General features: G+C 42.2%; 3 protein-coding genes across 4 annotated transcripts; 1 reads left to right on the top strand and 2 right to left on the bottom strand.

The window, feature by feature from the left end:
• Positions 1 to 1,501: 1,501 nt before the first annotated feature.
• On the top strand, positions 1,502 to 17,152 carry CD164 (CD164 molecule). Of its 2 annotated transcripts, none has more exons than XM_084624329.1 (6): positions 1,502 to 1,691; positions 8,387 to 8,464; positions 10,066 to 10,128; positions 12,110 to 12,151; positions 12,850 to 12,963; positions 14,125 to 17,152. In XM_084624329.1, exons 1-6 carry the CDS (start codon positions 1,616 to 1,618, stop codon positions 14,289 to 14,291), a joined length of 540 nt encoding a protein of 179 aa, XP_084480455.1. In that variant the 5' UTR covers positions 1,502 to 1,615; the 3' UTR covers positions 14,292 to 17,152. The 2 variants fall into 2 exon arrangements, with proteins under 2 accessions (XP_084480455.1, XP_084480456.1); XM_084624330.1 differs by having other exon boundaries at positions 1,503 to 1,691; positions 12,883 to 12,963.
• A 4,912-nt stretch (positions 17,153 to 22,064) lies between these two features.
• On the bottom strand, positions 22,065 to 124,823 carry LOC311518856 (uncharacterized protein). Its single transcript, XM_084624924.1, has 30 exons — positions 124,711 to 124,823; positions 124,332 to 124,467; positions 124,022 to 124,226; positions 119,363 to 119,555; positions 116,911 to 117,038; positions 114,999 to 115,199; positions 113,940 to 114,061; positions 108,826 to 109,054; positions 106,243 to 106,445; positions 102,780 to 102,935; positions 101,241 to 101,334; positions 100,099 to 100,268; positions 91,917 to 92,028; positions 88,545 to 88,594; positions 87,196 to 87,372; positions 74,863 to 74,980; positions 55,162 to 55,317; positions 53,123 to 53,352; positions 49,462 to 49,600; positions 48,962 to 49,087; positions 47,597 to 47,755; positions 41,789 to 41,909; positions 41,470 to 41,546; positions 40,116 to 40,268; positions 38,416 to 38,550; positions 31,756 to 31,788; positions 27,145 to 27,265; positions 24,467 to 24,529; positions 23,103 to 23,233; positions 22,065 to 22,544 (listed from the first exon to the last, which is right to left on the bottom strand). The coding sequence occupies exons 3-30, from the start codon at positions 124,100 to 124,102 to the stop codon at positions 22,419 to 22,421; spliced, it is 3,804 nt and encodes a 1,267-aa protein (XP_084481050.1). The 5' UTR covers positions 124,103 to 124,226; positions 124,332 to 124,467; positions 124,711 to 124,823; the 3' UTR covers positions 22,065 to 22,418.
• On the bottom strand, positions 27,067 to 31,767 carry LOC311518478 (coiled-coil domain-containing protein 162-like). The gene is made up of 3 exons (XM_084624332.1): positions 31,636 to 31,767; positions 30,672 to 30,881; positions 27,067 to 27,471 (listed from the first exon to the last, which is right to left on the bottom strand). Exons 1-3 carry the CDS (start codon positions 31,747 to 31,749, stop codon positions 27,397 to 27,399), a joined length of 399 nt encoding a protein of 132 aa, XP_084480458.1. The 5' UTR covers positions 31,750 to 31,767; the 3' UTR covers positions 27,067 to 27,396.
• Positions 124,824 to 125,251: the final 428 nt, after the last annotated feature.

Below are 125,251 nucleotides of genomic sequence, written 5' to 3'. Positions count from 1 at the left end.
GGATGAACCAGGTCAGTTAAGGAAGGTTCAGCCAAGGAAAGGAGGGTTGATTTTGGAGAGAGGTTCCCATGAGAAGCTGCTCAGCAGGGATGTAATTTGCAGATGAAAGGGGGAAGCTGGGGAGTGGGACCCTGTGGGGATCTGTCTTGCAGGCTAGGAAAGAAGAGTTGCAAGGGGAATGGAGAATTGCCAGAAGTGTAGAAGCCCTGGCACAGGAATAAAAAAAATAAGGACTATTAACTGAAGTAGAGGGCTTGAAGAGTGGGGTTCTGGACCTGGTCCAAGCACAGGGTGGCTGTTACCTCTTGTGTGGGTGGCCTACAGATGGTGGCTGTGGAGGGGGGATAGAGAACTGCTGCATTTTAACCTGTCTCACTTTTGGGTTTTAGGAACCGTCTCCCTTTTAAGAATCTGCAGCTGGTTACACTAAATTACAACTGGACATAAGGCTTGAATGGGATTCTGTGCAGGAGAACATTCCTGGCTGTATTCACATTATCAGCTGAACACTTCTTCCCTTGCACTGCTCTCCTTCCTACAAACTTTGGAGAAAAACATGGAGTCAAACTGACAAGTAATGGAGTGGCAGCCTTATTTTAAGAGGTTTCCTGTCTGTTTTCCAAATCTCACATGGCGGGGGGGGGGGGGATGCATTGTGTACATTAGTTTTTTAAATACTTATTTTACTAAACTGCCTCTGAATAGTTCCTCTACCTGTTATAGATATGAGCCCTGACCCTCACTAGAGTGTTGCAAGGCATTCCCCGCTCCACCGTGGGAGGATGGGCCTAAGGGGAGCTGGTCCCTGGCATTCTTACAACGACGAATGATGGCGGTGAGAGAACAAACCTTGGAACGATGCAGCCTGGGGTGGGTTAGCGCCTGCACTCTGGACAGGTGTTCAGCTAGGTACGTGGAGAGGTGTGAGCGGCGCCAGCGGACAAAAGCCAAGGCCTACGCTCGTTCACACCCCTGCAGCTCCCGCGGACGTTAATGGGCTGAACACGGTGTAAGTCTGTGCACAACGTGGCGCTAAAAGGGGGGCGCAGGTGGATTCTGCGGAGCCTCAGCTGCCCCCCTCCCCGCCCTTCTCCTGCTCCACTGGCCCTACGGCCCCCGTGCTCGGAGCGTACTGGGGGCTCCTCACATTGACAGGCTGGACCCGGCAGCCAGCGCCTCCACCTCGCCGCCCACTCCCTCCCTGGCCCCGCCCGCTCCGCGCAGCGCGCGGGGGTGGGGCGGGTCAGGGCTTGTCCCACCCTCTCACCAGCCCCCGGCAGTGACGCGCGGAGGCTAGAGCGGCGTGGGAGCGCCTGAGCGAGGGCGGGACGGCCATCACGGGATGCGGTCACGTGCCGAGGGGGCGTGTTCTGCCCCCGCCCTGGTGCTCGGCTGGGGGACTGGTCCATGTACTCGAGGGGTGGAGGGTGAGGAGCCGCGAATGGACGCACCGAATCCTGAGCGAGGGCGGGGCCAGTCACTGCTACGTAAGAGGTCAGCGCCACGCCCCTCCCACTTGCTCACGTGACGTAGCTGGGCTCGGAGCTGCAGAGCGAGCGTCGTTGGGGCTGGTCGCGGAGGGTTCGGAGTCGCCCCGTCAGCCAGACACCGAGCTATGGGCCGGACGCCGAGGGTCCTGCTCGCCACGGCTTGCTTGGCCCTGCTGCTGTGGTGGGCGGCGGCGGCGGCAGGTGAGGCGGGAGCTGGGGGTGCCGTGGCGAGCCTGGGGCGGCTCCTCCTGGGGCCGGGGGTTGTAAGCGGCGGGGGTCACCCGCCCCCCACCCCGCGAGTCGAGCGCTGCGGCGGGCCAATGCCCCGGCGCCCAGCAGGAGTTCGCGCCTTCCCAGGCCGGGGTGAGGCGGGGTGGGAAGCGCGTCCCCGGGCCGGGCGCTGACAGGGCCCAGTGCAGCCGGAGCGCCCCAGTGCGGGGGGCCCTGGGTGACCGGCGCAGCTACACGGGCTGGGGGGCGTCTCCCTAAGCTCGCCTCTGTCGCCGTGATTCCCCAATGCCCTGCGCTGCCCTCCCACCCCCCACCGCGGCGCGCTGCCCAGGAGACTCGGCGGCAGCCGGCTCCGTTGCACGCGCACTCAGCTTTTTTTACTCTGGTGTTGGATCCAGTTCCCGAAAGCGCAGCTTGCTGGTGTTAATCGCCGCTTGCAGCATTTGCTCCCCCTGCTACGGCAGGAGGAGGACAAGCAGAGCCACTTAACAGATTTGATTAACCCAGGGCAGTAAATGCCCAGATCTGCCTCCCGAAGCCGTGATTTATAGTTGGTATAAAAAAGTGCAAAGACCACTGGGAGGAAATAGCGCAGCAAAACTGAGTAACCAGCTACAGATCCTGTTCTTGAGTAGTCAGGAGAATAAACTGTCACGCTGGAGTTTTTGATAGCCAGGTACTCAAATCTACAATAGTTTATTGCATGTTTCTAGATAACTTAATGTTGTTATATAGTATTTATTTATGTAAGTGTTAATTGGCACTCCCTACATCAAGGAAATGCATCACTATAATTAAGGCTAAGATTATGTCAGGGGTTTGGCTAGCGGCTGCTGGCAGCGGGGGACCCCACAGCCTCTGCCCAGAAGCTGTGGGTGGCGGGAGCCCCTGCAACTGATCGACCTGCCATCAGTGGTGACCCCTGAGCTGCCTAGTCACTGCTGCTGGCAGGGGTCCCCCCTGCAGTGGCTCAGCTGCTGTGCACAGCCAGGGCCACCTCGCGGCTGCCAGTGACAGAGGGACACCAGAGCTGCTCAATGGCCACGAACAGGAGGAGGGGGAGGCACAGCTTTGCAGCTGGCGACAGCAGAGGTACCCCAGAGCTGCTCAGGGGCAGGAGGGCCTCCCCCCGCAGCTCTTCTGCCACTGTGGGCAGCGGGAGACACCTGCCTCTCCCAGCCACTGGGCAATGGGGGTTCCTGCAGTTCCCAGCCTCTGAAGTGGGCGTGGGGGGCGGGGTGCTGGGCCCTCCTCCCTCCCCATTTTGTCAGGGATGTTTTTAGTAAAAATCAGGACAGGCTTCTGTGATTTTGTGTTTATTGCCCATGACCTGTCCCTGACTTTTACCTAAAATTATCCCTAACAAAATTGTAGCCTTAACTATAATTACTTGAAGATTGTCCTATCCAATATTTCGTTTAAACATTCATTCTCAGAATGACCTTGTACGAAAGGTAAATATTAGTACTTGCCTGTGGGGGAAGTGATTTGTCAAAGCCTCACATGAATTCAGTGGCATTAGAAACCAAGGCTCACTATTGCTAATCCTATGCTTAATCCACTAGATTACCATGTTTTTAATCACTTCAATACTGGTTTTGGTACATCAGATTTAGGGAAATATAAGGCAGAGATGTCTATGGGTGAGAATTTCAGTACTTAATGTATTTAAAAGATCATAATAAAAATATGACTTCTATTTATAAATAGTTAAATGTAGTAGATCCAAGTACAGCATGTGTAATCACATGGACAAAATTAGTGCTGTTTATACAGTCAAATGTTTAAAAGCCATTATAGCTTTGTTTGAAACAAAATGAGACTGGACATGAGTCATTAATATGGTAAAATCATATTGACTGTTCATATAATTGGTATTTTTGTATTACTTCTGCCAGTAATTCTGTGTCCTGATATGATGTGCATCATCCTCTTCAGCATAAGAGGACAGGGTAAATCCACGTGGGACTTTAAGTGAACAGTTTTGATATTGGAGCAGTTTCCAGTCACTCCTCAAACTGAAGAGTGGCTGAAACCACTGTAGCATTATCTACTCCAGTTGTGTCATGTAAGCAGGTCAGCAGCACCTTATGAACTTGCAGTTTTTGTCAGTTAAGTCTATAGTACTGAGCTTCGGTTCCTCTTGAGATGAGAAGCTTTCTCTGCAGAAGCATTGAAATCAAGAGGCTCTGTGGAGTTCATTGCTGCTTTTGACTTCATGGAGCCCCGAAGTGAAACCTTTTAGAGAACTCTTGTGAAACCTGGGATGGCATCTGAAGATCTGACTCGTTCTGACTGAATTATTCCAGTCATTCAGGTTCAGGGTCAAAGTTGACAGTTCCATTTTTGAGATGATGCAGTGGTATACTTGTACCACAGTGGTCAGGCAGACACAACTTTATTATTCCAATATTTGTACTACAGTGGTGTCTGAAACCCCTGGTCATGGACTGGGTCCCTATCTGATAAGCAATGTACAAACAGAACAAAAAGATGGTGTAGTCTAAAGAGAATGCTGTCTGCACCGAGAACCTCAACAAAGCTGTTCTCAGATGCCTTATTTTGGCAGCAACTTCTGTCCTGCCATCTCCATTGAAGTGCTGTGCCAAGCTGTTTGTGTGGCATTAAGGCGAAGTATCTGAAGATGAGTGCTATTCTGATTCTATTCAGGGTATAGTCATTAGCCATATACATCTTGTGACAGGGTCAGGCGAGATGGCTACAGGAGAGTGATAGAAGGCAGATATATTAGCCCCAGGTTAAGTAGGTCCCTTTTCCCTGGGTAAGGTGAAGGTTCCAGAACAATCAGGAACTTTCTGGAAACAATTAAGGCAGGCTGATTAGAACACCTGCAGCCAATCAAGAAGCTGCTAGAATCAATTAAGACAGGCAGGCTAATCAGGGCACCTGGGTTTAAAAAGGAGCTCACTTCAGTTTGTGGTGTGTGTGCAAGGAGCTGAGAGTGAGAAGGCGTACTACTGGAAGACTGAGAAGTTCAAGCATTATCAAACATCAGGAGGAAGGTCCTGTGGTGAGAATAAAGAAGGTGTTGGGAGGCGGCCATGGGGAACTAGCCCAGGGACTTGTAGCTGTTATAGGAGCCACTGTAGACAGCTGCAATCCACAGGGCCCTGGGCTGGAACCTGGAGTAGAGGGTGGGCCCAGGTTCCCTCCATCCCCCCCAACTCTCTACTTGATACCAGAGGAATTGACCTGGACTGTGGCTTCCATCAGAGGGGAAGGTCTCTGGCCTGTTCCCCGATTCTCTAGGTGGATCAGCAGAGACTGCGGGGATTGTTCTTCTTCCTTTTCCCTATGCTGGCCAGTGATGAGGCTAACTGAGTGAACAGCAGATTTGAGCCACGAAGTGGCCAAACTGAGGGCTGCTGTGAACCTCTGAGGTAAGCAAATCCACCAATAAGCGCAGGACCCACCAAGACAGAGGAGGAACTTTGTCACAATCTCTACAGAAGAGGAGAACCTGCAGACTGAACTGATTTTTTTGGATCCATGCCTCTCTAGGAATTGTGACAGTCATTGATGGGTAACTGGACCAGCTTTCCTATGTGAATAGGATTGGTGTGTCCTCACATTGTGTTGATGAGCTGGTAAAGATGAAAAGGTGTAAGGAACCCCTTTTTCCTGGAAAGTGGAGAAATAGGCAACAATGTCTTTGAGTAAGACACCCCTCTCATAATTCTGAGGCAGCCTTATCCAGAAGAAAGGGCTGAATTCAAGACCCTAGAATCCCGAGCTTCATTGCTGCAGCCTTCATGTGGCTGAAGGATTTACCAGTCTATACTTTCACCTCAAAATGTGGATTTCCAGGTCTACGTTGCCAAATGTCAGTGCAGATGGCTTAGTGTGACTAAGTCTCTTCACAAGGAAATGTGAAAGGTCACTCAGGCCAGGTGAATGCCTTGACTTCAAGTAATAAATTACCTTTAATTTATATGGTGGCAAGAGCTGCTGTTTCAAGATTGATGTCTGCAGGTATCTTGGGGCTGTAAGACAAAGCTCGGCTCTAAGCTTTCTTGTTCTAGGACAGGATCCAGTACATTTGAAGTCTGGCAGAGGATTTATCTGAGTCAGCAGATGTCTGCTCAGATTCAGCTTCAGAGGCTGGATGATTTGATCTCAGTAGTATCTGTGGCATACTTTAATGTGGAAACCATTGCTGACTGACATCTTGATAGACATGAGCAACATAGGACATGGGTGCATATCCAAGTGATGGGACATTTCTGGTCTGGTTCCAGTCTAAGGATAATCTCTAATTACAACTGGACTTCTGATTCAGCATTAAAAGATGTGTTCACTCTCAGGTGGAGAAGCCGTTAGTTTCTCCAAGAAAAACAGTACATCACTTTTAGTCAAGCATTGCATATGCTATGTACCTTAAGAGATCTTAGTATTCCAAAAAATAAGCAGGGTGAAGTTAGACAAGCTGACTCTCTAGTTACAAAAACAGAAGTATCAGGTCACACCTGTTGAGAAACCCAGTAAGAGTGGGTGGACTCTGTCCTATAAGCCATTCCTGGTTTTCAGTTACCTAGTATCTTTGCTCCCCACTATCTCCAACTACTAGTAACAGACCCCATATGAGTGAAGATGCATGCTAAGCAGAAAGGAAAGATCAGTCTTGGTATTCAGGATTTCCAGTTCTGCAATGTAGTAACCTTGGCATTTGAACCCTGAGGGACGTTTTCATCTCTTACCATCCACAGCTGTCAGGTCTAGTTGCAATTATTCCTATTAATGCTTAGACTGTTGTTCTCTATAGCATTGTATAGTACTTGTCCACTTCAGGAGCCAGGATAGAGTTCTAGAGTATGGAAAAGTCAAATTTTAATACTTGTTTTATCAGCTACTTGTATGTGCTTAAATGTCCACGCTCTTTTGGTACAATTGTAACAAATGAGGGCTTATACCAATTAGGCCAGCATTAACTAATTCCGTTTTGTTGCTTTATCCCATAAGTCTTTAACTGACTCTTATTTTCTGTTAAAAGAACAGGAGTACTTGTGGCACCTTAGAGACTAACAAATTTATTAGAGCATAAGCTTTCGTGGGCTACAGCCCACTTCATCGGATACATAGAATGGAACATAGAGTAAGAAGATACAGATAAGTTGGAAGTTGCCATACAAACTGTGAGAGGCTAATTAGTTGAGCTATTAGCAGGAGGGAAAAAAACTTTTGTAGTGATAATCAAGATGGCCCATTTAGACAGTTGACAAGAAGGTGAGAGGATACTTAATTTGGGGAAATAGATTCAATATATGTAATGACCCAGCCACTCCCAGTCTCTATTCAAACCCAAGTTAATGGTATCTAGTTTGCATATTAATTCAAGCTCAGCAGTTTCTCATTGGAGTCTGTTTTTGAAGCTTTTCTGTTGCAAAATTGCCACCCTTAAATCTTTTACTGAGTGGCCAGAGAGGTTGAAGTGTTCTCCTACCGGTTTTTGAATGTTATGATTCCTGATGTCAGATTTGTGTCCATTTATTTTTTTGCGTAGAGACTGTCCGGTTTGGCCAGTGTACATAGCAGAGGGGCATTGCTGGCACATGATGGCATATATCACATTGGTAGATGTGCAGGTGAATGAGCCCCTGATGGTGTGGCTAATGTGATTAGGTCCTATGATGGTGTCCCTTGAATAAATATGTGGACAGAGTTGGCATCGGGCTTTGTTGCAAGGATAGGTTCCTGGGTTAGTGTTTTTGTTGTATGGTTGCTAGAGAGTATTTGCTTCAGGTTGGGGGGCTGTCTGTAAGTGAGGACTGGTGTGTCTCCCAAGATCTGTGAGAGTGAGGGATCATTTTTCAGGAGAGTTCAAAATACTCCTCTGAAGTCTTGTTGGCAGACTTAGGGTACGTCTACACATCAAAGAAAAACCCCTGGCTGGGCCATACCAGCTGGCTCGGGCTCAGGCTTTAGGGCTGTTTCTCTGCTGTGTAGACTTCTGGGCTCAGCTGGAGCCTGAGCTCTGGGACCCTCCCACCTCACAGGATCCTAGAGTCCTGAGCCCACACATCTACATAGCAGTGAAGCAGCCCCAGCCCTGTGAATCCAAATCCACTGCAATGACCCTGCTGTGGATTTTTATTTGCTGTATAGGCATACCCTTAGTTCTTTTTGCTCTTGTACATTTTTGTTCTCTATTTAGATGCTTATGAGCTTTAATAAATATATTTGGAGACCACTACATAAGGTATAATTGGCATTTCTGGGGCATGGCATTGGAATAGCAATAGTATTGTTGACCAGGAGTAAAGTGCATTTGAATCTACTTGAGCCTAATACATGTGTAGTTGGAGTCACTAACAATACTTGAGGAAAAAAGATAATCCTATGGGTTGACCGCAAGACTAGGTGTTGACAGATCTGGGTTCTGTGCCAGGGATTTGTGATTTTAGGCATGTCACTTCTCTGTGCTACAGCTTCTTATCTGAAAATAAAGATGCTTTGGGGAGTTGATTCAGTTCATATGTAAACACTTTTGAGGGTGTTATGGAGGTCCTCAATTCATAGGTGCTAATAAGTAAAACTGAGATCTGTGATTTTTAAAAATGCTAGAAAACTAATCCCATTATCTTTGAGAGAGTTGCTCTTCTGATAATGATAAACTGGCCCATAATTAAATGTTTTCCTTTTTTCAGCCAGCTGTGCAGATCTTAAAACCTGCAGTGAGTGTGTTAATAACGATATTCCAAAATGCAAGTGGAGTCAGTGCCAAGGTAAACATCTGGAAAAACTAATATTCAATAACTAGATATGTCTTTGGGTCTGATTTCACAAACATTTACAAGGGGTGATGATGGATGGTAACTCTCTGTTTTGGTGGATAACATAGTGAAAAGCAACACTATCTTAAAATTGTTCTAAACTGTTAAGATCCCAAAACAGAAATGGACACAAACTACAAACACTTAAACATGAAAGTTAAACTAATCTTAAATTCTTACCCAGAGGCAGCTGAATATTATGCCCAAAATACAAATAAATACAGAATTTTTAAAGGCCTGCTAACCAAAGTACCTGAAGCACCATAGAAAATCTTAGCTACTAACTGTGCAGCAGACTTCTCAAAAGACAGTAAACTAGTTACTTTGTCTTGCTGGTAAGGAGGTTATGGATGGACCTTGACGTGTTAAAGTTGACAAGCATTCCAACATTGCAGTCCCTTTTGAGATTATCCCACAGAACTGTTAAATCTAGTCCTGATCTCAAGTGCCCCAAGAGAAGACTGGGCAGTAGACAATCCTTTTATGTAAGTTAGCCTATTTCTTTATATTGTGCCCAGAAGACATAATCAGAATTAGGATCCCATTGTTCTGGGCACTGATCAAACATTGTGTTAAGACAGTCCCTCCCCAATGAGTTTAGATTCTAAACATGCAACACAGAAGTGGATGAAACAATTAGAACAAGAGGAGGAAATGAGGGTAGTGGTGATGGGATAATACATGGTTATGTAGACTACCCATGTAAGGTCTTATGGAGGATCTCTCTCCATAGTTAATGGAAAGCAAGTTTCAAACATTACCAGCCCAGTTTTGGGTTGCTCTCAAAAGGTTCTTTCCACTACAAATTCAGTATATGTAGTCTCTTTCCAGAATTTTCTGACAAAATTTGAAGCATTGTGGACAGCCTGTTTGAGAGGACTATGGACAAATAAGTGTGCTAAATGTCTTGAAACTTCTCAACAGGTTACATTAACACTAAATTGCTATGTAAATATGGATTGTCTGTTTGATCAAAACAGATAAATATGAATTCCTCTTAAATTGGAGGTTAAATTCTGCTTTAGATATATCGCACAACTTCCATTTATTCTTGGTGGAAGTCATTGTGCAGTATCACAGAACTGGGCCTGGAGTATTTTTGCCCTAGTTTTTTTTCAAACATAGTAACAGTAAACTAAATAGTGCTTTTAATGTTTTATTTAAACTTGTCTGACTGTTTATATCCACATACCTTTTTCAAAATGGTACATAAGCAGGTATCTGTAAGTAGAATATATTTCAAGAGGTATTACAGGGATTGCTTACAGTGCTTATGTGAGTTAATGTTACTGTTCACTTTTGCTTTACAAAAACATACTTAATGTCATTAATGGTGGAACACATTCACATGTATTAAATCTTGTCCATTGAAATCGTCTTAATTCTAATAGCCAAGAGACTGACATCCCCAGGGAATCCCCCCATAGAACATTAAGACGTTTTATGAGATAACATAATTTGTAATTGATAAAGCATAATATTCATTTCTGAGAAATTGTCAATATAAAAATACCTTTTCCTACCGCTCGTTGATATCACTTTTTTTTGGACAGGATCAAACTTTTCTTGTGAAAATGCAACAAGACTTAACTGTACTACCATTTCAGAGTGTTTTTGTAAGTATCTGGATATTGTTTAAGTTAACTTGGAAAAGACTGCATTAAGAGTCCTCTATTTGAGACAGTCTTCCTATTCTTTACAACTTCCAGCGCTGTAGTTACCAGCCTCCACTAACCTACCTTGTATCAGTTGTATAAGCCCCAATTGTATAAATCTGTATAGTATGTAAGCTTTAAGAGAATTGTCCAGTTAAACCTAGATTTACATTTATAAGAGTAAAATATGCTTTCTTGTATGCTAACACCGTACACATTGTTGCCTTTTAAGGAGCTTACTTCACTTAAAAAAAAAAAAAAAAAAAATCCAAGTTGGGCCACCCCCCAACAGCAGAGTTTGGGTGTGGGAGGGGGTTGGGGCATGGGATGGGGTGAGGTGGGTTCTGGGCAGCACTTATGTGGGGGTCTCCCCAGAAGCAGCAACATCCCCCTTGCTCAGCTGCTAGGTGGAGGAATGGCCATGCAGCTCTGCGAGCTGCCTAGGCCCAGAATGCTGGCTTCGCAGCTCCCATTGGCCAGGAACCACAACCAATGGGAGCTGCAGGGAGGTGCCTTCAGGTGGAGGTAGTATGCAGAGCTGCCTGACCATGCCTCTGCCTAGCAGCTGAGTGAGGGGGATGTTGCAGCTTCCAGGGAGACCCCCAGGTAAACACTACCCAGAGCCTGCTTCACCCTGTCCTATGCCCCTCCCACACCCAAGCTGCTACTGTGGGTGGTGGGAGGATAAGCATGGAGCCAGGTAGGGAGCGTGCTGGCCCTGCCAAACCCCCCTCCAGCACCCACGGGGGCCCTGGGCAGCCGCACACACAGACACACCAGTTCTATTCACTGGTATTTTTAGTAAAAGTCATGGATGGTTCTTGGGCCATGAAGATTTGTTTACAGCCTGTGACCTGTCTGTGACTTTTACTAAAAATACCCAGGACTAAAACGTTGTACTTCACTTCTAATTTCAGATTGTTTTAGGGACTAGCAATTAGAAAAACCTCTTTGTAAACTGATGGCATTTGCCCTGGAGTCACTAAGGTGAATATGGAACCCCAGAATGCCACTTTTTAGTAAACCACTTTCTAGTAAAACAGCACTTAACTGGCAGTTTAACATGACCATGTCAAATGAGTAGTAGAACTCCAATCCGTTCCTATTAGGTTTGCAGTGATCCTGTTTCTCCCATTATACCAAGTATTACTTGACTCCTGCATATCCAAGAGCTGTTAGATTGTATCCTGGGAATTTGGCAGGAATTTCCCCTTTAGAAAGGAATCTTAATGAATCTGCTGCCCCAAATAACATGCATTGTCATCAGTACTTAGAACATATATAGCAAACTGCTTTTATTAACCAAATTCTTTTTTAAAAGTTCTAACAGCTTCTTAGACTGTATGCTCAGGTTTTACTTTCTGGTACTCACTGGAAGGAGAGCTTTATCTAAACTCAGCCTTTTGGACCACTGAAGATGTCCCAGCTTTCAATATATATTTTAATCACCCAGCAAGCCAGAGCAAATGCATACCTGCTTGTGGAATCTCACTCCAAATTGAACTTGAACTGTTATGGGAAGACTTTTGAAGACACAAAGGGGAACTGGATGCCTAAATCTTACATATCCTGCCCAGTTTCCAGATCCAAAGCCTGGGTGTGCACCCACCAGTTAGCCACAGCAACTCTTCAGAGTCTGCGGTAGCTGGTTGGAACGTTCCATAACACTTGTGCTGAGCTTTGTGGTGAGAGTCCAGGCTTGGCCTCTGTTAGTCTGTTTCTGGCTTGAATTACACTATATGCGTGTCTCAATTTTGTTTGCTTGAGGTATTCTGCTCCCACAGTTTAGTGTTACTATAGTGCAGTGAACTCTCTTCCAATCTTTTTGCTACTTCACAATAGCCTTCATAATCCATTAAGCATTTTACTATCCTTAAATGGGAGTCTGTTTTATGTTTGTTACAATCTTGTAAGTTTTTATTTTTTACACACAATTCCACAGATTCATCTACTGCTGCTACCACAGCTGCTAATGCTACCACAGGTAAAAAAGAAATATTTGCTGTAATGAACTGATACTGGGCTAAGTAAGATAACTTTAAGCAAACTTTGGTAGAACCCTTGTTTTACAAACTAATTGGGAATAAAATTGAACATCTCAGTTAAGTAGGTACAATGCACAACTGTCTTGTCCTACAAACCACTACAAAGGAATTGCCAGTGATTGAAGACATGGGAATATGAAGGGAAGTCAACTTGTTCTTAATCTACATCATTTTTGTTGTGACTTACTTTTTTTCCCAGTCAGGAAATTTGGTCCATATAACTGCTTATTCGTAAGATTAGTGCTCATAAAACTAAAGGTCTACTGTGTAAGTGAAACAGATTTCTAGCTGAGGGAGTTGTCTCAAATATTTTAGATGTTTCAAATATCACAGTTGTTAGTGCTCCACACACAAAGAACTATACTGTCTAATGAACTAAATCTATTTATAATAGCTTGAGAGCCTTAAGTATTCAGGTAACTATACTGCAGCAAGACTTAAATTTTAAATATACATGTAGTAACAGCTCACAAATTTGTCTATAAAAAATTTACTTAACTTCACAGCATAAGTACCTCTATTCTATGTGTACATAGTCTGCATTTTTAAGGGTGGTTGTTCTTGCTTGAGTGAGATGATAACCTATAAAAACTGAAGCAATTACAAAAATAGAACTTACAAAAGTGATACTTCCAAGGTCAAAATGTACAGACGTTTCTCTACAAAACAGCTAACATCACCAGTGCAACTTCACCTGCTGCTTCATCTGCTGCTTCAAGTACTCCAGTTCTCTCAACAGTCAGTACACCAGGTAACTTTTTTCTTTTATTGTCACAGTTTAAGTTTTTTAAAAAAAAATTAAGTCTTCCTATTTGAAAAAGCTTATTTGGAAATAAAAATGTTACTTAGGTGACAGGAAGTAGTGAAGAATAGTAACAGCAGGTATGCCAGAAAGTCATGATCTTGCATGCCACAATCACCTTTTATCAGGGTGGAATATCAGTTGTGAGATGTTGCCTTGACAGTAACAAACACTGCTCAGTGAAATTTCAAAATAAGTGAATTGGCTAAATTAATAGTTTGGCTTCATTTCAGCTATGTTAAGAATAGCTTCACGAGAGGAACTTGTGAAGTCCGGTGACTGAGTTAAAATATTGCACTCCTGACACCCTGGGTTAAGGTATAATACTCTAATGCAGTGTTTCTCAATCTTTTTAATACCAGGGACTGGCTTGCTCCTTCCTAAACTGTGTTGAGGAGATTTCAGGGACTGGTGCTGATCCATGGACCAGTTGTAGAGAAACAATGCACTAACATGTGTTGGGCAACAACAATAGGAGCCAACTTAAAAGGCTAGATCTTGAAATTATACCACCTAATGAAATATATTCAAAAGGGGGAGGTAGTTTTTAAAAGCCTATCCATTTGGTGATGGCTACAATGCCCTGTGCGTTGTGATGAGGTAGATCTAAATCTTTTAGTTACACATTACTAGAAGATTTTATTTAACAGATGGGAGACTATTCAAGCAGAGATTTTATTGACTTTAGTAAGGTCATTCACTAAATATGAGCAGAACCAATAGCTTAGGGCGGGGAGCAGAAGAAAGGGTTTCACCTCATTAGGAAAATTGTTTTTGGCCTTCTGTGGGAGTCCTGATAGAGGTGCATACCCCTTTGGAAATCTTAGATATAGGCTGCAGATCACAGGTTGAAAGCCATTGCTGTAAATGTTGCTTAGATCCTCAAACCTGGGAGTACTAAGGAAGGAAGTGAAGAACTGTGTTGGCAAATGTCATGCTTAGGGGTTGTCAGGCATACACACTGTGCTTTCTTAATCCGTGTTTAATCTCAAACCTCTTACTGAACAGATTCATAGTACAAGAAGGAAAACCCCAAATTCTGTACTAATATTTACTGTAAATGTGACATCCTCTTGTTAAACTATAATCTATTAATTTGTTATTTAACAGGTACAACCCATACTACTGAGAGTCCCCCTAAACCAGCTCCTCACAAGTCTACATTTGATGCTGCCAGTTTCATTGGTGGGATTGTCCTTGTTCTGGGTCTGCAGGCTGTAATCTTCTTCCTGTATAAATTCTGCAAGTCCAAAGATCGGAACTATCATACTCTCTAGAGCCTGTCATTTTACAATGGACTAGTAGCCCAACTCCTGTAGTTCACTGAAACAAAATATATTCTCTGTCCCACATGGAACACCACAGTTCAGAATATCCTTTAAATCTCCAAAAGAAGACTTTTTGAAAGGATGATATTTTTGTAACACTGTACTTGGCAAGAGGTGGTATGAATCATCTCTGGCTCAGCAGAGGTACTCCATATGCTGCATGAGTCCTTGTGATTCTTGTTTTTCCTTAGTGGCTGCAGCTGTGGGACTTTTCTTTTTTTTTAAACTTGACATGCCAAATGTAGACTCTCAATGATTCTTGTATTCAGTGGTAACAGTCTTGAGTAGACAATCTCATGATGATGATTGTGGAGGCTAATTTAATCAACCATAAGTGCGGTATCCCTATCATTTTATCAACATATGAATTATCAGTGACTGACTTCTGGGAGTGAAATACCATTTGTGCTAGCTTGTGGCTTTTGTAGTGTACTGCGAGGAAGGTTAACAAAGGTTTGTAGAAGTAGAAACTGTCTTCATAAAATATCCTATTGGAAGAAAATAATGCTATACCCATATTTTTCTATATGAGAATTAAAGATGCCAACCAGGAATTGTATTGCACATTAATTTCTTAAATTTGGCCATTAGTTGTTACAACTGAAAGGGTGGTAGAATATTTCCCCTCCATGTAAGAGGAAATAAAGTCCAGTGCCTTAAAGAGAGAAAGTTAGGGTTGCAAATTCAAATGCTTGTGCCATTTTTATTTGTATCAAAGTTAAAGGCTGATGCAGTACTAGCCTAATAGAGTAAAGCAGAGTACACCCTTCCAATCTCAACATTCACTACAACAAAAACATGGCTAACATTTTATTTTCTGACCTTTTGAGAGGTTGACTTCTTTTGTGAATGAGGGACTGGGATATTGGACTAATTTTGAAGGTGAACTAAATTTTCACTTGTCTCAAACTATTTCTGGCCTGTAACAAGGCAGGCATAGGAAGGCTATAGCATAATTTCACATTCCTGACTTCAAAAGAGCGCCAACTTAAATCATATTTGTCTGAAAAAATGTTATCTCTTATTATTAGAGGTGTTCAAGATTACTAGAACAGAGAAACAGTTTGCTTTGTGCATAGTAAGTTTCACTGTTCTCCACTGCCTACAAACACTTTCTCCTCCTCTTCGTGTGGGCCTTTGATGCAGCACTATGGGAGTGAAACAATATAAGATAATGTTGGAAATGGATTGGGCAGGCTCAGCACTTGAAAAACTACTTTTTAACTATTAAAATTGACTAAATTTCAAATGGATGGTGTTCCTTATCCCCATTTTGAAGAAATTCTATAGCCTTATGCAGCCACTGACTTGCATGATTGAAATGTTTACCTTAAACTGGGTGTTTAAACATTGACAGCATGATTACTAATTAAGTCATGGCAATGTATGGGTTTTATAACTTAAGTAAATGAAAAAGCATTTTAGTTGCAGTGAGTTTTATTTCCTCATGCTCTTCTGCCTTGGAAAGCATTCACTTTGTTATGCTGCATAAAAAACTAAACTTGCTATATAAAATTGTTACCAGACAGTGCTGTACCTTCAGAGAATTTCAGGTTAATGTACTCCTGACAAAAGCCAGGCAGTCAGCTCAGGTTTATTAAACAGACTGACCACCCAACTTCCAACAAGCACTGTTTGTCTGGATTGGATGGTGTATCCTTGGCCTTATATTGTAAAATCATTTAGTCTGTCATTCCCCTCTCCTTAAATTGTTTCATAACTTAATTTGGGCAGAGGAACATGCTCTATGCACTTATTTCTATAATGTGACAAATAAGACCTCCCACTTTTCATAAAACAGTTTTATTTAGTATTGTGCCTAATTCTCTAAAAGCTCTGTCTAACATTTTGGTCTTAGAAACTTGCAGCAAAAGGCTACAGGAGACTTAAGGAAAACAAAGCTAGAGTTAAACCTGGAGTTGATTAAAGCATTTTTAGCAAAATTTTACACAGTAACTGAATTAGTCTCACACTGATCTTGATTTATGTTAGAAAATGTGCTCATTAAGCAATCATTTTTCAAGTGCCTTAATTGTTTTAAAATCTCTGGCCTCAGATTTGTTGGAAAAAACAATGGGGGGAACTTGCCTTAGTTACTAAAACAATCCTTTGGTGTCAGCAATTGCTACTTACCAAGACTTAAGAAACCCAGGATCTTGGTGCCATTGATGTCAATCTTAAGGAAGCTCTAATTTTGTAATGCACAGTTATTGCAGAACTATAGGTTTAGTCTTGTTCTAGGAAGGTGTAAGTTTTGTGCAGCAGCCTATATGCTTGCCTTGCTAGACAGACTAACTTCCATATGCTGCTGATAAAATCATAGCTAGGACTTAGTTTCTGTCTGGCAACTCAGTCTAGGCTGCCAGACATGTGCTTAGGCTGCCTTGCTATGGTTTTTGTTTTGTGTTTTGTTAAAATTAAGACAGCTTCCTTGCAAAATTACAGTGCCAGGTAGTCTGTGCTGGCTACTAGCATGTGACTAACAGAACTTTCAGGTCCTCTTAGTTGTGTTTTGAAGCAGAAGGTAGCTTCCTTAAATTGTCTCCATGGGGTAGTTTTATTTGCCATTAGGCTGCCTCTTTAAATCAGAGCTTAAGCACTGAACAGTAGTGACTTTTTTCAAGCTGTTTATCATCTGACTTGTTCCTGAAACCACCTTGTGCAAATATATATTTATCAAACCTGATATCTTATGAATGTTCCTTGCAGACATTGCTGTATTGTTTGTATTTTGTCTTCAGTGGAAGAAATGCAAAACAAATCTAATCAGAAAACCAAATTGACAAATAAAATCACATTTATTGAATGAATTTTTTGGTTTTATTCTATTTGTAAATATTGTGTCTCATTCTGTGGCTTTTAAACAAGTGTTCTCAGCCTTCTGGGTGAATCTTAGTGAAACTGCTCCTGCAGAGTAGTAATCCTTGACACTCATCTTAGCCCCTCTGAGGAAGATTAGTACTAAATTTTCCAGCTGTAAAAGAACCTGTGATTAATGTGCCCAAGGTCACACAGGAAGAATGTGACAGACATGGATTGGGCTAGGGCTCTAGCCACTGGACACCGTTCATGGTATTGAGGGAAGGGCACCTGATGCTGGATTCTAATGTGCACTGGCAGAGTTTGCAACATCTCTGCAGTAATGTGAGATGTTAGTCACTCTTCTTTCACTGACTATTCCTATGCTAGGACAAAAATCTACTGAATCCTAGTGTAGTCAAGGCAAGTTGTTGTTTTAAACTATTAGAGGCAAATGCTGGGGCATAGCCTCAAGCAGCTAACATTTTAAAACAACAACTTGTCTCGTCTATACTGGGATTTTAACACTAACTTTTAACTTAAGTCTTCACTGTAGAGTTACAAGTCAAGTGTTATCCCTTAACTGAATCTCTCTCTCCTTTCCCTTTCAGCTGATGCTTTTAATTTGTCAGCTAGCCTGAGGGACTATGTGCTGCAGCTTGAGGTAGCACAACTCATCTGCTGCTAACACAATTATTGTGCTACTTGAGGGATGTTTTGCAGTGAAGACAGCCTGTGAACTTCTTTGGGAATAAGGGGAAGAGTTAGTAAGTGCTTTTAATTTGTAAATGTTATTCTTAAAGTGGTGTGAGTACACACCCTAAACTCTCCTCTGAGGAGAGTGGAGTCTGTTACTCGTATCCTGTGGAATTCAGGAGCCTGCTGCCATAGAAAACTACCCAATAATGCTAGCAGCATCATAGTAAACAGAGGTGATTGGGGGTGGGGAAGGGGGGGGTTAATTTTAAGCAACAATCTGAGTAAGCTTCAGGGCTGTTTTCTTAACATAGCAAGCTTCCAGTTTTAACTCATAGGGCCACAGTACAATAGCCTTACAAACTCCTTCTACACATAAGCATTTCCACCTTTAAGGGTTACTATTTAAGACCCACACACATTGCTTAAGGAATGATATGGAAAAATATACCAACCATAACTGATTCAGACTTGGAAACATCATAACCCTAACACTAGTAATAGTATCAATTTAACAGTGGATGAAAAGTAAAATTTACATATAAACAAATTAACGGTCATTGCCACTAGAATGTTACAGCTCTTATTTTCATATTACAATGTAAAGGTTATGGGAAGTAACCTGTAACACAAAATAAATAATTCCAGCAAGTTGTTACTGAAGTTTTTAAACAAAGTAATATCATTGCTTAATGGGTGAATATTCTATTTTTCACTAACTTCTGTCCTTAACTGTAAATACTGCTACTTGTAAATGGACCTTGGCCTTAATTGTCCTAATATCATTCGCTGTTGACAAATTATGGTACTGCTAAGCATATTCCATCCTAGCCTGTTTCCCTGGGACTCCCAGTATTAAAATTGGTGGTGTTTTAAATGACAACACTGGTATTAGATAAATTAACATATTTCAAACAATGGGAAAGAGCGTGCACTAGGCAGTATGGCTGCCTTGTTATAAAATTCCCTTACAAACATTTAACTCCACTTGGATTAGTTGTTACCACTCACAAGATCATGGAGGCATTGTAGATAGTTCTCTGAAAATGTGCTTAAATGGAGGAATCATTTGGAAAAGGACAGGTAAGACAGAAAATATGCCACACAAACTCTGCAGATCATGTCAACACCTCTCAAAAAAGATACATTAGAATTGGAAAAGGTTCAGAGAAGGGAAACAAATGATAGGTGTGGAATAGCGCTTATATGGGGAAAGATTAAAAAGACTGGGACTCTTCATCTGAGAAAAGAGATGACTAAGGGAGGATATGATAGAGGTCTATAAAATCATGACTGGTGTGGAGAAAGTGTTACTTGCCCTTTCACATAACAAGAATCCAGGTCACCCAATGTCCTTAATAGGCAAGAGGCTTAAAATAAATATAAGGAAGTACTTTTTTGCCCAACCTATGGAAATCATTGCCAGGGGATATTGTGAAGGCCAAAAATATAACTGGGTTCAAGAAAGAATTAGCTAAGTTCATGGAGGATAGGTCCACCAATGGCTATTAGCCAAGGCTGTCAGGGGCTGCAACCCTGTGCTTTAGGTGTCCTTAAACTTCTGCCAACCAGAAGGTGGGACTGGACAATGGGATAGATCACTTGATAAATTGCCCTGTTCATTCTTTCTGAAGCATCTGGCACAGGATACTGGGCTAGAGGGACAGTTTTGACCCAACTCAGACATTCTTAGGTTCAGGTTTCACTTTTGCTCTTTACAATAGCATGTGTCTCTACGGCACCTAAATACCTCTGAAGATGTAGGCCTTAGTTTCATAGATTTTTAAGGTCAGAAGAGACCATTATTTCATCTAGTCTGATCTGTGTTTTACAGAAAGGATAATGCTGTGAAAGAAAAGGCCATCCATTGTCTTTGAAAAAGTGTCTTTGCTGAGGCTCTGCCTTGGTACCTGAAAAAACACCAGCTGAGAACCTGTAGTAGTACTGAGTCTTGTCATAGTAGCCTTGCTTCAAGCTTGGATTGGCTTGACCTATGGCAGGGAAGCACCACTATTCAGCTGTCCTCAAATCACAGGTGAGAAGATGACAGAGGAAAGGGATGTAAGAGAATATAGATGACACAGCTGTAACACTAGGCAGATCCATTTTACTTACTTTATGCTAAAGGCACCCCGTGGAAACAAATGGACATTGATCTAAATTTATGCAGATTATTGTGGTCCATTGGCAGTATGGTCAGGCTTTAGTTCCAAAGACTGCATCCCTTAAGGCACAGAGAAATCAGTGGATGGGCAGAAACAGCCCATGTCCATTCTTGCATAGTAGAATATTATTTGGTTGAATTATACAGGTAGACAGATACTTGGCAGTACCTGACTGAACAAGCGGTGTACAGTCCTGGAGACTTAGAACTACACTATTTATATGGGATCAGTTCCACTAAATAACACAGCTCTTGTAAATGACACTTGTAGCCCATAGGCTTGCCTTTACTATATTCACTGCCTTGCCTTATATTTAGCTGCTTTTATTATCAACTGTAGTGCAAGAAACCTACCGTATCCACAGTTGCCAACTTTCATGTGATAAGCCAGAAATCAAGCTAATCCCATTTCAAAACAAGCCAATCCCTAAGAACCCCAACATTCTCTGTGACTAGATGCCCCCTTTGTGCCATCTGGGACTGTGGTGGACCTGCTGTGTACCCCTGACTCTTTTCCCCCCTACCCCCTCCTTGCCAGGAACTGATAAAAAAAAGCAACAAGCCAAAAACAAACCCAATTTCTGCATTTTTTTTTTCCACAGGTTTGGCATGTCTGTATCCTGTAAGACATGAGCTGAAGCATAAGTGTGGTTAAGTAGGCCATAACCCTTGGCGTAGATCAACAGTTACTTTTTAGATTTTATGAACTAAGGAGAGCTTGCTTAATGGTAGGAGTTAGAATGTTCCAGTAAGTGCTACTGCAAGGAACACAAGTAATAACTGTAAATCTGCTTAAGAACAGGTGATAGATATGATCATGAGCTGAAATGGTAATTACATCTATCAGTATACTAACCTGTTGAAGGAGGACACCTCAGCATTAGTAGGATGAGGGAAATATATGTAGGGGGAAAAAGTGGGAAAAACCCCTACTGAGTATGCTTTAGATTAGTAGCATCAGTGTAACATATTATAAAGGTTGCATCCCAGCCTGTGGGGTAAGAAAGAGGTGTAGTCCTTGGAAGAGGCCAAAACGATGGCCACTCGTGATGAGGAAGATGAGTCTTTCAGGTCGTCCTGCAAGGAATGGTGTGAGTATATGGATGTACGTTCTGTAGTGTCTCTATCTTACTGAGTGAGTGTGTGTGACTTCACTAAATGTATTAATAAACTATTTGGAAATATAGAAGAGTTCCTATAGTGAGTGTTGCAGCTGTGCACATTGGGATTCCCAACTATATAGTAATTTTAATAATACTGGGCCTGCTCTTGGGCCAAGGACCTGTCAACTGTCAAAATGATACCTGGGAATTTTTAGGTAATCAATGTAATTAATACTCACACTATAGATCAGGCTACACACTCCTGTCAGTAGGACAGGTGCCATTTTAAGGCTTCAGGACTACACTGAACAAAGCTTTTCTCATCACCATCTTTTAGATAATAGGAAAGTCCCAGAACATCAGTTTCTGTGATGAGTGAAAGAGGAGGTAATAACTAGAGCTTGTTGGAAAATGCTGATTCACTAGAATTGAAACTTTTCACAGGAATGTATCCAATCAATAGAAATTTTTGATGGAAACCAGGTCTTCCTGGTTTCCTGCCCAGAATCCTCTGCTCCCTGGAATTTTTCAAAACATTGTTTTGATTCTCTGGATTCTTTCTTAAAATTACTTTGCACCAAATATTTTGATTGTTTTTGTGTTTGTTCTAATTCAGAACAAAAATAAATTGTAAAATAATTTGTTTTTTGACCAGCTCTAGTGTTAACTGAACAGCAGGATAAGCCCCTTCATCCCACTCCCTCTCTAAGAGGTTTCTTTTGTTTTACAGTACTTTTCCTGTTCTCTAGAGGGGGATTATTTTTTATGTCCATATTTGGCATGCTGTACTCAGAAGCTTTGTTTTCTCCCATGGAAGGTTGGCCAGCAGAATGATTTACTTTTATATAAAACAAAATTTCATAGCAAATCCTGGAATGTGGTTAATATTGTGGGGGTTCTCTATATCTAACCATATTGCCAAATATGCACAATCTTTATAATACAAAAAAGCCTTTCACAGTTCACACCAATAAAGGATTGCTGGGCCTTGTCTACACTTACAGCAGGGCAGCTGCACCCCTGTAGCACTTCATGAAGATGGTGTCTGCGCTAACAGGAGAGCTTCTCCCATCAGCGTAGGTACTCCACCTTCCCAACATAGCACTGTCTACACTGGGAGTTAGGTTGGTATAACTGGAAAATCCACACCCCTGAGCAACATATTTATACTGCTATAAGTTCATAGTGTAGACCAGGGCCCAGTCAGAGCACTTGTTACTTTGTACATCAGTTTGGCTTTGCATAAATTTCATTATCCCACTCCATGTTAGCTGTATCAGTTACAATGCATAGGTCTGAAAACACCCTCTGATTTTAATCAAAAGTACATTTCAGCTCACTTTTGGGCCAGCCTGTTTGCATGAGGCTGGGAGGTTGAGTGTGTTCAGCCAGGTCTGGTAAGAAAGCATCTATCACTCTGTTCCTCCATCTGCTGGGCACCTGCAATTGTTAAGTGAGTGGGCTGTAATGTTAACCCTCGGAAGGAGTCTGTGCAGTAATTACACTGAGCATGAGTGGATTTATCCTGATCAGCAACCCATCCCAGCCTGTCCTGCAGGCACATATTTCTCTCCTGCTGCTTCCTAGTCTGAAACAAAGGGAAGTGGTTGCAGAAGGCAGGCTGACCAGGAATGGGGCAGGTTCCTGGCTGAAGAGGGGCAGGATTCATTGTAAGACACCACCTCCTCTGCTCTTCTCAGAAGTTACTGACTCTGGCACAGCACCCTCTAGCATAGGTGGTCCTCCCTGACACATTGTCCCTTAGAAGCCTAACAAGTCCCTGGAAATCAGCCAACAGTGTATAAGGACTGTGTGTGAATCAGGTGTGAGAGGAAGCCTTCAATTATATCACTCCCCCTATTCTACTACTTAATCCAGATCTTTCAGGGGGATTAGACTGTTAATGTCCAGACCTAGAGACTGACTCAACACAATTCATTTTTCACAAACTTCACTGACATTCTTTTACCACTCACTACCAAATCCACCATTACTCACAGTCTTTGGCCGTTCAGTCTTTCCAGATGTTACATTGCTACCTTTGGGATCTGGAGTCAAAGGATTCTGCTTGTAATCCCTAGGTAGAGTTGATGCTGAGAGCACTGTGCGCTGGGCCCAGGATGCAGAACCTATATTATAAATAATGTGGAGTTACAGCAGAACTTGACTTTAGCAAAAATACACAAAGCACCCGTTCTCAAAAATACAGATGTTAACAGTCATACAGAACTGTAAGCAACTTCTTTCTTAGTCCTGTCCTAACTGCATAGCGGTTCCTGTATAGTTTCTAAGAGAATGTGCAGAATTAAAAATAGCCACAATATTTCTGCATAAAAAGTTCATCAAAGCCCATACCCTGTCACAGCTTAGAGAAAGTCTCATTACTAAGGGAGTCATACATATATTCCACCATCAGTGGACAGATCAGTGAAGCAGATCTTTGCTGATCCAAACTCTATAATCCATTATATGCAAATAGTTTCTCCAAAGCACTATTGTCATTATCCCTTAGATTGCAACAGAATCAAAAATGAAAGATGATGTGTTTCTTCAATTTCAAGTGTTAGCTTAGTTTTTTCCCTTCACTAGGTCTTCACATGGACAGAGGAACTTCCCTAATTGACTGTTGGTCCAGTTAGCCACAGAAATCTCTAAAGCAGATGCTGAGTTTCTAACCAGCTACTCATATGATTAGCTCTAATCTTGGATTGTCTCCACATACAGCATAGTTAATATTCTGTTAGTAGCCACTGGCAGCTTGCCACATGTCACCCGTGCCAGCCTTGACTGATACCTAACTATGTTTCTGTAAACTAATTATAGCACTTATTTTGCCATACAGATACGACCCAACATCAGTATAATTGAGATGGGTGATCCTCCTCCTTCCCATATCTTTGTGCAGCAAGACGTCCCAGAATGTATTGTCCTGTGTCCCCTGCTGAGGCAAATGAATCTGAGGCAATATGGCAACAGGCCAGATTTTCTCAGAAAGCACTGATAGGCAGCATGGTGGACAGTTGGTTGTGCTGTGACTAAAGCATCTATGTGGACAACTCAACTGTGTTTATTGTAACCAGATCACATGAGAGTGTCAAGACCTGGCTGTGGTTGCAAATACAGCCTAAATAGATAGAGATACAGCAACTGTACGCTTGTCACCCCTAGATGAATATGAATACTAGAATGAAGGGTAATGCATGCAATTACTTTAGGGCTTGATATTACAACTAAAGACAATACAGCCTTATTCAAATTAATAAAAAATACAAACCTTTGCACTCTGTGAGCCTGCTTTTCCTGACAAAGTGCATTACTGCAAATGGGTGGGAAGTGATAGTTATTCTGTATTGGTTTATTACCTGATAAAGAACATCTTACGCTGCTAGCATTATAAGACATCAGATTAGTGGACTTCTTCATTCCTTTTTAAAGAAATAAATTACAACAGCCATAATACAGTACACAATTAACACCATAATCATCAAGAAGAAGCTAGAAAAAAGCATGTCCTTTTAGTATTTGGGGACAGACATCTGCGGAATGTCTGTATTTTGAGGCAGGCTCCATTTTAAACAAAGGCTTTGCCTTGCTCTCCAGACAAGTTCTCTAGCTATGCAGCAGGTTGAAGAATGGGAACTCCCTGCCAGCCAAATACTTTGAAATGTCCAAGCTGATTTTCACTTCTTTTCATCCTGTGTGTCTGATTTGCCCATAGAGAGCTAGCTCTGGTTGGTTCAGAATGTACTCATCCTTACTTGCCCGGTTGGTTTTTACGCTGGCCATATGTTTCATCTCTACTAACACTGGAAAGGCAGTTTAATATTCTTAACACTGCGTGTGAATTTCAGTGCTTATGAAAGGTGTCTGACTTACACTACTGGAAACGGAGGGCTTTTATTTACCCCTCAGAACAGATGCCGCATGGGCAGCAACAGCACAAGCTTCCCCGTACTGTCCTACCAACATGTTTCACTCCTGATGTAGAGGGACCACCAAAAGGAGCTACGGCTCCATGGCAGCCCATCCAGCTTTTGTCCTCTCTATTAAAGACTACACAGCCATGCCAACTCTAGTGACTTCGGTGAAGTGAACATCTGGTGAAGTGAACTGATGGATGACTCGAACACCTCTTTTCACATAGGACAACGAAAAAACCATCATATGGACGCTTCCATTGACTATTGACCTGGGCAATTTTTTTTGTCACTACCATCAACCTAGAGGTGAAAAGCTTTATATGCCTCAGCAGTTCTAATGGCATCCCTAGAATTCTGTGAAGATGTAAGGGTGAGCAACTAACGGAAGTATCAGGAATATTTTATATTGCAATGAATTTGCAGGGCTGAATTTGCTGCCAGATCAGAACCCTCTGCTGTCTCTGAAATGCTAGACATCGCTTCTTCTGAAAGTCAGTGGCTAGAGAAATCTTCACTTAGTTCCTCTTAACCTTTCAGTGGAAACACAAATAGATCTCCGATTAAATGCACTGAAATAATGCATTAGAAAGGGAAAACCCACAATGAGTTGCAAATCAACCCTGCAACTACCGAATGTACAGCGAAAAACCCCAGCAGGGAACATCTTTCCACACAGACACACTGTCTCAGCTGGCAATGTTTTCAAGAGACGGAATGAAACTATAAAAAAGAGAGAAACTCCCCAGCGCACCTCTCTCTCTCCCTGCTCATCACATTCACTGCATCTGAAGAGACAAAGGAAGCAGCCATTGGACTCTAGGGGAGGGGTCCTGACTGGAAATTTTGGTCAGTTATTTTCTGAAGCATGTGGTAAAAAAAGCTTTGCTTTGAATCTAATACTGTTTCTTAAGTTAGCCACCAGTACGCGTTTTATCTTTATTTTTCTGGTAACCATTTCTGACTTTTATGCCTCATTACTTGTACTCACTTAAAATCTTTCTTTGTAGTTAATAAACTTGTTTTATTGTTTTATCTAGTCCAGTGTGTTTAAGTCGAAGTGTTTGGGTAATTCCATTTGGGGTAATAAGTTGTGTGCATATTATTCCCTCAAGGGAATAACAGACTTAATATATTTGTATTGTTCAGGAGAGGGCTGGGCAGTACAGGACATAGGTTTCTGGGGGAAAATCTGGGACTGGGAGTGTGTTGGTGTCACCCTGTGGTAATCTTTAAGGCTGGTAAGAGCCCACAGGGGCTGGTTGGCTGCAGCACACACAGAGACATAGCTGGACATGCTGGAGGCTGTTTGTGAGCAGTCCAAGTTGGAGGCTACATAAGCAAAGCACTCTAAAGGGCACCCTAGGTTACAGGGCAGGAATGACAAAGCTACTCATTGGTCTGGATTGTACCCTGGTATGTCAGAACTGGATGTCATTTTTTTAGTCTTCATAATATTTAAAGAAGGCCTGGAAGGTTGGGATTTTTCCCTGTATTTAGTGTATTAAAAATTCAGGTCTTGGCCATCCCAATTTTCTACATGACTCTACAGCTGATTGAAGAATTAGCAGGATTTTGATATCACAAGAAGAAAGGAAGTGAAACTTGAGCAATTGCAGGGGTGGGGATTTTTCATCAACCTGTTTAAAGCACTTTGAATTAAACAGGTGTTATAAAAAAACAGCTGGGAAGAAAAAATAATCTTTTTGTTAAAGCTTCAAAATTCTTGCTCCTCCAACGAAGAACCGAGAAAGCTCTCAACTCCTATTCTCTTGTTCTCCAAAGAGACTTCCAGTAAAAACAGCAGTATTTATATTCCTGATGGTGCTAAGGTTAAAAAAACAAGCAAAAATAAAAACAAAACCCACCCACCCCCAAAACACCAAAACCATCTTTCAGGCCTTCTTCACACATGAGAAGAAAAAGAAGAAAAAAGAGGGGGAATGAAGGGGGGAGAGAAAACATCTATTTTTGTAGGTGGGGGTTGGTGAATATGAAGGCATGTGCCATTTTGGCAATCCGGGTGGTGGTACAGTACCCAAGCCACACAATTAGGCTGGAAACATCTACTGGCCTTGTTTGGATGTTCCATATCATTTTAAAAGAAATAGGTTTTCCCTCACCTGCGGGTGAGTTTCTCTGGGATGTTACAGCTTCCAAGTCGTAAACCTGATACTGCAGTTCGTCCACCCTCTGGAAGGCATCCAGTTTTAAACTACGTTCTTGGATCAATTGGCTTCTTATCTAAGGAGGATGGCAATACCACATGTAGAGGATTCAGGTTAAAAAAGAAAAAAAATCTTCTGACAGTCCTCATTCAAAGCAAAGTCACAGGCTAAAGGGCTCAAAGGGAGGAGAAGCAGATGCTGTCAACATCAAAGGTGGTCACAGTTCAGTGGTGGATGAAGTAATTCCTCGATATAATTGTATAAAATGTGTCTGGGATCCTTCTGGAGGAGAGAGTGATATAATTGGTATAAACGGTCATTATAACTAATAAAATCTGCAGTTTCCAGCACTTTAAGAAAGGACAGTAGACAGACAACCTGGGGCCTTTTCCCTTCTCATTCCCCTGAGCTCTCTATTTATAACCCCAGTAACCCACACCCCACATCATGACCAGCCACGTCCAGCCTCAATGCCATTCTAAATGAAAGATAGGAGTGAACAACAGCAAGTCATCTTCCCCTCAGCTTCTCCAACAGCTGTGTGGCCTGTCTTCTCAGTGCCGCCACTCCCTGCCAGAACAAGGAGCAAGAAATGAGAACCAGCAATTGAATCAGACACCACTGAGACGATGGCTTAGTTCTATACAGGGTAACTGTTATAAGCCACATGCTTTTATGCCCACATAGGTCTCCTCCAGCAGCAGGGACCACTATGTAGCACTAAAGTCCTGACACTAATTGTTTTGTTTATCCAATACCACATTATTTGTTTATTTTCTTAAAGGCCAATTCAGCTACTGATGTTTCTGGGCACTCAAAGGGTTACAAGTATTTTGTAAACACAACAAAAGGGTGCACAGCTGCACCATTTAGAGATGGGGAACTATGAACTCATTGGCCTATGTGCCAGGGCTGAATGCTCTGCTCTTCCAAAAGTCTCTTGGCATCATATGCTCTCAATAAAGGTGGTCACAGAAAGTGCCAGCAGCCTGCCAAACTATTCACAGCAAAATGCTATCTGTCATCCCAACTCTCCCAAATCGCGGTGGGTGCTTTCAATTGGACTGTTCAGGTGGTTGAAGAGAGAAAATATTTTGGCCAGGTTTACAGGAGAGGCAGTCAGATAAGAACAAGGAATTTTCATCCTATCTATGATAGGACTGCAAAAAAGGGATGGAAAGCCACACTTCATGCTCTTAAGAGATTGTGGAGTGCATGAAGTGCAGCCAAGGGGACTTACCTGACTAAATTTAATCACATGTTTTTCAAACATTTTCATTCTGCAGGTCACTTTGTAAGAGACACAAAGCACTTCTCATTGACCCACTTATCCACCCAACAATCCAATTCAAGAGCTGGACTACGGAAATTGTACTCATTTAGTTAAATCAGCTTCTAAATTTATTCACTTAAATTTGTACCAGTCCTTTCTACAGACAGTCTTAAATCAGTCTAATAATGGAGGACATTGTTAAGCAATTAAATTAAGCTAACTCAATATCCAACTTCAGACTGTCCACACAACGTGTTGGCACTGATTTAGTTAAATTGATGTAATTTATGTGTGTAGACTGGGCTCAAGCCTGTCTGTGTCCCAAAATGTTTCATTCAGTGGACCATCAAAAATGGTTCCTTGAACCCCAGTATGAGAACCACTGGTAATGGATGTGTGCCTCTTAATCGTGTCAGATAGAAAGTAGATAAAGCAAAGGAATAATACAATTTCTACATGCCAGCTATGTATGCTGTCTGCAATGGCTGTATACAACTTGTGTTATAGTATCAAAGACTTGATAATTACCATAAATGCTAATTATGTTTCTTTTTTTACAACAGTAAACATTTGGAGTGGAGATAAAAATGACCAATCTATGGCAGCGACCAAGGTGTTTAGTTTTTGGTTGTGTCTCCTTTGCCCTGAATCAGTGGTTTTGCCCTGTATTTGCTGGACTAGTTTCAACAAGCCATTTCTTTGTTATTATACCATAGTAATGGCATTAAGATATGCTGAAGATGAAAAACCATGTGTTTTTGTTTTATACACAAAACAGCAGCTGTTTTGTGTATGTTTTGGCTGTCAAGGTGCTCTTGGATCTACTTTATACATCAATAAATCTCCCAAAAGGATCTAGATCATCCAGAACTGTTTAAACACAAAATATATAATCAGATAAGATCAGTAAAATCTGCATAAAAAACAACTTAATCAAGTAGAATTTGCCAAACTTTTATTGTAAGCGAAAGGCTTGTGCTGTTGGGAATGATTAGCCATTCTATAATTTATACTAAATATAGTACTGCATGTTTGATTTCACCCAATAAGAACATTTAAATGTTAGTAACTTCTAAGTTTATGAGTTTATGGTGAAACTGCTGGAATGGATTTCCTCATTTGCAGTTCACGTGACAATGCAGGAGAAGACTTAATATACCAGTGGGTTAACTAACAGGCACTCCTGAGCTCCTCCATTCCATTCAGTCATACCTCTCAATCTTAAATCTGCCAGTGTGTAATCGAAGCAACCACAATGTGACGCAAATGGCTGAAACATTTTATATCTGTGTTTTGTTACACATTTTAATCGGTCAATTGTGGTATAATGTTTGGGGGCTTTTTAACTATAAAGCAGTTTTTAAGGATGTTTTCTCACTCATTAAACCAACTGTTTAAAAAGAAATCAGGAAGGACAGAAATTCCACAATGTACAAACAAAGTACCAGCAGGACTTGAACCCTCAGTCTTCAGATTCCTATTACAGAGCTAAAGAATTCCGTGTTATCCTCTCTGTAGACCAGCAGCTAGCGAGGGATGTGACACACATGTGCCAGTGGATTACACAACTATTTGCTAAATGATGGTAGAATGTTGGAGATCAGTGTTCCTGGGTTCTACTCCCAGTTCTAGGAAGGGAGCATGATCTAGTGGTTAGAGCAGTGCTTACAAATACTTAGGTTTGGCACATTGTGGATGTGTGGAGGAGATTTAGGCTTGCCATTTTAAACACAATTCTATCCCCAGTTCTGTCAGAAGTGACCTTGTGTGACCTCTCCATTAGCTTATTTGTAAAATGGGGAGAATACTTGCTTCTGAGGACAGGGATTCAAGGCCATGCTCAATAGTAGGAGTTGTGAAGTACACACAAATATAAAAAACTTTGGAAGAGATGAGCTTAGACCACATGGTCTCCTAGCCCCCAACCCAGTGCACTGTTCCTTAGACCCAAAGGCAGTCTATGGGGATGTCTCTCGTTTCAGAACATCTCCTAGTTTGGCAGGGCTGCAGAAGGAGGTGGCAATAACTCCCAAAATCCAGATTATACTGTGCAATCCAGGACACTGGAGGGGATGCATTCAGCATTGCTCAGAGAAAGACATGCAGCTGGTAACCAATACTGAGGCCCTAATACATTTCTCAAGGAATGCTAGCTTCCTTAGCAACATGGTACATGCTGAAGTGTTTAAAGGTGTAGTTAGGCGCTTACCTGCCGCATTTCTTTTTTGATCCGTTTTTGCTGAAGCTGCACTGTTCTAGAAGATTTCTCAGCATCTTCAGTCAGACATTGCAGCCTCTGTTCTTTCTGCCCCATGTCTTCCAGCATCTTCTCCATGTTTGCTGCTTTCATCACATCCAGCTGTTGCCTGCTCCGGGCTTCTTGAGTCATCCTATGTTCTACTTCTTGTAGCAAGTGTTTCTATAACATGAAAACAACAATATGTCAGGCAACAGAACTTGAAAGACTCATTCCTTTCTCATGTAAGAAAAACAAGCAGAATTAAAAACAAACCAATCCTCAAACTTCCTGGAAACAGAAACAAAATAGAGCAGACGCCCACTTTTTTCTCCTTTGCACATCACCTTTAAGCAATGCCTGGAAAGGAGCTCCCTGCTCTGGTAAGTTACATAACTTAAACTGCCTAACTTACATCAAATTAACCCTCTAGTGTAGACAAGGCCTAAGTTAAACTTTTTGTGTGTGGGAATAAACATTGAGTTTTCTTTTTCTCTCTTATGTAAAATAATTATCAGCAATAGATTACTGGAGTTATTTTTTAATACAGGTATTTAGCATCTAGAAGATATTCTTAGGCTCTTGGACAGTTCACATCTTCATCTTACAGCTTCATTTTCATAAAATAACCCTTTAAAATCTTTGATCGTCATTTTGCTGAGGTGATATAAATCTTAAATATGATCCCTAACAGCTTTTGTCTATATTTCTCTCTGACTACAACATGTGAAAAACGCTCAAACCAATATGTAAGGCTTGGTAGAGTCAAAATATATACATCTTCAGCTTCAGTTTTCAATTGTCCCTCAATTGTTTCAGGAAGTATTTCCCTCTTGAAAGGCAATGGGTAAAATTCTCTATTGAAGTAAGTGGTATTGAGAGGAGGTGATAATTTGACCCACTTCGTAGAATGAGTCAGGACCGTTATTTTAGGTACCTGTTTATCTAACTGTTTCTTTAGTCTTTCATTGTCTACTTGAGATTTTGCTAGAGCCTTCCTTACAGCCACCAGCTGCTGACGAAATAAAAACACCTCTTGCTCTGCCAGCATCTTGGCATTCAAACACTCTTCTTTGTTTTGAAGGGCCTCCTGTTAACAAAAAGAATGTAATAAAATTAAGGAATGAAAGCCATGGTCCTCTATTGTTAATAGCACCAGATTACTTGAAAGGTGACCTGCAAGGGATTTTTAATAAGTTGCGGGAGTCCCTTTTTGTTTCTTTCTGATTCAAAAAGAAGGCCTGAAAAATGTAGGGGTGCTTGTTTGATTTTGGGGGTTTTTGTATTTGGGGGCTTGTTTGGTATGTTTCTGTTCATTTTTGCTAAAGCTTGGTTTACAGACAGATTTTGTATGGATAGAACTATTTGGGTTAGGTATGTGATAGGTATATATACATTTTTACCAACATATTCAAGGTTAGTACAACTTATATGAGTCCATGTCTTCACTACAGAGGCACAGCTACCACACCATAGCTATGCCTCTAGTGAGGATGCTTCTGACAGTGATGGAAAGTTCTTTTCTATCACTTTAGGAACTCCACTTCCCTGAGCGACAATAGCTAGGATGACAGAAGCATTCTTCCTTCAACCTAGCTGCATCTACACTGGGGTTTAGGCTGTCAGTTTTTCACACCCCTGAGCGCCACAGCTATGCCAACCTACCTTTTAAGTGTAGACCAGACCTCAGCATAAGGACATCTTACATCCTACCCTTATGAGTATAAGCACCTTTATACTGGCGATGGTGTCCACACGAGGGGGTTGTACCAGTGTAGTTAAAATATTACACTTGTGTGTAGATAAGCCCTTAAGAGATCCTAGTTTTCTGTGATTAAAAAAAACCAAAAATTCTCCAAGAAAAAAACAAACCATAAAATTCACATTTTTACTCAATTAAAATGAAACACTGAACCTTAGTTTTCCTGGCCACAATATATATAGGTATCAGTTGAACACAATGTTTTATTGATACATTTACAGTTTTTTAAAGCAAGTACAAAGCCTACCAATGCCATCAATCATTATAATAAAATAAAATGAATAGAATGATCCAGTCACAGTGCATTGTTTCTTTGCTGTAGTTGATGACCCTGCTGTTTCAACCTCTTCATTTCTTTTCATTCCATTTATGTTTAGCACTTTCCTCGTGGTCTTCAACTGTCTGCCTTCAAATGTAATCTACAGCCTTGTCACATACAGTACAGAAATGCACATTACCATCAACTTGAAATTTGTCCTGGCCAAACTCAGCAACATGGTCTGTAAGGGTGATTTTTAAAGTTTGTGGCCTCTTTTCATAACTTTAATTACTTACATCTGGAGGCTGAAGTGAAATTTGAGATGCATTAAAACACAAACCCCTATATGCCACTGAGTAACCTCTGTACGTTGGAAGCAGCTTATTGGAGTATGTTTAGCTATGTAAATTTACAGCACATTAAAAAAAATCAACCACAGGAGGAGGAGGTTGTGCGCATTGAATAAGTGACACTGGTACTTTCAGTAAAGTAGAATTAAAAGTTAATATATGTTTTTATATTTTCATAAAATGTAAAAAATACAGATTTCTCTGTAAAAATGGAAATGCCACGTTTTCCATGGCAAATAGATTTCTAGGATCCCTGGTCCTAAGCAATATCAGGAATACAAAATCTGATCTTCCTTGGTTTTTTTGGAGGACCAGCAGGAGGTATAGGATACATTTATTTTGAATTCTTAACATGTTATTAAAGGCTGAGGGTGTTGAATTTTTAGCAAAGTCTTCCTGTATTCAAAACGTTAATCACTAGCGTTAAATAGGTGTTAATAAAACAAACAAAAGTTTTAAACAACCAGACTGACTAAGGGTCTCTCACTCTCTTAACAGTTCTTCATTCATGCTCTGGGTACATCTTCACTGTAGAGTTAACTCAGACTTTGACTCAGGTATTGCCCCTGAGTTTGTGGGTGTTTTAAAATCTAGGCTAGCTGGCACTACTCAGTATATGAGCTAGAGCTCTGGTGCTGTTTTCACTCAGGCTGGTAACCTTCCTACTTTGCAGTGAGGATGTAGGCTAAATCACTCAAGTATTGATAGTCTTCCAGTGCTTTCCCACAATTCCCCTGTGTGTCCAGAAGCAGAGTCTAGTCCTTCCATAATTCATTGGGAAAGAATCAGAGCAGATCAGCTTCCTGCTGTACAAAGAACCCTGGGATATGCCTCAAGATGGGTGAGCGCAGCACCAATGAGGACACAGTAACTCAAAGGTATGGCTTTGCAGCTCATACCTAGGCTAAGCCAATTCAGGTGTTGACCACTCAAGTTAACTCTGATCTTCTAACCTAGACATGATCTGAATTTCTAATGTAATTAAGAACCAACCCCCACCCCTGAAAACAACAAATCCACATAGCCTCCACATTCAGGACTCCTTCATACATACAAAAAGGCATGAGCCTAATTTTTCCCTTTGCAGATCTCCTTTAAACTGTTTCCTGCAGTCCTTACTCGGATAAAACACTCCCTTTAAAGTTGAAGTAGAATCAGATCTCAATGTTTTCAACTATCACCTAGAATGTTAATTCATATATGTTTCAATTAAAAGTGAAATCTTATCTGCAAGTTTACAGACAGGCAGACAATAATACTGATACCTGGGATATAATCACTTGCAAAGAAAACCTCAGTAATTACAGGAAATAATCTGTCACGGTTCAGTGATTAGCTTTATCATTTTGTCCTGCTTTGGTGAGCAAAACTCATAAGAACTCGCAGTACGGCTGAATATGAATAGATTTGTCCTCAAATTCAATGGAATCCTGTTGCAGTCAGATTCTGTGGGAAACTGGGTTTGCTGGATTTGATTCTGGAATTTACATTGACTGGTTCCCATCCCATTTTGTGTTCTCTGCCATAGAACACTCACTCACTCATACAGGACTGGCCTAGCAGATTTATGGAGCCAGCCCTGAATTGACAAAAAGAAAAATTGGATCATGAGTTGCATATTAGTTGCAGAGTACACAAGACACATGAGCCCACAGGCCAAAGAGTAGGGCACAAAGCAGCCACTTATTCTGCTTGTGTTTGAGGCCAGCCCTGCATTCACTTTTACCTTCAGTTGTCATCATGGCTGGGTAATACATACCCTGACACCCTCCTTCCCTGTCTTCTGCCTCAGTAACTCTCCTCACTCCAGTATATTCAAACCCACTGCAGCTATAGGTACCTTCCTTGCATACCAAAGATAATTACTCAGTCCTTTTGTTGCATCGATTTTATGTAGATTGTAAATTCTTCTTGAGGGAAGGGTCCTTCTTTTCTTGCATGTTTTTAAAGCCCCATGTTACACCACATAAATAATAAAACGTCAGAATGGTAGCCACTGACTTTCCATCCTGCATGGAGGGCCCCAATATGTTATAGGATACTATGATTAAATGGTCACATGTGCTTCTGATAAAAAGTCTATACGAGTCTCAGAGATCTTGCGGTATGTACCTGACACTTCATACATAATCCTGAACCACATCACAAGGTCAGCCCAATTTTTTTCCCCCTCTCTTCTCAGCAGAAACATATGTATTCTTTAATCCTTTTGGTTGTTAAACAGCTTTAGTGCCTCACTTGCCATTTTCTAAACGTTTTCCAACCCCCTTGCTCCTTGTCCCGACTGCCCCAACTGCCCCCCCAGGACCCCAACCCCTATCCAACCCCCTTGCTCCTTGTCCTCTGACTGCCCCAATCCCTATCCACACCCCCGCCCCCTGACAGGGCCCCCAGGGCTCCCATGCCAATCCAACCCCCTGTTTCCTGTCCCCTGACCCCTCCTGAACCTCCATCCTATCCAACTGCTCCCTGTCCCCTGACTGCCCCCTGGAACCTCCTGCCCCTTATCCAACCCCCCCTGCCCCCTTACCATGCCGCTCCGAGCACCAGGACTGGCAGCTGTAAATAGTACAATGTAAGTAGCACAATCCTACAGGGAGCAATTTAATACACTACACCTGGCCCTCCACACAGTTTGGAACCCCGATGTGGCCCTCATACCAAAAAGTTTCCCATACCAAAAAGTTTGCCCACCCCTGGCCTAGGCCCAGGGTCATCTTGAAAATAAGGACCAAGATCTTCAACTTGATTTGATATTCTATGGGTAGCCAGCGTCGTGAGCAGCGGATAGGCTTGCTGTGCTTGCAGTAGCCTAGGTTGCTGAATAGATGAGCTGCAGCTGTCTGTACTTGTCGGAATTTCCTAAATACTGAAGGTTTCATGCCCAGGAAAACCACTCTGCAGTAGTCCAGCCAAGACGTGATGCAGGCATGAATAACTGAGGTCAAATTATCGTTCACCTGGATGAGACGGAGACTCCTAGCCAAGTGAAGGTTGTAGAAAGTGTTACTCACAGATGCTGCTATGCAAGAGCTCAGCGTCAATGAGGAATCCAGGAACGCCCCTAAGCTATAGAGACTGCATTGACCCATGGTGGGGTGCACCTTCAACCAGAGCAACAGAATATTGCTCACTTGTGACGTAATCTGCAGTATTGCGCTTCTCTCGCTCTGTAAATAAATCTTGACCTGCCCCTAGGACTACAAGATGAAATAAAAACATGCAGGCTCCAGTTTCAGCCTTGCCAAGAATTCATAGAGTAGCACACAGCAAGTCAGGCCCATGCATTTGTTTTGGCTAGTTGAATCATGTAAAGTAACGCTTTATAAAATGACTTTTTATACAATAAGCATCAAGTCTTTATACAAAGCAATATTTTGTTCTTTCCTTCCTGTCACTAAGTTAACACTTATTGGATTCCTTTCTGGCTTTCTTTGGTATGAATTAACACAGCTGAGAATCTGTTCTACCCTCTTCAGTTTTTAAGATGGTCAACCATATATATTACCTAGTTTGCTGTCTCAATTTAAACTAACAAAACCAACATTCCCATTAATTTTTCCTGTTTTAATTTTTTTTAAGTCATAGAGAGCCATCGTTTTATTTCAAATCCACAAGCCAGAAGTCTAATTCAGTCTCTTTTTTGATTAATCAATCATCCATCCACCTATTTAGCATCTCCTTGACATAAATTAACAAAGTGTATGCACATACAGTTGTACATTGGTTTAAACACACACACACACCATTCTGCCTTTACTAATTTTAAATTAACAAGTATGATCATTCTGCCTTTCTTTGGTTTGGCTTATAGAGCCAAATAATCCATGTAACTGTCAGTAAACTATATGTTTCTTTCTGTCCAACCACATTCAGAGAGAGAAGGCATATTTTTTCCATTCATCTGCACTTTGGTTTAATTTAGTAATCTTTGAGCTTAATCCATCTTTTCCTTAATTTAAATGAGAACCTTGTATCCCATTCTGCTTTTCTTAAATACCCTGTAGTTCCCTTCTATAAAAAGCACCATGCACACCTGTCACAAATATAAAGGGAAGGGTAAACACCTTTAAAATCCCACCTGGCCAGAGGAAAAACCCTTTCACCTGTAAAGGGTTAAGAAGCTAGGATAACCTCACTGGCACCTGACCACAATGACCAATGAGGAGACAAGATACTTTCAAAAGCTGGAGGTGGGGAGAAACAAAGGCTCTCTGACTGTGTGATGCATTTGCCGGGAACAGAACAGGAATGGAGTCTTAGAACTTAGTAAGTAATCTAGCTAGATATGCATTAGATTCTGATTTCTTTAAATGGCTGAGAAAATAAGCTGTGCTGAATGGAATGTAGATTCCTGTTTTTGTGTCTTTTTGTAACTTAAGGTTTTGCCTAGAGGGATTCTCTATGTTTTGAATCTAATTACCCTGTAAGGTATTTACCATCTTGATTTTACAGAGGTGATTCTTTTACTTCTATTAAAATTCTTCTTTTAAGAATCTGATTGCTTTTTCATTGTTCTTTAGATCCAAGGGGTTGGGTCTGTGTTCACCTATATAAATTGGTGAGGATTTTTATCAAGCCTTCCCCAGGAAAGGGGGTGGAGGGTTTGGGGAGGATTTTGGAGGGAAAGACGTTTCCAGGTGGGCTCTTTCCTAGTTATATATCTGTTAGACACTTGGTGGTGGCAACAATAAAGTCCAAGGGAAAAAGGAAAATAGTTTGTACCTTGGGGAAGTTTTAACCTAAGCTGGTAAAAATAAGCTTAGGAGGTTTTCATGCAGGTCCCCACATCTGTACCCTAGAGTTCAGAGTGGGGAAGGAACCTTGACAACACCAAAGCAGAATTCAAATTATCCTAAGCCTTCCCCTCTACCCAAAAAAAGCAGTACTTTCCCAAACTACGTCCACAAACAAATACCCATCCTCTCCCACTAGACTATACATATCTTCATAATATTGTTGTCCCTCTTCTGTCTCATTTGCTTTGATCAGTAGTGAAATAGTTAATTTTGACATATAAATGGTCAAAATTAGTCTTCGGAGTCAATGCCTCGATGGGGTGAATGTGGGCTGTTCATAGTACTTCTCAGAGTTATTTCAGACTGTCTGCTGATTGAGGCAGACATCTCTGTTCAGGTTTACACTCTGTAAAAATAACCTTTGGACTGTGAACAACCATAATTTACTTCTTTTAAAATGAAGCTTAGAATTTGGAGCACAAGATAACAATCACCATGAGAGAGTACTGGCTTTTTAGCTACTGCGAGCTGGCCAAATTTGATCCCTAGTTTAAGCAGAAAACAAAAAAAAGACAATAGTAAAAATGAAGGAATCGGGACTTCTCACCTTCTCTGCATTTCTCAGCTTTACAGAGAGTTGTGCCTTTTGAATAGTCTGCTTCCAACAGCTTAGGACTTTCAGCTTACACACCAGCTCATGTAGTCTGGTGTTTTCATCCTGCAAGAACTGCAGCTGCTCTTGCTAAAGACAACATTATCACAGTCACTAAGAAAGACTTCTTACAATGGCACTTTCCCTTAGAGCAACCTGCAATGTTTTTACAATATGTTTTCTCTCCAACGGATCTGAACTTCCAAAGTTTCAAACTTTGCAGTTTAAACCAGTGCACTTTTCAAAATGAACTTCAGTTACTGTATGTCTGAGGGAACAGAAGTGAACACTGCCCACAGACAGAAAATGAACAAACAGGTAAACTGTGTAAAAATAAAACACTACTAACTGAGATAAAACACATGGATTTTTCTGTGGATATCCAAATTTACCCAAATGGTGGTTTTGGGTCATATTCATTGGTTCATATTCAGTACCCTGTTTCACCCCACTTACGATTTTCCTGATAAGGATGACCTACCAGCATTATGGCAAAATTAGAAGATATATGAGAAGCTGAACCCTATTTTCCCTGACATTGCCCCAGCTGGGAGGCTTGTTGATGAAACCTGTACTCTTGAGATGGATGGGTCTGGGTGGCCACATTACATTTACATTTCCCATCACATGTTTTTGCACTTGTTAGACCAGGTGGTGTATTTTTATAATTTATCATAGATTTAGATATTTAGACATTAGATTCTGGTCTGACAAAGGAAGACCAAGATGGTCTCATTTGACTTAATTGATGGACTCATCAGCAACTCTATTCTTCCAAGTTTCCCACATGAATTGAACTAGCCTTGGACATAAAAATGATCTAAGTTTGTTTCTTTCACTGGATTATCTTCTTCATTGGGGAGCTAATGATTTAGCTAAATGCACTATTACTTATTATTCGTATTACCACCGTGACCAAAAGCTGGTAGGCACTTCATGTGTAGTTAAATGGAATTTATGGTAGCTTTTCTCAGATGTATAAGATCCCCCCCCCCCCATGTTGACCTTTTGGATACCTAATTTTCAGATTATGGACTAGTTATGGAGAAATAGGATTACTTGATTTAGTGATTATGGCCCCAGTTCAGCAAAGCACATGAGTGGTCCCCATTGCTATTCAGCAAAGTGCTTACGTGTGATTAACTTTATGCACATGAGTAGTCTCTGACTTACAACCGGACTACTTGTGCTAAATTAAGCAAGTGCTGAAGTGTTTTGCTGAACTGGGGCCTGTGTGTGTCTGCCTGTGAACAAGGGTCTATTCTCATGTTGATTCTCCTCCTAAATTTCAGACTAAAAGCTCCTAGAATACTAATTTCTTTCTCTCTCTCTTTTTGTCCAGTGCTGAGAACATCATCTGCTCTAAATAATAACAATGTCCTTTTGCTTTTATGGTTAAATTCCATTTTCATTTCTACTTCAGATGGACCTGAACTGCAAAGTTTAGACCAAGAACTCAACCTCTCCAAAGTTCACCAGGAGTAGGATGCAAGTTTTTGGGTCAGCCCATTACAGACACACAAGACAGTTGCCAAGTTCAGAGTCAAAACCACCACAAAAGTTCAGTAGGTTTTAGATCCAGGCATTTGGTTTGGGCCCATAATTCCTACATTTAAAAAACAAAGAAACAAAACAAAACAAAACCCCGCCCTTACTTTAGATAAATGTACTTTCAATCCATCATCATCTTTAGTGGAACCAAATTTTTTCTTCAAATCAATCATATTGTCAACCCCTTCTTTTCTCACTTCACTGATGATCTCAAACACTTGTCGGCTCATATTAAGGCGATAGTCATCTAGCTTCCCCTGCAATTAGAAACATTATGGAGGAGGGAAGACACATGCATATGAACTTAATAAAACTATAGTCTAAATAATGCTTCCATATAAAAATATGCAGTTAACTCACTAAAATGCATCTAGCAGAGCATTTAAATGAATTAGTGGCTCTTTTTATAAGATATGCAAGACCTTCATTTCTCTGCAAATTTTTTTTACCACCTTTTAATGGGATTGTATTCTGCTCATCAGATGCTGGAAAAAGAGGAACATGGACTAACAGGCCCTATGGAGTCCCTTGCACACAGTATTTTAGAAGGTATGAGAAGTATCTTAGTTCCTACTTGAAAGCTTTATCTGATAATATTTCCCAGAGTCATAAAGTATCAGAATGAGGAAGCAGATTTCTTCCCCTAGCCAGACATTCTAGCCCATGTCATTTCAGTTGCATAGCTTTGTAGATACGCTACCAATATGCACAAGACACACGTCTTTAACAGAATGAGTAGCATGTTGTAAGAACAAGCTTTTTGGTACAAAATGGATTCATGCTAGAGACAACAAGTGAGAGAGTGGGGAGATGAGACTGCAAGTAATTCTGCTACCACCCTTGCCGTCCTCTGGGGCATTAATGGGCTTGTGGATACCTCACTGATAATCCTGAACTAGAGCCCCAAGATTATGTATTGGATTGCTTCTAGAACAGGTTATTGATCAAGTGAGTAATTTTCTTACATTTCAATTTAGAAGCTGGATTGTGATACCATCACCCTTGCTGCGTAGTACCTTACTCCTCAAATAGCCCAAGTGAAATCAACAAGAGGAATCATTTGGGAAGTAAGGCACTACTCAGCATGAGGAATGGCATAACAAGTTGGCCCTAGGTTACTAAGAAAAATAATATACATTAAAAGTTAAAGTTTAATTTAAAAACAAACAAACATTCTCACCACTGTGGGTAAAAAGAGCAAGTGTCCCCACCCTTTTTAATGGGATATTAGTCCCCTTTAAAATGTACCTTCTCTTCATCAGACTAGATCCGCATACTTCCCTAGCTGAAAATTTCCCCAAGATACTCCCAAAGTACATAAAGAGATGAACAGTAATTCATCCATCCACTTTAGCTTGTGGGCCCATTTCTCTAATTCATTCCTTTCTATGCCACATACTAGATAATACAATGGCAACTAAAAGGGACTTATCAGATACCCACTTGGTTTGTACTTACTTTTAGATGTAAACAAGTCACAAATAGATTCTGCACTAACGTTTCATATTCATCTTGTACTTCTTTCCTTATCTCCTCTTTGAGACAGAGATTTTTTTTTTTTCTAGATTAGTGAGTCTGGCTCTTAGAGCAGTTATTTCCATAATCATCTCATGACTCAGCTCTGCTATCTATCAAAGAAGAAAAAAGTAAATCAGTGAAACTAGAGATGGGCCTAAACCAAAACCCTTGGTCTGAAGATCCCAGAACTTTGAAAAAGTTTAGATACAGAAATGAACCTCATGGCTTGACTCCACTTCTAACTGAAAAGTTACATTACCGTAATTAAACAGTTCTGTAAAATATCCACATTTTGTATCTCTATTTGCTTTGAAGTTATTTCCTTTAAAGGGGCTGAATACAAAGGCTCCCCGAGGTTCAGACCCAATGTTTTGAGGGTGCTAAGATGTAGAACGACATATAAAAACCCACGAGTCTATTTGTGGTTATGAAGGGGGGGAGAGAAAGAGACAAAGAAGATGAGCAATGAATCCAGTGGGTAAGAGAGATTGAGAGAAAGTATATTGGGGAGGGCTGAGGGAGGAAAATTAAGAAATCTGATATTAGAAGAAAGAGTCTGTGTGGGGCCATGAAGTTCTGGTGAACCCTGATCCCACTTACCCTAACCGCCCCTATTCCTTGAAGATAGAAATCAGAGGAACTGCAACTAAGCTGTACAGTAAACTACTAGGTTGTAAGTTTCTTGGGGCAAGTCAAATGTCTCCTTATAGGTTTGTACAGCTCCAGGCACAGACTGCTTAATAAAGAATCAAATAAACAGCAATGTATTGTTAGTAGGTCTCTTGATACTTGAAAACACAGCACCAATCTGATTCCTAGAGATGGCATCCACATTAGCAGAAATGGGAGCACAACTAATGGACTTTATTTGTCTGCCTGGTTTGCAGGCTCAGGCAGGTAGTTATTACATGTATAAAGTTTCATTTTCATCCTTAATCTATTGCATTTGCAACCAGTTTGCATTCATACTCAATTGTGAGTACATTAGAAAGTCAGGGGTCATTTTGAAAAATCTGATTCCAGAAGCCTTTATGTGCAAAAATGCAGACTATACTCATGGCTGGTAGCACCAACTATTTTTATGATTGCCCGACACTTCCCATTACAGAACCCAGTGTTCAGTTGCTTATAACTTTGCCAAACAAACTTTAACCATTTAGACTGATTTTTCCCGTGCTGGGTGTCTGCCTCAGGTTAAATTCTTCTGTAAAATTTCAGCCAGAACAGTTCAGCCATTTCTAAGAATAAGGCTAGAATAAGAATTGCCCTGTTAAAAAATGCTTGTCTTTTATTTGAACAACTCCAGTGCCCCTAGCCTTTAGAGCATGGGCTTTAAATTTGGTACGTCTGTGTGTCAGGGGTGTGCCTTTTCCACCCTAGTGAAAACTGGCCAAAAATTGACCAATTTAGAAGCCTTTGACAAAAAATTTACAGTTTACACACACTCAGTAGACTACTTAGCGTTTAACAGATAAAATCTCTGAATAGTCCAAGCTCACTGAACATGCTCAAGGCTCTCACAGCTCCTAGTGCTGATCAGACTGTGCATATGCCATCCCAACAGAGTAACTGAGCATGCGCCAGCCTAGGGCTTCAGAGGAAGAGCCAAATGTTCTCTGTAATGGCTGGTCCAAATTGTTCTGAGCCAGGGTGGGGCGAGGCACTGAAACTGAGAGCAGGGCACCTGTCCTGTCCAGGACTCCCCCACCCTGTTGGAAGCCAGGCCCTGTGAAGGAAGAAGCCATCTGATTCAATTGCAGAGGGAACAAAGCTGAAGTGGGGGGAGGGAAAGGGATAGTTTGGGAGAAGGAATCTGGTAAGCCTGGGACTAGTTTGAGACTGGCAAGGAGACTGGGACTGGGAACTGAAGAGGGGGCAAGGCTAAGACTGGGAGCCAGAGGTGGTAGTGGGAGAGGAGGCTGGGACAGGTTGCGTGGGGACACTGGGAGCTGGGTATGGAAGGAGAGGCTGGGACCAGTTGGGCAAGGAGTCTAGGGCTGGGAACCACGGGGTGGTGAGGGAAACAGGAAAGGTGAAAGATGGGGAGCTAGTGGGATTGGCCGGTGGGGGAATGACACTGAGATCGGACAAAGACCTGGGGCAAGGAGAGAGAGAGAGAGACAGACGGATTGGCTAGACAAAAAGACTGGGTTAAGGAGTCAGAGATGGAGTGGGGGGTAAGACTGATATTGGATGAAGTGTCTGGGGAGGCAGACAAAGACTAGCAGCCAGTGTATGGGGCACAGAGACAGGGAGGAGCCTGAGGAGTAGAGACTGGGACTGACTGGGTGAGAAGAATGGGACTGCAATGAGGCGCTGGGGTGGGGTAGAGACAGCACAGAGACAGACTGTAGGAAATGGGTTAAGAGGGGGCCACAGTTTGGGGGAAGAGGCAGAAGAGTCTGTGCCCTGTAGAGCACACTGCTCTCCAGAGCCTGGAATGGAACCCCAGATTCCTGAGTTTTTCACCATTCCCCTGCTGTTAGCAAATAACTGTGAAACCCACTGGCAAAGTGTGTGTCTCATCCCCCACTAGTGCTGGTTCACACAGAGGATTGACAACCTACTACTGCCACCTCTTACTCCATTAGCTCAAGTGCAAGGGGCTGAACCTAAATGTTCCAATCCCGCTGATGAACCATATGGATTTCAATATGATGCTACATGGTGGAATTCCCGCCCACCCAAGTTTGTGTGATTTCTTAAGTGCGTGCTCTCATGCTCTGCCTCTCCCCCTCCCCCATCCTCCCACCATGTGTTAAAAGAACATTATTAAGGTTGCAATGTCAAGCACTCAGAAGTTAGGAAATGCCAGAATCAAGCTTGCCCATGCAACCTTAATTCAAACCCTTGAGCATATGAATTATGATACAGTCCTTAATTATATGATCACATACTATTTTTTTTCCACAGGACTGGGGCTTTATGAGTTCATCGACAAGATTGATCTGCTCTGGAGAAAAATCAGGGTGTTGTTGTAAAAGAGACTTATCAATCGGACCCTTGCCTCATTTATTGCAGAAGGTATGTAGTGAACGAGGCAGAGGATTGCAGGAAGAGTGTAACAGAGTCGCTTGCCCCTTTAAGGTCTAGAGGCCTGGGGCCAGCCAACCCTAGTTACTAAGGAGGCACACCTGAGCAGGGATCAGGTAATTCTCCTATAAGAGCAGCAGGAAGCTGCAGAGAGAGGGGGATGCTCAGGGAGAAACAAGCAGAGTCACTGGCTGCTGGGAGCAAGTAGACTTCAGCAGGATACCTTGAGTTTTCAAGGACAAGGCTCCAGGCAGGGAAGACCTGGGATCAGAGACTTGACGGGGATTTGCAAACTTCTATTCTGAATATTTTCATACATTAATAAATCCAACCTTACAGAGGGATATTGCTGAACTTAAGAGTTTGTATGCGGCACACTTAAAAGGCCCCGAAGAGGGGAAAAGAGGCCTGAGAGCAACCTCAGGCCATGAGGGGGTGCTTAAGAGGTGGCTACCAGCCAGATTATAAAAAGAGGAAGACTGGCCTCATGGTTAAGACAGTTGAATAGGAAACTGTAATTCTAGCATTTCTTATCTTTTGAATGGTTGACTTTGCAAACCTAATCAATGAAGGGTTTTTTGAATTGATAGATAGATTAGATAGAGCGCCAACTTCCACACAACAGTCTACTTAAAGTAAACATGTAAAATCTTTAGTTGTACTTAAAAAGACATATTTTACCTAATCTTAGCACAGTAAGCTAACACCTCATTAAGGGATATATTTTAAATATAGAAAATTCCTCAGAAAGGGAAGATACTGCCCCATGGTAACTGTTAACATGTTTAAGTTCACCCATGGCACCATATTTTTAGAGTGTTTCACCTAGAGGATCTCAAAGTGATACACTGTGCATAGGTATTTCTCATCCCCTACTGAAATGCAACCATGTCTGGAGTGAAATACAATTATAGAATCATAGAACTGGAAGGGACCTCGAGAGGTCATCTAGTCCAGTCCCCTGCACTCAAGTCAGGACTAAGTATTATCTAGACCATCCCTGACAGGTTTTAGTCCAACCTGCTCTTAAAAATCCCCAATGATGGAGATTCCACAACCTCCCTAGGCAACTTATTCCAGTGCTTAACCACTCTGACAGTTAGGAAGTTTTTCTAATGTCCCACCTAAACCACCCTTTCGGCAATATAAGCCCATTGCTTCTTGTCCTATCCTCAGAGGTTAAGAACAACAATTTTTCTCCCTCCTCCTTGTAACAACTTTTTATGTACCTGAAAACTGTTATCACGTCCTCCCTCAGTCTTCTCTTCTCCAGACTAAACAAACCCAATTTTTTTCAATCTTCCCTCAGAGGTCATGTTTTCTAGACCTTTAATCATTTTTGTTGCTCTTCTCTAGACTTTCTCCAATTTTTCCACATCTTTCCTGAAATGTGGTGCCCAGAACTGGACACAGTACTCCAGTTGAGGCCTAATCAGTCTGGAGTAGAGCAGAAGAATTACTTCTCGTGTCTTGCTTACAATACTGCTGCTAATACATCCCAGAATGATGTTTGCTTTTTTTAACATCATTACACTGTTGACTCATATTTAGCTTGTGATCCACTATGACCCCCAGATCCCTTTCCGCAGTACTCCTTCCTAAGCAGTCATTTCCCATTTTGTGTGTGTGCAACTGATTGTTCCTTCTTAAGTGGAGTACTTTGCATTTGTCCTTATTGAATTTCATCCTATTTACTTCAGACAATAGCTATTCTGTATCAGACTTGCTGCACAGAAGTTTTTGGAAGGGAGAATAAACTATTTCTACTAAAATTACAATTTTAAGTAAGACCATGTAATTATCTAAACTGGATATTGTCCAGGACTCTGAGCTTTTGAAAAAACATCTTGTGTTCCTCAGTAATCTTGTGTTCCTCAGAATATAGGGCTTGTCTACATGTAAAGTTGCTAAAGCTAAATTGAAATCAATGACTCAAACTGAAATAAGAGGGTCCAACATAGGGGTTTGGAGCAGATAAATTAAACCATTGCAAGTTTGTGTGCAGACAAGACCTTAGTTCCATAAGCTCACTTGTAGATCGGAGAGCTCTGAGGGAAATTTCTCCACTTCCCCCACAATTCACTCAGAATTTGGATGGGGAACAGGCTTATTGCTAGGAACCAAGCAATGCATCTCAATACTGAATCACATTTCAGTGAAAACAAGGTAGCAGGTCTGATAATGACCTAATATTTCATTATAATTGAACATATATTTATAAAAATACTTTTCATCCCTAAAGATCTCCAAATTATGAATTTAAGATAAATACAGGGATTATTTCATCCACCATGAAACTGTCCTCTACCCTCAGGGTGAAAAACAGCAACGTATGTGACAAATCCATGTGTTGTAGAGAACAGACAATTACTATATAAACCGCAAACATCTCTAAGAAGCTAAGACTAAAAGCCTTGTCCTTCAGCTCCAAAAACACAGGCGTCTACCAGTTGGCTGTCAGGGCGGCCCTTACATTCTCTGCGGGCCCTCTGTGAGAAAGCAGCGTCACATACAAATACGAAGCACATTACAACTATACAACATGAGAAATGAATACCTTTTCCAACTGAAACTGCAACAAGAACTTTTAGGTATGAAAAATGTAATTACCAACTTGGAAACTGGCCAGGACATTGGGGCCAACACCCCTACTCTTAGAGTGAATACATCAGTTCTTTAATGACTTAAAGTGGCAACGGAGTACTTCCTAATACCACATAGGGACACTGATTTAGTAGGAAGAGTTCTGCCTTTTGAGTCCCCAACACTACTTTCCTATAGTTGCTTAGAAGCCTCTAATCCCAGTACTAATTCCGCCTGACCTTACTACAGTTGTGAGATCTGAACAAAATTACATTACAAGGTGGTCAGTGTCATACATAACACATGCTCACATTGCTAACATAATCTGAACGTAAACTCATAAGTTTAAGAGAGGGTGTTTCTCTTGTGCATCACTGACTGACCCAGGTTTTAATAAGTAAAGATGTAAATAAAGATTAGTTGTGCCCGGACAGAAACACAATATATGTACCTCTACATCAGATTCTTGGTAATTTTCCATTAGTCTCTGAACAAATGTTTCGACTATTTGTGGTCTTACAGCTGAGAAGTTTTCTTGCATGATTCGATGCTTCCAGAGCTCTGGAGGAGCCAGGGGAAAAAACATAACAAACAATACATCAACAGATGTCTGTCACAAAATATTGATCCCTCTTTAATCCCTGTAAAATGATACCATGTGCAATTTGTAGTTTAGGATTTCTCAATCTTTCTAAAACTGTATGCAACAGAAGGTAACCATCACCACAAACAAATTATGTGATTCTATGCAGCAGGGGTGTTAGATACATGGTGTCAAAAGGGTAAAATACATTTTTGTTATGGGCCAGGTGCCCCAGTTAGGGCCCTATCCACAATTGATCACTGCCTGATAATAAGAGCTTTGTATGAAATTTGAGAGTAGAATATGGCTTTTTATGTAGTAACTAAATGTTTGGGTAGAAAAATTACTGTTGCATTCAACACCAGTCAGTGGGAAAAAATGGTACCAGCCACTTCTAGAACTACCATTATTTCCACCACTTGCTTGTTTGACCATTTGTGCATGCACTTATCGGATCTGCACAGTTATCCTAAATGTATAAATTAAAGTGCATAGTTATGCACTTAAATGACTTGGAAGTCTGGCTTTTAAAGTGTCATCATTTGGCTTAAGCATTGACACCCCAATGAGATAAGTGGGAGCAGTTTCAAGCTGTCTGCAGATGCAGGGAAAAAAGTTTGAGTTAGTTTGGCACACACAGCTCATATCTGGAAAGTTTTCTTTGCAATAATTATGGTTAAAACTTGCTTTATAAAAACAAAGTCAAAGTTTAGATTTTGCAGCATTTGAATCTGGGTGAGCAGGCTGGATAAGTATGTCAAATGGGTCAGGTGCTTGAAACCCCAGTGTACAAGTCTTCATCACATGGTAGCATAGTCAAGGAATGGGCATTTTCACATAAAGGGCTGGGCTTTATCAAAACCTGAAGGGAATTTTATGTGATGTTGGTAAATTTTCACCAATGATTTCACTGTATGTGGGACAAATTGTTCCTCGCTCTTGAATGGGTGCAAAGGGAAGCAGGAAGGATAGACAGGAAACTTACCACCCTGCACAAAGGCTGGGTAGAATCCTTGCACTCCACCCTCCATGTGCCGCTAGGGACGCATGTTCCCCAGTGGGAAAATGGATGGAAGCAGCTACAAAACTAGTAAGCCTACTGTAACCCAAGTCCTTCCAGAGCTCCCACACATATGTAAAGGCTGTAGGATTGGGCTTCCCATGTTTGGTATGCTTCCTACGCAGAAAAGAGGTGGAGGGCTAAATGTAAAAATGCATTTTGTATTTTAACACCTTACCTGTAGGGAGGCCATTTCCTGCTCTTGCTCTTTCAGATGTAACTAGTGTCATCTCCTGGTTAATTTTCTTTTTCACATCATGGATCATGTGTATTTCTAGACTTTCCAGCAGTTTTTGAAGCTATAGTAAGTGTACAGTAAATTGTTCACATTAAATCTCTATGCTTATTATACCTCATCTGCTGTGCTTTGCCAATTTTCAGTTTTTTAAAAAGTAAGTTTAAAAAACACACAGTATGTAGGAGTGAAAATAAGATAATTTAGGGAAGTTATATTGTGTCCAATTCAGTAGCACGAATACTTTGGGGGTCAGATTCACTAGTCCATTACAGCTGCTTTATGCTGCTCCAGGGCATTGAGTTGTGGGCCTTACAGCACAGGTCCCAGTTTGCTTGACCTACCCCTACAGGTGACCCTGTTTAGGCCCCCCACAGGTTTTAATGGTTCCATGTCGGTCAACAGCACTCCCCCTGCACAGTAATAGTCCTCCTTTACCTGCCGTGTTTTGACTTCAATTTCTGATGCTCCTTTTGGGGGAAGTATAGACTGAGAGCTTGTCACAAGTCCTTCAAACTCATCTTCTGTGCCCATGTGCCTGGCGATGGCTCTCATAGCAGGGTATAGGATGTCAGTGCTAAAGAAACCCAGACAAAGATGTTACACATATTCCTTTCTCAACAGTATTTTCAGTCTCTTCTGTATTTCTCTCTTTCCGGCCACACGTACCTTTACCCTCCCCTCCCCCGACACATAAGCACTGGGACTCATTTCACTATCCCCTGTTACCCTGTCGGGAAGCCCTGCTAGCAAAGCAAGATTTTCTGTGTGGACCGATCATGTGATATTGAATCTCACATTACATCACTTCTTTTTTCAATAGTTATAGAAAAATAAAAGTTCAGTGGATGAAGCAGGAAGAGCTAAAACAAAGCAGAGAATTCTGGTTGCCAGTACGAACTTCTCCCCTGAAAACCAAAGAGATGTAGACACTCCCCCATGCTGCCCTCTCGTATCTGATCGCGTTTGCTAGGTTGAAACAGTGCCAGCCTGACTACTGAAAGGGCCCTTTATGTCTCCAAACAACAAGAGGAGCAATTGACAAAAGGGCACAGGTACCAGGTTACATTTGACACCATTGATCGCATTAGACACAGACATCTGCAGAACTTGAAAACCTCATTTGCTCAAGATGAGTGGAAGCTTTCCCCAGTGAAGGGGGTGACTGCAGTGTTTTACCAGCACTTTCCACAGAGCTGTTGTTTCCATTCACAAAATATATACACCAAGATTCAACAAAGTGATCCCTAAACCCAGCACAGATGAATCATCCTGGCATAGAGAAATTCTCTGCTGGCACAGAGTTGGCATAGGAACTGCTACACTAATACCTCCTCCGGAGGTGCCAGCGTAGGGAATTTGGAAAAGGCGGCGGGGGGGGGGGGAGGGAAAAGGAGCTTGGCTGTACCCCAGTGCTCATGACTACCATATCAGTCCCTTGGCAGCTGGCACAAATTAGCATAGCCCTGAAACAGTGGGGATAAAGCAAGAGTGATTGCTGGAGCCACAGCTGCCCAGTGCCCAGATGTGTGGGAGAAGTGCCCTGCCACACATTTAGCGTGAAGAACCCATGCCCCCAGCTCCCCAGTACTCCTGAAGAGTTTCAGAATGCTGTAGGAGCAGATTGAGCTCAAGTGCACTACATGTTCCTGGAACTAGGGGCTCTCCCCCCCTTGCAGACTGTATAAGCTCTACAGAGGGCAGAGATCCCAGTCCCAGGATGCATACAGATTCTTACCAAATCCCCAGGCTATACCAGTAAGTGGGTCTGGGTATTGCAGGTGGGTCTTGCTCTTGCAGCTCCCCAGCCCTGGCAATTTCGTCTCTTCTTCCGAATGAGCAATGAAGAACAGCTCCCAACTCCCCCTGCTCTCTAGGTGACATTGTATCACCAGATTTTCGCCCCCTTCCCTGGCCTGCACTGTGCTAAGGAGCCAGATTAGGCCACCTGAAAACTCCCCTGACATGGGGGAGTCCTACACTGGCATTAATCTGGCATGTCTTGCTCATATGCCACCCTTCCGCTCTGGACTCACCACAGGGATGTGCCAGGGCAGGAGGGAGTGTGGCAGGAGCAGTACTGCATGTTAGCTATGCTCAGATGGCTCCTTGAGAGCCTTTACCAGCTAGCACAGGTGAATATAGCTCTAAAGTGCGTCAGCATTGTGAGGTCAGCATTGGACTAGTTTGAAAACTAGAAAGCTGCAATCACCTCCCTGACAGCCCCACCCTGCTGCACAAAACAGAGACTGGGCACAGTAGAAAACTGGTATGACATTCTACTCAGATATGCTTCTGTTGTTCAGGGATTTGTAGATGTAAATTGGGAGGTCTGCTTTTATGTAAGTATAACTAACAATGATATCTTAGTATTTCTTCTCTCAAGTCACTAGAGATAACAGTGAGTTGGTATTTCTATTGTAACTCACTGGTTTAACAACAGGTTATACCAGCGAGTAGGGGCATAAAATTGACATCTGAGTGATCTCAATATAATCTGAAGATAGCAACACAACACGTCACACAGGAACAGTACAGTGAAGGTATTCAGTGGCACTTTGATATCTGATGACTAGAATAGAGAGAGACCTGATACCAGTTTGTTAAAGGAACAAACTAACCCATTAAGACAAAAATGATTGCACGGACGCAAACAGACACTTCTTCTCTGCTTCATTTTGTGAGAATCCTGTTTTCCAATAGCCCCAAAACACCCCGCTACCTAGACTGTATTACTACTGTAAAAAGAAAAGGAGTACTTGTGGCACCTTAGAGACTAACCAATTTATTTGAGCATAAGCTTTCGTGAGCTACAGCTCACTTCATCGGATGCATACCGTGGAAACTGCAGCAGACTTTATATATACACAGAGAATATGAAACAATACCTCCTCCCACCCCACTGTCCTGCTGGTAATAGCTTATCTAAAGTGATCATCAGGTGGGCCATTTCCAGCACAAATCCAGGTTTTCTCACCCTCCACTCCCCCCCACAAATTCACTCTCCTGCTGGTGATAGCCCATCCAAAGTGACAACTCTTTACACAATGTGCATGACAATCAAGTTGGACTATTTCCTGCACAAATCCAGGTTTTCTCACATTCCCCCCACCCCCATACACACACAAACTCACTCTCCTGCTGGTAATAGCTCATCCAAACTGATGATAATAGCAAACTATAGATAATATTATTATATTATATTATATATATATATATATATATTATATATAATATATTATAGATAATATTACGATAATAGCAAACTATAGATAAGCTATTACCAGCAGGACAGTGGGGTGGGAGGAGGTATTGTTTCATATTCTCTGTGTATATATAAAGTCTGCTGCAGTTTCCACGGTATGCATCCGATGAAGTGAGCTGTAGCTCACGAAAGCTTATGCTCAAATAAATTGGTTAGTCTCTAAGGTGCCACAAGTACTCCTTTTCTTTTTGCGAATACAGACTAACACGGCTGTTACTGTGAAACCTATTACTACTGTGTTATCCAGCAAACTTTTATTTTCATTATGTTGCTCATTTTGGTAATAGATTTTATTTCAGGGGACCAGGAGGGCAATGCCTTATCACATTTTTAAAAAGATATAGTTTTAGGCTTTTAGTAAGTGTCCCTCTAAAGAAAACTTGCCAGATTTTCTAATGCACATTATTCAGGCCAAGCCAAGTGGGAGGATTAGGAAGAATCCTGGTACACTTCCACTTTATTAAAAATCAGCTTCAGGAATGTCAATTTTTAAAAGTACTGTGTGTAACATTGATCTGAATGTCCTAAAGAGACAGGTATAAATAATAGTGTCACTGAAAGGCCACAGGAATACATTTGGAACAACCTGACTAATGAACAATTCAGGTACAAAGAAATCAGATCAGGTCAAAAACCCTATTCTAAAGAGAAAGCAAAGATATTAGAATAATTATCGATTTTGTACCAAACTAAAGAAAGGTAGAACTAAAACAGAGCACATTGAAATAGGCTAAGAATAAGAGAACAGTGTGAAGAATGGTACAGGCATTTATTTTTTTTAAACTTTCACAACCACTCCAGTCTAGAATACTTTTACATCAGAATGAAACTCACCCATATAGCTCAGCAAACTGTTTGTAAAGAGGAACTGTATTGATATCCTTGACTTTCAGTTTAAGTCTACCCCATTCTGCCTTTAATACTTCCAATTGCTTCCATATTATCAGAAAAGATCTCAGCAAAGCACGTGAAGTAACTGGATCGTGGAGCCTTGGCAGAGCTTTGCAAATCTTTCTGCTGCTCTCTGACCCACTGGCATGTGATTCATCAATTTCTGCCAAATTCTAATGAAATTATTATGGGAGACATATTTTGTTACAATCTCATATCATATACTTCATTGTTTAATAAAATGAGATAAGCCACTGTACGCCTGTTAGAGATTGAACAAAAAAAAACTTGCAACCCACTGTAATTGTTTCCATACACTAGTGTCCTACAAAATCTAGCGGAGGTAAAATCCTGGCTATTTTTTCATTGCAATGACTATAGAAAAGACAAGGCCAAAACACACATACACACATACAAATCTTTCATCTTATTGCCACTTTCCTTGAGTCAGTTGCCCCAATAAAACTCCCTGCTGGGCTGTTGACAAAAATATCTTTAAAAACTCAGATCCTCAGCTCAAGTCCTGAAGGAAACAGCCCCTATTAAAAAATAAATAACTTGTTCTCTTTGCACTTTTCTCCACACTCACATTTCCTGACAGTATCACTGTACACTTACGTGTTTACTAACCGGTAGGTTTATCTGCTTTCCATCAGAAATGGCTTGAATCTCAGCCCATCCCCTGAACCAAACCTTTGTGGTAGGTTCTGGAAAGGCTTAATGCTCCCCAGTGACCATTCACCCAATTTTTATCCATTGTGCAAATGTTATTGGAAGCAACACCTGAGGACCCAGTCCTCTTCTTAACTATCAGTCCTTGCTATACAAGGGGGCCAGGCCTCTCTGCACTGAGCAGCTCTTGTTAAAGGGGCAGATAAGTGTCTCACCCTCTAGTCCTCTGAGGTACAGGTGAGGAAAGTGAAGAGGCCCTGCTTTGTCCCGCAGTTTCTGATGGCATCAAGTACAGCAGCTGGATGGTGGGCACCAGCAACCCTTTTAATGGGATCTGTCACTGTGGCTCTCCTCATTCCCAGCTACAGTCTAAAAGTTTCTTTGAAACACATTACATCCCATCATGCAGTCAAAAGCATGATAGGCCATTGCAGTATAACTATATGGGACTAAGAGCCACTCTTTTATGCTACACTCCCAGGATTCACTGAAGTCAAAGGGAGTTTTTCATAAGAGCTGTGCAGGAAGGTAGAGTGGTTTCCCACATAGGCTGCCAGGGAGGAACCACTCCCAGCCCTCTGTGGTGAGCCGGGCCAGCCCCACCCTTCATGCTGGAAGCAGAAAGGCAGAACAGGAAGTATAAGAGGCGGGGCCTCCAGTTCAGGGCAGCAGCCTACCCACCTTACGCTGAATGGCTTGTGTGCATTTGCTGTCTGCCATAGTCGGAGAGCTGGGCTATAGACTGCTCCTGCTCTGCCTTGCTCAGAGGGATTGAGCCTGACTGTGGCCATGTCTACACCACCATTTATGTAAGCAAAACTTCTGTCACTCAAGGGTGTGAGAAAGAACACATCCCAGAGCGTCATACATTTTGCCAGCATAAGTGGTAGTGTGCACAGCACTATGTTGATGCAAGAGCTACTCCCGCCAACATAACTACCGCTGCTTATTGGGAGTGGTTTAATTACGTGGACAGGAGCTTTCTCCCGTTGGCACAAGCCAGCTACACAAGACATCTTACAGCAGCGCAGCCTCATCGCTACAGCTGTACCACTGCAAGCTCGCTAGTGTAGACACAGCCTGTGTTTGCTGTCTTCCTCAGCCAGAGAAGCTGGGCAATAGACTGCTAATTGCCCTGCCCCTTACCAATGGGCCCTAGACTCTTTAATGACACTTACCACATTAATTCCCTGTCAAATGGCTATCAGCTGCTAGGAGGCATAGTGAGGCAGAATGGCCTCCTTCTGAGGCAGACAAGGAGGAACCACTCCAAGCTGGATAGCCTAAATGAATTAGTTTGTCAGAGGTACCTGTTTTTTCTTAGCTACAGCAGTTTGCCATTCAGCATGATCTTCCATAACAACATCATAGCTACTCCGCAGTATATCCTCCATTAGAAATGGCATCCCGACCAGCACCCCATGAGCAACTCTTTGATCGTCATCACTCAGTCTGCACAGGCACAACTGGAGGAGGAGACACTCATGGTGATTTTTCTAGGTTACCCAGACAGATCTCAGTGAGTAACTATGGTAATGAGTTATTGTTAGTACAATTACTTTAAAAGTCGTCCATCCATTTGTATGAACAGATGGATTCTACTAGAAGCCTCTGGCACTGTGGACCTAAAAGTCATGGAAGAACTTTGTTACCCAAGCACAACAACATTGTGATAGCTGCAGGAGAACCAAAAATGAAATTGCCTAGTTCAATTTCATTGTCCAAGAGCAGCCGGTTTTTTTAAATAAACAAACAAATGGTGAATGGTAAAATAATTTGGAGACAGGCACAGTAACTTTTGGATGTACAACAAGTACCAGTCACCACACCTGCATGTTATAATTTATGGTATTTAGATTGCTGATAGTGACTGGACACGGTCCTCCATCTACTAGAAATGCCCTCCAAGGAAACAGCGTCAATGTCTAAAACAAATTCAGATAACATTCAGAAGCACAAAAATAATGTTCAAACAATAATAAAGGTCTCATCTAACTTGAGCTGAGGAATAAAATCCACAGTGCAGACGGCGGCTTAGTCTGTAATATACCATGCTCTGACTTCTTTGCATGAGTTGCAGATAAGTGTATAATTGGAACTATACAAGATGCACTAGGACTGCTGAGACAACAGTGGGATGAGTTAAGGGACTGTTATCTTCCCCCTCCGTTTCCTGGATTGTTGGAAGCTGGTGTCAGATTTAACATCACGTTCACATTTTTTTAAATTTCGTTATCTTTGAGTTTTGCCACAAACTATATTGAAAGAAAGGAGGAGTTCAGTGGTCATACGTTGACAGCACTATACTTAGGCATTAAAGGCAAAATCCTTTAAGCTGACACACCCACCAATGCATCAAAACCCTAATGAGACACAGTCTGCCAGCTTAGTGGCATGGGGTTAGGCAACAAGAATCCCCTACCCATGAGAGCAGGCCTTAGTGGGGAGAAGCACCCATTACTTCTTTTTAAAGCAGTAACAGGAATCTGAGGATGCACTGCTGAGTGCATTTCCTGCCAAACTGCCAGACCCATGCAAACTGCACCAACTGGATGGTTCCCAAACATTCTCACTTGGCTGTTACGGCTCTGCTTTTCACCTGCCTAACTTTGATGATTTAGGGCACATTCTGTCCTAAAGAAACTATTCTTCTTCACAGAAGGCAAATCTCATTCTTCACTTGTTCTACATAATGGCTCAGTATGATCATTTAGAGCAGCGGTTCTCAAACTTTAGCAACCAGAGGACCCCCATTTTGATTTAAAAATTTTCACAGACCCCTAAACTGGGTTCTAATTTTCCCCAGAGATTCTCAACCCCCACTCCACCCTTTCCCCCAAGGCCCTACCCCCCGCCCCTCCTCTTTCCCGCCTCTTTTCGCCCCCTTCCCCAATCCTCCCACTCCCACCCAGCGCCTCCTGCATGCTGCTGAACAGCAGTTCCACAACATACAGGAGGCACGGGGAGGGAAAGGAAGGAGTTGATCAGCGAGGCCAGCAGCCCCGGACATGACCCGCAGACCCCCTAGTCCACGGAGCCCAGTTTGAGAACTGCTGATTTAGAGCAAGCTACCAACTATAGAAGTTTCACAATTCTGTAAGGACTTAAAAAGTATAACACCAAGGTAGGAAAGTAGTCATTTAGGGTGATCCAGTGGGGTATGACGAGGAGTGCTAGGATGAAAATGAGCAAAGGAAAGTTTAAACTGAATATCTGGAAACATCTACTAACCCTAGCATCTATGGGCCTAATCCAAAGAAGTCAATGGAAAGTTAACTTCAGTAGGCTTTGTATCAGGCCCTATGACTAGCCTTTTTCTTTAATGCATCTGATGACCCACAACAGGAAGTTAGTGGAAGGTCCATCATTACAATTAGGGTAGATAAAATGACCCAACATACAGTGTAGGGAATAATCCTACTTTGGATGCAAGGGATACGATGACTTACAGTAATAGTTCTCTTCTATTTTTTAGTTTTTTGATTACTTGCTAATTAGTGGACTTTTTCTGGGGACCCCAGTGACAAAGTGAAACGGACTATGATCACAGAAACGAAAAATCACTATGTGCTAAGTTCGGTGCTACCACAGAATGGAGTATCACAGCAAGAACTGAACAACAACTTCTCCCTTCAGCACCCAAGTACAAAAAGGAAACAAATCAAATCAGTCATTCTTTGAAAGTACATTTTACTCACCGTGGGGCTGCATGGGACCACTAGCTGCGGGAGCCAGAGCTGTGAGGCAAACACACTCCTTACTGCAGAGTTACTCAGGGGAGGCAGCCCATGGTGCATACTGTCTGTAACACTCTGGTAAACCAAAATATTCCCAGAGCACAAATATACTTCTCTGAAGAGACACCAAAATCACATTTTAAATACCATCCTTATAAAATCTTTTTGAAATATAGTCTGTAACTAGCTTACGCTTTCATATTAATATGCTGAACCGAACATCACAGTCATGGGCAGCGACCTGCAACTGACTGTAGTTTTGTACTTAGTGAAAAGCTAAGGGCTTGTCTACATGGTGTTTTAGTCCACATCAGAGGAATGTTCGTTTTAGTCCACACTAGTAGGTCACACACTAACTGGCCTTGTACACCCTGCTGGTGCACACTACAAGTTCCCTAGTGCATATTAAGGTAGTCCCTATATGCTAGGGAAATGTTAGTGCATGCCAGCGGGGTCCACATGGGCTACTTCGTGCATGGCAGGCAAGTGCAGACTAAAGCAAGTCCATAGACAAGCCTTTAGTTGCTATGCTTAAGCTGAATGCAGTGACTAGCCACTTGCAATTTCATAAGAAACAACTGCACAAAAATGTATCCACCAGCCGGTGGATTAACATAAGTGAAAATACATCCTACTGATACCAGGGACATTTAATGGAAAGCAGCTTTTCTCATGGTAGAAGGGCTAGCTTGTAGCTAAAGAACATGACTATGAGTCAGGAGTAGAGCTGGGCAAATAATGGATTTGTTGGTTTGCTGGCAATTCCAGAAAACTGAAAAAAAGTTTAATTTAGAAGTTGAACCAAAAATGACATTTTTGGGGCAAACTGAAAAAAACCCAGTAAACATTTAAATGACTATGAATTGCTACAGGCATTAGGACAGGGAAAGAGTGACCCTATAGCCTGGTGATTAGAGCACTTGCCTAGGATGTAGGAGACTTATGTTCAAGTCCTTTATTCAATAATTATTTATATGAAGTAGAACAGGTTCAACAAGAGCGATTGAGAGCACTCCACCCCAGAATATCCCATAGCCCAGTAGCTAGGATACCCCTACAGTGTGGAAGATCCAAATTCAAATCCCTTTTCCACATCAAGCAGAGGATAGTGAGATTGAACTGGGTCTCGCACATCTGAGGTGAGTGCCCTAACCGCTAGGCTAAAAGTTATAAGGAAGACAGCATCATTACTTTCCCCATTTGCGACTCCAGCCTGAAAAGTGAAACGTTTCCATAACATCTAAATGACTAAGAGCAAAGAGATCCCAGATCCATAGTGCGTTCTTCCATAGAGACACAATGCTACTTTGTTTTCTTTTGTTTTACTTTGTTTGTTATATTCTATAAACACACACTATATAAATGAAACATCCAGAAACTAAACTGGAAATTGGCCTAAATATACAATAGCTCTAACAACAAGGAGTCCTTGTGGCACCTTAGAGACTAACAAATTTATTTGGGCATAAGCTTTTGTGGGCTAGAACCCACTTCATCAGGTGCATTGAGTGGAAAATACAGGCGCAGGTATAAATACATGAAAAGATGGGAGTTGCCTTACCAAGTGTGAGGTCAGTCTAACAAGACAATTCAATTAACAGCAGGATACCAAGGGAGGAAAAATAACTTTTGTAGTGGTAATGAGAGTGGACCATTTCAAATAGTTGACAAGAAGGTGAGAGTAACATTAGGGGGAAATTAGTATCGGGGAAATTAGGTTTAGGTTTTGTAATGACCCAACCACTCCCAGTCTTTATTCAGGCCTAATTTGATGGTGTCCAGTTTGCAAATTAATTTGATGGTGTCCAGTTCTGCAGTTTCACGCTGGAGTAGGTTTCTGAAGTTTTTTTGTTGAAGAATTGCCACTTTTAGGACTTTCATTGAGTGACCAGGGAGACTGAAGTGTTCTCCTACCGGTTTTTAAATGTTATAATTCCTGATGTCAGATTTGTGTCCATTTATTCTTTTGCATAGAGACTGTCCGGTTTGGCCAATGTACATGGCAGAGGGGCGTCTGAATCTCTTTGCTACAGACATTTCTCATCCCCACATTTTTTGCACACCTTTTAACTCAAAGCCTGAAGCCAAACTATTTCCTGCAAGGTGATAAGCACCCTCAACACCCATTCTCTCAGGAAGTGCTCATCACCCTTTAATTTTAAGCTCTTTGGGGCAGAGACCCTGTCTTTTTGCATGCTTCATGTGCACATATGGTGCTGTACAAGTAATAAATAAATAAAATAAATAGAGTATTTTTAGCAATAAAGGAGTTGTCAGGCAATTTTTGAGGACACCTCAGAGCATTCACAGCTGGAATATGTCAAAGGACTCATAAGAAAGCAATTTGCATTTTAATGTCACTATGCTCTTCCTTGCATTATAACCCCAGTTTGGAGAAAATGAACTTTAATCATGCTCTCAATAAAGAAGTGATACAGATGTGATATACGGCATATTTATGTTTGCTTTAATTTCCTGTCAGCATACTAATCTCTATCAAAGTGAAATGTTTTCCGAACCAATTGCCCACAATGCCTTAGTGAGTAAAAGATAAAGCAAACTAGCCTGTTTTTTTATTTCTGCTTCCCTGTGGATCTGCAATCTGTCAACAAGTCAATGCTGTATTTACATCACCTTCCCACAACAATCAAAGGACATTACAGAACAGTAATTAAAAGGGGAAGAAGTAAGAGTCACTACCTACTATCCCTGTGTGCTGGGTGGCAGTGCCCATAATCTATCAACACTGTAAATCACAATTATATATTAATTTTCAAGTTAAGAAAATTCTCTTTTGAATGTCTAATGCACATGACACAGGAACATGGGGAAATAGAGTCAATATGTGTAATGACCCAGCCACTCCCAGTCTCTATTCAAACCCAAGTTAATGGTATCTAGTTTGCATATTAATTCAAGCTCAGCAGTTTCTCACTGGAGTCTGTTTTTGAAGCTTTTCTGTTGCAAAATTGCCACCCTTAAATCTTTTACTGAGTGGCCAGAGAGGTTGAAGTGTTCTCCTACCGGCTTTTGAATGTTATGATTCCTGATGTCAGATTTGTGTCCATTTATTCTTTTGCGTAGAGACTGTCTGGTTTGGCCAATGTACATGGCATAACACATATTGAATCTATTTCCCCATGTTAAGTATCCTCACACCTTCTTGTCAACTGTCTAAATGGGCCATCTTGATTATCACTACAGAAGTTTTTTTCTCCTGCTGATAATAGCTCATCTTAACTAATTAGCCTCTTACAGTTGGTATGGCAACTTCCACCTTTTCATGTTCTCTGTATGCGTATATATATAGATATAGATAGATATCTTCTCACTCTGTGTTCCATTCTATGCAACCGATGAAGTGGACTGTAGCCCACGAAAATAAATTTTTTAGTCTCTAAGGTGCCACAAGTCCTCCTGTTCTTTTTGTCAACTGATAGATGAACTATGTACAGCTGTTTTAAATTAATCTTTTCTACTTGTGTTAAGACAGCTCCTTCCTCTTGAACTGAATTAAAACCCAGTCATGGTACTTTATAAAAGAGCTTGGCAGAGACAAGTTTTCAGAATTAGCACTTTTAACTCTCACCGTAATAAATGTCTGACTGCTGCATCAAATTGTAGAAGCATAACTTCTCTTTGAATGATTAGCAGTTGGGCAACTTTGTTAGGATCCAAGGGGTTTTGAAGGCTGTCAATCATTTTTTGGAGCTCCTGAAGTTCAGTTCCTATTGTTCCCAGGATCACAACAATAAATCCATCAAATTAGCAATAGGAAATGCATGCTACTATGTATTGGCCTAGTGATCTATTTTAATCTCACCAGGAGACTTGTGCTTCTGGAACAAAATAATTTTTGCTGTCTTCAGACATTGTTTTCAGCCTTGCAAAAACATGCTGTAGGGAAGAAGTTATGGCAATTGGAGGATTATGGGGACATAGTTTGGGCAGGAAGAGAGAGAGAGAGAGGGACAGGCATGTCAAGGTTCCTCCCCCACTCTGAACTCTAGGGTACAGATGTGGGGACCTGCATGAAAAACCTCCTAAGCTTATCCTTACCAGCTTAGGTTAAAACTTCCCCAAGGTACAAAATATTACCCCCGTTATCCTTGGAATGGCCGCTACCACCACCAAACTAATACTGGTTACTGGGGAAGAGCTGTTTGGACGCGTCCTTCCCCCCAAAATACTTCCCAAAACCTTGCACCCCACTTCCTGGACAAGGTTTGGTAAAAAGCCTCACCAATTTGCCTAGGTGACTACAGACCCAGACCCTTGGATCTTAAGAACAATGAACAATCCTCCCAACACTTGCACTCCCCCTTTCCTGGGAAATGTTGGATAAAAAGCCTCACCAATTTGCATAGGTGACCACAGACCCAAACCCTTGGATCTGAGAACAATGAAAAAGCATTCAGTGTTTTACAAGAAGACTTTTAATAAAAAATAGAAGTAAATAGAAATAAAGAAATCCCCCCTGTAAAATCAGGATGGTATATATCTTACAGGGTAATTAGATTCAAAAACATAGAGAACCCCTCTAGGCAAAACCTTAAGTTACAAAAAAGATACACAGACAGAAATAGTTATTCTATTCAGCACAATTCTTTTCTCAGCCATTTAAAGAAATCATAATCTAACACATACCTAGCTAGATTACTTACTAAAAGTTCTAAGACTCCATTCCTGTTCTGTCCCCGGCCAAGAGGACTACAGACAGACACACAAACCCTTTGTTTCTCTCCCTCCTCCCAGCTTTTGAAAGTATCTTGTCTCCTCATTGGTCATTTTGGTCAGGTGCCAGCGAGGTTACCTTTAGCTTCTTAACCCTTTACAGGTGAGAGGAGCTTTCCCCTGGCCAGGAGGGATTTCAAAGGGGTTTACCCTTCCCTTTATATTTATGACACGCCCCCCAAATCTCAGCTAGGGTGAAACACTGGCTGGGATTTCTTCCTGGAGCTCTAGGAAAACAGAGTTAATAAGACACATGCATCTCTAAATATACTACCAAGTACATAAAGACTAACAATATTTTCCACATCTCAAGGACGATTTTAACCAGTTGATTCTGGGAAACTTTCACGGGAGAGTGCATCAGCCACTTTGTTAGAAGCTCCTGAGATGTGTTGGATGTCGAAATCAAAATCTTGGAGAGCTAAACTCCACCGAAGAAGTTTTCTGTTAGTTTCTTTGACGGTGTGAAGCCACTTTAGTGCAGCATGGTCGGTTTGCAGGTGGAAACGCCGTCCCCAAACATATGGGCGTAGCTTTTCCAGAGCGTAGACCATGGCATAACATTCTTTTTCAGTGACTGACCAGTTGCTTTCCCTCTCAGACAGTTTTTTGCTGAGAAACACTACAGGGTGGAATTCTTGATCAGGTCCTTTCTGCATTAAAACTGCTCCCACACCACGCTCGGATGCATCTGTGGTTACTAGGAACGGTTTGTCAAAGTCTGGGGCCCTTAGTACAGGGTCAGACATGAGTGTCGCTTTAAGCTTGTTAAAGGCCTTCTGACACTTTCCGGTCCACTGAACAGCATTTGGCTGTTTCTTTTTGGTTAGGTCTGTCAGTGGGGCAGCGATTTGGCTGTAGTGCGGTACAAATCGTCTGTAATAACCGGCCAAGCCTAAGAAGGATTGAACCTGTTTCTTTGACTTTGGGACAGGCCACTTTTGGATAGCATCCACTTTGGCCTGTAGGGGGCTGATAGTTCCTTGACCCACCTGGTGTCCAAGGTAAGTCACTCTGTTTAGGCCTATTTGACACTTCTTAGCCTTAACAGTTAGTCCTGCCTCCCTTATGCGCTCAAGGACTTTTTGTAGATGTTCCAGGTGGTCTGCCCAGGAATCCGAAAATATGGCCACATCGTCAAGGTAGGCAACTGCATATTCTCCTAATCCCGCTAGGAGACTATCTACAAGTCTTTGGAAAGTGGCAGGTGCATTTCGCAGCCCGAAAGGGAGTACATTAAATTCATACAGCCCGAGATGTGTGATGAAGGCTGACCTTTCCTTGGCAGATTCATCTAGCGGTACCTGCCAGTACCCCTTGGTTAAGTCCAAGGTAGAGATGAACTGGGCCCTTCCCAGTTTCTCTAATAGTTCATCTGTGCGTGGCATGGGATAGTTGTCTGGGCGAGTTACAGCATTTAGCTTACGGTAGTCCACGCAAAAACGTATTTCCCCATCTGGTTTGGGAACTAGAACCACTGGAGATGCCCATGCACTTTCAGAGGGGCGGATTACACCCATCTGTAACATATCCTGGATCTCCCGTTCTATAGCAGTTTTAGCTTGAGGAGACACCCGGTAAGGTTGGACCCTAATTGGGTGAGCATTACCTGTGTCAATGGAGTGGTATGCCCGTTCAGTCAGTCCTGGGGTGGCTGAGAACGTTGGCGCGTAGCTAGTGCACAGCTCCTGGATCTGCTGTCGCTGCATACGCCCAAGGGTCATGGAGAGGTTCACCTCTTCCACACCACCAGCACATTTCCCTTCGTAGTAGACACCTTCAGACCACTCAGCGTCGTCTCCTCCCTGGGCTGTAAACTGACAAACCTTTAATTCTCTGGAATAAAAGGGCTTTAGAGAATTAATATGATACACCTTAGGCTTTCGGTTGGAGGTGGGGAATGCTATGAGATAATTAACAGCTCCCAGGCGCTCCTGGACCACGAATGGCCCTTCCCACGATGCTTCCATTTTATGGGCCTGGAGCGCCTTTAAGACCATGACCTGGTCTCCTACTTTGAAGGAACGCTCTCTGGCATGTTTATCATACCAGGCTTTTTGCTCTTTTTGAGCATCCTGTAAGTTTTCTCTAGCAAGGGCTAAAGAGGTTCGGAGGGTGTTTTGTAGGTTGGTTACAAAGTCCAGAATGTTAGTTCCTGGAGAAGGTGTAAATCCCTCCCATTGCTGCTTCACCAACTGCAATGGCCCCTTAACCTCACGGCCATATACAAGTTCAAATGGGGAAAACCCTAAACTGGGATGTGGTACAGCTCTGTAGGCAAAGAGCAACTGCTGCCATACTAGGTCCCAATCATTGGAGTGCTCATTTACGAATTTACGTATCATGGCCCCCAAAGTTCCATTAAACTTCTCCACCATGCCATTTGTTTGATGATGGTAAGGAGTGGCAACCAAGTGATTTACCCCATGAGCTTCCCAAAGGTTTTCATAGTTCCTGCCAGGAAATTAGTCCCTGCATCTGTGAGGATGTCGGAGGGCCAACCTACCCTGGCAAAAATGTCTGCTAGTGCTTGGCACACACTTTTAGCCCTGGTGTTGCTTAGAGCTACTGCTTCCGGCCATCGGGTGGCAAAATCCATGAAAGTCAGTATGTACTGCTTTCCTCTGGGTGTCTTTTTCGGAAAAGGACCCAGAATATCCACAGCTACTCGCTGAAATGGAACTTCAATGATGGGGAGTGGCTGGAGAGGAGCTTTGACCTGGTCTTGGGGTTTTCCCACTCTTTGGCACACCTCACAAGACTGGACATAGGTAGAGACATCCTTGCCCATTCCCTCCCAGTGGAATGACCCCCCCAAACGGTCTTTGGTCCTGTTCACCCCAGCATGGCCACTAGGGTGATCATGGGCTAAGCTCAAGAGCTTGGCCCGGTATTTAGTTGGAACTACCAACTGTCTCTGAGGATGCCAGTCTTCCTGGTGTCCCCCAGAAAGAGTTTCCTTGTATAAAAGTCCTCTTTCTACAACAAACCTGGATCGATTAGAAGAGCTGAGAGGCGGTGGGTTGCTCCGTGCCGCCGTCCAAGCTCTCTGGAGGCTTTCATCTGCTTCCTGTTCGGTCTGGAACTGTTCCCTTGATGCTGGAGACATCAGTTCCTCATGGGATTGTGGACCTAGGCTTGGTCCCTCTGGAAGCGATATAGGGGATGGAGCTGTTTCTGTTGACTGTGAACCGCTCTCCGCTGGTGCACTATGTTGGGATTCAGGCTCCGGCTGAGCCTCTTGTGTAGGGTTATCGGCTGCTGCCAGTTCAGGTTCGGTGGGGCCCTCTGGTGTTGAGGTTGCAAGTACTGGATTCAGTGCTGACACGGGGTCTGGTGTTGGTTGTTTGGCTGGTTCCGGTTCTGGGACTGGTTCCGTCTGGGTCTCTGGGACTGGATCCACTACTGCTGTTGCAGACATTGGCCTGGGGTCCAGGTCCATCACCTCTGACTGGGTCCTGATAGAAGTTTCCGGAACAGAGCTAGGCCTCACGGCTTGTTTAGCCTGGTTGCGGGTGACCATTCCCACCCTCTTGGCCTGCTTCACATGATTGGCCAAGTCTTCCCCCAACAGCATGGGGATGGGATAATCATCATAGACTGCAAAAGTCCACATTCCTGACCAGCCCTTGTACTGGACAGGCAACTTGGCTGTAGGCAAATTGAAAGAGTTGGACTTGAAGGGTTGAATCGTCACTTGGATCTCTGGGTTGATTAAATTGGGGTCCACTAAGGAAGCATGGATAGCTGACACTTGTGCTCCGGTGTCCCTCCACGCGGTGACCTTCTTCCCACCCACACTCACAGTTTCCCTCCGCTCCAAGGGTATCTGGGAGGTATCTGGGCCTGTGGACCTCTGGTGTGATTCCGGTGCAATGAACTGTAATCTGTTGGGGTTCTTGGGGCAGTTGGCCTTTACATGCCCCAGCTCGTTACACTTAAAACATCGTCCAGCTGACGGGTCACTGGGGCGAGGAGGGTTGCTGGAGAACGGGGTGGTGGGACGATAAGGGGTCTGGAGGGTTCTTTGGGAGGTAGGTGGGGCTTTGGGCGGCCCCCGGTAATAGGGTGTGGTCTGGGGTGGTCCCTTCTGGTCTCCGCTCCAACTGCGACCAGTTTTCTTCTTCTCTGCCACCTCCACCCATCTGGCTCCAATCTCTCCTGCCTCAATTACAGTTTTGGGTTTCCCATCTAGGATGTATCTTTCTATTTCCTCAGGAACACCCTCTAAGAATTGTTCCATTTGCATTAGGAAGGGCAAATTTACTGGAGATTCAACACTTGCTCCTGATATCCAGGCATCCCAATGTTTTACAATGTGGTAGGCATGTCGGGTAAATGACATGTCTGGTTTCCACCTTAGGGCTCTGAACCTCCGACGAGACTGCTCGGGTGTTATCCCCATTCTGACTCTCGCCTTGGATTTAAACAGTTCATACTTGTTCATGTGTTCTTTAGGCATTTCAGCTGCCACCTCAGCTAAGGGTCCACTGAGCTGCGGCCTCAGCTCTACCATGTATTGGTCAGTAGAGATGTTGTACCCAAGGCAGGCCCTTTTGAAGTTTTCTAAGAAGGCCTCAGTATCATCACCTGCCTTGTAGGTGGGGAACTTTCTGGGATGGGAAGTGGTACCTGGAGAAGGATTGCTAGGGTTTGTTGGTATATTCTGCTGGGCCTTTATCCTCTCCATCTCCTCCACATGCTTCCTCTCTTTTTCCCTCTCCTCCTCCACATGCTTCCTTGCCTCCATTTCCCTCTTGTGGGCAGCCTCTTGGTGTTGTTCTGCCTCCCTTTCTTGTTCCTTCTTCAGCTGCATGAGTTCTATCTGTCTTTCATGTTCCCTTTGTTTTTCCTCAGCCTGAAATTTGGCTAATTCCAGCTGTAGTCGAGCTGAGGATTTGGCCATTCTAACCTCTCTGTTTTTAACTAACTTTACACCCGAGGTTTAGAAATAAACAAACAAAACTTGGCTGTAAAATTTTGCTGTGCTGGAATAGAATACCTATTCTCTGATAGTGATTGTCAGCCTACAGAAAAAGACAATTCCCTTGTCTCTGCTCTGGGCCCAAATTAAAGCAAAAAACCTCCAACTACTTGGAAACCTGCTTACCCAGCCCAAAGAAGAAAAAAATTTCTTTTCAAACCTGTGCTCCTTGTAAAACAAAACAAAAAAATCAAAATCCTAAAAAAAAAAACCCTGCCACTTTTGTCTCCAGGCAAATGGGTAGAGCACACACCCCCTATTTACTTTTAGGAAGAAAAGAAAAAAAAAAACCTCTGGGTTGGAAGACTGTGAATTTCCCTGCAGGAGTTAAGTACCCTGCCTCCAGGCAAGAAAACCTGCAATTCACAAGATAATCCCCTTTTGTCTCTGCTTGGCCACAAAGCAGAGAGAAACCAAGCTGCTTTCAGTTTCAAAGCTGCCTTCTGGACTTCCTAAAAATTCCTTTTTAAAATCTGTATTTCTAGTTCAAAAAATCTCAACTGGATCTCAAAATGATTTCAGGTTAATCCCACCACTGTGCCACCATGTCAAGGTTCCTCCCCCACTCTGAACTCTAGGGTACAGATGTGGGGACCTGCATGAAAAACCTCCTAAGCTTATCCTTACCAGCTTAGGTTAAAACTTCCCCAAGGTACAAAATATTACCCCCGTTATCCTTGGAATGGCCGCTACCACCACCAAACTAATACTGGTTACTGGGGAAGAGCTGTTTGGACGCGTCCTTCCCCCCAAAATACTTCCCAAAACCTTGCACCCCACTTCCTGGACAAGGTTTGGTAAAAAGCCTCACCAATTTGCCTAGGTGACTACAGACCCAGACCCTTGGATCTTAAGAACAATGAACAATCCTCCCAACACTTGCACTCCCCCTTTCCTGGGAAATGTTGGATAAAAAGCCTCACCAATTTGCATAGGTGACCACAGACCCAAACCCTTGGATCTGAGAACAATGAAAAAGCATTCAGTGTTTTACAAGAAGACTTTTAATAAAAAATAGAAGTAAATAGAAATAAAGAAATCCCCCCTGTAAAATCAGGATGGTATATATCTTACAGGGTAATTAGATTCAAAAACATAGAGAACCCCTCTAGGCAAAACCTTAAGTTACAAAAAAGATACACAGACAGAAATAGTTATTCTATTCAGCACAATTCTTTTCTCAGCCATTTAAAGAAATCATAATCTAACACATACCTAGCTAGATTACTTACTAAAAGTTCTAAGACTCCATTCCTGTTCTGTCCCCGGCCAAGAGGACTACAGACAGACACACAAACCCTTTGTTTCTCTCCCTCCTCCCAGCTTTTGAAAGTATCTTGTCTCCTCATTGGTCATTTTGGTCAGGTGCCAGCGAGGTTACCTTTAGCTTCTTAACCCTTTACAGGTGAGAGGAGCTTTCCCCTGGCCAGGAGGGATTTCAAAGGGGTTTACCCTTCCCTTTATATTTATGACAAGGCATAAGGAATAAAAGATTACAAACCTCTTTTAAAAATGGTTCTATTAGCATTCTTACATAAAGCACAAATTTTTAACATACCACCAATGAGAAAAAAGGTTGACTCAATCCTTTGCCTATTGAAGTCAATAGTCATTTTGCCATTGACTTCAGAGGGAGCAGGATCAGCTAAGCCTTTAGTTTATCCGCCCCTGGTCACCCCAGGTCTGTATTATGATGTGATCCCACCAGACTCTGTTTGTCGCCCTGCTCCAGAAGCACCGGTCTACATAGGGGCCATCAGCAGTTATACCAAGTGTCATGAACAGCACCAGGCAGTTCGAGTCTACCATGTCTGTGTCCTCCTCCTCCATCAAAAGCTCTGTTAAGTGCCTGTGGTGGGTCAGAAAATGCCACTGAAATGTCCACCAGCGTCTCGTGGAAGCTGTGCCTGTTTCCTGACACAGGAGTGAAAGCACAAACAAGAAAAGTTCTTCAAAAGACTCCTCCTTCATGTTGCTGGCTCCAGAAGCTGGGAGTGCACAGACCAAAATGACTGCTGGGCAGGATCTGATAGCAGACTGTTCCGTGCAGGGTGCACAGTCAAGTTTTCCCCTCAGTGCACCATGGTCAAAGGGCTAGAGTGGCCACATTTTGGGAGGACCCCAGGGAGTCTAGGATATAGTTGGTTTGACTTGGGTCTAGGTGATGCAGTGTGGATGCCAGAGTTCCACGTTTGAGTCTGGGTAAGAATATTCTTAACATAGGGTTAAAAATCAATCAGTGTAGCTGCTCTAACCCAGAGTCAGCTGATTAGAGTCCCACTAACTCTGGGCTTACATTGCAGGGTAGACATACCATTACGGAGCTGATTCTGCAAGGTACAGAGCACTTTCTTCTTCAAAGACACCCTTAGCATTGTAGGATCATCAGGCCCAGTATGTTTAGTTTTTTTAAACCAGCAAAGAACATTTCATGTTCATCCAACATTTTTCATCCTAAAGCACATTATAATCTATTGGTGTATAGAAATCTTCTCCCTAGGTTCTTACGTTAGCACCTGTCACCATACTATCTGAGTGCCTCAAATTGCTTACCCACCACTGATGGGACTCAAACTCACAGTCCCTATCTTAGGGCACCAATGTCTTATCCATTAGGCAGCTCAGATCACCATAACTACCAGTGAAATGTAGTCACTTCTGGGCAGAGGGGTGACTACTAATGAACAGTGAAAGAAGAGGATATTTTTGCCAGGGACAATGGGCCAGAACAATCTTATGAAAAGTGTTAAGGGAATATCTAACTTCTGAAGAATCTGTCATTGTATTTATTTGGATTTTTAAAAGTGTGACATATGAAATAAAAATATATTTTACACAACATTCCTGTATGCATTCAATTGTGCGGTTCTGACTGATGATCATTATGAGCTCAGACTTCCTGGTGGTTTTCAGAGCTTATTAAACATGTATTTTGCTCAGTCACATATTCCTTAAATGAAGTCACTAGTACATTTGAGTGTGTTTTTTAGTGTGCGCTCATTGTACTAAGTCCTTTTTGCTAAGTTAAATGACCCAAAAAATTAAAGTCAACATAACTGTATTAAAATAAAAGGGAATGCACATATTTATGATTTGCTATAGTTCTTTTATGCAGTGAACTTTTTCAGACTTATTTAAAGGCAGACAGACTTAGAACATTTTTTTTTTAAATCAGTTTATTTTGGGTGTTTGATTATAAGAATCCTGCTTATACATCCACATAATAGCATAAAAATTATCACAAGACAAATTCTGCACATATACAACTCTGACTGGACACAGCCAAGGGAAGAATTGGTCTCTTTCATTTTCAAGGAATGAAAGAAATTTCATATTTAGACCTGATTTTTCATTCATTTAAAAATTGTCAGGCCAGAAAGGAAGCTTCCCTCAATTTTTCTTTTAAAATTACACTTACACTATCATAGTCAGATCTCCAGCTGCTCAGTCTTTGAGCAGTGCAAAGTTGTATAGCTACGTAAACACACACACACAAGCATGCGGCTTGAAATGTCACACAAATACCACATATGGCAGCCTACATATGCATTATACACCACCACAAAAATTTTCTGTTGTAAATATGCACAGATGTGTCCAATGTTTTGAGAATGTAGCCCACTGTATACAGGTATAATCCGACTGCTGAAAACCATCCCATTGCTGAGTGCATTTAGAAAGCTGCAATACAGCTTAACTCGAGTCATAAGTAAAATCTATTATGTAACAGATACCATTTCTGCATACAATATACATTTCATCTGTTTTATCTTTTGGAAAAAAGGTTACGCAACTGATTTAACAAAGGAAACAAAATCCTGCCTTTTTAATCTGCTGGTCAAAGATAAAATCATTATAAGTTAACCAAGCAACCTGTGGTAACATTCTGCACTGCCAAGCAGGAGGCCAGAATGCAATGCTTTTTGCTACCTTGCTTGGTAGAGACTGAGTGCTGCAGGAGGTGACAGCTCCCATCCCTTGGCATAATGTGTTGCAGAATTCTGACAGTCTACCATTAGTGAAAGGAAGCAAGTAAGTGCAGAATATAAGAATGGGACTTTCTGATAACTTCACACTCCAGTTCAACATGTGTCTCATCTTTAAGATATCTTTCTTTCCTCCCTCAGGATTTTCTGCTTAATTTATGTTTGTGCTCAGACAAATCAATGAATTATCCTGTTTACAAACAGAATAAATCATACAGATTATTCAGAACAAAATCATGCAAACAATACCCAGGTCAAATCTTCATAGCATCACTGCGTGGGGCCTTTATGTGATAAAAATTAGAGCATATTTCTTTAGGCTAGCACTGTGAATGTTTTTGTTCTAAAGATGGACACAGGACTTTAAAATGCTCATCTCCTCTAGTGATGCATTCCATCATAAAAAGTATCTCACAGAAGGGCTGAAGAATTTAAGTTGTGGTAAAAAGGAAGGTCCTTTAGCATTATTTTTACACTGACCAATGTGTTCCAACAGGTTTTGTCCACTCCAGATTGGGGTTGAGGGACACAAAAGTGTCTGAAACATTTTCAATAATTGTTGAACAGTCCACCCAGCACACTTTCCCCACAGATAACTGGTGATGCTCAAGCAGGGACGAGTGTTAGGTAAAGCACTGTGGCGCTGCTTCTCAGTTAGAGGAAAGCTTCAGAGCTGGTGAGAGGTCAAGTTTCAGTCTAGGAACAAGAGGAGATTTTAGACCAAAAAGCAAAGTAAAGCCAAAGAAGTCACTATGTCACTCACTCAACAGAGCTGCTTCTTCCATGCATTCGGATATCTTCTGACTCTGATACCAGATTGACATTCTGCTACTTTTTACTTGTATTAACAGTGCAGAGCCCACAGAACTATCGGGAAGAGAGCTGGATCCTAGTCTGGCACATGCATCATCATCAGAATTGTTAAGCTTCTGTAGCAGAATTTCTGGGCTTGAGTCCCCTCTGATTTACACCCAGCGGAAGCCAGGAGCAATTTCATTGGTGTCAGACACAAACCGCTCTCACATCAGTGCGAGAGGAGAATCTCTTGTTGGTGCTGAGTGATCCAGAATGAATACAGTTTGTCTTTCAGATTCCAGTCTGAGTTTATAGCACTGGCAGCTAGGAAAGCCGTCTTCGCACTTGTAAACTGAGCAGATTTTATCTGAAAAGTTACTGGGATACATTTTTACAGAGATGATGCCATATTTACAGAGAGACTTTTCAGAGTAGAATCTCATTTTACAAGAAATATAGGATGGTTGCAAGGCCGGTTCTTAAACTGTTAGGAGTCATACTGAGGAAGAGTAAAGATGAGGAGGAGGTTTTCTTGGACAACAAAGAAGGGTCTCAGGTAAAGTCTTCAGATTGGAACGTAAAGATGTCTAGGACTGTCTGTCTGAGGCTTCTCCTATCTTTGCCACAGGAAAAAGTACTGTGATTTCCACGCCGCTCCATAATACCATGTGACATCACACACACACACACACAAATCAACCAAACAGGCTTCTTTATTCTGAAATTTAGAGGTGCTAGTTGTAAACGGCCTTGTACTTCTGTCAGGATAGACATACACATTGCATTTGTGGGATTTTTCTACGCAAATAAGGCTTTGTAGTAGTCATTTAATCTTAGTTTATTTGGTACAGAATTTCTTTGTGTTATAAGAGTATTTGGAAAGCAATCAATTGTGCAGCGCAGTCTGGACAACTTTCTTGTTTAACCCCAGTTTATTGTACAACAGCCAAACCCTCCCAATTTAACCAGTGCACTATCCTGTAATCTCTGGCTTTTGGAACATTATTGCGCTAATATTTGCGCTTGACCGGGAGTGAAAGGCTGGTGCAAAAACCAGATATTACACACATGTCCTGAAATTATCAGGTGTTTGTCTTAATTAAAGGGCATCTGCTGTTCAATGGCTCTGAGGCCAAACAAGTTCTGTTCCATTTGCAGAAGCATCATTTCACATTGTAGGAGCCATATGGTAGAAAGACATGGGAAAATCTGACCAGCCCAAAGGATTTAAACAACTAATTATTACTTATTCTGAAATTACATTTATAAGACCTGTGTGGTGGGAGGAGGAGGAGGAGGAGGAGGTGGAAGGGCTAGTGATCAAAGCACAGGACTGGGAGACAGAAGATGTGTCTTCCATTTCTGGCTCTGCCACAGAGTTGTTTTGCGTCTTGGGCAAGATACTTAACTCCCTTGATACCTGAGTTTTCTCATCTGTAAAATGATGCTACTTACTTACTTCACAGGGGTATGGTGAGGTCACATTCATTCATGTTTGTAAAAGGCTGTGAGATCACAAAATGTGCATGGTGGAATGTACTGAAAGCGTATGATAGTAGGGCAATTTAACTGATTTAAACCTCAAGACGTGAAAATATGGGGGTAGGCATAAAGGTATTTTCTGGCACTAATACATCATCGTATACTATATATTTAAGGTAAAAGGCAACATTTCAGTCAGTAACGGTCCTCTTTTTGTTGAAAGGTTTTTCTGATCTCGTTCTGACCATTGATGGTGATGTATTTGTTACTTACCGATCCTTTCGTTCCCTCTCCAGTCCGCGGTCAGAGGCTCTGGATTTAGGGAATCAAAACATTTTGGGGAGTTTCCTAATTGAGCAAAGCTGAAAAGGTACGAAACAATGTCATGAAGCGCTGCCACAGTCTGCAGGCTCTGCCTGAGTGCTCTGTAAGCAGCCGGCAGATAAAATAAACATAGGGAGAAAACACTTCAAATGTGAAAAAAACACATAGCCATAGCAAATATTTATGAATGAAGGTTACTGATTATTTGTATCCCAGTAGTACCTAGAGGTCATAGTCAGGATTGGGGCCCACTGGCCGGGTGCTGGACAAACATAGAACAGAAGACTGCCTCTTCCATGAAGAGCTTACAATCCAAAATGTTATGTTGTACTACTGAGCGTTAGGGCTCCTAGAGTCTTGAATGAGTGTCTTTTTGTACCAGTTGAATAAAAACAACTTTTTTCCCCATGAAAAAGATAAATAGATCAAAAGCAAACAGGCAATTTGTCAGAAGCAAAGAATTGGTATGTTACGATGTCTCCCTATTTTACCTCCTCACATTTTAAACCCCCACTTTCCTCTTAGCACAGCGACTACAGCCAACATTGCTGCTACTTCCCTATACATTTGGGGAAGTGGGGGGGGGTTGGGGGGGGAGACAGATGGATGGACAGCAGGGGAAGGCTTAGGGACATGCAGGCTTGTCTGTAGGCAGAGGGGATCCAACATGGCTGATTTTAATAAAGTAACTGCATTACCCAGCTATCCTTTTATCTTTTGCTCCTGTGTCTCAAACACAGAGGATACAACCTTTTTTAATGCCTGTGACCTGACACACTACTCCAATGGCACATCCTAATTGTAGCAGGCATTCTCATCAACACATTGTGAGTTTATTTCCCAGGGCTAGTCATCTCTAACGACAAAGCAACATTTCAACATGTATGAAGAATGTGGTCTGTCCTCCAGATACATTTATATGCTTTGCTTAAGAAAACAAAATCTCTCTTTAGGTTTGTAAATACCAACCTTCTCTGGCAGCATTTTAAACATAATCAGCACCTCAGAAGGGTGAGGGATGAACCACAAATTGAGGAAGGCTTGCCCATCAGGAGACAACAAACGATGTGGTCGTGGCTGAAATGACCTGAGTTATATGGGGAAATGATAGATTCCTGTCACTTTGGAAAGTTACAACTAAATAAAAGTCTCTGAAAATAATTTTTAAATCTAAATACTACAATGTTGTAATTTTCACTTAAAACTTGGGCAAAAAAAACCTCTTGCTAGCTCAGGCAAAACTTCCATTTGGGCTTGGGATTTACCCCAAAGATTTGGAACAGCGAGAAATAAACATATTTCAGAGATCAAACAACCGCTAAAGGCGAGACTCAAAAGCCCATTGAATTCAATAGGAATCTTTCCATTGACTTCAGTGGGCTTTCAACTAGGCCTTATAGTGTACCAATCTAGGAGACCAGAATGCTCTGCAAAAGGCTTCTCTGAACCAAATACACAACTGTCACTTATGCCAAATGGCCTCTCTCAATCAGAGTGGTATTGTTTATTCAAAAATAATAAGCCATGGGCCAGCCCTGCAAAATAATGAAAGAGCAACACACAACAAAAGAGACAAACTAAAGATGAGAGCTTGGTGCCCATTCCTACAAGATCCTGAATGTCTCCTGCAAGGTGCTGAATGGCCCCAATTTCCATTGACTTCAACGAGAACTGAAGACATTTGACACCTCACAAGAGGCACTTTGTAGGACTGGCTCTTTGATCCCGAGGTAAAAGTGTTCAGCTTTGGCATAGGATAGCACTGTCTTGCATCATTCTCTGATGACTGCTTCTGTTTGCCTCAGGAACAACACAGCCAGGCTCAAGGGAATCACACCCAGCCCTGTTTGGAAGGAGTTGGCCCAATGTGGTGATGAAATGTTATAACGTGGGAGAATCAGCAGGGATTCTCAAGATTCTACGATCCTCCCTCTCTTGGTAAACAAAGTTAAATTAGAAATGTAGAACTTGGATAATGTAACTTCCTTCTTCCATAGTAATAGGTAGGGCTACAACAATGAATAAGAATTAAAAGTCTACAATGAATATTTGCTAAAATTCCTGTGCAACTTTCAGTAGACAGCCCAACCTTCTTGTCAGAACATGTTAAATTATAAAGTTAGAATATGCATCATGTATTTTTTTGTTTTTCCACATAAACAAAACAGTCATTTCTTGTCTCAGTGTACATGAACATGAAATACAATATTGAACTAATTTAGTCTCAGGTGAGAGGTTTAAACTCAGTGGGAGCAGGGATGCTGGAACAATTTTTATAGTGCGGGGCCTGAGAGCCATTGAACCAAACTGTAAACCCTGTATGTAGTGGAAAACACTTCAAGTCAGGGGGTGCTGCAGCACCTATGTTCCAGCACCTATGAGTAGGGGAATTAAGTTTGATTTAAATCAAAGTGAGTTTTATACTTATTAATTATTATTGTGATTAAAGAGAGAGGTCAAACAGCAGAAGGAACAACTTGCATCTGTGTGTGGGTGGAATAGCAAATGGTTAACTGCAGTGTGTTGTAAATGAGAGAATTACCTCTGGGTAGGATTTATTTAACCAGCTGTTCATTACCTATTTTGCATAAGGAATGATAAGAACAAACTGTACCCAAGGAAACTGTACTTTACCAGATGACATTACTGTTTACTCTCTTTATCGGTTTCTTCCATTTTACACCATTGCCTGGAAGCCATAACAGCAGGGAGAGACCAAGTATAACAGCTGCAGTTCACCCCAAAGGCAATGCTCTCAGTAGTGAGCATGCTCCCATAGCATGGATATCTGTATATTTAGTCTCTCCATCAAAGAGGTCTGTTTCCCCCCTCTTTGATGCACAGATAGCTCCATTTAATTTTAAATGGTGTTTTCTCCAGAGTTGTTAAGGAAAGAATGCCCCTCCCCCTCCCCAAGAGGTCAACGTCATTTATTTCTGCTATGATGTGGTATGTTATATTAACTTTTCAGAAAGATACAAGACAACTTATATAGCATCCAGATGAGGCCCTGGTGATACCTGGGAAATTATTCAGAATTCCACCCCACCCCACCCATCATCCTAGCTCCCCTCCCCCCCCACACACACTTCAGAAAGAGCCAAAGCACAATTTAAACTTAAAGATACTAGGTAAAACAGACTTTCTATAATATAAAACAAATACCAATGTTTCCCTTCCCCCTCCCCCCTTCTTTCTTTGCCTTCACACAGTAGTTGCCAGAAAATCTTTTTAGAGAGAGGTGAGTGATGTAATATCTTTTATTGGTCTAATTTCTTTTAGAGAGAGAGAGAAGCTTTCGAGCTACACAGAGCTCTCCTTCAGGTCTGGGAAAGATACTCAGAGCATCACAGCTAAATGTTTGACTATCTTAGATAAATTAACAGAATTATCTCAGCATTTGTGCATTTCCTGTCCTTTAGCAGGGAATATTGCTAATACTCAGGTAACATTAGCAAGTTACCTAAGGCAAAACTGTAAAGATGGAGGGTAACCACTTTATTATCCAATTTTTTTCATGGCACCTGATCCAGAGACTCACTGAAGTCAATGGGAGTCTCCACTGATTTTAGTGGGGTTTAGGATCAGGTTCCTTGACACACCTTTTCTTTGTTTTGTTTTTTTTCAATTTTTCCCATTTGGACTAATTCTTCTGTTATTGTTCATTTATTTTTCTCTTTTGAAACCCTCTTCTTTTACTCCCGGGGGAATTCTGTGCCAAAAAAATTAAAAATTCTGCACACAATATTTTTAAATTCTGCACATTTTGTCAAAATAACACTATATAATCATGCCAGTTTAGGTTATTTTGGTAGTTTATTTCAAATACCTGTCAGCAACTATGTCTGTAACAATATAGACAACAACAAAAAATTTCCCCAGGAGTAGAGATTTAAAGAAACCCCTATGACAGTCCCCATTTCTCTGCCCCGCTCCTGCAGAGCCCAGCTATGCCACGCCCCCTCCCCAGACATCCACACCCCCTCCCTCCCAGAGCCCAGATGCAGGGATTCCCCAGCCCAGCCACCCACACCCCTTCCCCCACCCCAGAGCCCAGCTGAGGGGCCCCGCCAGCCCAGACACTTGCACACCCTCCCCTCCATAGCCTAACTGTGCCCCTCATATGCAGACACCTGCATCCCCCTGCCCCAGCAGAGCCCAGGGATCCAGAGGGAGAAACAGCCTGATGCTGTTTCTTGCATGCTGCCTCCTTCCTTCAGGTTGTGCCAGGAACTGCAGCTGTTGGGAACCCTCCAGCTCCATCTCCCTACCCCCCGCAGTGTCTACTATTTGCAAACTGGGGAGCTGGGCTCTGCTGGGTCCAGTGGCCTCTAGTGGCACCCAGCAGCTCTGCAGCACCAATTCTGCAGGGAAAAGGAAATTCTGCACAGAAGAGAACTTTTCTTACCTGTAACTGGAGGTTCATTGAGATGGGTGGTCCCGATTTGTATTCCAAACATAGGTGCACATGCGCGCCATGCACTGGAGCTGGAAGTCTTTCAACGGCAGTGTCCATTGACCTGCACGGCTGCCCTATGTCACTACCTGCTCTATGTGAGGTTATAAGAGGCTATGCAGGGTGACGCCCTCAGTCTCCCTCTTTCCACAGCAGAAGGAAGGTGGTCGGGTATTGGAATACAAATAGGGACCACACATCTCAAAGAACCTCCAGTTCTAGATAAGTAATCTCTTCTTCGAGTGACGGTCCCTATATGTATTCCAAACACGGGTGAGTACAGAGCAATGATCAGCTTGGAGGTGGGTGCGAGGATGCGAAGGGTAAGACCTGCTGTAGAACAGCACAGCCCACTGATCAATGGTGTAGTGCGCTGTGAAGGTTTGGACAGAGCACCATGTTGCTGCACAGCAGATCTCATGCCAGGGTACATCCGCCAGGGAGGAATTGCGTGTGCCCACGTGGAGTGCACTGTGATTCTGCCTGGCGGTGTTGCAATGGAGTGCACATAGCATTCTGTAATGCACTGAGAGACTCACTGGACATACAATGCAAGGAGAGGGCCGGCCCTCTCAAACATTCCCATGATGGTTACGAAGAGGCATGGGGAGGCGTGAAAGGCCAATAGAAGGCCAGTGCCCCGTGGATGTCCAGGGAATGCAATGTCCTATCCACGGGGGTGGCGTGGGGTTTAGGATGGAAGACTGGGAGATGGATGGACTGGTTGAGATGAAACTCTGAGATGATCTTTGGGAGGAACTTAGGGTGAAGGTGCAGGGAGACTTTGACCTTATGGAAAACTGTATACAGGGGCTCAGCCATCATGGCTGCCAGTTTGCTGACCCACTGGGCAGAGGTAATGGCCACCAGGAAGAGGACCTTCATGGATAGGTGAGCCAGGGAGCAGTGGTCAGGGGTTCTGTGGCCACTGGGAACAGGGGCACCAGCAGGCCAGCTCCTGGTACCTAGTGTAGATAGCTTGGTATGGCAGGTATGGGCGCTGCTGGAACTGTGGCTCAGATTGTCGGCTGCAGGTGGAAGCTGTGTAGATCCTGAGGGACCACAGGGTCGCCCATGAGTCCTTCAAGGAATGCAAGGCCTCGTCCATCTTTGCACAGAACAGCTTGTCATTGAAAGGGAGGTCCTGCATGGTGGATTGGACCTCCCTTGGAAAGCTAAATGACTGGAGCCATGTGTCACATTTCATCACCACGCTCGTGGCCACCGCATCCACCATGGCCTGAAGGCTGACTTTGGCCATCCAACAGCCCTCATACAGCAGGGCCTGGAACTGCCGGCACTTATCTCGTGGGATAACCTCCAAGAACTCCACCAGTTTGGTATTGTATAATTGTTGAAAGTGTACTTCACTAGCAGAGCTTGACAGTTAGAAATGTGGAATTGAAGGACTGTGGAGGAGTAGAGTTTACAGCCCATGAGGTCCAGGCATTTCAATGTCTTATTTGCGGGGTGGAAGAGGCAGAGTGCTGGCGCCCTCATTCCATGACTGCATGCACGACCAGTGAGGCCAGCGGTGGGTGGGAAAACAGAAAGTCAGCCCCCTTAGCCGGCATGAAGTACCTGTGTTCCACTTTCTTGGGCGTGGGGGCGCACAACACCAGCATGTGCCACACTACTTGTGCAGGTTGTAGAATGATGTCGTGAATGAGCACAGCTACACACGTCAGGCCCTAGGGCTGGAAAATGTCCAACAACTGGTCCGGTTGGTCTTAGACCTCTTCCAGGGGGTTGCCCAAATCAAGGGCCATTCTCTGTAGCAGCTCCTGGTACTGGTGGTGATAGTCAGGAGAGGAGAGGGTAGGTGGGATCAGGGTCTTGTCCAGAGAGGAGAAGCCTGCCATTGGAGTCAGCAGTACTAGCAGAGTTGGATCAAGCGCCAGGTCCTCCTCCTGGTCCAAGACTAACGGAGCCAGTGGAGGGGCTGATGTGGGCTTGTATGAGGCCAACGACAGAGGGTATGGGCAGTGATAAGGGTCCCATGTGGGCCAGTGGTGCCAGAAGGCAGGTGTTGATGCTACTGCGGGCCTGGAGCGTAGGGTGCCAGAAAAGGCAGGTGAGCCCGGGAGTCTGCACTACACCTCAGAGTCCAGAGAAGCCTCCATCAGTGGCAGAGCCGTCGGTGTGGGCGGAACCACGACCTGCAGTGGTTGGTCACAGCCGAGGAGGAGCGGCTCATCTGCCAGTGAATGTGGCCGGGGAGACCAAAAGAAGCGGTGAAGGCAGGTACAGCAGCTCTAGGTGGGATGTGGGGACCACTGGATTCATCTGGCCCAGCGTCCAGGATACATCCCACTGTCTGCCACTCCGACGAGGGGTACACAGAGTGGAACCTGCACAGTCCAGATGTGGCTGAGTAGCGCACTCCAGTGGGCTATTGGGAGCCTCGGTCCACTCAGGAACTGGTGGTTCTGGTGGGTCTTGCTTCTGCTTCACCTTGCCCCCTGCCTTAAGGGAGGCCCAGTGGAGTCATCATGCAATGTCTCACCTGATCAAACCTGGCTTGGAGAGGAAACGCAGTGTGGCACAGAGGTCTGTGATGAGGACTTACTGCAGTGTTCGTGAGAGCACTTGCGACTGTTCTTGTGCATCTTCTCATGTCTTGGTGGTGCTGATGGATCTGAGAGCAAAGCCAAGGGTGGGGTGCTCACAGCCAGTGATGGGAGGTGCACAGCCAGCACTGACCATCCAGGATCAGACTCCGCATGAGGCCAGAGCACTTCCGCCATGAGGAACTTGCAGAGGCACTGACGTTGAGTGTCACGGGTCCTTGACGGGAAGAACTTGCAGATATTGCAGCAGGTGACAAGGTGTGTATCACCCAGGCAGTAGAGGCAGCATGTGTGCTCGTTGCTCACGGAGAATGAATGAGGACATGAGGTGCAGTTCTTGAACCCTGAAACGCAGGGCATAATCCCTAAAGAGGGTCAGGGGAAACCCGGGAAGGGGCTACTATGTACCCTAACTAACTAACCTAACATTTACAGAAATACAAAGGGAAAGGAAACAGAACTATCTACCTACCTACCACAGACTGTCATTTTCACAGAGTGCACAAGCGTGAAGAGAGGATTCTGACTCTGACCATGCAATAAGAGGGAACTGAGGGCATGTCGCTCCACACAGCCTCTTATAACCTCTCATGGAGCACGTGGCAATGTAAGGTGACTGTGCAGGGCAACGGACATGGCTGCTGACAGACTTCCAGCTCCGATGCATGGCACACATGCATACCTGCATTTGGAATACATATAGGGACCATCACTCAAAGAAGAGCACTAATTCTGTGCAAATTCTGCATTGCGCAGTTGCACAGAATTCCCACAGGAGTATTCTTTCTTCTCTTATTTGGCCTTTCATCTTATATTCATTTTTACTGCGTGTTTTCTCTCTTCCTTCCCTACCATTCTCTTTTCTTCAGTTTCTACCCCTCTTCCACCCTCTTCCCTCCTCTCCACTTTTTTCATCCAATTGCAAATCCTCCTGTGATGAGAAACTAGAGTGCACATCCTGCTCACCCTTCAAGTATCTGGCAAGTACAAACATAGATGATAGGCTTATTTCAGAGAATAAGAAGGTGCTAGAATTAATTTCCTGAAATAATACTAAGGTAGGATGGAAGCTCTGATTTTCTCTTGAACTCTCCACAGGTATCGTTGCGGAGAGTGGACCAGATGATATGTCTGGGGCGAGAAAGCAGAAGGAGACTCCGCTGGTTGGAAGGCATGAGATGCTATGTCCTGAGGTTGGGAGTTCCACGACCACCACTCCCAAGAGGAGAAGGCGGGTGGTGGTGGTCGGGGACTCTCTCCTCCGGGGGACTGAGTCATCTATCTGCCGCCCTGACCGGGAAAACCGAGAAGTCTGCTGCTTGCCAGGGGCTAAGATTCACGATGTGACGGAGAGACTGCCAAGACTCATCAAGCCCTCGGATCGCTACCCCTTCCTGCTTCTTCATGTGGGCACCAATGATACTGCCAAGAATGACCTTGAGCGGATCACTGCGGACTATGTGGCTCTAGGAAGAAGGATAAAGGAGTTGGAGGCGCAAGTGGTGTTCTCGTCCATCCTCCCCGTGGAAGGAAAAGGCCTAGGTAGGGAGCGTCGAATCGTGGAAGTCAACAAATGGCTACGCAGGTGGTGTCGGAGAGAAGGCTTTGGTTTCTTTGACCATGGGATGGTGTTCCATGAAGGAGGAGTGCTGGGCAGAGACAGGCTCCATCTTACGAAGAGAGGGAAGAGCATCTTTGCCAGCAGGCTGGCTAACCTAGTGAGGAGGGCTTTAAACTAGGTTCACCGGGGGAAGGAGACCAAAGCCCTGAGGTAAGTGGGAAAGCGGGATACCGGGAGGAAGCACAGGCAGGAATGTCTGTGAGGGGAGGGCTCCTGCCTCATACTGGGAATGAGGGGCGATCAACAGGTTATCTCAAGTGCTTATATACAAATGCACAAAGCCTTGGAAACAAGCAGGGAGAACTGGAGGTCCTGGTGATGTCAAGGAACTATGACGTGATCGGAATAACAGAGACTTGGTGGGATAACTCAAATGACTGGAGTACTGTCATGGATGGTTATAAACTGTTCAGGAAGGACAGGCAGGGCAGAAAAGGTGGGGGAGTAGCACTGTATGTAAGGGAGCAGTATGACTGCTCAGAGCTCCGGTACGAAACTGCAAAAAAACCTGAGTGTCTCTGGATTAAGTTTAGAAGTGTGTGCAACAAGAGTGATGTAGTGGTGGGAGTCTGCTATAGACCCCCGGACCAGGGGGATGAGGTAGATGAGGCTTTCTTCCGGCAGCTCACGGAAGCTACTAGATCGCATGCCCTGATTCTCATGGGTGACTTTAATTTTCCTGATATCTGCTGGGAGAGCAATACAGCAGTGCATAGACAATCCAGGAAGTTTTTGGAAAGCGTAGGGGACAATTTCCTGGCGCAAGTGCTAGAGGAGCCAACTAGGGGGGGCGCTTTTCTTGACCTGCTGCTCACAAACTGGGTAGAATTAGTGGGGGAAGCAAAAGTGGATGGGAATCTGGGAGGCAGTGACCATGAGTTGGTTGAGTTCAGGATCCTGACGCAGGGAAGAAAGGTAAGCAGCAGGATACGGACCCTGGACTTCAGAAAAGCAGACTTCGACTCCCCCAGGGAACGGATGGCCAGGATCCCCTGGGGGACTAACTTGAAGGGGAAAGGAGTCCAGGAGAGCTGGCTGTATTTCAAGGAATCCCTGTTGAGGTTACAGGGAAAAACCATCCCAATGAGTCGAAAGAATAGTAAATATGGCAGGCGACCAGCTTGGCTTAATGGTGAAATCCTAGCGGATCTTAAACATAAAAAAGAAGCTTACAAGAAGTGGAAGGTTGGACATATGACCAGGGAAGAGTATAAAAATATTGCTCGGGCATGTAGGAATGATATCAGGAGGGCCAAATCGCACCTGGAGCTGCAGCTAGCCAGAGATGTCAAGAGTAACAAGAAGGGTTTCTTCAGGTATGTTGGCAACAAGAAGAAAGCCAAGGAATGTGTGGGCCCCTTACTGAATGAGGGAGGCAACCTAGTGACAGAGGATGTGGAAAAAGCTAATGTACTCAATGCTTTTTTTGCCTCTGTTTTCACTAACAAGGTCAGCTCCCAGACTGCTGCGCTGGGCATCACAAAATGGGGAAGAGATGGCCAGCCCTCTGTGGAGATAGAGGTGGTTAGGGACTATTTAGAAAAGCTGGACGTGCACAAGTCCATGGGGCCGGACGAGTTGCATCCGAGAGTGCTGAAGGAATTGGCGGCTGTGATTGCAGAGCCATTGGCCATTATCTTTGAAAACTCGTGGCGAACCGGGGAAGTCCCGGATGACTGGAAAAAGGCTAATGTAGTGCCAATCTTTAAAAAAGGGAAGAAGGAGGATGCTGGGAACTACAGGCCAGTCAGCCTCACCTCAGTCCCTGGAAAAATCATGGAGCAGGTCCTCAAAGAATCAATCCTGAAGCACTTGCATGAGAGGAAAGTGATCAGGAACAGCCAGCATGGATTCACCAAGGGAAGGTCATGCCTGACTAATCTAATCGCCTTTTATGATGAGATTACTGGTTCTGTGGATGAAGGGAAAGCAGTGGATGTATTGTTTCTTGACTTTAGCAAAGCTTTTGACACGGTCTCCCACAGTATTCTTGTCAGCAAGTTAAGGAAGTATGGGCTGGATGAATGCACTATAAGGTGGGTAGAAAGCTGGCTAGATTGTCAGGCTCAACGGGTAGTGATCAATGGCTCCATGTCTAGTTGGCAGCCGGTATCAAGTGGAGTACCCCAAGGGTCGGTCCTGGGGCCGGTTTTGTTCAATATCTTCATAAATGATCTGGAGGATGGTGTGGATTGCACTCTCAGCAAATTTGCGGATGATACTAAACTGAGAGGAGTGGTAGATACGCTGGAGGGGAGGGATAGGATACAGAAGGACCTAGACAAATTGGAGGATTGGGCCAAAAGAAATCTGATGAGGTTCAACAAGGATAAGTGCAGGGTCCTGCACTTAGGACGGAAGAACCCAATGCACAGCTACAGACTAGGGACCGAATGGCTAGGCAGCAGTTCTGCGGAAAAGGACCTAGGGGTGACAGTGGACGAGAAGCTGGATATGAGTCAGCAGTGTGCCCTTGTTGCCAAGAAGGCCAATGGCATTTTGGGATGTATAAGTAGGGGCATAGCCAGCAGATCGAGGGACGTGATCGTTCCCCTCTATTCGACATTGGTGAGGCCTCATCTGGAGTACTGTGTCCAGTTTTGGGCCCCACACTTCAAGAAGGATGTGGATAAATTGGAGAGAGTCCAGCGAAGGGCAACAAAAATGATTAGGGGACTGGAACACATGAGTTATGAGGAGAGGCTGAGGGAGCTGGGATTGTTTAGCCTGCAGAAGAGAAGAATGAGGGGGGATTTGATAGCTGCTTTCAACTACCTGAAAGGGGGTTCCAAAGAGGATGGCTCTAGACTGTTCTCAATGGTAGCAGATGACAGAACGAGGAGTAATGGTCTCAAGTTGCAGTGGGGGAGGTTTAGATTGGATATTAGGAAAAACTTTTTCACTAAGAGGGTGGTGAAACACTGGAATGCGTTACCTAGGGAGGTGGTAGAATCTCCTTCCTTAGAGGTTTTTAAGGTCAGGCTTGACAAAGCCCTGGCTGGGATGATTTAACTGGGAATTGGTCCTGCTTCGAGCAGGGGGTTGGACTAGATGACCTTCTGGGGTCCCTTCCAACCCTGATATTCTATGATTCTAACTGTAACTAATTGACAGTAGACAAGGTGGTCCTAAGCTGTTTTTTTTTTTCATTTAAATTATACAACTGATAATAAATGACATACAGAAAGTGTGGACAAAAAAAAGCAGGGGGTGGTGTTGGGAAGTGTGATGGGGGCTATAGGGTGAGGGCTGAAGGAAAGAGGGACAGTTTTAAAATTACTCTTTCCCCAGTTTACAGTCCGGCTGAGTTACTTTTAATTGACTTTCTAGCGTGGGAGCGCTTCGCCATTTCAAATGTAGGGAGAACAGCTGCTTGTTGTTTGTTAATAGCAAGCTAATTAAAACTGTCTTCTAGCATGCCCCAAACTAATGCTGAAAGGGCAGTCAGGCTTCTGAGCTAGGTGGTGGGTGAAAAGGGGTCCAAGTAGTCCACAGAACCTTAAATAAAGGATTGATTCCCTCCACCCCCGCCCCCTCACTCTCTCTCTTTTCACCACAAGCTACATTTCATAGTTGAAAGAGATGTTGTTTAACAACTCCCCCGCTTCCTCACAAAGTATTTTTAAAGAAATGCAAAACTAAAAAACTAAAAGCAATATTGACTCACTTCTTGGATGGTGGAAGCGAGTTGGCCCAATGCATCAGCCAATACCTTATTAACATGCACTCTGTCACGACCTATCGATATAATAGTCCACTGAGGGCTAAATGGCCAAACCATTCAGCAGCAGAACCAATGCTAGACAAGTCTTTCCCTGCAGTGTGATGGATGTTTCCGAACTGTTCTATAGACTCTCCCTCTCTACTAGACATCTCCATTTAACCCTAAGAACAGCAACCGGTCTGTAGTATGAACTGCAGAAGGATAAACACCTCAGTAGAACTGTGCTCATCTGGCAATTGTGTGTTTGATTTAGTCCTTGCTAAGCAGCCAGGCTAAGGGAGTCAACTAGAGTTGTTGATCAGTGATTAACTGATGCTAGTTCTTAATCCCAATGGGTTCAGGGACGGAGCTAGAGCTTGTACTTGTTAACTTGTCACTTGTTAACAGGTTTCACTTAACTCTGAAATAGAATAAGACAACTTTAGCTAAACTGAATTAAAGATTTTATTTCAGACTGGAAATAAGGGTTAAATTTTTATGACAAAACTAATTAACCATTGGAACAATTTACCATGCATCTCCACGACTGATAACTTTAAAATCAAGATCGGATTTTTTCTAAAAGATCTGCTCTAAGAATTATTTTGGGGAAGGTCTACAGCCTGTGCTATACAGGTCAGACTAGACGACCACAATGGTCTCTTCTGGCCTAAGAATCTATGAACGTAGGGTTTACAGTCTGGACAAAAACTAGATTAATTTGATTCTCCCATCCATGCTAGTGGAAGTCTTTGGAGTATTTGAATTCCCAGTATGCAGACTTTCGCAGGCACAACCAATTGTGTGCACAAAATCAGAGGTCAACTGGACACTGGCAGAAAATGTGGCTCAAAGTGCATATGGACTATTATCTACACTGTTCTTTTCTCATCTCTGCTTGCTAATTTGAAACTCTGGCAGCCAGGGACAAATGGTTGAAGACATTACAAACCTGGGATCAGCCTCAAGGTTTTCCTTTGAGTCTCTGTTCCCCTTTTTCTCTTGGGATAGCCCAATCATGAAGTATTTGTCTCTGATGACAGGGAAATCTTCTAGCAGGATTTTCAGACTATTGTAGTATGCAATGATCTGGCCTCTCAGGGCATACTGTGACATACGATGGCTCAATCTAAAAAAAGGTACCAAATATTAGCATATAGCCTTTATATAAAAATTACTGTGCAGTGAGTCATCCATCCAGATAAACTGTACTCTTCCTGGCTCTAATCTCTTTCCACACTGACACATACTTTGGCAACTTCTACTGCAAGGTCATCAGATTTAAAGATAGTAATTCTGCTATGCTGTAACACGCAGTGGCACCATTTGGCAAAGCTGCTTAATATTTTGTACTGCTGTAACACCTTTCACGTGATATTCTCACAGCCCTTTAAAAACATCAATGAATTAATGCTCACGGCAACCCCTGTGAGGTAGGTATTAATACTTAATTCCTCTATGCCTTTTTGTAATATAAGTGACATCATGAGTTTGTGTTGGACACCTAATTTATTAAACCAGTCTATTCAATGCTGTAAATATGTTTTGTTTTTCTCTTCTCATCCAGTCAAATTATATGCAAATTGCCATTGGTGGTTTGTTTTTTGTTTAGTTTTATAGATAAACTGGCATCTTGTTCAAGGATCTAATCCTGCTTCTGTTGAAGTTGATCGCAAAACTCCTATAGTCAGAAATAGAAGTCAGAGTGGGACTTACAGCTGTAAAGAATTATAATACTGTCAAGTCAAAGCAAGTGTAAAAATATCCAACTCAGGTTTGAAACTCTGATTCTTCATGGTCCTCAGTCCCTCCGGTCACCCTAGCACATGGACTGAATTTACAGAATTATTTGTGGACCAAAGCCAGCCACTCCATCACCACTAGGTCATTCTCTGATTTACTGCCAACTACTCTTACCACAACTCTACCCTCATGGTGAAGACACTCCCCTGACCTTTTCTCACCCACAAATTACCTCATCAACCTCTCTTTGCATCCTGGTTCTAGAGGAAGAATGGCCCATTTCCCATTTGTTCCAGCACACTCTCTCCAATGTTACTTGTGCTCCCTCTACCTCCCCCACAATCTCCCATTAACCACCAGAAGCCTTCCTCTCTTTGCTTTATGACTAACTATAAAAAATTGTGAAAAACACATTATAATAATTATATAGTAATCTAATAGAAAAAGATCCTTTTCAAAGTAAAGCCTTGGCCATTCTCACATTTCAGTTGCACAGGATTTAAACAAAAAAAAAACAAAATACAAAAAGAATGAAATGTATATATTTGATGTACTCACTTATGACAGTATTCAGCAATAACTTCTCTTTTGATTTTTTCATCTTCATTCTACAAGATAATATTTTCTTCTTAGTGACATTTCTACAGCATTTGCATACCTTGCATCCAAAAGACCATAAAATATATGTAACAACATTTCCTATGATAGAAATGCTACTTTATTAATGCATTAAATAAGGTTCTGGTTCAAAGGCAACATTACAAAGCAGTCTAATTCCTTTCTTCATAAAAAACTTCGATGAGAATGAACTTGGAAATGATTTTGGCCAGTACAGCAGATCCTGTAAAAATTTATATCAAGCCAATAGTCAAATTCAACAAAATTATTAGAATAGTTTTTATTCAGGACATACGATATTAAACATAATTTAATGACACATTGAGATATTTCCAAAAAGTATTCAACTTATAGTTCCCCCACAAATATTCAGTCAGCTTATTGACCTGGTTCCATAGTTTGTGAATATACTAAACTGAATTATGTATTTTGATGAATTTGTTTGATCAAATATTTGATGGGGCTTCAACTGCCACCCCATGTCTGTTCAGGACCATGCCTAACCTGTAATGCATTTAGGAGAAGACTTGAGTCACCAGCAAATTCAAGACAGGATCCAAGTATCTCAGTTTCTAGATACTGGATAAGGATGACTTTCCAGACATATAAAAAATCTGGGTCCAATTTAGAAAGCTCATGGTAAAGACATGTAATCTGATGAGGTTCAACAAGGACAAGTGCAGAGTCCTGCATTTAGGACAGAAGAATCCCACACACTGCTACAGGCTGGGGACCGCCTGGCTAAGCGGCAGATCTGCAGAAAAGGACCTGGGGATTACAGTGGACGAGAAACCGGATATAAGTCAGTGTGCCCTTGTTGCCAAGAAGGCTAACAGCATTTTGGGCTGCATTAGTAGGAGCACTGCCAGCAGATTGAGGGAAGTGATTATTCCCCTCTATTTGGCACTAGTGAGGCCACATCTGGAGTACTGCATCCAGTTTTGGGCCCCTCACTACAGAAAGGATGTGGAAAATTGGAGAGAGTCCAGCAGAGGGCAATGAAAATGATTACGGGGCTGGGGCACATGACTTATGAGGAGAGGCTGAGAGAACTGGGCTTATTTAGTCTGCAGCAGAGTGAGGTGGGATTTGATAGCAGCCTTCAACTACCTGAAGGGGGTTCCAAAGAGGATGGAGCTAGGCTGTTCTCAGTGGCAGCAGATGACAGAACAAGGAGCAATGGTCTCAAGTTGCAGTGCGGGAGGTGTAGATTGGATATTAGGAAAAACTATTTCACTAGGAGGGTGGTGAAGCACTGGAATGGGTTACCTAGGGAGGTGGTAGAATCTTGATCTTTAGAGGTTTTTAAGGCCTGGCTTGACAAAGCCCTGGCTGGGATGATTTAGTTGGGGTTGGACTAGATGACCTCCTGAGGTCTCTTCCAACTCTAATCTTCTATGATTCTTTGACACAAAGTCTATTTTTCTTCCTCTAAAAATTAAACACAAATTGATAAAAATGAAAGTAACATAACAAGAGAGACTTGATAAAAAGTCTGCCTAGTCTAGTATTTTGTCTCATCTGTAACTAAAGCCAATGTTGGATGCTTCACCAGAATAACATGTAACTGAAATCCTGTATTATGGATGAAAATTTCTTCACAATCCCAGCTGGCGATATTCAAGCGTGACCCCAATTAGCCTTTTTAATTTAACCTAGTAATAACAAATCGCAATCTGCGGTTGTTTTTAATCTAAGTATCTATAGTCAGATGTTCAGCTGTGGCGGAAAAGTACCCAGAACAACTGAGGATTGTGGGAGGTTCAAGAGGCAGCCTTTAAACTCCACTGATCCTGGGACTACAGAATTGTAAAACTGAGATTAGATGAACTATTCATGAAACAAACTAAACTCATGTCAAGTTCAGTTTCCTTCTCTGCTAGAATTCTTCTTATTATTTTAACATATAGATTCTTTATTTTTGTTCTTTGTAATATATTTTAAAGCACTCTCGCTTAGATACTTCTAGAACCCCATCACTGTAGTATCTGAGCACCTCAAAATCATTAATGTATTTGTACTCAACACCACAGTGAGTGTTCAAAGTCTATCATCCCCCTGTTACAGATGGGAAACTGAGGCACAAAGAGACTAAATGACTTGCCCAAGATCACAGAAAAGGTCTGTGGAAGAGCAGGGAATTGAACCTAGGTCTCCTGAGTCCCAGGCTGGTGCACTAACTGTCATAGTTCTGGACAACTGCACCTGTATTTTCCCTATATGGTCCTGCAAGGACACTCACTCTAGACTTCAGGCTCCCCTGCCCATCACCTCTTTTGAGTGGAGACACGCGTCTCTCACCCTTCTGACTGGGATATTTCCAGGCTGCACTGTCCTTTGACTAAGCAGGCCTGTTTCCTTTCTCTTCAGAGGCTAACATCAGAGTGATTGCCAACAGTTATGTTACACACAGCACTTCCTATGTAAGTCTGTTTTATTCTTACGGTAAAAGCACTACAGAGAAAACATACTAAACAACAATAAAAGAACATATGCACATGCTAATAAGATTACCAGAGTTCACCCCAGCACTAACATGGGCTTTAACAGGAGCAGTCCATCAACATCCCACTCAAGGGGTTTCCTTGTGATTTCAAGTTAATCACAGCTTCAGATCAGACAGGCACACAGTCTTATGGGGTCTCAGTAGGGCCAGTTCTTCCAACCCTTTCTTAAGGGAATCCTGTCCATTTGCTGGATCAGGACAAAGACCCAGAACCTCTTTAAAATCAGGCTTTTAATCTAAAAATCCTTTTTTTGTCTGGTGGTCCATGGAGACTCCAGTTGTGGGGAGGGATAGCTCAGTGGTTTGAGCTTTGGCCTGCTAAACCCAGGGTTGTGAGTTCAATCCTTGAGGGGGCCATTTAGGGATATGGGGCAAAAATTGGGGATTGGTCCTGCTTTGAGCAGGGGGTTGGACTAGATGACCTCCTGAGGTCCCTTCCAACTCTGATATTCTATGATTCTATGAACTGGTGTATGCCAGCCTCTACAAAGGGTGGCTTCAAAAGGCTGATAACTGGAGGAATTACATTAGCATCCCCCTCTTCCTCGAGGAGTTGCATACAATTCCACAACACCACACACAGACTCTAAAAGGTATTAAACTTAACAAAGTTTATCTTAATTCCACAAGATTTGTCCAGGATATTGCCAGTCTGTCACTTTAACCTCCTCTCCTTAAAAGTAATGGCAGGTTGAGAATTAGGCTGGTGCCTTTTTACAAAACAATGCTATCAAAAATCTTAATATAGTGCTGAAGGTCATCAAAATCTCTCTCTTTCTCAAATAATAATTCTTTGGCACACTTACAGGGTTTTGCATTCTGCTGCCCACGATTTCTTTCTTATGAATGAACGTGTTCAGCATCATGTCCCATGGCCCCAGTTTCTCCAACTGAATGGATACAAAAGCTTCTGGAGGCCTGAATGGTAAATGAAAATACTGTATCTGTGCTGCAACTGGGAATGGGAAGATTAAGCCATCAGAAGCAAAGCAAATAGAGCCAATCTGAGCCTCTCAGCTATTGCTTTAGGTTAAAACACAATGCCCCAAAATAGTTAATTTAATAATAAATTCTTTGCACATAGATAACAGAGTATAGTAGCTGAAAGAGACAAAACCCAAGTACAGACTCGCAATACACATCTTTGGTTTCATTGCAAGTGAAATATATGGAAATAGAAACAAAATATTTAAAAATATTGAACCATGGGGTTAGAAGGGACCGCAAGGATCATCTAATCTAGTCTAATCTCCTGCCAAAATGCAGCATTTGTCTCCTCCCCACATTAACAGGATACCTGTGACAGACTGGGAGTATGTTTGAGTGAATTGGGAATTACATGTTGTTTTGTGAATTCCATTTTGTTTATAACCGTCACTTTCCACTGTAACTTTCATCTCCAAGAGGTCTAACCATGACACAGGCAGCAAAAGCCATCAACTCTGATGATCTCTTAACACCCATCCATAAGAGCAATGAACACTACACAGAAGGTTGCCTGGGGAGAGGGTGGGTCTGCAGTTCCTCAGCCTAGACTACACAGGGAAAAAGGGGAGAGAGACTATATTAAAAGGGGGCTGCTTTTCTGAGCTGGGGACCCAAACCACCAGCACAGGCAAGAAGTCCAGGCCAAAAGGGCATGATGGGATGGCCTAAGGACCTAAGGACACTGACCAAACCTCAGACCCACAGTGAGATCAGACTTGGCAGGGGACTGCATTCAGGACTATGTTATCTTCCGAAGATCTGTAACTCTCTAGTGCTATGCTTGTATTCCTGTGCTATGCTGTATTCCTTGCTTTAATTCCACATTGTCTTTGAAGGGTTTAACTTGAAACCAGAGCTCCCCAGCCAGGTGATCTTGGAAGGGCAGAATGAGTCTAAGCATCTGGGGGCTCAGGAGGGCCATGCCAGTTGTTCTGTGATTTAAGACAGCTGAACTGCAGGGTCCCACTGCCCAAGGAGGATGTCAGACATGAGGTCTGCACATGGGAGTCTGCCTGAGAGACCCAGAGCTAAGGACAGTTACCAGTCACTAACCAGACTCAGGGGGCTTAGAAGCACTTGGGCCCCAGCATTTAAATGTATTAATATCCATCGAGAGACAGGGACTGGGCCAGGATGTAACAATACCTTTTAATGGTCCAGTGTCCGTCTAAAGGGTGCCCTGTAGAATACGAAGTTGTTGGTGCAGCCACCAGTGACTGTTTTTCTATTTCATTTCCAGATTTTGAATTTCTTCCACTTGCTGAGCTGCTCTGACTCTTCAAACTTAAATTTGCTTCCTAAAATATTAAGAATACCAGTCTGTACTTATTCTAGTGGGAACACTGCCTGTTAAACCAATACAGATTTGTAGTTCCATGAGGCTGCTGTACTCTTATGGTATAATAATTCACCTGGCACACTGAAAGCTGAATAAAAAAGTTCTCGGTGAGCATAAGAATAATGAAACCGTGGAGACAAGGAAAGTTAGAGGCAATACACAATTTATAATCAGACAACATTCTCCACACTTCATCAACAACGAAGAAAATGGGGATGCTGGGGTTGTTGGCTTCACCAGAAGAGTGATCCAAAAACTATATTTAAAATATACTGGAAAAAAAAAAACCAAGGTGAAAGTTCAATCTAGTAGTTTACGTTTAACACAGTACTCTACTGTATTTGCTTTTCCCCCCTCTGTCTCTGCTGCTGCCTGATTGTGTAATTCTGGTTCCAAATGAGGTGTGTGGTTGACCTGTCAGTTTGTAACTCTGTGTTTGTAACTCTGAGGTTCTACTGTATTGACTTGTGGAATAGAGCTAGGAGACGTCCTAAGAAGCACTCTGTTTGTGAAGGATAATACTCAGTTCCTCAGAGGAAAGACTTGCAGTCTTTAAGATTCTTCTAGATGAAGTGATGGCAAGTAGGACGCATGTTTTAAGAAACAGTAAGAAAGTGCCACTGGAAAGGGCCTGAACAGTACAGAGAAAAGGGTACCAAGGACAAGAATCACAAGAATGGTTAAAACATCTAACCATTTTACCTGTTCTTTGAAATCTGATGACATGGGGCTGATAGGCCAAGGATGTTCCAAATTTTAGATTTAGAACACTTTGTAGATTGGAAATTTGTCCTTCAGGAGTTAAAGCAGAATCAAAGGATATATGCGACCTCTGGATATATATATATTTTTTAAATCAACATCCTTAGAAATTAACCTGTAGAAATATCTCATCTAGTACCCACGGTCAAACTGAGTTGTGAATTCCTTTCAAGATGAGGCCCAACAGAGAGATAATCTCCTTAGGATATCCAAAAGTTTGCTTGGAAGCTGAGAAGCAAATTTTGCACATTAGGTGCAGGGAGTTGTTGATGTACTATAGAACACTGCAAGAACAGTCCTACTTTCTGCATAAGAAGGGGAGGGACAACAGACACTTATATTCAGTCCAAAACCAAGAGGCACCTTTGCCAATATGGTATTAGAATTCCTGTTGCTTTTCCCTTTTTATTTAGAATTGTTTTGTGTATTAGAGGAATGAGGGGAGAGAATGCATACAAGAAAGACTGGCCAGCTTGACAGGGTTGCTATATTGGGTTGCTCTCCTTCCATAAGCACTGATCTGCCTTGGAATACTGTAAACTTGCAAATGTCTCTACTCAGGAACAACCTACCTGTGTTGCTATTAAAAGATAGATTTGTTGAGTGGAGAACCAATTCGGCCTGCTTTACTGACTGTCATTTGGGCCAATCTGCTTTAAAGTTGCTCAAGCGTTTGAAACATTGAGACAAAGGCTAGATGAGATTTTGTACTGCAAAAGATTATCGGAGTTTCTGGTTACTCCTTGGTGACTGATGTAGGATACTGTCAAGATTCCTTCCCCACTCTGAACTCTAGGGTACAGATGTGGGGACCTGCATGAAAACCTCCTAAGCTTACTTTTACCAGCTTAGGTTAAAACTTCCCCAATGTACAAACTATTTTACCTTTGCCCTTGGACTTCCACTGCCACCACCAAACGTTTATCTGGGTTTATTTTTATTAGGAAAGCGTTGTTTGGAAACGTCTTTCCCCCCAAAATCCTCCCAACCCTTGTACCCCACTTCCTGGGGAAGGTTTGATAAAAATTCTCACCAATTTGCATAGGTGACCACAGACCCAAACCCTTGGATCTTAAGAACAATGAAAAAGCATTCAGTTTCTGAAAAGAAAGATTTTAATAGAAGTAAAAAGTAAAAAAGAATCACCTCTGTAAAATCAGGATGGTAAATACCTTACAGGGTAATTAGATTCAAAACATAGAGAATCCCTCTGGGCAAAACCTTAAATTACAAAAAGACACACAGACAGGAATATCCATTCTATTCAGCACAGCTTAATTTCTCAGCCATTTAAAGAAATCATAATCTAACGCATATCTAGCTAGATTACTTACTAAGTTCTAAGACTCCATTCCTGTTCTGTCCCCGGCAAAAGCATCACACAGACAGACTCTTTGTTTTTCCCTCCCCCCAGCTTTTGAAAGTATCTTGTCTCCTCATTGGTCATTTTGGTCAGGTGCCAGCGAGGTTATCCTAGCTTCTTAACCCTTTACAGGTGAGAGGAATTTTCCGCTGTCCAGGAGGGATTTTAAAAGGGTTTACCCTTCCCTTTATATTTATGACAGATACGTTTGTCATGTTGTTAGAGTATCTCAGGATCTGGAAGCCCAGAAGAGCTAATTTTATTGCTTTCAAGTTCTAAGATATTTATGCCTTCTTTCAACTCTTTTAATCACCCCATCTCTGGCCTCTTTTATGCTGTGTAAAGAAAGCGAGGGCAGCACAAATGATTTCTCCACCACAAGAATAGCAGAGGACAGTCATAAGGCTGCCTCCTAAGGACCAGTGCACAAGCCCTGGCATAGGAAATGTCAGGGTGGGGCTGCAGCACTTAGCTTTGCAGCCTGGAGAAGTTACCATTACTTAAGACACAGGCCTAGGTGATTCTTCAGCCCCAGAACAACCTAGGATTGGGAGGGCACACAGGTGGCTTAAAGCTACTTGTGCCCTACCATTCCCCCTAAGCTATGAGTTCTGTACAGAGCTACTTAGAGTCCTGGCATAGAATCTCACCCCAAGTGCTTTGCACCAACATGAGTTAACCCATCAGCTCCCAAAGCTAGAAGGCTCACTCTTGTTCTAACTACCATCTTCTCTGGAGCTGACACAGAGGACAACCATTCATCAAGCCTGGACCTCTGGAATCACTACCAAAGAGATAATTTATGGGATATGCTTTCTTGATCATACCTGAACTTCAGTCTGGAAATTCAGATGTACTGCTTATGTTCCAGAATTTTGAGCTAATACATGATACAATATGACCAGATGGAGCCTGCTGGATGGTTTCCTGTCTTTCTGTATATTGCCTATGGAGGGCAAATCTTCCTCTAACAGGAATGGAATGCTTGCACTTGATGCATCTCAGTCTTGACTAAAAGATGAAAGAACTGGCTATAGAAAAGGTTTCTTTTCAGATCAGTATGAAATCAGAATCCTGTAGAACTACTGGTGCCTTCAGAATACAGGCTGCTGCTTCCTTGAATGACAAAGCCCAGATCGACATGTCACAGAGGAAAGGGTAAAATGTGTGCCCTGGACCCATGGATTGGCCACTGTGATTACTCAGAACATTTGTAAGAACCATGGGAGAATATGACTGAGGAGGTTCTTGGACTGGTAGTGAGTACGGCCATGTGTGACCCTGAGGAAATAATAATGACATTGCCAAATTGGTATGGTGCATGTCAATAAGAAGTCTCCGGAGGCCATGAAATCTCCTGGAGAAAATGCAGTGATTATGGAGGAAAGGATTGCTCTTTGTTTATAATGAAGAAAGTGGAGACTAGCCCCAAGAATTGCTCTGCGTCTGGAACAGACTGCATGGCACCTAAGTTGAAGAGATGATATCTTTCGAAGAATCAAATGTTTTATAGGAATCCTAAAAATTGAAGATTGGATGAAAATCTCTCTGAGCTTGGAACAAGATCAGTTTCTTTCCTTCCTCTTTTGTTGGTGGGAATTAAAGAAATAGCCCAGAAGCTTGTACCAGAGGAGGAATAATGAAAGGAATAGGAGAAGTTAAATTGCTACTGGCATGGAAAACACATGTTTAAAAACAAGGAAAATAGGAGCTCTAATACTGACATGATCATTCTGACTGCTGCAGGCAGAACTTACTGTGGGCCGACAGGCAGACACAACCCAACATTTCTTTAGAAGTGCTTGGGCTGCCCTGGGCTGCTAGAGAGAGAGAACACATGCCCCCCTCAGTAAGGATTAATGGGGGCATTTTACAGAATGCTACAACCATTCTGACAAAATGTGGCAACAAAGCATAACTAGAACCACTGATGTAAACCCAAGATAATACTGGTGGGGTAACAGTGAAGCATTTGGGACACTTTAATAAAACTAGAGTCCACAGCACTTGGGGACTCTTAAAAGAAGCAAGGATCACAAGAGGATACAAATATTTATTGTAAAATGATATCTGGCCACCATTATTCTTATGTGTAAACTGAGAGAGACTGGGGGCCACATCAACATCAGTCACCACTGTGATAAAGGTACTGACTCTGGATAAAAATCTTTAGCCTATGAATGATGACAATATAAAAAGTTCAGACTTATGGTCACATGTACTGAGGAAAGATGTATGGAAATTCACCACAGTGATTGACTCTGTTTGAGTATTGCAAACATTGATTATGAAAGAACGTTCTTAAACAACTATAAAGCCAAATCCACCTGAGGGCTCATACTTCTTCTAAGACTTTGACAACCTACTAGGGGTTTCCAACTTACCCTCTTTACCTTTGTGCTGATATATGTAATTTAGACATGCTTTTTCTTTACTTCTTGGTCTTGAATAATTGATGCATGACCTGCCCAAGCCTTCTGCTGCTGCTCTGCTAGTTCTATTAATTGTTCAGGTTTATATTTAGACAGATAATATTTACTGACTGTAAATGAGTAAAATCTAGTCCAGAAACAGATGCAGTAGTAATTGAATGATTTATTGCTGAGAGGAGACGTCTGTAAACTAAATGCATAGTCACCGCCTTTCTAAAGAAAAAAGTCATAACAATTTTAGACAGTAAAATTGTTCTAAGTGTTTGGAAGACCAGTCCATATTAATAGGGGGAAGCAAGTTCTTTCCAAAGTAAAGAATATTCCCAATAGTTGGTTGAGAGTCATGGCAGCAGCAACTTGTATTGCATTGCAGGAGAATGATTTGGGAATGACTTCAGGATTAGAGAATTCTCTCTCTCTGGACCGCTCTTTCTCAAAGGATTTTGATATTTCAAAATGTGGTTTCACTGATTTTCACTCTGTGAAAGGGGAGGAGCCCCAATTTTAGGGCAGTCCAGCTGGTGGGCTGCAAAGGAGCTGCAAGCCCAGGAACCCCAGGCTCTGACAGAAACCTGCCTGCGTTCCATTAGAACTATGGCATCTCTGCAAAAGGTTCAGATTTTGCAGTATCAGCTGTTCTATCAGAATTCTCTGGACCAGCTCTGTTCAGGATACCAAATCTCTTGGGTTAATAGTGCTCAGGTATGAGATGGGGAATAATGGGTCTAAATCAGGTGTGCAAGTTACATATTGGTAAGCAAGCCTACTCTGGTATAACTTGTATGCTTCAGGGGCTAGGAAGTATAAGTTTACATCAACAAAGACTCCCTTACATTCACCTCTGTTGTGGGGGAAAGATGAGTGTGTGGGAAAACCTGCTCCTAGAACACACTGCTGGCTGCCATTCAGAAGCACTGACATATACCAGCCATAGGGACATGCAAACTGCTGAAGCACGAGGCAACCCCTTTTCCCATGGCGCCCCAACAGCAGCCAAAGTGCTAGGGCTGAAAGCGGTGACAAGTGAAGTATGTTTTTCCTTTTCTTTTTAACAGAGAAAGAAAGTGAGTGATGAGAGTCTCATGGGAAAAGGGGTGAGCATCAGGTGCCTCCTAATGGGAAGATATCAGGAGGCAGACGTGGAAAAAATGTGACACCATTTTTTCCACATGTAGTATATAGTAAAAGTATATAACATGGGCTTTGCTCAGCATACTGGCTGCAAAAGAAGTAAGTGGGAGTTACTAAAAGAGGGTGCACTGGGGGAACGGGGGGGAACCATCAGCCCCAGAATAAAAGGGTGGACAACAGCTCTCACAAACTATATGCGGGGAGGAAAACAAATAAAGGGAACATTCATAGAGTTTCTTTCATCCTGAAGTAGCTCTATGTATGTTAAAAGTTTTAAAATTATATACAGGGATCACTTAACCCAATCACTGAAATGTAGCCATCTCTGGGTGAAACACAACAGTTGTGTAACAGCATACAGGAATACCATGCAACAGTTTGAGACATGATGGGAAAACAGCTACTGGATACTGTACTTTAAATGCAGAATTAAAACATTGTCAAGCAAGGGATGCAGAACAATGATGACTGTGTAACCTTGGGATGGTTTATGAACCTGTTTAACTTTAGACAATTATGGTTATCTTCCCATTCAAGATGGTGTTACAACTGTGCTGCCATTTGCAGAAGGCAAGATTACAGAGAGGTGACACGAGTTGCTGGTGCTGTTACATGATGGAAATATCCCCTTCTTAGAAGATCATAGACGTCAAGGACCGAAGAGACCACTAAGATCCTCTGGCCTGACTTCCTGCACAAGACAGGCCATAGGATTTCATCCAGTGATTCCTGCATCCAATTTACTCCATGCTCCTCAGATTCTTTTCTATGGTATTTTTCAGCTGTACGTGGTCACCTGGATCAACTAATATGCATTAAATGAATCACTGATGTGAAACCTTCTTATTTTCAGGTAATATGTTTGCAAAGAATTGCTAGAGTCATTTTGTATTTTTACTGTTAAGTAAAACAAAATTAATATCTAACTGAGCACCAACAGCACTTGCACCTGACGTTAGCTCCCAAAACTTTACCCAATGGGGTTAGGGAACAAAATGCTGCTGACCTTCATGTCCATTGTACTTGTAGGCCTGATCATGTGACAAAATGAGGCTTGCTGAACAGCAACAATAAGAGCATTTTTTTGAGTGACTTGACAGGCAAGGGTGATCTGCATGTTCTCCACTCCAAACTGGGACAAGAGCTAAAGGGTGAAAACATAAAAGTGTTAGCAATTTCCCCCATAACATAAAGGCAAGTTATATACACTAATTTTTCCTTGCATTAACTAATCTCCAGAAGTGGCATTAATCATTCTGCTATTGGTACATATTCATTTGAACATGGCTAAATGCTCAAGTCACTTCACTTCAGCTGCATTCATAAATTTGTATTCCCCAAGGAACTTAAACCAAAGATCTATACAAAGGGCTACGAGAGAGGGATGCCATCAGACTACAGGAGGGGTTCATATAAAGTAAGGTTAGGATGTTGATTATTTTCATGTTGGTGTTTGCAATGGGTTTTTAATTATATATTAATTATTGGTAAAGAACGTGGGTCATGGATGGGGAAATTGTGGAAAGAAATAAGTTTTGAAGGACTGGGAAAGTTCTGTGTCATGACACTCTGCACCATACAATTTTGTTTCTACTTTTTGAACAGTACCATTGTTTTAATGCAATGGTGCAAAAAGTGAAAGATTAACAGTGAAGAATCTGTTAATTTGAAATAGTGTAGGAAATGAGAGATTCTTTTTCTTTTCACCCTGAAAAAAATCCCTTTTCTGCATTCTTTAAAAAATAAAAATGTATATATATATGACCAAATCCTGATTCATTTATTTTTTTATTCATCGGTCCTTATACTTTGGCAAAACTCCCATTGACTTCAATGAGAATTGTGTCTCACTAAAGACATTAAGATTTGGCCTTCAGTTATCATACAGAGGATTTGACTGATATTATCAAGGGACAGTTCTGAAAAGTGAACAAAATTACACTGTTACATACAGAAAGACACAAAATAATAAAAACTTGGTAAGAGAAATGTACATCACCTAACACAATGAAGCCAAAGCTAATTGAGGCCTTTAAGTGCTACTGCAATATAATTGTTAAATAATATGTGCAGTGAACGATTTTGGTTTCCTTTGGAAATAAAAGCGTCTAGTCACCTGAATAACACCATCTCTTGTATGAAAGCTAAATTTTCCAATTTGATTATTGTCAATCTCTTGAATGCTTAACAATAAATTAGATGGAATATATCTGCAAGAAAAAATATATAACAATAATCCATAACACAGAGAATGCATCAAAGAAGCCAAACTGAAGGAAAGAAAGGTAATGCTAAAGAGCTCTGTATTTTCTGCCTCCTTCCCTATCACACAAAGGAATGAAGAATTCCTTCTTTAAATAAAAAGGAAGATTAGGGTATTACTAAATATTTCAGAAGCATTTGAGAGAGAAATAAAGTGTTCTGTGAAGTTTGTGGCTGAACACAGAGAATCATGAATTCTTCCCCATTTGGCTCTAGGATTTGGGTTACGAAGTGAAAAATCAACTTGTCAAGCATCATTTAAAATATTAGTTCCTAACCTTTTGGGATGCTGTGCTGTCTTCCAGACTATGACATCAGCCACAACAGACAGTGCCTGCCACTGCCCACAATTCAGTTATGCACATTCTATCCTGGAATGAAGATTCAGCTGCTTGGAATTGTATGTTTGGAGCAGCCCAGTCTCCAATGTGGATTAGACGCAGTGCTACTCAAAGTGGTGGTCCGCGGACTGGTGCTGGTCCGCGAGCCATCAGCTGCTGGTCTGCGCGCACATTGGAAAAAAAATTGCTGGTTCCCCACATCAGATAGCTTGAGAAGCACTGGATTAGAGTATATACAACTGATTGGGAGATGAGTAGTGATTTATCATTCAGATGGGGAGGGGAACCTGAATCCTTCACAGACATACTAATGATTGAGAATCACTGATAGAAATTATCCTTGCTGAAACTGGTAAGAAAAATGGATTTTCCTACTTTATTTTCATCCTACCAAAAAACCCTTGATTTTTTAAAATAATTTATTTTATTTACCAGGTTTGTAAAGGTGAAATCAAAGCAACTGTAAAATTTTCAGGGCCTGACACCTGCATGGTTGCATAAGAGGAGAAAGGGAGGGACACAAGTAGTCCCTCCTCTGTGCAGGGGTTGGTTCCAGTTGCAGTCTAGGCTAAGATTTAAAGTTGTTATTCAATGTATAGTAGGATAAACTTTGGAGAGTGATTTCTGTAATCCAGCAACTTTACATTCACAATTATGGACTAACCAGTAATTGGTTTTTAGGGTCCTGTTTCACTATTTGTAGAAGTCTGGGAACAACTGTCTGTCTCCTTGGTCCCAGCTCTCCAAATGAGGGACATTTTGAGAGAGTTATCACCCATTTTACTTCCAAAATTACCTATGTTCCACACAGATTTGGTGCCCCTACCCCCACTTTTATTACTGCACATCTTTACATTAGAAATGCAGAAAAAGTTACCTATGGCTAAGGAATCAAATTACACAGCATTTCAAGTTTCCTGCATGAATAATCTGTGTGTGCCCTTCACTTATGGTGGGCCTTACCAGGCTAAGGGATATGCTTGGTTATGAGCTGTCTGGGAAGATACTTAATCACACCATGTCCTGTGAAACATAGCAAAGTTCTGGTTTACCTGTCCACACTACTGTCATCTTCAAGGAGAGCTGTAATGAATATTGGTGGGGGCTGGTCTGCTTTCTCCTTGTGAGATGCAAATTCAAAGTGCACTGGCCTCAAGTATAAATGGAACTCATCAAAACCCATCTCCCCTGCAAATGCTTTGTACATCCTGAAACAAAAATAGGAATATTTGGTATAGTCGCTTCATTTTTTAAAAAAGTTTAGTACTGCTGTACATACCTACCTAGAAATCCAATATCTATTAAAAATGTATCTAATGTGTGTGATGAGGTTTATAGGTCCTACACTAAACCAGAGCAAGGCATCGAGCAGTACTGAGCCAGGGAGGCCCTGCTCCAGGTGATGGGACAGTTTAAAAAGGGCACTGCCAGCCCAGTGAGATGGGGAAAGAGGTTACAGGCTATACCAGGAGCAGTAGGCAGAGCGAATGCAGCCTTAGTAAGGCCCCACCTGGAGCAGTGATCCATATTCCCCACGGTCTCTTTGGGGCCAAGAACCTATGAGAGGCCCTGAAGAAAAGGATGTTGTCCCCCGGCAAATGAAAGCAGATACTAGAATAACTGAGACCATGCCCCAAAACAGAGGAGCCACAGCCCAATAGGAAGTGCCCCGGGGGCGGGGTGCTAACTTCGAATGGACCAGTGAATGGTCAGGACACTGCAACACCCCTTTAGGGCCTTGGGTCAGGACCCTATCCCCTGCTCACCCTCCCCTCTGTCGTGACAGAATCTTAAGGGGGGAAGATGGGCACACAAGAGAGCCTGAGTGCTGCTGTATACAACCCAGCAGGGTATCCTCCAGGACAGGCAGACTGAAAAGAACTGTGAAGCCACTGCCTGACCATTAGGCCAGCGGCTATTGGACTGACCTGCTACAGTATGATACTTTCCCTAAAATTTTAATGATACTTAGCCTCTGTCATGTTTTCATTGATACCAGAACAAATACTGCTCATTGTGCTGCTGATATTCATTATTTGTTTATCACTGACCATGTGATTGACATATTACAGTACACAAAAATAAAGCAAGGACAAGAAGTTTAATGTTTTATGCAGTGTCTAAGGGAGAGCCTGTGAAGAGATTCAAAGAGGGGTATGAAAAAGTCAGCCTGACATGTAAAGAAGATAATTTTGTCAACCATGTTTTGGATAAACCGGAGGATAGTGCTTGGGAAGAGGTATGGGTGACAGAGAGGAAATTACAGTAGTCAAGACAGGAGATGATCAGACCCTGAACAAGCATTTTTACCATTAGAACAGAAAATCTGTGGAACTTGTGTTGTAGAAATCCTTAGTTCAGCACAGTCAGAAACATTATAACAAAATAGTAGGGGAAGAAGAGGAAGATGATCCCATAGGACCATCAAAATGTTGGCTGTTTGGACACACAGCGACAGAGTAATAAGATAACAACACTTCCTTTTGTCATAACAATGGGTCTCTGAGGAAGACAAATATTATGCCTACTTTATAAATAGGTAAGCTAAGTCATAGAGAAGCTATTTAGGCTATGTTCTACACTAGACAACTTACAGTGACACAGTTAGTGCAGTCTAGGCATAACCTTAGTGAATAAGTGGCAATGCCACAAATAGGACCCAGAAGTCCCAATTCCCAGTCCTCTAAACTGTAGCTAACGCTCCCTGGCTCTATGGGAATAGCAAAAAAGTGAAATAAAAGAAGGAAGAAAAGGGGAGGCACAAAAGGGTGTCACATACAAAAGAACAAGGTCACATTTGGGACCATTAAAAAGTACATACACATCAATTAACACTATGTAGGAAGTGTATGATAAAGGAACTCTCAGCTCCAAAACCAAAAGGGCTCGGTATGTTTATGCTACAGACTCAGCTTGTGAAATGAGTTGCTCCTTAGTTCACTATATAGTCAAGTGAGCAATCCATGCAATGATATATTTACTTGTGTGTGAGTGTGTTACAAGGGGACACAGTGGCAAAGAAGGAGAGATACACCAAGAAAACCAGAAAAAGGGCGGGGGGAGGGAGACAGAAATGTGGGAGGCAAAGGTTAATATGGCAATAAAGGAAACAGAAGAGAACCAAATTGAGACTGAATCCATCCTGTCTCCATGTTCCCCCACATTTACATGTCTTATAATTAGACTGTCTTGACACACTTACTATACGTGGACATTACTAAGGAACAAAGCAAAAAGACAAAACAATGAGCTGTGTGGAATAGTGTAGATAGCATATGTATTTTTAGATATAAATCAGTTTTCACCATTGGAGAGGCCAACAAGTAATGGGTGATCATTCTGGCAGGTCCCAAAAAGTTTCATTAAAGCCCTGGCACACACTAGAGAATCAACAAATTTAGTTTCAGTCACTTCATCTTATTCTGCAAAGCTGAAAAACAGGTTATTTGCCTTTCCGAAGTTTCAATCCAAACCCCAGAGTCTTTCATGGCAGATAGCTTAATGAACTGTGATCTTCATTACATCAAAGCAAGATACAAAATTAGCCGCTTAAAATATCACATTGAATAAAATACTTCTGTTTATACTGATGTTCAATCTACCAGACAGAATAATTTATCTGAAACAAATTATATGTTTAAATTGATTTACATATGCATCTTGATCCCTTATTTTCCCTTCAGAGCTTTTTACAAAGCCTCCCTGTATTCCTACAGTAAGACAATTCACTACTGGTATTTTAAGGATGTATTTACTTGCCATCTCACAGATTGCTTGGGTTTTTGTGCTCGTTTTTTTTTTTTACTGAGAAAATTCCAGATTTCAGATTAGGGTTCTTTGGAAAGATTTCTGTAAAGAAAACTCCCCCCACCCCCCCAAAAAAAGGTTTTTCCATAAAACAAAGTATTTTGTGCAAAGCGTCTGCTTTACATATATATTTTTAAAAAAAAATTTAGCCACTGACAACAAACATTTTTGTTGTTGTTTTTTTGACAAAAAGTCAAAATTTTCCACAGGGGAAAAAAATCCCAAACTTTTCCAGCTAGTTCTATTTCAGATCAGTGTGGTCAAAACAGGACTATATTTGCCTGCTGTTTATTGAATAAACTGTAAGACACTGGGCTTCTTAACCTGTGTGGATCTCTTTGGCATGTTGTCATTTTATTTTTAAAAGAGGCACATGACCTTAAAACCATTGCCACAGAAGAGGCCGCATCTATCTCCACTTGGTTAATGATCAGTGTAATTCCCCTTGGTTACCCTACTCCAGTAAGGTAGACAGACCCCCATTTTCACTAGATAAAGGGCCTACTCCTGCTACCTTTTTAGTGGGAGTTTGACCACTGATTTCAAAGGCAGCAGTATCTAAGTGCAAAAATTTTCATGTGTCTTTTATCAACCTTAAGTTGTACCTCAGTTTATTAAAAACATGAACATTTGTAAATGCTACATAGACAACTCTTCCATGTATCAGGAGGAGAACAACAGGTGGCATCACATGCGCTCTGTGCTAACCTAGCCAACTGTGCACTCTCCAGGGCTGTCTCTATCAATTGATGGCGGAGTGTGATGAGTTCCAGGAGTCTGGAGAAGATGTCCAGAATAAAGGCTTGTTTTTCTCTGCCTTGCTTCTTTTCTTCATGTGCTCCTGACTCTAGTGCTAACATAGCAATATCCCGCACAAGGAGTGGGTCTTCTAGCAGCGTGTCTGCAAATAACTGCAAGGAAAAGAAGGGAAGGGAGATATTATTATTAATCACATTTGTTATGGGAGTGCCTAAGGGCCAACACCAAGAATGGGGCCTCATTGGACTAAGCTCTACATAAAAGAAGAGTAGATGGTCCCTGCCTTGAAGAGCTTACAAAACATACAAGACAGCTCCTTGGTAGGAGCAGGGATATAACACACGTACAGAGTGAACAATGGGATGGTGGCAAACAGGATGTTAGCATCATACTTCTCTGTTGTTGGTATGATGTGTGGAGGGGAGTGGGTTTACATAGGAGGGGATAACCTAAATGGAAAGAGAAGGGAAGGGTGAAGAGGGTAAGAGGGACAGTTGTGGAATGAAGTTGACTTGCATGTTTTTGTTTTTTGCTTGGTAATTTACTTCGTTCTGTCTGTTATTACTTGAAACCACTTAAATCCTACTTTTTATACTTAATAAAATCACTTTTTGCTTATTAACTAACCCAGAGCAAGTAATTAATTCCTGGGGGAGCAAACAACTGTGCATATCTCTCTATCGGTGTTATAGAGGGCGGACAATTTATGAGTTTACCCTGTATAAACTTTATACAGAGTAAAACAGATTTATTTGGGGTTTGGATCCCATTGGGATCTGGGTACTAGAGACAGGAGCACCTCTTATGCTGTTTTCAGTTAAGTCTGCAGCTTGTGGGGGACGTGGTTCAGACCTGGGTCTGTGTTTGCAGCAGGCTAGCATGTCTGGCTCAACAAGACAGGGTACTGAAGTCCCAAGCTGGCAGGAAAAACAGGCTCACAGGTAGGTCTGAGCACATCAGGTGGCATTCCCAAGCGGGTTTCTATGACCCAACCCATCACACCAGGGTCTCAAGTCAGGCAGCCAGAAACTGAGGAACAGACAATTAGGAAAAGTGTGGTTTAAGTGACTTGCTGAGCATCACACAGGAACTCTTTGGCACAGGCAGGGTTAGAATCTAATCCTCCTGGTCAGCATTCAACTGCCTTAAACACGAGACCCTCCTTTCTCTTCCTGCAATTCCCTGCTGCATTCACCACGAATCTCAACTTTTTCAACAAAAGAAATAGGGGTCCTGCAGACAACAGATTCCTTTACTACACAACCAGTTTCAGTCTTACTTGTCCATCCAGTCTCATTTCTTCCCCCTACCCCACTGGTTCTCAGTTCCAGTAATGCTCCATCTCAGTTTCCCTCTCTCTACCCAACCAGACTCCATTTCCAATTTTCCCCACACATGCACCGGCTCCTTCTCCCAATCTACTTTCCCTACCCCACCACAGGTTTGGTTCATCCCCCATGCATTCAAATCAGGCAGCTTCCTCCTCCATAGTGGCTGGGCTAAGCAGAGTGGGGTCATTGAGAGCACAGGAGAGACAGACAGTCTCCTTGCTCTCATTTCAGGTACCTGGATCCAGACCTGGCAACCCCTCACAGCCCAGAGCTTCAACTGCAGAGACAGCCCTGCACAGGCCCAGTGTGGAGCATACACAGTGCAGACAGAAACTAGAAACTGCAAAAATTTAAGAAACCTTGACTGAGCGTGTGTGAACTATAATATTTCACAACAATGACCAATAGGCACTTGCCTGACACAAAGGCCACTCCCTGGCCAAATTTCAAATCCCTGATCCAAAGCTTGGGGGCATTGGAGCTTTTAAAAGAAAAGGTCACCAGATTTTTATTTATTTATTTATTTAAAAAAAACATGAGAAAAAAAAGCATTTCCCTCTAGCCTCATTTTTGGAAATTTGGCTAAAAATTTTCCCAAAAATCAACCTGAGGCTGACACCAACCATGAGAAATTTCATCCCAAATGAATAAAGTTTGGTGATGTTATAGGCAACGGAAAATAGGATATTTTAAATGGGAAGTGTTGGGCAATCTGAATAGTAGGCAGTGTTACCAGCCCCACCTATAATAATATTTGTGCATACATCTAACCTTTTAATACTAATAACTATTAAACTGTACACACACACACACAGAGTAAACATAGGGCCCATTTCTGATCTCAGACCAGTTTTATGTTTGTGTAACTTTTTTTTACTTCAACTGACTATCCTTGAATTATTGTGTTTCGTTGGTGTGAGATCAGAATAAGACGCTTTTTTTTCTTATCCCTGTGCCTTTAAGTTGGGATCTTTTGCATAAGAAACAGACAAAAAGGACTTTGATCAATATATAAATTCCAGTCAAATAACTAAACCAATACTAAAAGATTGTAAAACTAAAACATTAACCACTAAACAAAGAACATGTATGATAGCATGTATGATAGCACCAAGATCTTTCCATCCTTACAACACTTACTCAACTGGATTTACAAGTTACAACAATTCTCACTTACATAAAAAGTACAAATTGAACCTACATCTTTCTGAATTTGAGAGCTGTATGAAGATTCAGGCTTTTCCATGGTCAGCCATTCATCCACTGCTAGCTGAAGTACTTGTTTTTCTAGACTAGTCGCCTCATTGGGTGTTTTTGGTCTACAGATGCTATAGAACTCCTGAGAGACGTACTCAAGAGCTTTCGGAATTAAAGATGCCAGGCCCAGGGAAGGATGAAACTCCAGCAAGTAAATGTTCTTCAAAGTAGGGCTTTAAAAAAAAAAATGACATTAATTAAATTGGTGAATTTATTGGAGAACATGATCACTACCAAAGGAAAAAGATCCTGTTTTATAAGCAATTGGCAGGACAAACTTTTATACTGGTGCAGTGGATGCTGCTTAATAGCAATCCTTATATTAACTTCCAGTTAACAGTAACATTTCACTGGGAACCCATCCCATCGACTTCAACGATAATAGGATTTGGATATCAGCAACATCATGCTGATGGGAACACTGAGCCTTGGGGTGGCTTTGGGGGATCGGACTGTCGCTTTGGTGGGTGTGCATAAAAACTCTGTGGGCACGGGGGAGGCAGTTAAACCTTGTGTAAAATTAATATGGCTAATATAATGTTATGGAGGTTAAACTATACGGAAGGAATGTGCATTTTCCCAAGACATGTGCAGTGTATATTGGAGAAGGGGTAAAAGAAATGCAAATAAAACATGGTACTTAAATAAAATCCTAATAGGGCTCCAAAAGGAGCCACAATAGGTTGTGCTTTCTTTTTCAGATCTCTGTGTGATTTGGAGCAGGAGATGAAAGTGGAAAGTAATCAGAACTCTGGTGGAAGTAAAATGTTTCCCTTTTAAGACAGTCTCTGAGCTGCTAACAGCTTTGGATCCAAAAGCAAGCTAGTAAGCCTCTCTGTAAATGCAAATTACCTAGCTGATGGGCACAAAGGAGCTGCAAATAATGAATACATCTGGTCAGCAAACAAATTACTAGAAGACTCAGATTATGGCCCTCCAGGAAAGGGAGGTGAAAAAACAAATCAAGCCTGAAAATAAGGGGAACAGGTTAACCTTCAGGTGGGGGAGGGAGGGTGTGTGTGTGTGTGTGTGTACAGTGCTAAAATCTGAAGCTGTGTCTCAGCTATTACCTGAGAATAAACGTAATGCTTGGTACAGCAGAGAAACTCTTGCAAACTTGCTCTGTTGTACAAGAGGGGAAACTGAGGTACACCACCTCATGAATTTCAGTGAGTGGGGTAATTCACTAGCCTGACTATAGAACAAAATAAGGACAGCTTGGAGGTAATTCTTCTGTTTTTCCTGCAATTAGCAAGGAAATTTGTAAAAGAAAGTGGTATTATTATTATTAAGCAATAATCTGTCCTCACTAGGAGGTGGTGGAAATTGTTTCTTTTGTTTTTCAGACACTCTACAAGCAAGCTGGCACCAGCGGGAAAATTAACCCAGAATACCATGGATCTGTGTTTTGTGTTTGTCTGTGGTGTTTGCCTTGTTGCTAGCATTGTTGTGTTTTAATGAACAGAAAATCTCATGATGTGGGGGGGGAAATGGGGGGGGGAATTGGAATCATGTTTTTCTAAGGGGGGGGAATGAGAACAGGGACACAGGTAAGGCTCTGTGGTGTCAGAGCTGGGAAGGGGGACACTAAGGAAGGAAACTGGAATCATGCTTGCTGGAAGTTCACCCCAATAAACATTGAATTGTTTGCACCTTTGGACTTTGGGTATTGTTGCTCTCTGTTCATGCGAGAAGGACCAGGGAAGTAAGTGGGTGAAGGAATAAGCCCCCTAACACATGCCGCTTATTGAAAAATATTTTTGGAAGAAAGGCCCAGGCCGCAGGAAGGTTTGTGGGGTTCAGCCAGGGAAGGAAATCCTGGGATGTGCCTTCTCTGGCTGCAACCTCACAAATCTCCCTGTGCCTGGGGACCAGAGGACATAAGGGGCTGGGGTACCTGCAACCCTGCCCAGTGGGGGAGCCCCTGCTGGAGTCCTGGTGCTGCAGGCTGGGAAGGGAGGCTGTGGGTAGGGCAGTAGCCAGGAGTGGGACTGCAGCCCAGATGCCAGGGCTTTCCAAAGGGAGTAGGGGTGCTGGGGACCGACAGAGCTGCACAGTACCTCTCCCTGCTGCTGCCCTGCCCACAGCTTTCCCTCCCTGTGGAAAGCCTCGGCATCTGGGCTGCAGCCTCCCTCCCTGCCCACAGGCAGGTTTGTGGGGCCAGTGTTTCCTTCTCTGGCTGCAGCCTTGCAAATCTGCCATACACTTATTAGCAACTGCTGGATAATAGCAACTTTTTGCTGGCAAGTGAGGAGCTGCTAATAAACAGAATCTACTGCATACGTATTTGGCATGCCACTTTTGTAGCACTCAAAAAAAAAAAAAAAAAAGCTCTGAACTAAATCCTTCTGAAAGTGGCAGGAATAAGTGTCTATTGCAAGTGATTAGTACACAAACTACAATGACTTTAGCCACCAGCTGGAAACTAAGACTTCCACAGGCAGAAATCAAGCAGCTCATCTTAAAATAAAGTAGAGGAGTTAATAAAAAAAATTACATATGAAAGGTATGTAAAAGGAACTGTAAAGTCTTTATTTGTCAATGAAAGTAGAGAATAAAAACTTCAGTCATTCGCTGCTCTGATGCATCTGCATACTCGACCCTCAAACCAGATCACTGTACTATAACTAGTGGTCACACTTAATACTAATACTATAGCCAATTACTGCAAAGATATTTCACAGTATTGATAGAGTGATTCTAAAGTTATGGGTTGTAAGCCAATGGTCTGAATGGACTCTCCCCTACCATCTATTGATGATATGGGGGAAAGATCTCAGGAGCAGACCATATTTGCCTAGACACACCTACTTTGCCTAGATGACCAGCAGATGCAGATGCTTTGCCAAAATGAACAATTTTAGCTGTTTGGGGTTAAAATTCACTTAAGTCTTGGATGCAGGGGTAGTGAAATGTTGTTACCTTATTGTATGAGTGAAGGGCAGCAGAACTGTACTTAAAATGCCCTAATTGAGGGGGTCCCCCTAAACTGAACTTCACTCACTAAGCAGGGGGTTGTGATGCCAAATCCAAGTGAAAGTCAGAGAGGGTGGGAATAAGTACTCTTACCTGGTGGTGCAGAGTCTGTTTAAAGGGTCTTAGATAGAATCATAGAATATCAGATTTGGAAGGGACCTCAGGAGGTCATCTAGTCCAACCCCCTGCTCAAAGCAGGACCAATCCCCAATTTTTGCCCCATATCCCTAAATGGCCCCCTCAAGGATTGAACTCACAACCCTGGGTTTAGCAGGCCAAAGCTCAAACCACTGAGCTATCCCTCCCCACAACTGGAGTCTCCATGGACCACCAGACAAAAAAAGGATTTTTAGATTAAAAGCCTGATTTTAAAGAGGTTCTGGGTCTTTGTCCTGATCCAGCAAATGGACAGGATTCCCTTAAGAAAGGGTTGGAAGAACTGGCCCTACTGAGACCCCATAAGACTGTGTGCCTGTCTGATCTGAAGCTGTGATTAACTTGAAATCACAAGGAAACCCCTTGAGTGGGATGTTGATGGACTGCTCCTGTTAAAGCCCATGTTAGTGCTGGGGTGAACTCTGGTAATCTTATTAGCATGTGCATATGTTCTTTTATTGTTGTTTAGTATGTTTTCTCTGTAGTGCTTTTACCGTAAGAATAAAACAGACTTACATAGGAAGTGCTGTGTGTAACATAACTGTTGGCAATCACTCTGATGTTAGCCTCTGAAGAGAAAGGAAACAGGCCTGCTTAGTCAAAGGACAGTGCAGCCTGGAAATATCCCAGTCAGAAGGGTGAGAGACGCGTGTCTCCACTCAAAAGAGGTGATGGGCAGGGGAGCCTGAAGTCTAGAGTGAGTGTCCTTGCAGGACCATATAGGGAAAATACAGGTGCAGTTGTCCAGAACTATGACAGTTAGTGCACCAGCCTGGGACTCAGGAGACCTAGGTTCAATTCCCTGCTACATTTGACCCTCACCCATCAGTGTTTAAAGACAGAGTTGATTTGATTCAATTGAGAGTCTTTGTTACTTCTCAGTGATCACTAGAGCTGTAGGCACTGAGAAGCTGATCTAGGAGCTGAGCCTTAGATCCGGTGTGGGGACAGTGTAGTGTGAAAAGACGACACAGAAGAGGCAACAGCAGTGAGGTTCCCCATTACCCAGTGAAATCATTAATGGGTCTGGGCTAGGTGGTGGAATCTCAGCCTCACAGGTACAGACAGCAGAGGCAGCAGCTGCAAACCGAGGTGGAGGCACCACTCAACTACCCACCTGAACACACTACTGGATTCTGGGAGTTCACTGACCTCAAACAACCAACTGTTAAAGGGGTGCAGTGGAAGGAAAGGGACATTGGTCCACTGGACTTTCATGCTGCAAGGTGGAAAACTGAGGCAAAGGACTACTGCCCACGATACTGTGGGGAAAGCATTTACTCATTGTTCGAATACTTTCAAATTATTGTTGTGTTTTCCAAAATCAATGTGGTGTTCCCTCTCCCCTTAATAAAAGTTATCTCGTTATACACAACTTTAGTGCTTGCAAGTGAGGAAGTATTGCCTATTAGAGGCACCCAGGGTGGTGATTAGTTTTCCCAGGTTTCTGGGTGTGGGCTCAAACCAGTTCTGTTTTGCAATGTTAAGGGGAACCCCTAGATATTGAACCCAGCCCTTATTGCTGCCACTACCATCTATCGGAAGGTAATATTCTGGGACTGACAAAAAGCTACAACAAAAAATAGTGATCCTGAAAGTGAATTTTTGACATTAGTATTATATACACCTCTTATAACTGGGAATATTAATTTCCCAATGTAATGCAAAAATGAATGAATTAAATCCACTATCAGGAAAAAAGAATCACTTTTCTTGCTCAGATGTCTCTCTGGCAAACCATAGGGTGTATTAAATAGTAAAAGTCCTAACATGTTAATCTTCATTAGATGGCCCTTCCTCAGGCAATTACAATTTGGGATCCAGCACCTTAGACAGCAAGTTTCATTATCTGAAGACAGAAATCAATTACAACCACTAGAACGTAAAACTTACTTCCAACAAGACTGGCTGTATTAAATTACTCACCAGTTGTTGTTCAGAGAGATAAGTTGCTTAGCAATTATATTATGGGGAAGTCCAAATTCACTGATACCACCTGTCTGATCTTTTCGCCAAATCTTTTGGACATATTCCCGCTGGGCATCTATCTGGAAATCAGTAATCAAAACATGATATAAGTGACATTAACAAACAAAACTCAAAACATATCTATCAATGTTCAAGGCAAAACACAAATTCTTTTGAGTTAAATATTTTATTTAGTTGTCAATTGAGTTATATTAGGATTGTTTGGGCCCTAAATGTTGATGGTTACCATTTTTTTATTAACAGTGCTACTAACTACAGTAAGTTCGTACATGGGGCCTTCTGTCTGAGGATCACAAAGAACTTTACAAGAGTTCACTAATTACGCCTCCAAACTTCCACTTTGCGGACTGTGGAACAGAGAAATGAAGTGACTTGTGCAAAACTACATAGAAAGTGTGTGGCAGAACTTAGAATAGATCCCAAAGCTCATGACTTCATTTTGTACTTTAATTACTTAGCAAGGCTTCCACTCTCTTCACAACTATCTGCCAAACCGTGAAGTGTATTTTAAAAACAAAGTATTAATGATTTTTGTTTACATTTTCTTCAGTGGTGGAAAGGAGCAACATCAGGCACTCAGACATGAGCTCTCAGTCTCCCATTGCATTGTGAACTTGAGGGTGACCAGAGAATCTAATTTTATTTTTTAAATTTCCAGTTTGCTCAGCTTTTCTTCTTGTCTCCAATTTCAATAGATGAAGTCTTTTAAAGTGTGTATTTTAAATAGAACTCTGCAATCTTTCCAACATTCACTTTGTGATTTAAGTGCAAGTCTCAGCTTTCTCCTGTTGACTTATGGCTATTTAATTTATGGAGCATCCATCCAATTTCATTGTTAGACTAATACTGAGACGTTACAACCCAGCTTAAATAGAAGCACTGCAAACCTATACCCAGTACACTTGAGGCTTCTTAGTGAATCAAAGTTATCAGTTCAAGTATCAGTTCCCCCCTCCAGTTCTCCCACAGGATATATTGTCAACAAACCCTACTTACATGTTGGTTGAATATCTCTCTCACCAGCTGCAGCTGAAGCCTTAGGCAGATGCATTCATCATTGTAAGTGTTCACAAAATACCTGAGGCTGAGATCAAATTGTGGGCGTTTGTGCATGATGTCAGTTATTGCTTGGGCCAAAGCAAATCTTTCTTCTGTATCCAGAGCATGCTGGTAAGCCTCAAAGTAACCATCTAGAAGCTGAAGGGATATTCAAAAGTGAGTACAGGTAACAGGGACTTGTTTTCCTTTTTACTAGCCAAATATTCATTTTTTGCTGGTAATGGAGAGATTTCACGTACAACAGAGGGGCAAGCGAGACCAGACCATACCAGTAGTCTGTCTAGTTTGGTATCCTGTTTCTGACAAAAACCAGTACCAGAAGCTTCAGTTCAAGACATTTCAACAATAACCTACCCACATAAGAAGTTTCTTCCAAGCCCCAGGCAATTAGCAGCTGGTTTATATCCTGAAGCACGAAGGTTTTATCTATATAAAATTAAACACCTCTTTAGAGCTTCAGAATCTTTAATGTACTTCTCCTCATGACACCCCTGTGAGATAAGTATTACTATCCCTATCATACTGATGGAGAACTCAGGCAGAGAGAGGCTACATACCTTGCTCAAGATCACATACAGAAAATCTGTGGCAAACCAAGGAATTGAACCCATTTCTCGCAAGTCCTAGGCTAGGGCCCTAACCACTGGACCATCGTAATTCCCCAACACATGTAGACTAGTATTATGCCCCTATCAAGCTCCATGCCCCTACCAGCCTGAAAGTTCCAGCTTCACCTTGAGACACCATATTTTTCTATTTGGCAATGGCTGTCACACATACACGATGTTTTCAAAAAATTTGAAGTATCAACCAATTTAAGAAGTGCAAAGACAATGAAGGGGTGATATGATTAATAGAGACTTGCTGAGATAAACAACTGGATATAGATATACATACCCCTTCTACCACAACAGCAAATGCACAGGAGGTTTCTGAGATTTCTGTGTGCATGTATTTCATGTATGTATGTATGAAAATGAATCCATTTTTAGTTAGAGTTCTATTTACTAAACTCTCCTTGTTTGGCACACAGAAACTCCCCTGTGCTCTTTCTGCTGTTGTGATGTGGCAGAGGGCCTGTGCTGGGAATAAGAATGAAGTAGAAATGGGTGATTCAAGTGTGTGAGAAGGGCCTTTACTCTGCTCTTCGGAAGCATCCATCTATGCTTCCTTGCACTGGGCTTTATGCCCTCACGATATAATGCTATCACCACTCTCAGCTATATAAAATTATTGTTATTTATTATTTGTATTATTGCTCTAGGCATGGACCAAGACCACATTGTGCTAAACACCATACAAAATAGTTTTAAATCATCCTCCTCTAGGTCTCTTATTCCCTTCTTGTCTAATCTTTGTCTTTCAAATTATAAACTCTTTGGGCAGCAATGACCATGTGTATTCATTGGTGTTCTGTTCAGTGCTCTTGCAAGCTAAATTCCCTAAATTCTGTTTTTCCAACTGTTCCAGTGAACAGCAAATCACTTAATGTGGATTTTTGAGTTTGCAAATGAGAAAAGGTTCTGCTTTACGTACAATCCAGTGAGTATGCTTGCTGAGAATGTGAGAGAGACTTTTGTACTAATCCACAGCATTTCATTCACTGATAACGTAACTGTCAGAAGTATTAATATTTAGAAACAACTATGCGATGCAACACATGAACATTTGTTTAGCAATATTGAAAACCATCTCTATCATGTTCTCTAATGTAGCCAGCAGTAGCAGGTTGTGTCAACTATATGAATCTTCCATATTGGAAGATTAATAAAAAAATTAAATAATGAATTGGAGATTAACTGGTATGTATTAATAGTTTTCAGAGTTTCCTCACTGGGTGGGAATGTACCTGACGTTTATTCTCTAAGAGAGCAGCTTCACAAATCCAAATGTCAAGCAGCACTGCAAAGCGATCCACAGATGCGTGGGCCCATGCTAAGAGGTTGTCATCACTGGATTGATGGTATGTTACATGGCCTAGGAAAGAAAGTGAACAGTGCAGTAAATGTTGGTGTTTTTAATGGGAGACATCTACAACTGGTCAGCACCTCTTACAAGTGACTAGTCTGATGGGACTTACACAAGAGACAAAATAGAAGCAGGCCAAGATAGGTTTTAGAGTAATTTATTCATACCAAATTTTCTGAAACTTGATGTCACCCTATTTATTTACAAAAAGAGAGACTCTGTTTTACCTTTACCAGAGAATAGAAGGCCAGACAGCAGATTTAAAATTCCACAGGTTCTGGAGGCCTCTATACAGTCTAAAATGCAAACACCAAGTGTCTGGGAAATTTTATTTGAATATGTGTGATCCATCGAACACACACATTCAAACAAATGCTGTTTGGTGTAAAGGGAAAAGAGGGATGGGCAGTGTTTGGGAAACTCCAGGTAAAGAGACATAAGTCAGGATAAGATCAAAGAGGTTGAAAAGTACATTTGTTAGTTTGTCAGAGGATTTAATCTTAGTTGCAGTTATCTCTACCTCCTCACCCCAAAACCTCAGAGCTCACAAAGGAAACCTGCATATACAGCAGGAGGCACGGCAGTGCAAAGAGCTCTTCACAGTGCTGAAACCAGAGAGTCTTACTTTCAGAGGACTTCTTCTTAGAGGAAGTTAATTGTAGTTAGTTTAGTCCTGGGTGTGAAGTAGGGGACAAAACATTGATCTGCACTGGTAGCCAATGAGACTCCTCCAGCAAGCAATGATTCCAGCTGGCTGGTTATGGTTTTATTTCTTAATAAATATATGGAGAAGCAAATCAAAAGTGTCTGCATAGCTCATGAATTGCATGCCTAGTTAGTTTCATTTATTCTCCCCATTTGGAAAGGATGCTATTACATTAAAAATGTAGTTTGCTTTGTCAACAAAAGATAAATCCCATAAAATGGTCTGAAAACTCAACTTCCTCAGACCAAATTCAGCCTTAGTGTAAGTGCGTGACACTCCACTGGCTGCCCTCCAGCTCCAAATTGCAACAACCATCCTTTATTTTGATAACTGGACAGGACAAGAGGATTTTGAACCCAACACTGCTGTTCCTGAACTGGCTGAAGGGGTTACCATTAAAGCATTTATTGCCTACGATAGCAAAGCACTCTGCCTCCTCATCACACTCAGTCCCTGTTGATCCAGTCACAGAGACTGGAACCAGGATCTGTGGCATGGGAGCGTAAAGAACTAGGACAAAAATAATCCACAACAGGCCATGCATTAATGGACCTTGGGTGAGATGGGAGACTGAAGATTTAAGTGATTTACAAACACAGAAACTGCCATACCAGATCAGGATAATCATCGATCTCAGTACCAGATGCTTCAGAGGAAGGCTTACAAAACCCTGCAGTAGGCAGTTATGAAATAACCTGTCCACAGGGAAAGATTTTTCCCATCCCATCCTCCCCCCACATTAATGCTTGGCTTATGCCCTGAAGCAAGATGTAGGTACACCAGCCTACTAAAGCTTGCCAGGCTTATTGCTATCCAAATATGTGTAATTGATTTTATAAATGTGTGTGTTAGTTAAAGCTTTAAAAAAGTGTGTTGGAAGGTCATATAACATATCCCTCCACAATTAAAAATAATTCCTCTCCTGTATCATTAGAAAACTTTTCCTCTACATATTTGAATATAATATGCATGTGTGGCTGTTTATTCATGGTTTTCTAATCTTTCTTCCCTCTCTGTTTCCTTGATTGTTTCATCTCCTTCTCCCTCCTTCCATTTCCCCACAATCCAGTTTCTCTTTCAGCAGCAGTTTGTAACCCAGTCACTTTCAACTAATTTCCTATGGTAAAAAAACTAAATCTGCAATGTGAAATAATTAGCAGTTTAGTTTTTACCACAACAGAGAGAAGGTTAAGAGTGGGTGGAGATGCATGAAGTCCCGACCTGCCTTTTGAGCAGCACTTTCAGAAGCAGCAGTAGTTTGAAAACTATGAACTTTTTCCTCCTCTAGCCCATCCCCGTCACCTTCAGTTGCATATTTTCACCCCACTCTCAGGCCACTTCAATAATCTTTCTTCCCTTATTAACTCTATTTAATATAACGAGGTCCCAGGTGTATCTTGTGGGCAGAGCACTGGAGTGGCATCAGCAATAAGTGACAATCATTCCAAGTGCTCGGACACTGTTGTGATGGATGTGGTATAAAAACCTACATAGAATGAGCAGGAAAGGATCCAGGTGTTCAATCGGAAAAATGGCTCTGCACAATGTCCATAGCCACACTTCAAAAAAGTCATCGCATAAGTCCAGTTTGACTCCCTGCTTTTGAGCTATCAGCATTTGATCTTACTTTTATCTTGTTCAATGTACTGGCTTGCCACGAGCAGCAGCTGATTTTCGAGGTCCTTCAGGTCCTTTAAAGCTATATTGTATATGATGTAAGCCCCTCGCTGGTCCTGTGTGTGAATGTATCCATCTTGAGTGGTGTAAAAGTCATCATGATTTTCCACCTCGGAAAACTCCATGAACTGTGCACTGTGGACCTGTGCAATGGCAAATCCAAAGAGACATTGTGATACAAGCAATCAGTTTTACAAGACATGCAATGATGCAAACCAATATATCTAAGAGCAGGCCTGAGCCTGAAAGAGACAGTCTGCAAGGTCACCAAACAGCAATAAAGTACAGCCAGAAATAAAAACTATACAAGAAAAGATATCACATTTCTGTGCTTCTACCTTATGAAAGCTATTTTGTTATATTGTGATAAGGGTTGTAAATGAGTTTCCATTATTAGCCTGATTTTGCCCTCACGCCCCAAAACCACACACAAAAAAAGTCATATAGGCCTCAAAATTGGTAGGTTAGCTCAAGATAGATTTTTTTTCTACAAATAATGAATCAGACAAGGGCTTCCTTAATTATAACACTCAAGCAGGTGTTCACAATTTTTTTCTAAAGTCTTCTATCTTTCTGCCACTTTGTAACAAAAAAGCAACAGAGAAGAAAAATAAAATTTAGTTTGTCAGACTCCTTTTCAACTATTGTTTTCCTTATCATCTTTTCCAATTCTGTAATATTGCTTGTCATGCATTTCTGTGTTATATAACATTTTGAAGGATTTGGGTAGAACCCCCAAGCATCCAAAAGGTTTCGCCATCGCCATTTGGGTTCTGAAATGGTGTATTAACTGATGTGTGTGTGCTGGATTTTACAACATTTATTTGCAGGTACTGAACCAATGGGATAGTTTAACATTTACCTATACCTTTTATTCCTCTAAAATCAACAACATCTTTAAAAGAGTTGGTCCAGATTATCTACTCTGGCGCTGTGCCACTATTCAATACTGTTCAGTAACATCCCTGGCATGAGCTTCACATTGCAATTAATAGGAGTGGTGTGGCTTTCAAAGCAGTAGAAGCGAAACCAGAAAAAAAAGCACTTTTCTTCTAGAATAAAAGTGTCCATATGGGGAGTATGGTATGACAGTTAATTTCCCAGTGTAGACAAACCCTTGGCATACAGCCGCAGGGTGACCAGACAGCAAATGTGAACAATCAGGACGGGGGTGGAAGGTAATAGGAGCCTATATAAGAAAAAGACCCAAAAAATTGGGACTGTCCCTATAAAATCGGGACATCTGGTCACCCTATACAGCCGTGCCTTATTTTAATTTATTTTTTAAATCCAGCAGGGACATGATCTGTCTGGCTGTTTTGGCCCCTGCTGGAGACATCAGTGCCCTGATACCTCTGCTTAAGAAAAATCTGCTCCGGCCAGGCCACTAGTAAGATCTAGTCCTCCAGAGGCCTAGAAGGGCCAGAAGGTGACACGAACCAAGAGGGAGCCAGCAGGCCAGTTAAGAAAGCTTGTCTGCTTCTTGTAGTGCTGGGTGACTCTGGGAGACCGAAAGAACTCCCCAGAGTAAACCCAGACCCCCAGGGCCTTGTTGGGTCCTGGTCTTAAAGTGCTGAAGCCAAACACCTGCTTTTACATTTGTTTGTTTAAAGGCACAGGCCACCAGATTCTGAATCGGTAACTATTTATTGTAAACTGAGGCAGGGACCATCTGCAATGCCATGCCTTGACACAGGGGGTGCAACAGCAGTAAGGGAAACCTCTTACAAGAAGTTACTTTATTTACTTAATATCTTTTTGCAAGATCCTTATTCTTCATTTATATGCAAAGTCTGTTTTTACTTTTCTGTGTCTAATACACCATCCTAATTCGCACTGTCCAATATTATAGTGTAATATCTTAACACTGCCAGCCTTCCTCCTCTCTTTGGTTTTACTAAGATCCTCCTCTTGACCCTAGGAAATCAGTGCTGTCAAACAAGTTTACCTCTCCCAAAATGCCTTCCAAAATTCCATTAGAAAGAGAGATGGGCAAAGCAGAATACTTGCCCTGGGCAAGGCATTAATTTTAATTATGGAAACCTCACCACACCAAATAAATCAATGCATTGCCCAATGCTCTTTAACTGTCTTAGTAGTAACAGAATGTTAACTGCAGAGATCTGTGCTGGACTAGAGAAATATTCATATTTCACTAGCCAGTAAATGCCCACAAAAACCTATGTTTAATTTAAATGTAGTATTAGATCAGTTTGTTAACATTCTTTTCTTCTTTCTGCTAAAAGTATGTGCTCTTTGTTCTTTACTTACATTTCTGAAGTGAGTATTAAGCTTCAGTGCTCTCAGAAGTGACAGGGTAGGGAATTTGTTAACATTTAAAAAATCCTTTATAGCAGAATCAAGATAAGCTTGATTTAGATAAGTAACTGAGAAAATATCACAGTGAGAAGCACAATACAAGGCAGAAGTTTTAAGTACCAGTAAATTCCTACATCAGTTGAGGGAAGACCCTGAAATTTTGCTTTTTCACCTTACCCCCTCAATTTTCAATTGGTCTTTGCTATTTGTTTCTCCAATTAGACCACAGTCTGGAAGTGGTCACCACAAAATATTATGAAATATGAGGACAATCCCACAAAATTGGAGAATCCACACCCCCCCCAAACAAACAAACAAACCAGGGAGCATCCCTGCAATGTTTATGGTTTGGAGCCACATTTTAAATACACCTCAACCAGGCCTTCAACTTGATGCCCACAATTGTTTGTGGGTACAAATAAGGCTTTTAAAAATCCAGCTGTACATCTGTGCCTTCAGATCAGGTAGCTGTGTGTCTAGGAGGTGTTATTAGTGCCCACCATTATTTGTGCCTGTCATTTTCTCCTGTAGCTGCTCAGAGGCACTAAGACCACAAAATCCACATAGGATTACAAAATAAATGTTAACACCCTTCACATACTTCCCTCCTCAGTGCATCACTACACTTGACTCTGTCTACCTTGATTACAGCAGCCTCCAATGAGAAAATGCTGTTCCAAGCCAAATCCTAGGACTGAAGGAGGAGGGATGCAGCCCCGAAGGATTTTTAGTTTCACTTAGTATATTTCTTGAATGCCCTTGCATCCTGAAACTGAGTGTCATGCCTCTGATGCCTCCAGTCTCAACCAGCCTGAGGTTGGAATGTGAAATGATGGCCTTAAATCTGGGTTTCCTGCACAGCAGTGTGATGTATTAACTGTACACTGAATGCCCAGCTCATAGATTACAGTCTTATCAAAATGATATAGTCATAATACAAATTAGCTTGTCCAACTGGACTCCCATGTGGGGTGAGACGTATAAAACTTGGCACCATCAGCTTGCAAGTTACAGCATAATCAGTTAAAAAAGCAGAGCAGGCTTGAGGATCTGTCAATTAGTCTGCCAGGAAAGCAGTTGTATTATTATCATAAACTTCCTAAGAGACAGCCTTTGCAGTATATTAACAAATCATATTAGAAACTGTTGTTAGGGAAACACTGGAGGATGTGCTACCAATTGCATTGCCAGTTGAACTGTTGTTGGTTTAGTAAATAATATTTATCTTGGCTTCAGTTGAAGTTCAGACTTATACATCAGTACCTTTGAATTATCCTGGGAAAGCACATCGATTATTTCACTATCACTCATAATTACACCCTCTCTCCCACCACCTCATCCTCAATGCCCTTACCCCACACACAGAGTATTTAGCCGTCACTTTCCAGATCACAGAGTGCTGGGAAAAATGTGGTCAGGCTTGTTCCTTACACCATCTTCCACATTTTGGGAGAGAAGGAGAGGGAAATAAAGAAACCTTATGCAAGTGAACTCATCATAACCCTGCTGTAAAGTAGTTCATCCAACTGGTACTATGAAGTATTTTTCAAGCAAAAAGGGAGCCGTTTCAGAGAGAGAGAGAGAGAATGCAGTATATACTCAGTATGTCCAGGGAACACACAATGGCATGCTATGGTACTGCACATGAATTTGTTATGGCTACCTTGCAGTAGTAAAGCCAGCAGCAAGTTTTGAAGCTCACCCTGAACAGGTTTCATAGTACAAACACATTGTTATAGATAAATAATATTATAATAGTGTTCTGTGCATTCCACATATTTTACACAGGGAAAAAGAATTATATGTCAAAATGCTTTAAAATCTTATTGAAATTATTTTTTTGTATACCTTCACCTCTAAAGCCAAGTGCCATAGTTACAACATTCCACCTACACAGACCTCAGAGGAAGATTTAAAAAAAAACCCAACCCTGTAACTAATACTTCTCGAGATTTCTAAAATGTTACTTAAAACACCTTTTTCCATACACTGTATTAAGGTCTGCTATCTCAGGGTCCCCAGGCTAGAACCAAATGCCTTACCAACTGTATATACCTCCCAGTTTTAGGCCATGATAGATCACAAGACAACAGGCCTTAAAGTTGTCAGGTAAAGAATCAAAGGAGGAGGATAAATGCAATTCAGATAGGATAAATTGCTGAGCTATCACAACAAAGTTTGCAATTGAGAGAGAAAAAGACTAAAAAAATCCCAAAGAGGAACATATTACATATTCCTATTTCAATCTACATTTTGGATGACCTTTTTATAGAGTTATTGAATGGATCACCTTGAAGTCAGCTGATGTATAATGGACATAGTGGCGAGAACCAAGACCACCAGAAACATCAATGCCTCCCTTTGACAGCATTTACCCAACAGGTATCTTCAGCACTGGGGACTAGATTACCAGCACGCAGGGTGAGACCTGAGGTGCTGATTGTTAAAGTTCTCTCAACAGATCTGAAGTAGTTCAGGATTCCCAGGCAGACCCGCTGAAACAAAGGAGATACATAAACATACATTACGGTAGCTTAGGTAGGATTACACGGACTTTATGCCTTTGAAAAGTTAGCTCTGACATGGGCTTTTGTTTTTACCTGGAGGTCTCTGATTCTCAGGTGACGTAAGTAAAGGACGGACAAGTAGGCTCCTTTCCTCATGATAAGGTCCTTATTGTTAGCCTCTGTGCCCTCATCTAATCCCAGCAGCTGCAAGGTGGTTACGTAACTATACCTTTTTCCAGACAGAAGAAAATTAAGTCATTGTTCCTCAAACTGATTTCTAAAACCCATCTAAATTAAAGAGCCCTTTCATGTCCTGTCTAGAGTGAACTACTGCCTATTGAATTAACTGCCATGGAAACCTGCAGCATAGCACAACACAATACAGAAGAGAGGACTAATGTTTCTGGCAGAGTTTGAAGATGGGACAAGTGTAAGCATTTATTTTTCTTTACCAAGAAGAATATAGTTTTACCCTCTTTCTTTCTTCTTCCTGGAAGATCCTGGATTCTTGCTGAGACTGATAGTTTCCATACCCTTCTCATTCATAGCCACAGCAGGATTATTATCCTGTGTGTTTTGATCCTGTTTAAAAAAAAAAAACGGTTTTGAGAAGATGCTTACAGTTCTTGTTGTCAGCATTATACAAAGGCCTTATCATAAAAACCAGGATCCAGGGGTGGACCTGCAGAGAGCTCATTGCCAGACTGGGGACTAGCATGAGCTACAGCAAGGGAAAAATCAGCATGGACACAGAAGAAGATTGGAAGCAAGTAAATCCCTCAATTAAAAGGGTGACTGGAAACAATTTTAACTGATTTTTAGTAAATTTCAATTATTTGTATCTGAATTTCAAAAGGCGTAAAATCACAGATTTCCCATTCAAATCAAGAAGGGAGCCAACATTAGAATAAGCCTTAATTTATATTTAAATGAGGAATAACAAGGAGTCCGGTGGCACCTTAAAGACTAACAGATTTATTTGGGCATAAGCTTTCGTGGGTAAAAAAACACTT

The sequence above is a fragment of the Lepidochelys olivacea genome (assembly GCF_965140295.1).
Source record: "Lepidochelys olivacea isolate rLepOli2 genome assembly, chromosome: 3".
Taxonomy (NCBI): domain Eukaryota; kingdom Metazoa; phylum Chordata; order Testudines; family Cheloniidae; genus Lepidochelys; species Lepidochelys olivacea.
This window is presented reverse-complemented; position numbering and strand designations above follow the sequence as displayed.

Excerpts from the sequence above, each read along its gene's own strand:
- LOC311518478 (XM_084624332.1), bottom strand. The coding sequence starts at position 31,749 with ATGCTGGCAGAGCAAGAGGTGTTTTTATTTCGTCAGCAGCTGGTGGCT. Across the intron at positions 30,882-31,635 it reads AGAAACAGTTAGATAAACAG|AAACACTTGCTACAAGAAGT; the intron begins GTACCTAAAATA and ends TTCATGTTATAG. Across the intron at positions 27,472-30,671 it reads TCAAAAAAGAAATGCGGCAG|AAGGATCCCAGACACATTTT; the intron begins GTAAGCGCCTAA and ends TCTCTCCTCCAG.
- CD164 (XM_084624329.1), top strand. The coding sequence starts at position 1,616 with ATGGGCCGGACGCCGAGGGTCCTGCTCGCCACGGCTTGCTTGGCCCTG. Across the intron at positions 8,465-10,065 it reads CAAGTGGAGTCAGTGCCAAG|GATCAAACTTTTCTTGTGAA; the intron begins GTAAACATCTGG and ends TTTTTTGGACAG. Across the intron at positions 12,964-14,124 it reads CTCAACAGTCAGTACACCAG|GTACAACCCATACTACTGAG; the intron begins GTAACTTTTTTC and ends GTTATTTAACAG.
- LOC311518856 (XM_084624924.1), bottom strand. The coding sequence starts at position 124,102 with ATGCTGTCAAAGGGAGGCATTGATGTTTCTGGTGGTCTTGGTTCTCGC. Across the intron at positions 102,936-106,242 it reads GAGAGTGCACAGTTGGCTAG|GATGTACAAAGCATTTGCAG; the intron begins GTTAGCACAGAG and ends TTTTTGTTTCAG. Across the intron at positions 23,234-24,466 it reads CGTAAGATGTTCTTTATCAG|GTTCTGCATCCTGGGCCCAG; the intron begins GTAATAAACCAA and ends TTTATAATATAG.